This window comes from Antechinus flavipes, chromosome 4 (genome assembly GCF_016432865.1).
Source record: "Antechinus flavipes isolate AdamAnt ecotype Samford, QLD, Australia chromosome 4, AdamAnt_v2, whole genome shotgun sequence".
Lineage (NCBI taxonomy): Eukaryota > Metazoa > Chordata > Mammalia > Dasyuromorphia > Dasyuridae > Antechinus > Antechinus flavipes.
This window is the reverse complement of record NC_067401.1, coordinates 388,099,659-388,243,837: the sequence shown is the minus strand read 5'-3', so window position 1 is coordinate 388,243,837 and position 144,179 is coordinate 388,099,659. Positions and strand designations below refer to the sequence as shown.

The 144,179-nt window shown below is 38.5% G+C and overlaps 1 protein-coding gene across 1 annotated transcript; it reads left to right on the top strand.

Annotated features, from left to right (window-relative positions):
- The first annotated feature begins 56,684 nt into the window (after positions 1–56,684).
- PKP1 (plakophilin 1) lies at positions 56,685–136,216 on the top strand. The gene is made up of 14 exons (XM_051998670.1): positions 56,685–57,146; positions 75,462–75,565; positions 105,665–106,059; positions 108,436–108,580; positions 111,776–111,983; positions 114,059–114,236; positions 118,481–118,595; positions 119,947–120,102; positions 121,188–121,364; positions 124,661–124,814; positions 125,494–125,680; positions 128,584–128,665; positions 130,481–130,587; positions 132,975–136,216. The coding sequence occupies exons 1-13, from the start codon at positions 56,939–56,941 to the stop codon at positions 130,553–130,555; spliced, it is 2,184 nt and encodes a 727-aa protein (XP_051854630.1). The 5' UTR covers positions 56,685–56,938; the 3' UTR covers positions 130,556–130,587; positions 132,975–136,216.
- Positions 136,217–144,179: the final 7,963 nt, after the last annotated feature.

Here is a 144,179-nt window from a genome sequence, read left to right as displayed (position 1 = left end):
TTAAATCTATATGCACCAAATGTTATAGCATCCAAATTTTTCAAGGAAAAGTTAAATGAATTATAGATAGAAATAGTTAGCAAAACTATAATAGTGGGTTGAATTTAAAACTGTCCCTCTTAGAACTAGATAAATCTACCAAAAAATTTAAGCAGTCAAGATGAATAGAATCTTAAATGTTAGATATCATATGTATCTGGAGAGAATTTAATAGGAATGGAAAGGAATATGCCTTTTCCTCAATGGTACATGATACCGTTATAAAAATTGATCATATATAGTGGGGCATGAAAACTTTGTAGTTAAATGCAGAAAAGCAGAAATATTAAATTCATCCTCTTCAGATCATAATGCAATAAAATTATATTTAATAAAGAAGAATGTAAACACAGATTAAAAAGCAGTTAGATTGATAAATGGACAAAAGATAAACAGTTTACAGAAAAAGAAGTCAAAGATACCTACTGTTATGAAAAAAGTAATCAAAATCATTATTGGTTAGAGAAATGAACTCTGAGGTACCAGTTGTGAAGTCTCACATCTATCACAGGTTAATATGACAAAAATGGAAAATAATAAATGTTGGAGGGGAAGTAGGAAAACTGAAATACCAACACACTGTTGGTAGAGTTGTGAACTGATCCAACCATTCTGGGGAACAATTTGAAACTATGCCCCAAAATCTAACTATGCATACCCTTTGATCTTGCAATATCACTATATCCTGATGATATCCCCAAAAAGGGGGAAATGAACTTATTTGTAAAAAAAAACAAACATTTATAGCAGCTCTTCTTGTGGTGGCTAAGACCTGGAAATCAAAGGAATGCCCATCAATTGGGGAATAGCTGAACAAGCTGGGGTATATGATGGCATGAAATATTATTGTGCTATAAGAAATGACAAGCAGGATGAGTTAAGAAAAAAAAAAACTTGGAAAGATTTATATGAACTGATACAGAGTGAAGTGAACAGAACCAGGAGAGGGTTGTCCACAGTAACAGCAATATTATTTGATGAAGAACTATGAATGATTTACCTATTCTCAGTTATATAATAATCTAAGACAATTTCAAAGGACTAATAATGAAGCATACTACTTACCACCAGAGAAAGAACTGATGTTGATTGAATATAGACTGAAGTATGATATTTTTCACTTTAATTTTTCATTTTTTAATTTTATTTAAATCTTCTTGTACAAAATTACAATTATGGAAATGTTTCACATAATTGTACATGTATAACCTAGTGTTTACTTTCTCAGGTGCGGAAAGGGGGAAGGGAGGGAGAGCTAGAATTTGGAACTCAAAACTTTAAATTAAAATGTTAAGAAATTGGAAAAAGAATTAATTAGAGACTACATAACCTAATCTTAAAGAATAGGTGAGTTAAAGAACCAGTCATAGAAATAATAAATAATTTTTATTTAAGAGAATGATAATGAAACAACATATCAAAATCTATGGAAAGCAGCAAAAGTAGTAATCAGGAAAATTTATCTCTAAATGCTTACATCAACAAAATGAGAATGTATATACCCAGTGAATTAGGTATATAATTTAAAAGACTAGCAAATAAAAAATTTAAACCCCCAATTAAACACCAAATTGTAAATCCTAAAAACTAAAGGTGAGATTAATAAAACTTAATGTAAGAAAACCATTAAATAATAAATATAACTAGAAGCTGGTTTTGTGGGGGGAAAACAATAGAATATATTAACCTATTAGTTAACATGATCAAAAAAAGAGAGAAGAAAGCAGAACTGCTAGTATCTAAAATGAAAAAGGGGAATATATTGTTAACAAAAGTAAAATCAAAGCAACTATTAGAAATTATTTTGCCCAGTTATATGCTAATAAATATAATAATTCAAGTGAAATGGAAGAATATTTTTTAAAATATAAACTGCCTAATCCACACCTTTAGCAATGTTGCAGGATACAAAATAAACCCACATAAGTCATCAGCATTCTTATACATCACTAACAAAATCCAATAGCTGGAGATACAAAGAGAAATTCCATTTAAAGTAACTACTGATAGTATAAAACATTTAGGAATCTATCTGCCAAGGGAAAATCAGAAACTATATGAGCAAAACTACAAAACATTCCCACACAAATAAAGTCAGATCTGACCAATTGGAAAAATATTAAATGCTCTTGGATAGGGTGAGAAAATATAATAAAGATGACAATACTACCTAAACTAATCTATTTATTTAGCGCTATACCAATCAGATTCCCAAAAAACTATTTTAATGACCTAGAAAAAATAACAACAAAGTTCATATGGAAAAACAAAAGGTCAAGAATTTAAAGGGAATTAATGAAAAAAAAAAATCAAATGAAGGTGGCCTAGCTGTACCAGATCTAAAGTTATATTATAAAGCAGCGGTTACAAAAGCCATTTGGTATTGGCTAAGAAATAGATCAGTGAAATAGGTTAGATTCAAAGGACAAAACAGTCAATAACTTTAATAATCTAGTGTTTGACAAACCCAAAGACCCCAGCTTTTGGGATAAGAACTGTTTGACAAAAATTGCTGAGGAAATTGGAAATTAGTATGGCAGAAACTAGGCATCGACCCACACTTAACACTGTACACCAAGATAAGGTCACAATGGGTTCATGACCTAGGCATAAAGGATGAGATTATAAATAAATTGGAAGAACATAGGATAGTTTACCTCTCAGACCTGTGGAAGAGGAAGGAATTTATGACTAAAGAAAAAATAGAGATCATCATTGATCACAAAATAGAAAATTTTGATTATATCAAATTGAAAAGTTTTTGTACAAACAAAACTAATGCAGACAAGATTAGAAGGGAAACAATAAACTGGGAAAACATTTTTATAGTCAAAGGTTCTGATAAAGGCCTCATTTCCAAAATATATAGAGAATTGACTCTAATTTATAAGAAATCAAGCCATTCTCCAATTGATAAATGGTCAAAGGATATGAACAGCCAATTCTCAGATGAAGAAATTGAAATTTCTAGCCATATGAAAAGATCCAAGTCATTATTAATCAGAGAAATGCAAATTAAGACAACTCTGAGATACCACTACACACCTGTCAGATTGGCTAGAATGACAGGGAAAGATAATGCGTAATATTGGAGGGGATATAGGAAAATTGGGACACTGATACATTGTTGGTGGAATTGTGAATACATCCAGCCATTCTGGAGAGCAATTTGGAACTATGCTCAAAAAATTATCAAACTGTGCATATCTTTTGATCCAGCAGTGTTACTACCAAGCTTATATCCCAAAGAGATTTTTAAAGAAGGGAAAGGGACCTGTATGTGCAAAAATGTTTGTGGCAGCCCTCTTTTTAGTGGCCAGAAACTGGAAACTGAGTGGATCCCCATCAAAATTGGAGAATGGCTGAATAAATTGTGGTATATGAATATTATGGAATATTATTGTTCTGTAAAAAATGACTAACAGGTGATTTCAGAAAAGCCTGGAGAGACTTACATGAACTGATGCTGAATGAAATGAGCAGAACCAGGAGATCATTATATACTTCAACAACAATACTATATGATGATCAGTTCTGATGAACGTGGCCCTCTTCAACAATGAGAGGAACCAAATCAGTTCCAATAGAAGAGTAATGAACTGAACCAGTCACACCCAGAGAAAAACTTCTGGGAGATGACTATGAACCTCTATATAGAATTTCTAATCCCTCTATTTTAGTCCACTTGCATTTTTGATTTCCTTCACAGGCTAATTGTACACTATTTCAAAGTCCGATTCTTTTTGTACAACAAAATAACTGTTTGGACATGTATACATATGTTGTATTTAACTTATACTTCAACATATGTAACATGTATTGGTCAACCTGCCATCTGGGGGAAGGGGTGGGGGAAAGGAGGGGGAAAGTTGGAACAAAAAGTCTTGCAATTGTCAATGTTGAAAAATTACCCATGCATATATCTTGTAAATAAAAAGCTATATAAAAACAAAAGAAAATGCCATCTGCATCTAGAGAGAGAACTGTAGAGACTGAATGTAAATTAAAAAAACATATATATATATATATACTCTTTATATATAAAATATATATATATTAAATCTTTATATATAAAATCTCTTTATATGAGATTAAACATTTACATTTTATGACCCTAGAGTAGACAGCCCTAAGTTTATATATACTGCCTAGATCAACAGAAGAAATAGAATATCTAAGTAAACCTATTTTAGAAAAAGAAATTGAGCAGGATATAAATGAGCTTCCTTAAAAAAGAATCAGCTCCAGGTTTTACAAATGAATTGTACTGTAATGCTGGAGAAACTGAGGCAAGATAGAGATTAGAGAGTTTTTAATATTTTATTTGAGAGGAAGAGATTGTCTGGGGCAAAAACAGGATCCATGTTGACCCAGCAGACTGAATGGAACTCAGGTCTCAAAGTATTCAGCAATGACTGAAGAATTCCAGGGATTCTTTATAGGGATCCAGTGATCAGGAGAGACAAAGAGGAGGTGAGTAGAGCACTGGTGAACAAACCATAAATTTGGTTCTGACAGGTTGGTGGTGAGGACCATAAATTCTTGATAACTTAGGAGGACCTAGGAGCCAGTATGTCTGAGATAGAAAATCTCTTTATATGAGATTAAACATTTACATTTTATGACCCTAGAGTAGACAGCCCTAAGTTTTATCAGTCCTAATGGTCAGGAAGGGGGGGGATTGCAACCAGGAGGACTGAGGCAGAACAATTCAAAGAAACTGAGGCAGAACAATTAAAGGAAACTGTGGCATAGTAGTACCAAACATTTAGAGAGCAAGTAATTCCAATGTTAAATAAATTATTTGGGATATTAGTCAAAGAAGAGTCCAACCAAACTTCCTTGAAACAAATATGGTGCTGCTATCTAAACAAGGAGGAACAAAAACAGAAAAAGAAAATTATAAACCAATTTCATTAATGAATGTGTGCGTAATTTACTAGCCAGAAGACAACAACATTATATTGCAAAAATGATATACGGTGGCCAAGTGGAATTTATACCAGGAAAGCAGAGATGATTTAATATAAATAAAACTATAAACAGAATTGATTGTATCAGTCTCAAAAGTGACAAAATCCTAAGATTATTTCAATATTTTGTTATTAAATATATCGATATTTTGTAATTAAAAGGGGTTGAATTAGATGGTTTCAAGGTTCATTCTCTATCTTGTCTAGAGTGCTATGAATCCCTGGATTTTGTCTAGACAAATTGTGATCTAAATATGCTCCCCAATCCTGTACTTGTGAGGTTGTTTTCTAAATGCAATTTTAAAACTTTATAATTATGTCCATGGAATTTTAATAACAAAAACATTAACAGTAATAAGCTGGCATCTGTGTAATGCTTTAAGATTTGCAAAGTGCTTCATAAATATTACCTCATTTGATCCTCATCACAATCCTGTGAAGTAGGTGCTATTATTCCCTTAATTGAGCAGATGAAGAAACTGAGGCAGACCTAGGTTAAATGACTTTTTTCAGAATCACAGAACTAGTGTCTGAGGCCATATTTGAACTCATTTCTTCTGACTTCAGGTCTAGAGTTTTATCCACTGTGTCACTTAGCCCCATAGATTTAAAAAATAAACAAAGAAACAAAAAACCCCAAAACTGAGATCCAGATTGAAGAAGTAGTTCTGGTAGTTCTCATGAATTGCATGCTCAGCATGAAACAGAGAGTATGATCACATCTTGGGGTGATCTTCAGTCACATTTAGATGGGATTAGTTTTCAAGAATAAGGAGGTAGTAGTCCCACTGTACTCTGCAGGAAGTAGACCACGTCTTGAGTATTGTGTTCAATTCTTGCTCCTACTATTTAAGAAGGCAATCAATAAGTCAGAGAGCATTCAGAGGGATCTTCCTTTCAATTTGAGCCCCCTAAAAGATGAATGCTCTGCTGTGGGAAGGTAGTGGTTCTCAAGGGTCCTCAAGAATTGCCAGGCAGATGTTGGATGACCATTTGCTAAATATAGTCAATGGAGCTCTCAATTAATAAATGCATATTACATCCCAACTATTTACTCCATATGTATTTAATATTGTAATTTAGCTAGAACAGAGGCAGATTTGGAGGCACTATCTTTTGTCACCATCAAGATCACAGGATGGTAAATATATAGTTAGAAGGGATTGTACAGGCTTTCTAGACCACCTATCCTTCATTTCCCTGAAAGATAAGGAGATCCATTTGAATTCTGTTTTACTGTGACCCAAAAGAGAAGATCAAAATTAGAAAGTATAACTTAGTTGACTTACTATTCCCCATGATTATCACCTCCAGTCCTTTAGTAGGTGCCTACTGTATGTAAGGCACTTTGCTACAGGCTGACTTTGGAAGTGCTAGATTAGGGATGGGCCTCTCATTCAGAATTCTGTAGTGGTGCGGCCTTGTCTTGAGTTTTGGGAGTTTTTAGCCAGTGTGAGATGATGAGCTAAGATTCATAAGATTTCTTACCCAGTCTACATACTAACTGGCTGTATGAACTAGGGTGACTGACTCCACCAATTTGGTCTCATTTCCTCATTTGTTAAAAACATTTCTTTAGATCAACAGTATTAAATTCAAATAGAAATGGGAATCACTAAAACATACATAAGGATTTCAGCAGTTCACATATTAATTTTAAAAATGTGACATTATTTACATTCGTATTTTTATTTATTTTACTCAATATTTCCCAATTACCTTTTTTTAATTCCTTTTTTTGGGGGGGGAGGGGGCGGGGTGCTGAGACAATTGGGATTAAGTGACTTGCCCAGGGTCATACAGCCAGTAAGCTTTAAGTGTCTGAGGTCACATTTGAACTGAGGTCCTCCTGACTTCAAGGCTGGTGCTCTATCTACTGCACCACCTAGATGCCCCCTAATTACAGGATTGCATGTTTGACATTTCTGGAGTAAATGACCCCTAAAGGATCTTTATATTGTGATGGAGGAAAAGGGTATTCAGAGGGAGCCAGGGTCTCTATTCTACCGGAGCTCCCAGTCTGACAGAGTAATGAATGAATCCCGATGGGTGGGGTTAGTCTGAGAAGGCTTCCTGGAGGTGAATGTTCTATTACTTAAGGAAATGGGGGAGAGCAATGGTTTGATGAAGGGAGTGGAGGAAGTTAGGAGGTAATCTCAGCAGGAAAGGCAATCTTTGTGGAGTTTCAGAATTAGGAGCAGGGAAAACAATTATGGGAGATGGTGAGCAGGTTTGACCAGGCAGGACGCAATGTTCTTTGAAGTGAAGTTGGTGGATGGATTTTGCAAAATGATCTGAACAGCTCTTTTCAGGAAGGGGATTGTTTGGAGGGTATAGGAAGGAATAAAATGGATATAAGGAGTCTTCTGAAGGCATCAACACAGGGCAGCCTGATCATTCTACTTCCACCTGCCCAAATAACAAAATGGGCTCTCCCATGACCTATCTCATTACCTTCTTAGAAGAGTTTAGAGGTGGAATTCTGGAGCTGGGTCTGGAGAAAGGAGAGTTTCTCCTATCTCTGCTAAGATAAAGCAGAGCTAACCCTCATTTCTGGTGATAACAGTGGGAGGAGGAGCAGAGACTGGGAATTTCCATAAATAGTCCCTGAACCCAGCCAGACTTAAAGTATTCAGTTTGTGCTGATATAGTCTAAGAATTAGATGAAGTACTGAATTGTTGACATAAAATTTAGAATATTTGCTGAGGTGGAAGGAACTTTAGACATTATTTATTCCAAATCCGTCCTTCACAAGTGAGAAAATTGAGCCCAAGGGAGGGGAGAATGAGTGGCCCAAGATCATATTGAGTATGACCAACAGAATTGGATGGAACTTGCAGAGAGTTTAGATTTAGGTTCAATGTAAAAGAAATTAGAACTATCGTTAAGTGGAATGGGCTGTTTTGGGCCCTGGTGACATCCCTAGTGGTCTCCAAGCAAAAGTTAGATGGCTGCATCAGTATTGTAAAATAAATTCCTCTTCAGGCTGAGTTAAGCTAAATGGCTTCTGTATGGCAGTTTAGAATATGTAATAGGTAGACTACTGGACTTTGAACCAGGAGGATCTGAGTTCAAATCCCTTGAGATATTTTTAAGCTTTTGTAACTCTAGGCTACTAAATTACTTAACCTCTGTCAGTCTCATTCTCCTCATTTCTAAAATGGGAATGATAATAACATCAACTTCTCAAGACTATTGTGAGAATAAAATGAGATATTTGTAGTGAAACAAACCTTGAAGACCTATATAAATGTTATTACTACTATTGCTTCTTTTTCTTCTCTTCTTCCTCTGATATGGTTTGAGGATCAAAATGATATAGTTGATGAGGCACCAGATAATGGTAGGTACCAAAAATTGGGGTTCAGTCATATGAATAATTCACAATAGTCATTATCTTTGGCAAAAGGTAGATTTATTTCGGGGAGTAAGTTACAGACAAAATGAAGGGATACAGACACTGGGAATGGTAAATATGAAATAGAGTTGGGAAAGCATAGAAAGGGGTTTTCCTGAGAGGGACATAGAACCTTGAAAGAATTAGTTAGCTATAAGGAGGAAAAGTGGGATTGGAAAGCAAAGTGGAATTAGAGGAGATACTATGACGCATGGGGTAGGACCGTAAGGAGAAAGACACATGAGGTAGAGTGCTGTGGCAGACTGACCCAAAAGAGGGAAGCAGCCATGGGATGGTCCATAAGTAGATTTTATAGGAAAAATTTAAGCTTAGGGACATAACTGGGATTTCTGACAGGGCATGGCAAGGTGAGACTGTTCGAGATCTCTGCAGAGAATGGGTCTCAGGGGTTTGACATAATTTGAACTTCAGACTGGATGACTTCTCCAGAGGGTAGGACCATGGAGCTAAACTAATTTCTATCAGAGCTTTCTGCCTGCTTGCCCCAGGAATCACTTCCTTTACTAATCATACCTAACACTGAAGACCTCATCACTCCTTCACCTCCTCCTCCTCATTATCTTCTTCCTCCTCTTCTCTTTCCTCCTCCTTTTCCTTCTCCTTTTTCTTCTCTTTCTCTCCAATCAGCTGTTGCTGATTCTACTTCTATTACTACTACCCCAATTCCAACTACTATACTATAATTATTGTTATTACAATTTCTACTAGAACTACAACTACCATTATTACAATTATAATAAACAATGACAACCACAATGATAACAACAAATACTATGACTACTACTACTATTACTACTACACTACTACTACTACTACTACTACTACTACTACTATTACTACTACTACAGATGTGACTTACTCTCTTCCCCCGTCAGGAAGAAACTATTATCAGATAATTCCCAGACTATCTAAGAAGGAACTCTTTAGCAACTCTCATTGTCCATTCCCTAACCTCTGGGTATCTTCATACAACCTTTTGAGATATTAATATTTTCAGGCAAGGTTTAAATCTGGTCTTTCTGGTCTGCATCTTGACTTCTCCTTCTGAGTTTCCACCTTTACTTCTCTGGTCTCTCTGAGAAGCCCCAAGGGTAAATTTCCCATATAAAAGATATGTTTATGATAGAGATCTTGGCTAAGTATTCTTTAGGACTAAGCCCACTATGAGATATTCTCTTTCTCTCCCTCAAGTGCCTTCCTTTGAATGGTGCCATTCTCCTTACTCTAGTTAATTCTGGTCAGTCTAACCTGCTAGACAATGGTTTTCTCCCACCTCATGGAATATTTCCTTTATCCTGGTTAATTATGAGTTTCCCTGGAGAACCATGTCTTTTTCCTTTTCTAACTATATGTTCTCCCAACTCTATTTCAAACTTGCCATTCCTGGTGTCTATTATATCCTTTCATTTTGTCTGTAACCCCTTCCCTTAAATAAATCTATCTTTTGTCAAAGAAAATGGCCATTGTGAATTTATCACGTGTTTATTTCAAACTACTGTCTCAGCCATATTACTACCACTGCCACTACTACTACTATTACTACACTACTACTACTACTATTAGTACTACTACTACTACTATTACTACTACTACTATTAGTACTATTACTATTACAACTACTACTACACTACTACTACTATTACTACTACTGCTGTTGCTGCTACCACCACCACTATCACCACCACCATCCTAAATATTTATCTCTGAGAATCTATAGTGCTTCACTTCTATTTCAAGGTTCTTTTCTTACATCATCTTGGGACCTTTGGTTCATGTCGGAATTGTGAAACTTTGGGGCCTCTTTCTCAATACCCACAGATGTAGGTATCTATTTGGTATCTGAAAACCACATTGCTCCTCTCCTCCTTCCCTCTTCTCCCAATTGCCTGAGTACAATCAGTATAATCAGGCTAATTTTACAGAACAGCAGCAGTTCTAAGGCTAAAGGTTCAGGATGAATCAAAACAAATGAAGTAAGAATGATAGAGTCAAGAAGGGCAAGAAACCAAATCTCCTGCTATCTCGGGGGGCCTAGAAAGACTGAGGATGGCAGATTAAAGGAGCCTTATATATGGCAGGACATCCTTTATGATGGGTTCCCCTTTCCAACTGTGTGAGATTCCCCTGGAACTAAGAGGTTTTGCTCTCCTAGAAGTAGCCACCAGGGGGCAATGCAGGCTTAGTTGTTTGACTGTTAATCCAGCCATTGAGCTGGGGAAGAAATAAAAATAAAGGTTTTGAGATTATTATTGCCCCTATCTCTGTGGCTCTTGGCTTAGCTATGGGGGAATGGGCAACATACCTCTAAAATTCTGAGGCTCAATACTAGCCTTTTCCTTGAGGGATTAGCTAATTAGCTGATTAGCTAAGAAGAGAAGGCAAAAGAGTATTGCCATGCATCAATACCACATAGCTAAGTCCTGGGACCACCCTAGGGAACAGAAATAGGTAAATGAAGGGCTGGTTTGATGAAGTACTCACTATCTCCCCTTTTCTTTTTTTATGTTTATTTGGCAAGTTGTGAAGAACATTGTCTCTAGTTCTTAGTGGAAATGATATCCTTCCCTTATCAGGTTCTTTGCCCTTCCTTGTTGATCTTGGACTTGGTAGGAATCTGGGTTTGGAGACCCCTGGTTATTAGGATTCACACAGTAGGTATCATTTAGGCAGAATTCAGGTTCAAGATCAGTGGGGAAGGTGAGATCAGGTTCTCTGAGATTATGGCCCCCTGGAAGGTATATGTATAAATAAAGAGTGTTGGGAAATTGGACAGTTGAAGATGCTTTGGGAGGAATAGAAGGGGCTGATAAAGGGAGTTCAGGGAGGAAGAGATAGATCGATATTTAGGGAAAACCAGAAAGAATCGAATAAACCTTGAGGCAATTATGTACATCTCTATTACCTAGGACTTGCCTTAAAGGAATACTGGAGCTTGATGTTTTTTCCCTCCTTCCTTTTTTCCTTCCCTCCCTCCTTCCCTCCTTCCTCCCTCCTTCCTTCCTTCCTTCCTTTCTTCCTTCCTTCCTTCCTTCCTTCCTTCCTTCCTTCCTTCCTTCCTTCCTTCCTTCCTTCCTTCCTTCCTTCCTTCCTTCCTTCCTTCCTTCTTTCTTCTTTCCTTCCTTCCTTCCTTTCTTCTTTCTCTTTCTCCCCTTCATTCCTTTCTTCTTTTTCTTTCTAAGATATTAAATTTTTTTCTAATTACCTGTAAAGACAAATTTTGACACTTCTATTAAAATTTTCAGTTCCAAATTTTCTACCTCTTTCCCTCACTTTCTTCCTCCCTGAAACAGCAAGCAATTGATATAGGTCACACGTGTGTAATCACATAAAACACATTTCCATATTGTGGAAAAAAGAAACCCAACAAAAGAAAAAAAATGAAAATAGTATGTTTCAATCTGTAATCAAACTCTATCAGTTCTTTCTCTGGATGTAAATACCATTTTGCTTCATGTCTCCTTTGGAATTGTTTTGGAGCACAGTATTTTGCTGGGAATGGCTGAGTCAGACATAGTTTATCATTGTACAATGTTGCTGTTACTGGGTACAATGTTCTGCTTTTGCTCACTTCACTTTGCATCAGTTTATTTAAATTTTTCCTGTTTTTTTTTTAAACTGCCTGCTTTTCATTTCTTATAGCACAATAGTAATTTCATCACAATCATATACTACAACTTGTTTAGCCATTCCCCAATTGATGGGCATGCCTTTGATTTCCAGTTCTTAGCCATCACAAAAAGGGTTGCTATAAACATCTCTGTACAGGTGGGTCTTGTTCCTTTTTTAAAAAATCTCTGGGGCAGCTAGGTGGTGCAGTAAATAGAGCACCAGACCTGAAATCAAGAGGATCTGAGTTCAAATTTGATCTCAAACTCTTAACACTTCCTACCTGTGTGACCCTAGGCAAATCCCTTGATCTAAATTGCCTCAGGGGAAAAATTCCTTTAGGATACAGGGCTAGTAGAATATTTGCTAGATCAAAGGCTATGCATAATTTGATTACTCTTTGGACATAGTTCCAAAATGGTCTCCAGAATGGTTGGAGCATCTCACAATTCCATCAATAGTGCCTTAGTGTCCCAATTTCCCCACATCCCCTCCAAACTTGTCATTTTCCTTTTCTGTCACCTTAACCAATATGATAAGTGTGAATTGATATCTCAGAGTTGTTCTAGAATCATATGACTATAGATTGTGTGTGTTTTATCTAAAAACTCTCTGTTCATATCATTTGTCTATTTATCAATTGGGGAATGACCTGTATTCTTATAAATTTGACTCAGTTGTCTATATCTTTGAGAAATGAGGCCTTCATCAGAGATATTTGCTGTAATTTTTTTCATCTAGCTTCTTTCCTTCTAATCTTGGTTGCATTCGTTCTGTTTGTATAAAATCTTTTATATTTAATTTAAAATTATTCATTTTACATTTTGTAATGTTCTTTATCTCTTGTTTGGTCACAAATTACACACACACACACACACACACACACACACACACACACATACTATTCATTGATCTCATTGATCATTTGCTTATGGTATCACCTTTAATGTCTAAATCCCATATCTTTCTTGACCTGACTTGTCAGGGAAGGAACAGTATACCTGGAGTTGGGGTTCTCATTTCTGCACTGATCTTTGCCTTATCTCTTTTGTTTTAAATATCTACCACTCCCTCCCTCTGCTTTCAGGGATCTCAATTTAGCTGTCTTCTTCCCTCAAAGGACCAGTAAGCTGTGTCTCTTTCTGCCTTCTGAAAAAGAGGCATCAAATATAGGATATCAGATGGAGCAAATTTATGAGCTCACCTCTCCACAGGATGGCAACCTTGCTCAGGCCCTGGGCTCAGAGCAGCTTGACCTGAAAATTAAAAGCCCCCCTAGAGGGGCAGCTAGGTGGTGCAGAGCACCAGCCCTGAAGTCAGGAGGACTTGAATTCAAGTCTGGCTTCAGATACTTAATGTTTCCTAGCTGTGTGACCCTGGGCAAGTCACTTAACCCCAATTGCCTCAGCAAAAAAGTCCCCTGGCCTGGAAAGGTCAAGAATCTGGACATCAGGGCTTTGAAGAGTTCTGGGCCTAAGGATGTGATGTCAAGGCAGCTAAATCATGATGGGGGGTGAGTGAAGGTGAGAGGGTATCTTTTCAGCCATTTTTTTCAATTCTCAGCTGTGGAGAAAAAAGCCAGGGAAGGGATGGGGAATGAGAAAGAAAAGGACCAATTTATTCCCCCACTTACGCAATAACTCAAGGGTGAGGGACATTGAGGCAAAAACTTCCTCAAAGGCAACTGTGGTATCTGCCTGCCTTTTCCCAGGAGTGGGAAACATAGTCATGAGGCCCTAGTGTCATTGACATCAGAGGCACGTAAAGGAAAGGTTTAGTTTGGCAGTTAGAACCTTTGTCTTCTACCAAGTATTTTCCAGAACCCCCTCCAGTGGTTGTCGGCTGCTTCCCATTGTCAGGTTAGGGAAGGGATGGAAGAGACGGGTGAGGAGGGGGGATTGGGTGGCCCCATCCTGGGACACCGTGTCCTGGGTGAGGCTGGGATGTGAAGTATGAGAAGGGTGGAAACTCAGGAAAGGGTGGGGCCCCTCCTGGGGAAGTGGCAGGTAAGCAGGCCCATGGCAATGGAGGGGGAAAGGAGGAGGTGATATAGCTGGGTTTGCTCCAGTTTCATGTACTCCCTCCCACAATTTTCCTTTCAAGCTTACCTCTTTCTAAGAGGTAAGAAACTTCTTTCTAGGTTATAAAAGAAATGGCTTCCTGGTACTTAGGGACAACCTGCTTGACAGGCAGAGCCTCAGCCTCCATCACTTAGCCCTGGCTTTGACTGAGCCTCAAAAACCCATAATGAGATCTTCCTCTCTCTCCATATCTCCTTTTCCTCTCCTTCCTTTCTCTGCAGTTTTCCCTAGCTGGCTTTCTTGCAGAGGCTGCAGGTTGCTCTTTCTACCAACAAGCTAGGAAGCAAAATAAATACAAACCAGGAGACATCTGAGCAAAATCAAGCTTCTGGCAATTGGCCAGATCCTTTCTATAGGATCCTGATTGTCCCATCCCTTCTATAGGAAGGGCAAGAATCCCAGGACAAAACCCTCTCAGCTTGTACCGAAGGCTTTTGATTATCAGTCTCTCTCTGTCTCTCTGTATCTCTACTTCTCTCTGTCTCGATGTGTCTGTATTTTGATACGTGATGTGAGAAAAGACCAAGACAAGGTATGTGTGACTGCACAAAGACCAGCATGAGGCTGATGGGCCACCTTAGGAATCCCAGAGACTCCGAACCCTGGGGAGGCAGCTCCCAGCTTGTAGCTCTTCCTAGGAATGAGCAGGTAAAAAGGCAGATCCCCTGCTTCTGCTGAGCTCACACTTTTCAAACTTCATCTTGGGTAGTTGCTAACAAGCAGCTTTCAAGGGAGTTGTCTCTACCCGACTAATCCTGGCCCTCCCCAAGTGGCCTTTTAGCCTGGAGGGACTCAGACTACAACAGAAGTCCCTTCTTTTGCACAGCGCTAGACTGGTGCATAGTAGTCACTTAATAAAGGTTTATTGATTAATTGCTTAAGTCTATAGGTAGAACATGGCTCAAAAGTCTGATGTTGGGACTGAGGGCCCAGGAAATGAAGCTATGGGCCTTGCGCTGTCCACAGAATAGATCATCTCAAATCAATCCATCTCTTGGATTGGGTATAGATGCTAACAGTGAAAGTAAAGCTCACCTCCATGGCACAGTGAGAAAAAAAGCAAAGTTAGTTAGAAGGATGACTAAGGCAAGAACCTTATTCTTGGACCTGGGGCATGCTGTATGGGGAAGCCTTTGATCCAGGGCAAGGATATTTAACTTTTAACAAATGGGTAGGCCATGGTTTTTCTCTTATTGTGAACCTTGCCCCTTCCCTACCAGCCCTTACCAAATGTTATTGGGAAGGGACTGGAAAAGGAGAGAGAGGATTCTGGACTTTCTGCCATATACATGCCTACTTTCCAGACTCATCTCAGATAAGCCTTATTTAGGATGGTCCATAAATACAAACAAATATTTATTGAAGAGGCAGCACAGTGAAATACCTAATCTCATCCCCCCTATCCTTGGAGGTCACAAGAGCTGGGTTCAGCTCCTGCATCATTCTAAATTTGATCACTCACAGGCAAGTGTTTTTACCCATCAGCACCCCAGACAATTCTCTGAGCCTGTAAATTGCTGAGAGTAGCTGAATTCCATTGATAGAAGGGGTTTCCACACTGAGAGTTGTCTCTATTATTGGAATCAATAAATAAAAAATAACTGCCTCCATTTTTATTGCTTTTTTAAAAGTTTACAAAGCATTCAGGATGATAGTTCAAGGGCTTAAAGGGACCCCAGGGGCTGTCTGGTCCAACCTCCTTTGAAAGATGAGGAAAAAGAGGCCCAGGATAGTTAAGATGACTTGTCTAAGCTGGTTAGGGTAGCCAGTGTCCAAAGAGGGCCTGGTCCATAGTGGGTTCTTAATAAATATTTACTGAATGATTAACAAGTAGGATTCAGGCCCTCTAGCTCCAGAGTCACTTTCTTCCTAACACGGCTATATGAGCTATATATGCTATTCCTGTCATGTATATATTAGGAAAGAGACACCCGGAAAATAAAGGGACAGGTCCACCCCAAGTCCCAGTATCCTTATAGACACCTTTCAAAGTAGGTAGTACAGGTGTTACCCTTATTTTTCAACTGAGGAAACTGAGGCACAGAGATCCACATCCAAAATGGGTCCTTTCTAGTATATCTGGAAGAAATATCTACTGGTCCCCTCCCCCATCCCCTGGAGGGATTCTCACCCTGGGTGGGGGCTGGGCTGGGAGCCCTGCTCTTCCAAGCCCAAGGAGCCCTGAGGTTGCTCTGGCAGCACCCTCCCAGCCTGCGTCAAGGGGAGCTGTCCGTGCTTGTGCCCAGCTTCCCAAGCGATGAGACACAGCTCCCAGCCTCCCTCCCCAAGCCAGTTGTTGGCTCACGCCCTGTCATCAGGAGCAGTTTCAGCTCTTTTTTGGCGTCTGTTCCAAGAGACCCCAGTTCCAGATGATCCTTTCTCACCCACTCCCATCATCTGAACACAGCCTCCTTTTTAATCAGGCTTAGTACTTAGACATAAGGGGCTCCTTCCTTTTCTAGGAATCTGTCTCCTGGGTCTGAGTAAAGCTTCTGAGATGGGAATAAACCCCTAAAAGAAGGAAAATTATTAGCCAGTAGATTAGAGGGAAGCAAGGTGGTGATGACTGGGAACAGAGATTTTTCTCTGTGTTTTGGCTTCCACCAGGATCTAGGGTCCCATAAATATGGATTAGTTAGTGATTCCTGCGACATTTAGTGCCCCCTTGGTATCTGTTTCAGACTAACAATGATCTGTGTAGAGAAGAGATTTCTTTGGAAACAAGCACATTCTCACCCATGAATACTGGGATGGGCGTGTCCTGGATTAGGTTCCAGGTAGAGAATATGAGTATAGTCACTCCAGTGATTCCCACCACAGACTAGAAACCCACACCCACATTTCTTTCCTGCCCTCCCTTCTCATCATACATTTGTGCATGTGGCTCCTATCACTCCCTTGACCCCAGTTCCTGGCCCTCACTTTTTTTTTTCCTTACTTCTCTCTTCCCTTTCTCTTTGTCTTCTTTGAATCTGCTATCCCTTCTGCATTGGATTCTTCCTTTGCAAGGGGGTAGGGAGAGAGGAATCGATTCCCTCCAGTGACATCAGGAATGGATTTCTTGGACACCTTCCCCTAATTTGGCTATCACTGAGACCAGTGATAGTAGGTTTTGGGAGGAGGGTTTCATTTCAGTTTATCCCTCAAGCCCTGCTTCTCTCTCTCACCCCGAGTAGGGTCACAAAGAATCACCCATTAGCAATCATCCCTAGAAGTAAGCATGGTGGTATGATGGAAGGAATACTGAATTTGGAGTCAAAACCCCTGGGTGTTCAATCTTTGCGCTTTAAGTTTCCTCATCTCTAAAACAGTGATATTCTATTAGCCTTAAAATCTCATAGTTCAGAGGGATGAGAGCTGGACTTGGACTTCTATTGACTTAAGGAGCTCCCAGTAAGGATCTTTCTCTACCAAAGCTTTTTGGCAATTTTTCTCTAACTTGCAGTTTTAGAAAGCTATCTGTACTCCAAGAAGAGTTTAAGTGACTTGTCCAGAGTCACATAGCTGATGTGTGTTAGAGGCACAGATCTTCCTATTTATGAGGCAGGCTCACTCTTTGTCTCTCTGTGTTGTCTGTCTGTCTGTCTGTCTGTCTGTCTGTGTATCTCTGTTTTTGTGTATCTCTGTCTCTGTCTTTGTCTCTTTGTTTCTGTCTCTGTCTCATTCTCTCTGTCTGTCTCTCTATTTCTCTTTGTTTCTCTCTGTGTGTCTCTATCTTTCTCTCTTCCACTTCATTGCAATCTCATGACTAAGAGGTATCATTTAATTTACACTTGTTAGCTCAATAACCCTGTAAGAAATGAAATTCTATAAGCAGCCTAGAAGCTTGGGGGCTTGCCTAATAGGCCACAAAGGGCTGTCTTCCTTTATCCCTTTTACTTTGGGAAATGAAGGCACTATATAGCAATGATTAGGAGACAGACAAAAGCAGCAGAGAAAATTTTTAAAAAGATGATTTTAGGAAGGAAATGAAGGGAAGAAAGAGTGTTCATGGAGGGGGTAGAATTATCCAATCTTAGTAGCTGTCTATTCTGGAAATGGGAACTGTCATGTAGAAGAATTGGAGTTGGCAGGTTTGAGTTTGCCTGCTATTCACACTGTGATCTTGGGCAAGTGCCCTCTACTCTCTGAACTTCAGTTCCTCATATGAGCAGAGTCGAATTATGTGATCTCCTAATATCCCATCCAGATCATACATCTCTGGATTCGGTGAGAGGCGGGGAGATTGGCTTTCAAGCATCTTGATGCGCTTTGATAACCATGAGGTGATTTGATAACAAGGGGGTGAGTTCAGCAACCTTGATGATATAAGCCAACCAGGATGACAGAGAGGACTTTAGCCTGTGCACTTGGGAGAATTCTTATTAGGGAAGGTTGCAACAGAAAGGGTCTGCAATGATGAAACTTGTGTCACCAGGAGTCTCTGCTGCCATGGAGATGTTCTATCAGGATATGAGGTTCTTAGAGGAATGTCAAATCCACGGTTTCAGGATTCCTAAAAGGCTGAGGAAGGAAAATTCTCTCCATGCCAATGACATGATGGAAAGACCACTGCTCGTAGAGTCATATCCTGCTGCAGACACTTACATAGATATGTTCTCCTATACAAATCCCTTAATCTCTCTTGGCTTCAGTTTCCTTATATGTAAAATAGAGATAGTAGCACCTACCTCACAGAAGCAAAAGAGATAATGTACACAAAGTACTTAGCAAATCAAATAGTGCTATATGAATGTTAATTGTGATTATTTTATTAATAGAGATCATTCAGCATAGCAATGTTTTAATTAATAAGCCCTGATCATTTTATCTGCTTAGTAATTTGCAGAAGTTATGAAGACCTCTATGAGGGTCTTTGAAGAAAAGTGCCAATTCAGATTATGGCCAATGCTTTCATTAAATGGTACTTTTAAGGAACATTTGATGAGAAGCCTTTATATTTCAAGGTTTCTCATCAATTCACTGGTGAAAATTACATCCACCCAATACCTTCTCACCCTGTGCAATTCTTTGGGCATTTTTTTTTTATTAAAGCTTTTTATTTTCAAAGCATATGCACAGGTAATTCTTCAACATTAACCCTTATAAAACCTTGTGTTCCAATTATTCCCCTCTTTCCCCACCCACTTCCCTAGATGGCAAGTAGTCCAATATACACTAAACATAGTAGAAATATATGTTAAATCCAATATATGCATACATGTTTATTCAATTATCTTGCTGCACAAGAAAATCAAATCAAACTAGAAAAAAAAAATGAGAAAGAAAATAAAATGTAAGCCAGCATTAACCAAAAGTGAAAATGCTGTGTTGTGAACCACACTTAGTTCCCACAGTCTTCTCTCTGGGTGTAGATGGCTCTCTTCATCCCAGGATCATTGAAACTGTTGGCCATATCTTTTTAAAAATTCACCATCCCTCCTCCAAAGTCATGGAATTACTTGCTTTCCAGACTTCCTCCAGTCTTCTAAAAAGAACGCATTTTTTTATGAATGAATATCAAAGGATTCTATTTACAAGAGGAGTAGAAAGGCGGAGAATGAAGAAAGAGAAGGTGAGGAAGAAAGGATCACAGACAGAAACCTAGAAATGACTTAGACCTTTCAGTACAATCCCTTCATTTTACCGATAAGGAAATTGAGGGAAGAGAGGAGAGTATTAGGTTTCATTATATCCTCAGAACAGGAACTGTAATTTTATAAAACTACATGTGGAAGTTTTTCTTCTCTTCTATCCCAGCTTCTTGGCTCCTCAGGGCAAGGTAAGATTGCACAAGGAGAGAATTTTCCTTCCTCAGCCTTTTAGGAATCCTGAAACAGTGGAGTCATCCACCCTCTAGTCCTATCAGGGAGAGAGCCTGGGAGGCCTTGTTCTTTGACTCAAGACGCTTCCAGGGTGGGGCACAGATGAGGGCAGAGGGATTTCTGGACTGGGGTATAGGATGGTTTGGATAAAGGGTTTCTGTATGCCACAAGAAACTGTTCTTGGGAACATAGTAATGAGAAAAGTCATTGGGATATATGAAAAGCAGAAATAATAGGGAGGGGATGAGTTTATGGACATGGAATAGTCTTTCCCTCTTTATTATGGTTCTGAGATCCCCATCTTCTTCCTGTCTTGGACACTGGTCACATCTCTTCCATTTTATTTGTTGTTTTTTGAGGTAGGAGAAAAGATCACCTATAGTGTGAGTTGAGTGTCTTTGGACTAAGACTATTATAACCAAATATTTGCATCCCCATTTACCAATTTGTTTGAGGCCTTGCTAACAGAGTTTTATTTCTCAGGTTCCTTATAAGATTTTCCTCCATGTTAAGGAGTGAGTGTATAACTTCTAGGGAGAAATGTGACAGAAGAAGAACACTGGAACAGTGCTATGGTCAGAGACCTATGGGTCTAAGACCGTCCCTAAGACTGAGGAAAACCCAATGGGAGTGCTGAGAGAAAGTCTGAGAGAAGAGTGTGGGATATTGGAAGGTCTGCTATGGAGGTACAGAAATATGGACAGAGAAGGGAGACAGGCAATTTTGGGTAAGGAAAGAACTCTCATTTCCTAGCTCCAATGCAAGCTCTCAGGCCTTTCAAGTGTTTTAGGTCCCCAATTTTTCTCATCCCCTCCAATTATAGCATGCTTGGTTTCCACAGTTTGATGGTCAGACCAGATCGATATTTATCATCTCTCCTTGTTCCATTCCCCCATTGATTTCCTTATATCCTAGAATCTTGGGAGTTTCTTTCCAAGTTGAAGCGTCACTCTTACTCTCACCACTATAACTTTATAGCATACAGGGACATTGGGACCAGGAAGCATGGGACTGAGCTCACCACAGAAGTATAGAGAACTTAATCAATTTAAAGAGTCATCTATTTTTAGAGAAAAGGGAGGAGGGTCATAGAAATTATCTATTCTTTTTACAGATGAGGAAACTGAAGTTCAGAGAAGTGATTTGCTCAGGGCTACACAGTTAACTAATAATAGATAGCAGTGTATCTGCTTAGCATTGAATTTGGGTTCACAGAGCTTGAATAATGTCTCTCCATATTACCTATGTGACTTTAAGAAAATCATGTCTGGGACTGAGTTTCCTCATCTATTAAATGGGTAGATTGGACTATATGATCTCTGAGATCCCTTTCATGGATCTAGATTGATGATCCTACATTCTCATATAAATATGGAAGTGATACTAGAATCTAAGTCATCCAAAGCATCATAAAAAAACTCAAAGATGGGGGCAGGCCAGGAATCCAAGAATCTTGACTCCCATTGAGGTGTCAATGATAATGTAGCTGTCATAATGTATGTGTCTGGGGATGGAGGGTAGAGACTCTGAGTCTGTTGGCTTCAGGAGGTCTTTGAGGTCCTCAAAATCAGGTGACTGAGTCAAGGTCATAGAGTGAATTAACAGAAAAGCAGGGCCTGCAACAAAGTTCTTCTGAGACATTGTCCTTCTAATATTTGGAACTAGTGATTTCTCTTTCTAGAACACCATACTACTTTTTCAGGCACTTTCCACTTTCAGCATAGATTTTTGGGCCTTGGCAGGACTGGGCATCTGGCATTGGACATTGGTATTAGGAGGAATATTCTGATTTCCGGGACCAGGAAAAACTCAGATTGTTTTATTACTACTTCCCTATATAATGCAATCCCTATATAATGCAAATAATTAGTGCGACACACACACTTAATGACCTTTGGGTGGCAGATAGAGTAGGCAGAAGCATTTATAATCTTTAAGCAGTTGATCCGAATTGAGGCCCAAGTATCTGTGCCCTCAGGACTGGGAAAAGAAGATGTCACCTTAGAATTTGAATTTAGCAGCAGAAGACCCAAGTTCAAGTATATACCCTGTTACTAATCAATCCTATTCAGGTCCTTGAGCCTCAGTTTTCTCATTTGTGAAAGAAAGGTAAGGTGAGGTGGTGTGGTTGGATAGACTGATCTTAGAGGCAGGTAAGTAATACAGTGGATAGAACACTGGACTTAAAATCAGAAAGATTGGATTTTCAGTCCTTCCTTTGATGCTTACTCACTGTGTAGCCCTGGGCAAGATGTTTAATCTCTACCTGCCTCAGTTTCCTCATCTGTAAAATAGAGATATAATAATAATAATGTTGTGAGAATTAAATGAGAGGATACTTGCAAAACATACCAGACCTGGTATGTAATAGGGGCTATCCAAATATTTATTTCCTTCCCCTTCTCTAAAGTCCCTTTCAGCTCTAAAGTTTACCCATTCTTCTTTCATGACACATAAAGATCTTCAGCATTGCCCAAATTTAGACTCGTAAAAAGCTATTGCCTTTCATTTTTCTGACCCCCTTTCTTTTCTTTCAGGAATTGACAAATTACTCTTATAAGGCTCAAATAATATAAAATTAGGGAAATATTATGGTACAAAGGAAAGAGAGAGCTCTTAAGTCACAGGACCAAGTTCAAATTGCCTTTGACACTTACTACTGTCAGAATCTTGGACAAACCATTTGAAGATTTAGGGTTAAAAGACACTTTAGAGGTCATTAAATTCAACTCCAGCATCTTATGGATGAAGAAAGTGAAGTCCAGAGGTTAAGTGGCCAGTCCAGGGTCATTCAACTAAGAGGTTTCTGAATCAGAGTTTGTACCCAAGTCTTTCTGACTTCAAAACTACTAGAAAAAGAGTTCCACTCTCCAATTCTGGTACTAACCAGGATCTTACCTACTTAGCTTAGAAGACCAGGTTAAATTGGGGTACACAACTCAGGATGGAATAGCCAGAGACTTAACCCCTTGGACCTCAGTCTCCTCATCTTTAAAATGAGAGAGTTGAACTAGATGGCTTCTCAAGACACGTGTATATGAAACACACTATTTCCAATATGTATGTGTATATATACATGTGTATATATGTGCATATATATATACATTTATATGTATGTGTATATATGACAAATAAATATATAGGTAGATGTTTATACATTTTTTTTGGATTTTTGAATCTACTGGCCAGCCATTGCCTAGTTTCACTGACTATCAGTCCACATCTCTCTCTGCCTTAGCTCAGAGAAGATATCCCTTGTTTCCTCCCTAACACTTTGAAATTTTTAATCTACAAACAGACTTTATTCCCTGGATCAGTCTACCCACTTTTTCTTACCTAACTCCCGTCCTTCTTATCCTGATTCAGTTGAAGATTCACCTTCTCATTCACAAAACTCACGTCACCTAATGCCAGAGACAGCTAGATGGCACAATGGCTAGAACACTACCTGGAGTTAGGAAATTCAGAGTTCAAATCTAGACCTGGCCTCTTATTAGCTAAATGACTCTGGATAAATCACTTGATTTTTAGCTTACTTTGAGGAAAGTAGCATTTTTCCTAGATTTGTAAGGATCAAATGAGATACTTATAAAATACTTTGTAAACCTTAAAGAGTTATATAAATGCTAGTTATTATTATCCTACTGCTACTTAGTTGAATCTTGCCCTGCTCCCTGAGACATTAGCATCCATCAGAGTTCCACTAAAAACCATTTGGTACTAGAATAATGTACACAAATAGGCCTTGTGTTTCTTTTTTATTATCTTTGTCAGTATTTGGGCTAAGATCATGCTTATTCAACCTCTTGGATATAGGGCATTGTTCTCATGCTCAGCTGGGTTCCCACAGCTCAAGTCTCCCTAATAAGGAAAGACTTCCTGGAATAATGATAATACTTTATAGTCCTCTAGCAGGTTATAAAGCACTTTCACATGTATTACCTCATTTAATCCTTACAACAAGCCCAAGTAGGCAGGCAGGTATTATTATCCTCATTTTTTTGGATAAGTATCAGAGAAGTTGAGTGATGTTTGCTGTCACACAGTTAGTGAGCTAGGTAGCAGATGGAGATTCCAGCTCAGATCATCAAAACTAAGTCTCATTCTCTTCCCCAAAGTTATACTTAGGAAACCAGGCTTTCATGGTACTATTCATCTATTTCTCTAAACTATTCAGCCCACCCATTCAGGGTGTCACCCTCCTCACCTCCTTCCCATTCTTTTCCAACTCTTCTTTTTGTGTTACCTACTTTCATTAGAATGTAAACTGACAAGAGTGAAGGATTATTCCCCTTTTTTTCCTTCAGGTCCTATGTTCCTGAGAAAGAGACCTGGGATTTCTATTTATTCTTTTTCATATATCTTTCTGAGTTTCAAGTATAGGAGGTAAATAGTTGGAATAGAAGTATAATAAAAAGTGAAGTTATAGTATCAGCTGTTGGAGGGTCTTGACTTCCAGGTTGAGCAATTTGCATTTCATTTGGTAGACAACAGGGAACCAATTGAAGAATTTTGAACAGAGGAAGGATAAGTGATAAAATACCCAAGTGACTTAAAATACCAAGGGAGAAGACTCTGTTAGGAAGAGAAAACTGGAGATAGAATGAAATGAGGTTGGAGGCCGGAGACAAGACAACAAGTATTTATTAAGCTTTACTATGTGCCAAACAATGTGCTCAGTTCTGGAGATAAAGCAAAAGGCAAAAGACAATCTCTGCTCTCAAGAATTTCACAATCTAATGAAAGGGGGAGGATAAAACATGCAAAAAACCTGTGGACTCCCCACATTGATGTGAGAGCTTGAATGAGGGTGGTCAGAACAGCTGTGGAGAGAGGCACAGATCTCAGAGCTATTGCACGGATAAAACTGAAAATCTTTGGTATCTGATCGTTTATTGAGAACAAAGGAAGGGGAGTAGACAAAAATAAATTTGCAGTTTTGAGTTAGAGTGAATGAATAAATGGAAGTGTGTTAACAGAAATAAGAAAGTTAGAAGGGAAAAGAAATAGATTTTGGAGGAAGGATGATAAAATCAATTTCGGGATGCTAAGGAGATTCTCACACTGTCAATTCAATAACCAATTGTAGAGATGATAGAGGAGACAGCTAGTTATTTTTTGTTTGTTTGGTTGTTTTTACCTTTCCTACTCTGTTATCAAAATTTTTCCAACTCCCATTTAAAGTCATACAATCCAGGAATCTTAGAGACAGAAACCCTTCAAGCAAGCCATAGACACGTTGAACTTGAGGTACAGATAGAACATTCAGATAGAGGTATCTAATGATCAGTATTAATCTGGTATTTGAGAGAGGATGAAAGCTAGAGATACAGATTTGGAAGTCATTTGTAAAGGAGAATTGGAATTATGGAAGTAGATGAGGGCCCTCAAGGTGGTGTAGAGAAAGAAGAGATCTAGGGATAGTGCCTTAGGAATGCCTACATTGTAGATATAAGAATAAGAAAAGAAATCAGAAAAAAAGATCATAAAGTAGTAGCTGGATAGGAAAACAAAAAGGGAGTAGTGTCATAAGAACTATGGAAAAAAGAAAGTGGTTACCAGAGTCAAAGAGGATGAGGTATGATAAAAGGCCATGGGCTTGGCAATTAAGAGGTCATTGTTGACCTTGGAGAGAACTGATTCAATAGAATAATGGAGATGGGAGATAGAATCCAAGAAATTAGGAAATGATGATGGCGAGGACTTGAAGGCATTGGGTGTATCCTCCCATTTATATATCCTCCATTTTGGAATAAAAGGCAATAAATAAAATTGTCAATATAAGGAAAAAAGAAGCTTGTAGCTTGAGAAAGGTAAAGAAATAGAATGAGGATTTTCTTTTTTCACTCCCTTCCCTTCCCACTATAAATTGTAGATATATTTATATGAGAATCATATAACAAGCATTTATTAAGTTCCTACCATGTGTCAGGCATTGTGTTAAGTACAAAGGATACAAAGAAAGTTGAAAATATGGTCTCTGATCTCAGTGAGCTCACATTTTTAATAAAAGGAGACCATATGCAAATAACTAATTATATGTTGTATGTTCGTATATACATGTTCATATATCACAAATATCCAATAATTTTGGCCATTATTTCATACTCCTTACTTTGGGAAATAATCAGGGTTACATCATTAGGTGCTTTCCAATTTCAAACATTCTCTGATTCTATGAGTGAGTCTGCCTAGAAGAGATGTCTCCAGCAAAATGTGCCCTTTGACAGCCAGAAACCCAAGATCAGTAACTTTTAATCATGTCCAGGCTACAACTAAATCTTTTTCTATAATTACTTCCTGTCCTACTCCCATCTCTAATCCCAAGGGGAAAAATAATCCAGTACCTGAATTGTTCCCATAAAAGCAGCTGGTCTCTGAGATCGCCATGGAAAATTCCTATAATCTTTTCCCCAGTGTGAGAAACACTTCTCCTACTGTTTTTGCCCTCTAAGCATAACATGAGAAAGCTCTCAGTGTGGCCGGAAAACCCCAGGGCTCTCCAGTCTCATGGAACTAGTCTTTCCCCTAGCCAGAGAAGTGGGATCCAATGGAGCTGGGTTTGGGGAGTGCTCTGACCCTAACTCTACTGCAGCCTCATCACCCTCTTTCCCTTCCTCCCTCCCCATCCTTGCCAAGATGTTCCTGCCTCTTTTAGTTGTAATCTAGCCAGCTCTGATGAGTAATGCTCATCATTCACTGCTGTTGCACTAGTGATGATGGTATAATGAGCACAAACAGCAATTAGGGTATTGTAGTGCTTAGACCATAGCCAGACCTCACTGCCCCGGATTTGGAAGAGAGAGAAAAGCCAGAACCCAACTCGAAAGGTCCCCTTGGATATACCCTGTCTCTCTTGTCACCTGATCACATTATGACACCTAGGTGAAGTGGGAAGGGAGATAAATCTGGCTTCAGATTATTTTGTTTGTTGATGGTTTGGGTTGGAAGGCAGCTCAATCCTTCTACCCTGTGGGGAGCTAAAGTGGCAGCTCTCTCTCAAGTTCTTACAACCCCCAAAACTCAATCCCCAAGGAGAATGAGTACCCCTTTCTTACGCTGGAACATCACTCGTTTTCCAAAGAGAGAGCATGAAATTTTGAGTTCAGCCTCTTAACAATGAGTTCATTTATCTCCCCTTCAGTACAATGGATGTAGCCTAATTGTTAGTATTTGTAGTAAGCCAATATTCACCAACTGCCAGCTGGGCCTCTCTTCTGGAATGGCTTGTAAGCCTCTCAGACTCAACATCTCCAAAATGGGATCTCCTGATTGGTCTCCCTGCTAGGGTCTTTCCTGTTTGAGAAGCTTCTAAAGCTCTATTGCCCATAACATAACTGACCAACACCTCATCTGATCTCGTGGAGCCTTTTGCAATCTGGCTCCAGCTTACTTTTCCAGATTTACTTCACATTATTCTCTCCACATAGTCTACATTCCAGACAAACTGACCCACTTACTGTTTCCCAATCTTGGGATTCCATCTCCTGCCTCCATTCCTTTACAATCACTACCCCCATCACCAAATGTCATTCTAACTTCACCTCTGTTCCTTAGACTCTCTTTCTTCCTTTGAGGCTCAACTCCTGATCTCACTTCATTGTAAGTACTCTTCCTTCCTCAAATTAGCTTATTTATTTTAGTCTAGAAAAGTGGGGCTTTCTTCTTTCTTTCCCAAGTTTCCTTCTTAGCTGGAAAACTTCCACCCTAAGTTTTCAAATCCTTGAATCTCCTGGGTTCTGAACTAAACTAGTATCTTATAGAAAAATATGTGGTCATGATCAAATTTCCCCAAAATAACTTTGTTCTAAGTCTTCCAATATGTTGATCAAAGATTTTTCCACATTAATTCATCCAATAGGTTGATCAAAAGCTTTTCACACTTAGTCTACAGTCTTTGAGACTGTGTTCTTATTTAATTAAGGGGTCAGGGTTTATCATTTTATCAATTACTTTAAGTAGGATGAAGTAAGTGATTGAACTATTTAGTGAGTTCATAATGTCTCATTGACCCTCTTATAATGGGATATCTCTCTCAGGAAAATGTTAACTCCTTGAAGGTTGGAACATTTTTTCAACTTGCATTCATATTTCCATCACTTAGCACTGTATTCCATACATAATGAGCATTTAATAAATGCTTATTGGTTATAATTGACTTTACACTGAATGGCAAAAACTGAGCACCATCTACAGAGAAGAATTCACGGATAGTGGAGGGGGAAAATGATAGCATCTCTGAAAAAAAAGTAGTAGGAGTGAGGGAGGGCACATAATAATAGTTAGCATATACATACATACATACATATACACATATATGTACATATTTATATGTTGCTTTAAGGTTTGCAAAACTCTTTACAAATATCATCTCATTTGATCTTTACCATGCCTTTGGAAGGTAGGTCTATTATTATCCTCATTTTATAGATGAGAAGATTGAGGCAGGATAATAGACTTGTCCAGGGTCATGCAGCTAATAAATTTAACTCAGGTTTTCTTACCTCAGAATTCAGCATTCTATTCACTGAGGACACATGGCCATTCGTAGCACTTGGATACAATGGATTTTTATATTCTGATTGAGGCAACAAGATGTGAAAAGAGCACAGGATTTATAATCTAAGGGCTAAAATCTTGCTTCTTTCACTTAAATTTCCTTTGTAACATTGGATAGTACATGTCACTTTCTCTGAGTGTTAATTTTCTCTTTCATAAGTTGAGGAGGTTGAACTAGATAACCATGAAGATCCCTACCAACTGTAAATTTTACTTATGACTAGACAGCAGTGTTATATCTTGAGTTGACAGGCCCAGGTAGATCCTAGCCTAGTGAGGAAAACTGACACTAGAGGTTATTTTAGATTTCCCTAGCCAGGGGAAGAGAAGGGTCATTGATCTGGTAAGTTAATTGAAAACTTGGTTCTCAGAGAAGCATATCCATACTGTTGTAACTGGAGGACTTGAGAGATCATCTCATGGATTTCAGAATAATTGGTCTTTTCTTGACCAGACTAGACATCTTTCTGCTAGAAAGGGGATTGATTTTTATAGAAGAAGAAACTGAGGGAAAACAGCTTGTCAATAGGACCCAAGATTCCTCACTTCAGATTCAGGGCTCTTTCTACCATACCAGTATGTTTGTTGCCTTTCGCCTCCATTTGGATGCTTCATCTATTATCTGCCCAACTTGGTAGAGACAATCCCATTTTGGATTTCTTTGAAAGATGAAAGATTTCCTGGGAAGGAGAGGGACTAGATCTTGTCTAGAAGGAATTGGGACTCCTTTTGGAATCTAAGGTACTTATCATATGCTAGAGACATAGGGGTTTAGACTTCCCACATGGAATTCTTAGTCCTTGCCTTGATATGAGCTATAATACACTTCTCCGTCCCTTTCAATGCCTCAGTTTACCCACCTATAAAATAGCTAGAGGCCTCCAGAGACTCATAAATACACCCAAGCTTTAGAATGAAAGGCCTCATAGAAAGACAAAGTCCCATTATGTTTGCTTGTTGTTACGTCTAATTGCGGCTACATTTCCTTTGACTGCCTAAAGACATCACATTAAGCGGGTAAGTATGAAAATGATGACCTGCCTACCAAGGGATGGGAGGCTGGGGTGTTATTAGAGGCTGGGCCTCTCTGACTTCCTTACAGGGGCGTAACTTGTGCTATAAATTCCTCCTCCTGGAGAAGTCATACAACCTAGAGCCTGCCTCATTTTCCCAGAGTCAGTTTGGACTTCATTCTTTACTGAGAGGAATAGGTCACAATAGGAAACCCTGGGGCAAGGCAATGGGGATGCTTAGGTTGAGTCCTTTATTGGTAGTTAATGATAACAAAAGGTGAGGGGAGCTTCTAGGGTCTGAATGACCTTTAAGATATCTGGATACTCAGTCCTTTCTGCCAAACTACTTTCTGCTAATAGTCTATATGGGAAAAGAGAGATATCTCATGACCTCTCTGATTCAAAGAGAAGAAGCGGAGATGGGAAAGTGCCATTCATCCCACACTTCCACTAAGTGAGTTTGCAAACAGTTTTTGGAGTTAGAGTTCCTGTCTAGGAATATGGCATTTGTTGACTTCTCATTCTCAAAATGTTCTGGTAACAATTCCTAATTACCTGGGCTGATACAGGGGAGCAAAGGCAAGGGTCAATCCAGGGAATCCCTAAGATCTATCTCAGCTTTCATTCCTATCATAGTAATAATCTTAAAGTCATTTTTGTTTGATGTTGGGGATGCATCAAATGATTTTCAGCCAATGCTGAATTTGGAGCCAGAAGACTTGAGTCTCAATCCTGGCTCTGATATGACTTATTGGTAATCTTGGACAAATGACCCATCTTTTTGGGCTTCAGTTTCTTGGTTTACCTCTGACATCTAACCATCTCTACATTTATGGGTCTCGGATCCTTATTGTGGTTTCTTGATTCCATCTCTGTTTCTTTAGCTTGGGCTAGTTGGGTCTGTTGGCATGAGAGCAGGAAAAACTAAGCAGAAGGGAGAAACTGGTCCAGAATTTCAAATTTTATTAATGACAATGAGAAATGGTGAATCCTGTGTGGACAATGAAGTGTTGACTCTCTGTGATAACCTCTGGTGGTGGAGGATGGAAAGAGGTGAAATATACTAATATCTTCGAATTGAAAGCTCTAGAACAGTAGACTAAAAGTTGAGTCCTTTTGACTTCCCTTTTCTCTTGAATAACCTCAGCCTTGAAAATATAAAAGAAGTCATGTGATTCAATCATTCTTAAGAACCAAAGTGGAGAATGACATCACCCCAAGCCATTGCCTTGGGCAGAGGTGCCTTATTTTCAGACTTAGGAGGAATAGCAGAGACTCTTGTTTGTGACATTCTGAAAACAAAAACAAAAACAAAAACAAAAAAACCAATGACTTTAGACATAGCAATGAATCTCTGGACAATACCAGGCCCTCTCATTGTCATGATCTATTCCCACTCAACGACATCCTTTGTCAAGAAGATTTTCCATGGCCAGGAATAGATTTTTGTTCCACTTTGTTAGAAATGGAGATCATTCTCTCCATTTAATAAAGAACAAAATTTGGAATTAGGCAGGTGAAGACAACCTAGTCATATAGCAGGAGGAGCTGATATGTTTGGACTAGTTTATTTATCTTTAAATATCTAACCCCCATATCTATTTTCTGATCTGTTTTCTGTGCCCTTTATCTGGGCACAGATATCTGGTCTCTGTTGGAAGTAATACCTTGGAACCACTAATCCAGGAGATTTTTCTGGAAGGGAGCCTAAAGATATCCTTTCCAATATCATCATTTTACATATTGGGAAACTGAGGCCCAAAGAAGTTGTGTTACTAGCTATAGGTCATATGGGTAGAACCCAAGCATTTTCCCTCTCAGCTCAATGTTCTTCTTATCACACCATATTCCCTCTTTTATAAAGGTTGTTGTATCATGGATTGAGAGACTATGAATCAACATAGCAACATACACAACTTGAGAGTATCAAGATATTTTGAAAATGGTAAAAAAAGAAATTGGATGAGCCATTTGATGAATCCTTAGGTTGTCACCCCCATATCCTGTCTCCTACCCTGCACACCATCAATTTGATCAAGGATGGAATGTTCAAGACACGTGATATAATGTGGCTGCCATTCAATCCAAAGAGGCAATGAGAGTGGGTATGAGATAGAAGAAGCTAACTACCCTGGCACCAGAATTTTTAAGATAATCCCAGGGGGGCAGAACTTCAACCAATGAGTGAAAATTGCAAAGAGGTAAATTTAGCCATGTTATAATGAAAAAAATTTTCTTAATAATGAATCACCCCAAATTAGAATAGGTTACTTTGCTATATTATTGAAATAGAAAGAGTGTTAGGGAAAAAAGAAAACAAAGGGGGAAAAAAGCAAACAAAAAAAAAAGTGTTCAAATTGGTGTCAGAGGGTCTGGGTTCAAATTCTGATGTGACTTCTAAAACATTGGAAGAAGCATTTGATGACTTTAAATCTCAATTTTTGGGGGGCAGCTAGGTGGTGCAGTGGATAGAGCACCAGCCCTGAAGTCAGGAGGACCCAAGTTCAAATCTGATCTCAGACACTGTCTAGATGTGTGACCCTGGGCAAGTCACTTAACCCCAAAACAAAAAAACAAAAAACCCCAAAAAACTCAATTTTTCTCATCTGGAAGGGAAGTAAGGGTCACAGGATCAAAAATTGAGAGTTGAAGTAAGACAACAAATTTCTATTAGAATGAAACAGCCCCTAAAAGAGACACTGGAAGGCATTTAGTCCAATCTCCTAATTTTATAGGGAAGACAATAAGGTCTTGAGACAGAAATAACTGAGCCAGAAACACAGAGATTATAAGTCTTAGAGCTGGGTTTTGAACCCATGTCCTCTGACACTGTAGCCTGTGCTGCTACTCAGTAGATTAGATGACTACTGAGATTTAGTGCCCTTTATCTCTAAATTATTATCCTTATAAATCCCTCATTGTGGTTCTTCAAGTCAAGATTGGATATAGAGAGGATCCTTGTTCAGATATAAGCCAAATTTAGTAGGTCTTTTGGTTGTGTCCCTGAGATTCTGTGATTATGAGTCTTTCCTATGTCATATTTCCAATAAGTAGAACAGCTTTCCCAAAATCATCTGGGCAAATTTCCAGGGTTTTAATATAAGTAATGTTTACAGACATCCTTCCTGGAGAATACAATCAGGGTAAGTTTTTATGCAAAGCTGATGGGCACATACTTTAGTCCCCTTTAGCTATCTAGAAGTGGAGGGAGAGGAAAATCCAACGCTGGCCTCCATACATCTCACTTTTCTCCAACTCTGAGGGAGTATAGACTCCTCCAGGCAGAGCTTATAGAATTATAAATAGTCAGAGTCAATACTAACTTCATTGATTATGTGATCTAATATTCTCATTTTTCCCTGTTTTTTTTAATTAAAGCTTTTTATTTTCAAAACATATGCATAGATAACTTTAAACATTCACCCTTGCAAACTTTTGTATTCCAAATTTTTTCCTTCTCTTCCCATATTGACCAAGTAATTCACTATATAACATTTTCATTTTACAGAAGAGGAAACTGAGGCTCTGAGACAGGAAGGATCTAGCGTAAAGTCATAAAACTAGTAAATAGCATTTGGGTCTTAAACTGAAGTCTTGGATCCTAGTCCAGAGTCATATCCACTCTAATATTCTGTCTCTGGAGAGAAGAGGTGCCCCTTGTCACTAGAGTTTAAGTAGTTCTTTTCCAGATGGGCTATCTTAGAGAAAGCTAGACTATGGAGGAGAAAGGGTATGAATGAGGATGGCTACTGCATGTAGGCTGTTGGAATGGGAAAGAGGTCAGCTAAAAGCTCCTTCCTTCCACATTCTGACTCTACTAGCTTATTATTGCTATTATTAATAAATAGACCCCCTTAGTTGGGACTTTATGAAGAGGTTGAGCTTGGTGACAGGGAAATGCATGCAGCCTTTGCTACTCAGCAGGTTCTTAGCCCAGCCCTGGGGCCCCAGAACAACTTGGCTAACCATCAATACCAGTCTGTGGCCTGGCCGACAGCCCAGCACCTCAGAACAGAAATCCTGTCAAGGCTGCCAGCTGCCCTGGGCGTGGCTGCCCTGTCTACAGGGTGCGGGTGGGTGAGTCATTAAATAACCATCAAGGCAGCTAAAGCTGGGGAGTAAGGGTGTGTGAGAACTCCAGCGGGCCGTTCAGTATCTGGGCTGCTGTTCTGTGGGTCTACCCCTTTGCATCCCTCCTGAGCTCCATTAACTAATTGGTCCAGCCAATTTTTTTGATAAAAGGTACATCCACCATTCAGACTGAGCCTCTATCAATAAATGTCTTTTGTTGACCCCATCCAATTACCATCCCTCCTCCATAAAAGTCCCATCCTGGGAGCCAGAGAAAAGAGACGCAACCAAGGCCCTAGGGCAGCTGTTAGTTAAATGGAAGAGACAGGACAGACAGATGGTTATACACGAGACACAGACATGGCAAAAATAAATATTGATGAGTACAGTACTAATTGCAGAGGCACAGAGAGTTATAGACATTAATATTAGGGATTGGAAGCGAAGAAGGAATTGTAGGAGTTATTGAATGGGATGAAGAATGCTTCTTTAAATCCAGTCTCAGACACTTAGTAATTGTGTGACTCTACTCAAGCCATTTAACTTCTGTTTCCCTCAGTTTCCTTGTCTGTAAAATGGGGGTATTACTGGGTTGTTGTGAGAGTCAAATGAGATAATAGCTGGAAAACACCTAGTACAGTGCCTGACACATAGTAAGCAGTATGTAAATGTTGGAGATGATGATGATAATGAAGACAATGATGAAGGCTTTGAGAATGGGTGAGGAGGGAAGGGAAGAACGAAAGGAAAATGTTCAAAGCTTTGGAATTGAAAGCTGAACAGGTCTTTGGAGGGAATGGCAGTTGATGTACATTTTTATGTGTCTGAAGTAGAGATTCTGACCTAGGGAGTCATGGAAGGTGGAGATTAGGAAAAGAAAAGAGCATTTGTAGAGGGAATTGAAGCCCATTTTGGGTATGTATGTAATTTGTATTTAGTTCTCCTCCAAAGAGGAGTACACCTCTGGGAAGTCTGGATTGATGGGGAAAATAATTGAAAAGGTGAGAGATGGATTGCACCAATATCAGGAGGATAGAACTGGTATTTTGGCAGAGCAAGCAGGCTAGAAGGGAGCACAGCGGCTCTTCTGCTGACAGCTGCCTGTTAGCACAGGGCAGGATCAGCTGCCTACATTCTTCATCATTTCTCCTCCCCTCCCTAGTAAGACCAGAATCACTAGCTGTCTATGCTCGTGATCCAGGATGAGGGAGAGGCAATTCTGGAACCAGCCAGCCTGCCATTCCCAGTGCTCACCTCTTTGCTTGGTCAGGGGTTCACACAATTGTCCTTGGCATCTTCCACCTTCCCTTGCTTTACCTTTTCACTCTCTCCACACACACCCTTCCAATCAATCACCTGATGTCCTCTGTTCCTCACCTCCCCATCAAATTATGTTCTTCAGTAAAGATCTGCTTTGTCTTGATACACCTTGGTCTACAAAAATATATTTGGTATTAGGATTTGTATTTAGAAGATCTGAGTTTGGATCCCAGTTCTGCCATTGTATGATTTGGGGGTATCTGCTCTCTGGTCTCAGTTTTCTCATTTCTAAAATAACTTCTCAGGTGGTCTCCTTAATTTCCTTGGAATCTTGTTGCTCTCACAGCTCAGTCCCACTCACACTTTCCTCCTAGTCTCTCATCTCTCTCTCCCAGTCAGCAAGGGTAGGATGAATGGTTCTATGTAGACGTGGACAGATCATTGCAGGAAGGAACCCATGAGCTCAGATCTTATAAAACATCTCAAACTGAAGGGATTAAAGAATAATCATACTTGGTATTGTTTTCATGAGCTCATACCCTTTACTTGATAGTGGTTGCAGCCTAATCCAGAAGTCTGTTTGAAGCACCCAGATCCCCAAAGCCCATACATGTCTTGGGTACTCATATCTGAGTTTTGAGATCATAGGATGATCAGGCGTAAAGTTGGGGGGGGGGGCTTACAAGATCATCTAATATAGGGGTTTTTAACCTAGGGTCTGTGAACGTATTTAAAATAATATTTTGATAACTGTTTTTCATAATAATTGGTTTCTTTTCAATATTTTATTTTAAATTTTATTTTCAATATTTAATTTAATTTAGTTTATTTTTAATTGAATCTTTTACTTTCAAAACATATGCAAGGATAATTTTTCACCATTGACCCTTGCAAGACTTTGTGTCCCAATTTCCCCTCTACCTCCTTACCTATATGGCAAGTAATTGGGACACAAAGTCTTGCAAGGGTCAATGGTGAAAAACTCTTCTCAGAATGATGTTTTAAAGGTCTCTAACTCCTAACTCTGGACCTTTCTCTACTGGGCCATAGCAGCCTTCTCAGTCTGCAAACTCATTCTGACTGAAGCTTCTTCAGTCTTGGAACATACTCTACCACTTGGCCTTCTCACAGTGGGAGAACATTCCATCCCTGAATCCCTTTCCCTCCCAGAAGGGAATTATCTATAATTTGGCCTTTTGACTGGATACAATAACTATTGTATAGTCATATGTTGTTATCATATGTTTTATTTTAAAGCCAAATTAACAAGCATTTATTAAGTACAGTTATCCCTTCCACATTGTGACTTTCTTCAGTGTTATTTTGATTATTTGGGTAGACAAAAAATTAATGGGAATTTGGAGGGAGTTTTGCAGGTGACATGTGAAGAGCAGTAAATGACACAGAAAAAGTTTAGAAATGTAGAATACATGTATAATATTGTATAATATTAATAGTAAAGGATAAAAATATATTAATATTATACAATATTATACATGTATTTTTTATCCTTTACTATTATAATAGTTCAGATTTCTTCTTTGATATGGAGAGCCAAAAAATTTTCACATGGATTTTTCAGATTGTGGGAATACTACCCCTAAACCATCTCCCCCAATATAGAAGGAATAACTATATTTACTTTGTATTATCCCCTTTGCTAAGCACTGGGAATATAAATATAAGCAGAAAGACAGTTCCTGCCCTCGAAGAGCTTACATTCTAATGTCGTGAGACAAACAAATAAGGAAGCTGGAGTGGGTTTGGGGTGGTATTGAAAGAAGGAATGATAACTTGTCTGACCTGGACATCATCTTTGAGATAGCTATTCTGGGAGGGAAGGGGACTCAGAATGGAATGTACTTTTAGTGTGAAAAGGCCAAAGGTTACAGTAAATTTCAAGGTTGAAGAGGCTTCAGAGTCAGAATGAGTTTGCAAGGTGAGAAGGCTGTTGTGTCCCAATACAGAAAAGTCCAGAGTCAGAAATTAGGGCATTTAAAAACATTGTTCTAAGAAGAGTTTCAGCAGAGTGTCAAAGATATCCATAGCACAAAAAAATTAAAAATCTCTGATTATTATTCTGTTATTAGTCTGTTTTTCTTAGTCTATTATTCATTTTATCAATGAAGAAAATGAAGGTGAAAGGAATAAAATGACTCCCCCATGATCTCACAGGGACAGAGCTGGCATCTTAAACTAAGACCGAGGACTCCACCTTTTCTCAGTATTCAAGGTTAAGTACTAGGCAGAAGCAGAACAAAGTAAAGCAAGATGTCCAAGTCATCAAAAATTTAGAGGGAACTCCATTTATTCCCACAGCAGGCAGTCACAGATAATTAAACCGATGGCATCAAATGGAAAAAAATGGTCTCCCAGCAGGAGCCTTGAGATTATATTGATTTAGGAAACTCCTGGAGAAGAATCTCCTTTTGCAAATAAACAAGATCAGTCCTGCAAGTGATATCTATTGTTTGGGTTCATGATGGGATTGCCTAGTCACTAAACCAAATATCAGAGGATTAAAATGTGAACCCCCTATGAACTACTGGGCTGGCTCTCTAGGTCTAAATAAATAGTTAGTGACCTGAGAATTCCTTAGGTGTTTGTACAAAAAAACCTGTTATCTATTGGAAATAAGAATAATAGCTAACTTTGATATAGTACTTTAAGGTTAGTGAAGTGCAATATACATAATATCTCATCTTATCTTCATAACAAACCCCAAGAGGTGCAATTATAATAGTAATGGGATGCATAAGACTCCAACAAAGATCAGGTCCTTTGTAGCCAGATGGATCATAGAGAGGAGCATTAACAGGAGAAGGTTTTTGTTGAATTTAAGTGGAATTTACATAGGCCTTTGTTTCCATAAGCCCTTTTTTGAATGAATTTCAAATTTCTTCCATTGACAAAATTATAACTATAGAACACAATACAATAATTATATTGTATATAATACAAAACAATAATATACAATAACAACATATTGTATCCAGTCAAATAGTTATTGTTTCTAGTCAAAAGGCCAAATTATAGATAATTCCCTTCTGGGAGGGAAGGGATTCAGGGATGGAATGTTCTCCCATTGTGAAAAGGCCAAGTGGTAGAGTATGTTCCAAGACTGAAGAAGCTTCAGAGTCGGAATGAGTTTGCAGACTGAGAAGGTTGCTATGGCCCGGTAGAGAAAGGTCCAGAGTTAAGAGTTAGAGAATTTAAAAACATCATTCTGAGAAGAGTTTTAGTAGAGTACCAAAGGTGTCCATAGCACACACACAAAAAATTAAGAATCTCTGATTATTATTCTATTATTAACCTCTTATTCTTAGTCTATTATTCATTTTGCGAATGAAGAAACAAGTGATAAACTGGCATTTGAAATAGTTTCTCCTATAAAAGCATCTACTAGTACCCTACTTCTTCACTAACTCCTTTTTGGGAACTTAGCCTGCCAGTCAATGGAATAATATTATGCTAACTTCTCTAAAAAATTAGCCCATTTACTAATCATCACAATAGCTAGTTCCTTCAGAATTTAGCCTGTCTTATGGCATCTTTCTCCTTGTGGCATCTTCCCTTTTGTTAATTTTAAATCCTGCTAAGGAACTCAGATTTCTTCTTTCCTCTTGTTAATTGCTAAACTCCCTTTTGGAACTTAGCCCACTGCTAATGGGAGGAACCATCATGAAAATAACTAAGTACTTAATAAAATATATACAGAGGAGATGGAAGATAATCTAAGAAGGGAAAGCCCTAGTAACTAGGAATACTGGGAAAGGCTATTATAGAAGATAGTATTTGGGGAAATAAAATCTAGGAAAGGAGCAAGGAGTAAAAACCTGTGGCCCTCAGACACATGCACAAGTTATAGATAATGAGCAAAAGGAACTAGCAGTTTGATCTTTTTTTTTAATTTTAATAGCTTTTTATTTACAAGGTATATATGCATGGGTAATTTTACAGCATTGACAATTGCCAAACCTTTTGTTCCAATTTTTCCCCTCCTTCCCCCACCCCTTTCCCTAGATGGCAGGATGACCAATAATGTTAAATATGTTAAAGTATAAGTGAAATACAAAATAAGTATACATGACCAAACCATTATTTTGCTGTACAAAAAGAATCGGACTCTGAAATGTTGTACAGTTAACCTGTAAAGGAAATTAAAAATGCAGGCAGGCAAAAATATAGGGATTGGGAATTCGATGTAATGGTTCTTAGTCATCTCCCAGAATTCTTTTGCTGGGTGTAGCTGGTTTAGTTCATTACTAGCAATTTGATCTTGATGGAAAGAAGCAACTTTGACATTAAGGATAACATTTGAATAAGTATACCTTATTTTTAAAAAACTGGATAGGTAGAAGGGGAAGGAAAAAGTGATAGGGGCAGAATTGTACTGTGTCTTAATAAGATGTTTCCGATGTGAAGAAATCAAAGACCTAGACTAGAAGTAACATTATAGAGAGTAGTTGTGTGAATATCAGTTGTGTGTTTAGAATCAGAACTAATTTTGTTAATGATGAAAGTCTACTGCATTCTTCCCTCTTACATTTCAATATCCTTGTCCAGCTCTGGCTGCAGTCTTACTGAGTGCCATCTCATATAGAATACTAGATAGGACTTATAAAATTATATTTAGAGTATCAATAGTTAAAATTAATGCTTATAAAAGGTCTTAAAACTACATGATGCTTATTACTCTTTGTCCATTTTTTTTTTCCCCCACAGCTAGCATTACTGTGGAGAGAAGCCCAGGGAAATGAGGCTATGTATATGTGTGTGTATATGTGCATGTATGTAGGTAATATATGGGTGTGTATATATACATATTATATATATTTACATGCATATTGTATATATTTAGATATATATACACATATATATGTATGTATATGTGCATATTTGTTTCATGAATGGACATAGCCAAAGAATTCATCACCAAGTGTTAGTAGTCATAAATTTTTTGTAATTAGCTTTAGAAGTCAAATATTGTATTCGCTGGTAACATACTCAAAGCCTTTTTAGAATGGTCAAAACTACCAAATATTTTTGACACAGTCAAGTCAAGAAACATTTATTAAATATACATTATATACTAGACACTGCTAAACTCTGGATATACAAAAAATGCAGAAAGACTATCTTTTCCCTTAAGAACCTTACTTTCCAAAGAGACAAGACAACATATGTGTGGGGATAGGGAAATATGAGTTAGAATAAGGCAGAGAAAAGTCTGGGAAGGATAAAGATATATTGGATATTTCCTTCAAAATGCAGGTTCTGGAAGAAGCTAGTCAATCAAGCAAAAAAAGCCTAAGGTAAGGGAAAGAGAGTACTCCCAGTATGAGAAAGATAAACTTCTAGGATGAAGCATCCTGATTAAAAAAAAAAAAAAAGGCTGGAGAGTCAAGAGTGGAGACTTCAGAAACCCAGGTTGATCTCTACAACATGATGAGAAATTTGTGACTTAGCTATTCTAATCAAAATAATGATCCAAAACAATTCTGAAAGACTCATGATGAAAAATGGTATCCATATCCAGAGAGATAATAGATGAATTGTGAGTGCAGATTGATGTATGATATTTTTACTTTCATTATTTTTCTTGCTTTCCCCCCCTCACCCAATATAGCTAACATGAAAACCTGGGAGTGAAAAGATTACTAATCTGATTAATGATTTACACTGTATTATGTAGTATGCAATTTGATATCTCTCTATCAAGTATTGAAGTGCTTTTGTTCTTCAAATAATTGACTGAACATGTGTTATAACAGACACTTGAAAGGGAAGAATCATTACTGAAAAGAAATCTTTGATCTCAAGAAAAGAATCTGCCTTTACTCTGTCATCTTGTTTCTGCCGCCAGGGGAGAAACTTTAGAAGAAACATATTACTCTCTCCAACTGATTTCTAAAGTGAGTGAGATAATCTTGGAATCAGGGTTTAGATGTTAATAGAAAGCTTTCTGGGACCTTCATTGAAGTAGAGATTATGAACAGAAAATCTGTGTTCAAAGCACATTCTCTTCCTCTCAAGGTATCTTATATTTATTTATCTGCTTACATGTTGAATCCTCACAGTAGATTGTAAGCTTCTTGAAGACAGGAAATAACTTTAAGTAAATCACTACAAGGACTGGAAGATTTTCCAGGGTCTCAATTTCCTCACCTATAAAATGGAGCATTTGGACCAAATGGTCTTTGATGTCCCTTCCAGCTGATTATTATTTTTTTCATTTTTGTTTTTGCATCTCCATTTATTAACAACAACTTACATATATTAGGTGCTTAATAAAAATTGTTTGTTGAATTGAATAGAAGAGCTACTCATTCTCAGGAGGGGAATATTGTTCAATGATGGCTTTCAATGGCTTAAGTCATTCATATGGGCTATTTCTCTGACTTGAAACACAACTGCTCTCCCATCCAAGAATACTTTCTCTGTAGTCCAAGTCATTATTTGGGCAAAAGTCTGCTAAGGTGTTAATGTGTGGCTATGACCCTGGGTTTGGGAAAACTATTCTAGCAAAGCTTTATCTATGGTTTCAAGGTCGTACTAACAGGCAATTGGCTGTGCCAGAATTAGTCTGTCTATGTATAGACAAGCTCATCATCAGAAGAATGACAACTATGTGATCAGTTTTTGATCTTGACCCATTAAATAGATAAAAATATAAAAGACCATCATGGATGGCCTCTTTCTGCTTCTTCGGCAATAATTGTACAATAATGGAAAAGAGAACAGAGATTTCTAATAATTATACCATTATTTAGCCTATTTACAAACATCAATAGAATTATTGGTATAGGAGAAACAGTGGCTAGAATGCTAGGCTTGGAATCAAGGAGACTTGAGTTCAAATGTGATCTAAAACACTTGCTAGCTATGCAACCTGGGCAAATCACTTAACCCACTTTGCCTTAGTTTCCTTATTTGTAAAGTGAGTTGTAGAAGAAAATGGCAAAACACTCCAGTATCTTTGCTAAGAAAACTGGGATCACAAAGAGTTGGATGTTACTGAATAACAACAACAAATTTCAAATAAGTGATTGACCTCCCCGCTAATTACTAAATAGACACCTACTGACTAAACTGAACCACTTCCATATTGAAATTTTCATTGTAAGTGAAATAAGAAGGCATAAGGAAGTTATGGTTGAATGGAAAGATTGCTCACAGGTTTTTTGTGCAGAAGTGAGTAAAGGAGTTGAAGGATTTAGTTCTATCTATCATGTATCCTACGGCAAAAAGTAACATCATTTCATGGGAGTGCAAGTCATTTCATTTTGCATTGTTCAAGATGAATATAAGCAAATAAACAACCATGAAGATAATGGAAACTTATGTGCCAACAATTTCTGCTACAAACATTGTAGAAATGATATGAGGAACTGACTATATCCTCCTAATTCTTTATTTAAAATCATCTTGGCTTAATTTATTAAATCAGCATTTATTTATTATGCACCAACCATGTGCATTATGCTAGACACTGTGCTAAACACTAGAGATTCAAAGGCAAATGTGAGTAAGTCCCTATCCTCAAAAAGCTTAAATTCTATTAGGGGAAAGAGCATGCACATAAAAAAACAAAAACAAAATATAGACAAAGTAATTTTCAAAGGGAAAGCACTAGCAAGGGAGGTGTAGGGAGTCAGCATAGGCAGTCAGCATAGGCTTCCTGTAGAAAGTGGCACTTGAGCTGAATTTTGAAAAAAAATTAAATATTCAGTGAAGTGGAGGTGAAGAATGAGGGCACTCTGGGTGTGAGGAATCAGACTGTGAAAGAATGTGGGAATAGTACATGAAATTTGAGGTGCAGAGAACAGCAGTTTGACTAGAATGTGGAGTTTGTGAGGAAAGATAATATAACAATAAGTCTGAAAGACAGGCTGGAGCTGGGTAATGTTAAAATACAAATGGAAAGATTTGTATTTTATTCAAGAGCCACGAGGAAGTCACAGGAGCTTTTGGAACAGAGAAATTATCTGGTTAGATTTGTGTTTGGAAATATCACTTTGTCAGCTGCCTGAAGGATGGCTAGGAGTGGGGAGAGCTTTGAAATGGGGAGGCCAATTATGAGTATATTGCAATAGTCCAGGGGGAAAAGTGATATGGACCTGAACTAGGGTGGAAGTTTTATGATTGGAGAGAAGGTAATAGATATTAGTTAAACTGTTAAGGTAGCATTTGGATGTGAGTAGTGAAGGAGTGGTAAGAATGCAGGATGATTCCAAGATTGCAAAACTTAATACCTGGAAGGATGATGTTGCTGCCTTCAACAGAAATTTTAAAAAAGATGAATTTGAGAAGAAATAAAATATGTTCAAGTTTGGACATGATGAATTTGAGATACCTATGAAATGACCAATTAGAGATGTCTGATAATTGATTTAGGACTGAAATGTGAGAGAGAAATTAGGATCAAAATATGATATAGATCAAAGGTTTATAAACTACTCTGAAGTCATAGGCCAGTATATCATTGATGTTTTCTTTCAGGAGAGTCAGAAAGCATTAACTGGTGAATACCAATCATCACCAAAAAAGGAAATTGCAACTTAGGAAACAAGAAATGACAATATGGATGTTTGCTGACAAGAAGTAAGTGAGCTTATAGACAAGCATCATATGTTGACAGGTTTTTAAGATCAGAGTGAAACTAGTATATTTGGATCTTATTATCTCATGACCAATATATCAAGAGAGGAAGAAATGATATTTAAGAAGATGAAGTTACAAAGAGTAGCTGGATCTAAGTACACAGATAGAACATCTATATTGAAAGAGTAAAGGAAAAATATGGAGAGCACAAGTGTTGCATTAGTATATCCTCAAGACATTAAAAAAATAAGAGGAAGGTCTCCAATGATTTAGGTAAATCCTTTATGTAGGATTTACATAAAAACAAAGGCAAATATTAGAGAGGATAAGAAATTGTGGATGGAATTTGACCTGTGCCAGGAGAGGAAATACACATCTGCAAGAGATCACAGATTCATTAAAATCTATTTCTTTGCATGGTCCTAGAAATAAAATAAATATATAGACAAGCTCCAATGGATAGATTGCCAAAACATAGTTCTCAAAAAAATTGCAAACTATTGACAATCATATGAATTTTTTTTCAAAGTACAAATAATAAAGGTAAACTAAAACCACTCCAAGGTTTCACCTTAGGCTTAGCAAAATTTCGAAGATAATTTAAAAAACCCAGAAATAGTCAATGTTGGAATAGTTGCAGAAAAATAGACATACTCCCTTGGTGAAGCAGTAAATTGGTTCAACCATTCTGAAAAGCAATTTGGAATTATATTCAGAAAATGTCTAAAATGTCCATGATCCAGAGATCTCTCTACTTGGCATTTAACTCAAGTAAATCAAAGAAAGAAGGATCCCATAGACACTAAAATATTTATAGAAGTACTTTTTCTTTAATTATTGCCATAGTGATATGGACTGATTCTCTTCCCCTATCTGGAAGAAGAAACCCATCTGGCTATGATCAGATATAACCAATTCCTAGACTATCCTGTTTGCATAAGTGATTGTGAGAATGGAACTCTTTATCAACCTGCATTGTCTATTCTCCAACCTCTTTGATTATTGATTAGCATATCTTTAAACAGATCAGGGACCTGTTGTGCCAGGTGCATTCCATCTGGCTTCTTAATTTCTCCCTCTGAGTTCCTGCCTTTACTTCTCCCATTTCCCTGAGAAATCCCCAAGCCTCTATTTTCCCTATAAAGGAAATGTTCATGATGAAAATCTTTGCTAAGATCTTTCCAGAACTAATCCACTATCTATCTCTCTCCTTTTTCATAGTGCCTTTCCTTTAATAGTGTTTTTCTTCTTATTATAGCCAACTCTGGTTAGTCTGCTAAACTTCTCTATGGATCTACCATCAATGACTTACTCTCACTTCATGGAGCATTTCTTTTCTCCTGGTAAATTGTGAGTTCTCCTGGGGAACATATCTTTTCTTTGCTAACTATGTCCTCTCCCAAGTCTATTTCATGTTTGTCACTCATGATACCTTTTTTTTGCTTCTTATTTTGCCTGTATCCTCTTCTCCTAAATAAACCTACATTTTGTCAAAGAGAATGACCATTGTGAATTTGTCACATGTTTATTTCAAACCGGAAATTGCTACCCTGACCTCATCAATAGTAAATATTTGGAAACAAAGCAGATGTCTATTTTTTAATAAATTGCGGTACATGAATGTAATGGAATCTTACAATTTTATAAGAAATGATGAATATGGAAAATACAGGCAGGCATGAGAAGATTTATATGATCTGATATAAGGTGAAATAAACAGAACCCAGGAAAATAATGCACACAATGACTACAACAATGTAGATAGAAAAACTGTGGGGAAAAATGGAAAGAAATCAAATGCTGAGTAATCATAATAACCAACCTAGTTTTCAGAGAAGCTATTTTAAAATATATATCTCTATATCCATATCTATGATATATAATCTATATATCTATATATACCTGTGTATATCTATATATGTAATTATATATCATAGATATATGTAAATATACATATTTCTTTCCTTTCTTTGCAGAGATGGGAGGCTAGGGGTGCAGAACTCTGCATATAATGACAGATTTACTTGTTTGATATGTTGCTTCTTTTTCTCTGCCTACTTTCTTTTCTCTTTTTTACTTCTTTGTTGTAAGGCATGGCTTTTGGTGTAGGGGAGAGGAAGGGCAAATTGAGAAATCAAGGTGATATAAAAATATGAATAAAACTTTAAAAAAAGATTTCTGTTCAATGGTCACTTCCTTCAGGATTCTTGTGTAGACTATATTTTTTAACTTACTTCTACCCTCCCCCAATAAACTCCAATCATTATATTTACTTTATCATCCTTAGATCCTAAACTGAAAAGTCTGCAGAGATTCTTATCCTAGATCTGTCCATTTAGCACCTGCTTTTTATTTCTTTTTTTACTTTTAACATTTTTTATTAAAACTTTTTATTTTCAAAATACATGTATAGACAATTTTTCAATATTGATCTCTGTAAAACCTTGTGTTCCAAATTTCCTCCCCATTCTCCCTACCATCTCCCCTAGATAGCAAGCAATCCAATATATATTAAACATGTAAAAATATATGTTAAAACCAATATATGGTTACATTTTTATACAATTTTCTTGCTGCACAAGAAAAATCAGATCAAAAAGAAAAAAATGAGAAAGAAAACAAAATGCAAGCAAACCACAACAAAAAAGTGAAAATGCTATGTTATATGATTCATCCTCCCTTCCCATAGTTCTCTCTCTGGTTTTAGATGGCTCTCTTCATCACAAGTTCATTGGAATTGGACCGAATCATCTCATTGTTCAAAAGAGCCACTTTCATCAGAATTGATCATCATATAATGCATGTACAAGGATCCCCTGGCTCAGCTTATTTCACTTAGCATCAGTTCATGTAAATCTCTCCAGGCCTCTCTGAAATCGTCCTGTTGGTTATTTCTCAGAGAACAATAATATTCCATAATATTTATAGACCATAACTTATTCAGCCATTCTCCAACTGATAGGCATCCACTCAGTTTCCAGTTTTTCACTTCTACAAAAAGGGCTGCCACAAACATTCTTGCACATACAGGTCCCTTTCTCTTTTTTTAAGATCTCTGGGATATAAACCCAATAGAAACACTGCTGGATCAAAGGGTAAGCACAGTATGATAGCCCTTTAGGCGTAGTTCCAAATTGCTCTCCAGAATGGTTGGATCCGTTCACAATTCCACCAACAATGCATTGGTGTCCCAGTTATCCCACATCCCCTCCAACATTCGTCATTATCCTTTCCTATTATTTTAGCCAATCTGAGAGGTGTGAAGTGGTACCTCAGAGTTGTCTTAATTTGCATTTCTCTGATCAATAATGATTTAGAGCACCTTTTCATATGACTGGAAATGATTTTAATTTCTTCATCTGAAAATTGTTCATATCCTTTGACCCTTTATCAACTGGAGAATGGCTTGAATTCTTATAAATTTGAGTCAATTCTCTATATATTTTAGAAATAAGGCTTTATCAGAACCTTTGAATGTAGAAATGTTTTCCCAGTTTATTGCTTCCCTTCTAATCTTGTCTGGCATCTGCTTTTTCACAGAAAGATCCCAGTAGACAGTAACTTAGGAGGGAAACAGGAGGGAAGATGGGCAAAGAGGTGGTTAATTGATGTTGAAAGGCCTGAGGCTTATATCTGCTTTGGAATGTGATTCTCTCCCCTCCCTTCCCCCAACCCTTTTCCAAGCCTAACCTCACTCAGCCTTGGGCACTTCTTTTATGACTTATTTTACTCTTCTAGGCTTCCTTGGCTGCTTCCGCTGTGTAGGAGTTAGGATAGGCATAAGGAAGGAATGAACCAGAACAACTGATTGAAGAAATGTTTGCTATCTAGCCCTGTTATCCATCTAAAATCCTCAACCTCGAAGGATTTTGATGAAGCATTCAGTCTGCCTCCAGAGGAAGAACTGATGGAATATAGACTGAAGCATGCAACTTTCCCCCTTTTTTTCCTTTCATTTGAGTTTTTGTACACGAAATTACTAATATGGAAATATTTACCATTCTTGCACATATATAGCCTATATCTGACTGCTTACCACTTCAGGAAAGGGAGAGGGGAATGAGTGACTGAGGTAGGGATAGAATTTGTACTCTAAGATTTAAAAAAAAACAAATATTTAAAAATTATTTTAACATGCAATCGAGAGAAAAAATTAAATATACAATATGCGTATATGTACACATATACACATATATGAAAATGATATGTTCTGTTTCATTCATTGCATTTCTTGTTGTCTTAGTGACTGGCACATAGTAAGAGCTTAATAAATACTTGTTGATTGAAGGATTGATTCCTTCAGAGATGCTATTATTGTCCCAATCAACATAGCTTGAAATAGTGGAGTTAAACTTGTCTCCTTTTTCTTCCTCACATCTCAAATCCAATTCGTGTTTAAATTCTGCCAATTCTACCTCCATAGTAGCATTCACAACTAACTCTTTCTTTCCATCCAACTAGACTACCCCCTTCGCTTCAGTCCTTTCATCTTCTTTTCTTTGCTATTATAAATAATTGTCTTATTGACTTCTCTGCCTTCACTGTCTATTCCTTCTTCAATCTGTCCTTCATACAGGTACAAGGCCATCTTCCTGAGACATTGAATTGACCATGTCATACAGATTTTAAAATCTTCAAAGATTCCTTATTGTCTCTGGAAAAAATACAAATTTCTTGCCTTGCCATTCAAAGCTCTCTAAAAATTATTCTCCCATCTTTATTTTATATTGCTCCCTTTTTTGAATTCTTCATTCTAGCTAAACTGAATAATTAGTTGATATTTCCTGCAAACCTTGATATTCCCTGAACTTACCATTCCATTGTCCTCTGAATATTTACATCAAGTTGTTAATGCAACCTTGCCTCATTATCTTGTCATCTTTATTTCTTCCAGATTTTGCTCATGAAATCATGAGTATGTTAGATATAAAGTTTCAAATCTTGATTCTCCAACTCCCACTATCTTGAACAGATCTTTCAATCCTTTAAGTCTGAAAAAGGAGATAATTGGACTCTAAGATCCCTTACAGGAGATGTCCAAAACTATAGAGATGGCAGATTTAATTTCCCATGTGGGGAAGAGAAATCTAGCCAGTTTAATTGTAACATGGAGTAAATGGAGGCTCATAATGTACAGTATCACAATATGAGAAGGAATGGGTGAGTTGTAGACAATATCACTAAAGGGAATATCTACAATGAAATTACTGATGCATGAATATAACAGGTAGCATGACTGCAAGAGTGCCAGTTGACAGCTTGATGAGAGAAATAATAGCAGAGAAACATACTCCTAAACAACAGTGATATATGTTTATAATGATTAACCTGAGTCATCAAGAAAAGCTTTTAATGCTTAGTAAGTAATGTCTGTGGAATAAAGACAACAAGTTATAATAGAGAAAATGCTGTACTAAGAACAAGGAGACCTAGGTTCTGCCCTTTGCTATCTATGTAACCTTGAGTAGGTCTCCTAAAACTTGATTTCCTCACCTGATAAATGAGGTGAATCTCTAAGGTCCCTTCTAGCTCCAAGGCCTATGATCAATCCCATGAACCTCTATGAGCCTCTATTTTCTCATCTGTAAAAAAGGAATATTAACATTTGTCATACTTTTCAGATATGGTACTTGTAAAGCCAAATGAAATATACTTGTGAAAGTAATTTATTTAAATTCCATTGATTACTATTAAGAAATGTTTTTCAAATTGAATCACTTTGTAAGTTCTAAAGTGCTATACAATTATAAAGCACAATTTTAGCAAAATTACTTAAATTAAAAAAAAAAACTGTTTTGATGCCTTAAGGGACAAGCTAAATCTGTCAAGAAAATTGACTACTCATGCAGAAAAGCTAATTTCTAGAGGATGTAAAATGTAAAAGATGCTAGCTTGTGTCAATCAACTAACCCACAAACATTTACTGAGTGAGTGCCTATTATATGCCAGGTACTGTACCAGATGTAGGGAAAGAAAGACAGAAGCAAAAATCTTTCTCCTCCAAGAACTTACATTCTTTTGGGTGAGATAACATATACACACGTATAAGCATGCAAAAGAAATATATAGCCCTGTAAACTCTGAGGATCCTTATACCATTTTCCACTCATGGATGAATTGGGTTCTCAGAGCTACTTGCTATATTTCCCTCCCAGAATTCTAGAGGTACTCATGAAGTACCTTTTTAGCAGTGATTCTCTAATGCCATTGTTTCAAGCCCCAACCAGTGTGCTTCTGGCTTAAGCTGATCAGACAAGAATCCTTTAGTTAGCTTAACCTTAAGAAACTTTTAGAAAAAGGTTGGTTCCTTCCATTCCCTTCAGCTCATGCAGCAATAACAGTTGCTATATAATACTCTTCTCTTCCTTTTCCCTTGAAGTTTATATCTCCTTCTTAAACATTCATAGTCCAGGAGAAAATGGGATCAAACTCAAATGAGATGGACTTGTCTCTTTTCAACAATGTGGTGATTCAAGTCAATTCCAATAGACTTGGGAAGAGAAAGAACTATGAATATTAAATATGAATATTTTTTCTTTCTTTTTTTGGGGGGCCTGATTTTTCTTGCACAGGATGTCAAATATGGAAATAATGTTTAAAAGAAATGTACATATTTAACCTATATCAGGTTAAATGTTGTCTTGGCGGGATAAGGGAAGGAGAGAGAAAAATATGAAGTACAAAGTCTTACAAAAATGAATGTTGAAAACTATCTTTACATATATTTGGGAAAAGAATATTGAAAATTAAAAAAAAAAGAATTCTACATTTCCAAAAAACAAATAATAGAAAAGGAAAAAGGTATTAATAATATTACTAAAATGTTATCAAAAAAAGAGAGAAAGAAAATGGCCTTATGCTTAGAGAACATACGAAACAAGGGGTAACTAACAGCTCCCAATTGCTTAGAAGCCCTTTTTTTTCTATTTGTGGGGTGTTTGGGACATTACCTTAGGCATACTATAATACTTTGTTTGGTTCCTTAGAAATCCATGAGTCAAGTCTTTCCTTAACTCTTAATGAAGCAGACTTTTCTGCCAACTGGTTCAGGAAAGCCATATTAAGACACTGATAACATGATGGGAAAATCCAATATCCTTTGGACTCTTCAAAGCTGTCAAAATCTTTTTCTGGTAAAAGAAGGATGGGGCAGAGAACTGTCAAGGTTAAGGCCAAGGCCAAGTATCTCTTTCCCTTCAGAACATTCCTTCTCAGGGATGTGCTAGAAAACCACACAGTCCAATTTCTAGAATACAAATATAAAATAGATCATTAATTAATATATCAAATAATGTTAAATATATTATTGTTCTATTAATATATTACTAATTAATATATAATATAAATATATTTCTTTCTATTTACATGTTTTACATTTTCACACAGTATATTATGTGTGTGTATGTGTGTGTATATATATATATATATATATATACACATATAAAACTGATATCATACTACTTACCTTTGCAATGAAGTGTGGGAGGGAGCAGGAAAGAGGGAGAAAATTTAAAATTCAAAATTATGACAAAACTAAATGTCAAAAATAAATTAAGAAAATAATTTAAAAACCATAAAACTTCCCATTCTAATTAATTTGATACATTTTTATGGTATCTAAATGATATAATAAAGTCCTATTAGAACAAACTTCTTCTCTTTTAACTTTATTAAATAGATTTCAAGGATTTTTTTTTAAACTTAGTCTAGGATCTTTTGGTTGATTAACTGAGGTATGTTCTTATTTAGTTAACATATCAGACTAAAATGATAGGGTAGTTTCAAACTGACCCTTACAAATACAAGGTAATCTGGAAGGGGGGGGAACATTAATAATTGGAGTATCAAAACTGCCTCATGTAGGAGTTGGTGTTTGAGTTGAACTTTGAAGGAATTTACTCAACTTAGGATTTTAAAATGCACTAAAACTTTTGAGACATGGTCTACAAACAAAAATATTTATAGAAACTCTTTTCGCGGCAACATAAAATTGGAAACCGAGGTGTCTTCCCATTGGGTAATGACCAAACAAACTATAACATATGGATGTAATGATGTCTTATTGCTTCACAAGAAATTATGGAAAGAACAATTTCAAAGGAAACTGAGAAGACTCATATTAACTGAGGAAGGACAAGTGAGCAGAACCAGAAGAACAGTTTGTAGAATGATAACAGTGTCAGAGAGAAAAAATAACTTTGAAAGCTTTTAGAATTCTTATCAATGCAATGTTAAACCAAGAGTCAGAAAGAAAATAAAGATGGCCTCTTGTCAAAGAAATGACAAACATAAAATGCAGGAAGAGACATATGTTTTCAAACATGACTAACCTGGGAGTTTGAATTGATGGCCTAAATAGCTATACCTTCAGAACTTATTTTTCAGGTTGTTTTTTGAGTAGTAGAAAGGAGAATTAATAAAAATGTATGTTCATTGAAAAAAATAAAAGTAAACTTTAAGAAAAAAAAGAAAAAAATGCAAGGTAAATTTTTTGGGTGGAAGGTTAATATGGTAAGTGCTGGAAGGGATAAGCCAAAAATCAGCCTCAGACATTTATTAATCATGTGACCCTAGGTAAGTCCCTTAACCTCAACTTCATATAAAAAAGAAACAAAAAAGGACATGCTTATCCCATGTCTTTAAAAGATTTAGCAATTATATTTAGTAATCCATGGGTGCCAAAAAATAGAACAAAACAAAACCCAACTACATTAAAAACCTTTTCTTGGAATGCTTTACACTTTTCATAGAAACTAAAATAACCTGTTATACAATTAGTCACAAATATAGTTTTGGGTTTGTTTTTTTGTTTTTTGCCCATATACAAAAAGTATTGTTTAAAACGTGTCTTCTTATGGCAAGTAGGTTCTGCCACTAATGTGTTTGGCTGAGTTCACAAATCTGTTGTAACCTGTTACTTCTCTGTCACTTCTCTGACTTTTCTTTTCTGTTAAACCTTATTTCCTAATAGTAATTAAAGTTTTCTGCCATTGCCAGAACTACTGCACTGGAAACACCATTGCCACCTGAGCTTCATGGTTTGGCAAAATATGTATTCTTACCATAAAGACCACAGCTCCTGATGTCAAACCTTCTTACTTTTGTGGAACCAAATTAGGAAGACTCAGTTCTGTGGTTCCAGAGTCTTTATAGCTTCTGCCACCTACAAAATCACTTGCACTATGAAAATTGCCTCTGTCTCCTCCAATGTTTTAGCTGACATTTCTATGCTAGCCACTGTTCACTATTTCTATAGCCTCTGCTTCCTTCATAGGAATGAGGAGCACCTCCTCCAGAGCTACCATCATTGTCAAATCTTTTGACAAAACCATCATGACCACTGAACTTTGTAGCAAGGTTGTAGTTATTTCTATGGAAGCCACTATTGTGGCTGCCACCAAAGTTCCCAGGACCACTTTGACCTCTTTGACTAGATGAAATGTTAACCATTACCTGCTCAGGAAAGTCTTTATTTCAGTTGTAGCCATTTGCAGTAGAGTGTCTTTGAAAGACATGGTCACTGAAAGTCACAAGCAAAATCTCTCTTTCTTGCCACTGATTTGGTCAGTTGTGATTTCCATCACTTCAATCTTTCCATATTGTTCAAAATCATTTTTCAAATGGCATTCCTCATAATGCTACCCACAAAGATCTTTTCCCAATTAAATGAGCACCTGATCTTTGAGAATTCTTTCTGAAAGTAGTGCTCTTTGTTTGGTTCAACAACTCTGCTATCCACAGTGTGAAGTTTTCTACATGTGTCTAGCAAGAGATAATAGAATCAAAGCCCCCAGAATCCTGATGTTTGGATTCTTCATTTTTATACAATCGATGAGTGTGTCCCATTGTGCAAAATGGTTCCTTAGATTCCATCTATCACTTTTATAAAGCTCAAGATTCCAATGAAGTACTTTCATGGTTATTTGGGTTTCTTGGGGAATTCTGCCTTCATCAAGGTTAGAGTGATGATAGTTGTTCCTTAATGGCTTATGCTGTGTCTTCTTTGAACTTGCAAGCACTAACCATCAACTAGAAGTTGTACTAATTTCTATTATCTCACTATGTCTTCTTTGTGCCCCATTAACAGGGAAATCTCTATGAACATGTAATGGAATCTTAGAAATAGGAAATAATCGCTGATCTACTAATCATCCTTGTCTTGTGTCTTATAGCAGAGCTTCTTAAATCATTTCTACTCGAAACCCCTTTTCACCTGAGAGATTTTTACATAACCCCAGGTATATAAGTATATATAATAAGTATGCCAATCAAACATCTACTGATAACAACTCAAAGTTTTACAACCTTCATATGACCCATCATTTTAAAATTTTGTTTTAGAAAAAAATTTCAGCCCATTCAAGGTGACATCACATGCTATATGTGCTTTGGGCTAAAAGAACTCATTCTCTTCAGGCCTAAAAAAGGTTTTCTGTCCACTCTGCTATTCCTACTACACTTATATTCTTCTCCTACTTACCAATTTCATTCCTGATGTTAAAAAAATGATTTGGTCTTAGAAGGGCCAGATGTGCCCTCCATCATGACATCCCTGCTCTCTGTCCCTCTCTTGCTAACTGGAGGGAGAGTATACAGGGTAAGATAGAATAGACTTAAGCGGCAGCTGGTCTCTTCAAATGCAAATCTGTGGGCCCCACTGAGGGGATGCCATCATAGAAGAGAAAGTGAATGTATACAGTTATTTCTATATATAATATGAATCTTGTTAAATGCTATTTGTCCTGTGGAACAGTCCTAAAAATAAGGTGATTTCAGTACAATGATAATATTAATAACTATTATGCTAGACTTTGGATATAATTCAAACCTGCCTACACCAGATTTTCTTTTAGATGTTCCCCTGCCCATGCAAGCATTTTTCACTCCAACTTCCATGCAATCATGTATATACCATTTCTAATAGTTTATGTTCAAATGTAAAAGCAGATAGTCTTGTGGAATGGATAGTAGCCTGGATTTGGTTTTAGACTAGGTACTAGGTAAGTTTTCTTTTCTCCTGCTTTCTTTCATGTTGACTTTACATATGGCCAGATCCTTTAAAAAAGAATATCTTCAAATAAACTTATCCTCCCTTCAAGCCATCATCTTTTACCTCTTCTTTATCTGGGAACTTCCTGTCTTTCCTTGGTAGAATGTGAGCTCTTCCAGGGCAGGGGTCTATCTTGCTGATATTTATATCTTCAGTTCCCAGAATTCTGCCTGGCACATAATAGACTACAGATGTCTGTTGGTCTAATGACTTTTCTGAGAGCCTCAAGCAACTCTCTAAGACTATAAATAGGTTGCAATCTGCATACCCCATAAAGTATCTCTCATCAGCCTGGAAGCTTCCTTTTACAACTGCAATTCATTGAAAATTAATAAAGAGAGATTCAACCTAGACCTTCTCAGTCCTAACCCAGATGCTTTGTTTTGTGCCTCTCTAATGCACTGATCATGTAAACTAATAATTATCTATCTTTTTGTCTTATCCTTTCATTGAATTGTAAACTCCATAGGTCCAGAATCTTGTTCTCATTAATTCAGTAAACATTTATTAAGACCTCCCCCCACCAAAAAAAAAAAAAAATAAAGCAATTCCTGCCCTCAGAGACCTACATTTTAATTTGAGAGAAAGATAGAAAATTAAATATGGGATGTATGATAAAGAAAATTTTTAAGGGAAGGAAGCAATGGGGTGTGTGATTAATAGGTTTTCTGTAAAAAGTGATTATTGATCAGAGCTTCAAAGTTAGGGATTCCTTGAGGCAGAGTAAAAGGAAACTCATTCTAGGAAGAGGGCTAGTCTGTGCAAAGACAAGAAATGAAGGGCTGCTACATAGTATTTTAACTCTTTTTGTTGTTGTTTCCTTGAATTTTGTTTTCTTTCTCATTTTTCCCTTTTTGATCTGATTTTTCTTGTGCAGGATGATATTTGTGGAAATTATATATATAGAAGAATTGCACATATTTAACATATATTGGGTTACTTGACGTCTAGAGGAGAGCTTGGAGAGAAGAGAGGGAAAAAATTTGGAACACAAGGTTTTGCAAGGGTGAATGTTGAAAATTATCCATGCATATGTTTTGAAAATAAAAAGCTTTAAAAAAACAAAACAAAACAAAATCAAACCAAGAAATGAAATCCTAGGTATGAAGACAAGCAAGAAGGCTGTCAGAAGTAATGCATAATAAATGTGGAAAAACAAGCGAGAGTCAGATTTAAAAAGTCAAGCAGAAGAATTGTATTTATCCTAATTTTGAGTCTCTGTTCCGACTTATCATAGGGTTGGTAAATATTGAATAAATGTTTATTTCCTTGAGTTTAATTACGCCCCTCTCTTTCTTCCTATCAGATGGGCTGATTGATAGCTAGCTCTCAAAGAATAGGGATTGATTCTTCTTCCTTAAATTGAGCGTTCTGAAAGCAGGCGTTTTATAGTCAGTCAACTAGCATTTATTAATTATTTGCTATGGGTCAAAGAGTTGCAATCTGTTTCTAGCTCTACTGTTGAGAATCATTCTCTTTCTCGGGACTCAGCGCAACAAGCCATTTGCCTTGTAAATCTTGCCTTTATCATCACTGAGGAAAGTAACGTGGAACTCTTAGTCTGCACTACACACTACCTAGTACTTTTCCTATCATTCCGCGTAGATGATAACTTTCCTGGAGGGCAGGAATTGTGTCTTTTTCATTTTTCAGTTTCCAGATCTACTAGTGTTTTGTCCAAAGAAGGCACTTAAATGGTGGCTGAATGAATGTGTCCCACAACACACTGGGGTTAGGAGCTCCTCGATCTATTTTTTCCCCCAGGGAATGGACTTTATTTTTTCCATCTGTGATTTCTCAGACCATCTTGGAGAGAGAAGCTGGATTTTGCTCAAAGTGATCACTCAATTTGGGGGGTTGTTGCCTGTAAATCCTTAGAGAGCAAAGCCAGGGGAGAGGAAACCGAAGACTTGCGATTGTCTTAAGCACATATTTAAGTGCATATTTTCCTGGTGAGCCGACGGGGGCATGGCCCCGAGGGCGGTTCCCCTTGATCCCTTTTACCTTTTTGGGTGAACACGCATAGTCCCCTAGTCATTTTCTCCACCTTCTTTGCCTGCGTTAAATTCCCCGCAAGTTGGGAGAAGGAAGAAAGCGTGGAAGAGAAAGAGTTAAAACTAAATCATAAGCAGGACAGCCAGCCCTGCCCCGGGGAGGGTTCCCCAAGCCGGCGCTGCCCTGCAGCACCTGTGCTTAGAGAGCCGAGAGAGAGACTGTGGAGGAGAGTGGGTGGTGCAGGCAGACGGCGGTATATCCAGTCTGACAGAGGGCGGGTCTCCTCAGAGGCAGGCGAGTGAGGAGGCAGCTAGCAGCAGCTGCCCGCAGCAGGTACGTCGTCGGGATCCTCTATGGGCATAGGGAGCCGCTGACAGCGAGACCAAGTACCAGCCACTTCATCTCCAGCCCAGAATCTTCTTGCCGGTCTCTCCCCACACCCAGACCCCGCGCCTTCAGCCACCATGACCCTGAACCACTCTCCGCTCAAGACCGCCCTGGCCTATGAGTGCTTCCAGGACCAGGACAACTCCACGCTGGCTTTGCCGTCGGATCAGAAGATGAAGACCGGCACGTCGGGAAACCAGCGAGTGCAGGAGCAGGTCATGATGACTGTCAAGAGGCAGAAGCCCAAGTCTTCTCAGTCCTCCACCTTGACCCATTCCAATCGAGGTAAGGATCCTGCACCTTTGCCCTGGAGGCTAAAGGTGTACCCTTCCGGCCCCAGCCCGCGAGCTGCAGGTGTACAGCTGGACGGCAGCGGGGCTGCGTCGTAGCGTGGGTGCGCCTGACCACGCTGGGACTCGATGGAGTCCCTCCCCTCGGCTTGGAAAGTGACCGGCTGGGATTCGAAAAGGAGGCATAGACCTGGGGCTTTTGGAGGACAGGGAAAGTGAAGGTCAGGGGCTCCAGTTTTGAGTTGAGGTTTGAACAGGGTAGTCCGGAAGAAGTCGGGCAGGGCTGCACGGAAGCCGGCAGTTATGGCCCGATATCCCTTAGAGACGAGTCTCCTAACAAAGAACAGGACAACCGAGTCATTCGAGTTCGAATCTTGACTCTTAGCCCGGTGAGCTTGTGCTAAATGAGAGTGTTGAACTAAGTGGTCTGAAGGACTAAGCAAAGGTCCTTCTTAGTCCTAAATCCTTTGAATTCCGGAAAATACAGCCGCTGTGTCTGGAGCTCGACTTTGTGTGAAAGTGGAGAAAAGCAGCGTCTCATCCGGGGGCTTTGGTGACTTAGGGAGGTAGCCTTTCCAAATGTTAGTTATTGAGGGGCCCTCTATAATGCAATCCCACGGGAAGTTCTTCCCCATCTCCCGCCCTTAGATTGGAGCACTGAAAGGGAACTTTTTAATTTCGCTTTTTACCGGCTAGCTTCTCCGGTTTGGGGACAAATAGGGAGCCCCCGGTGCACTCTTTTCCTCGACTCCCATTTGTCTTTGAAAAAGGTAAAGAAAAAACAGTTTTATGCAGCTCCTTGACAGCATTTTCCTCACAAATAGCCCTGTAATGTGGATGGTGGAAATATTATTTTCATTTTACAGATGAGAAACTGAGACTAAGGAACTTGTCATCCATCACATTAGGTTTTAAGACAGAGTTCCCCTTGCTGTCTTAACGAGTTCCTCGAGGATTTGGATTTGTCTTAACCGGGAACAGTGTTGTTAGCCATTGGGCTTCCTTAAAGATTGTGAGGTTGGGGTTTAGAAGGTTAGTAATGGTTGTTGAGGTATGTTCGAGGTGAAATGTAATCATAGAAGCACTTCTTTAGTGGGGAGACCAGGAAGGGAAGTTGTGGGCTTTGAATGTGTTTCTTGGAGCCTCTGCTTTCCCGAAGAAGGGAAAGATAGTAAGGGGGATCAAGTCGATGATCTTTCTTCCTCTTACTAGCCCCTCTGCTCCCTTCCTTTTGTTTTTTGGGTTCTCCGGTGACCTTCACTCAGAACTACTATCCAGCCTAGAGTTTAAGCTTTAAAGAAGTTCTACTGAGCAGAGCTTGGGAAGGGCAGGAACTCTGGAAGCCATTGAGACAACTCATTTTCCTAGGCTAGCTAAGGAGCCCTTTATCTAGATGAGGTGTAACCACTATAGTGTCTCCGTGATTAAGGGAGAGGTAAAGGAAGGGACTAGATTGTCAATTTTCAGGAGTTTGACTGGATTTTCTATTGATTTTTGACATTAAATACACAGAAACAGCAATAACATCTTGTATTTAAAATGCAAGTAAATTAATACCAAAAAAAAAAAAAACCCACTAAAATTGTATTATTGAATTTAATTCCAGTGAAGGTTTAATTAGGATGTTTGATAGAACGGTCTAGAAATTCACATCATCAACCAACAATGGAACCCAGGGATCAATATACCATGGGTTAAACTTCTATCCAACCTGTGCTGAAATAAAAGGCAGTCCTTGGTCTAAGAGAGATTATGCTTTCATGCTTCTCAGATTCCTTTAAAGGGGAAGTCCAAGCATTCAGGGTGAGAAGGGAAAAAAAAGAAAAATAGGTTTGGGGGCCTCTATTGCTAGAACTTGCTGGTCTCTGTTCTTTAGGATTTCCCATTCTAGTCTCAAACCTCGCCCTTCAAACCTGAAGCTTGCCCCTAAAATAGTGCTAAACCAGTTGAAAACAGAATGGGACCCTCCTGAGGGTACAGCCTCAATGATTACCTCTTTATAATTCTCCCAGAAACTTCAAAGGCTGGTGTTACCTTTTTAACCTGAAACTGAAACTCTACTCTATAGCATGGAGATTTTGCAACATTCACTTATCTTACTTTTACCTTATTCTCTCCTCAGTTCAGATTTGGATTTTTGTTTGTTTGTTTGTTTGTTTGGTTTGATTTTTTTTTCCCACAGTCTATACAAACTATTCTTATTGGATGTGGTGCTTCTCTTCCCTTTTCCTTTTTTAAAGAGCAGACAAGGCTATATAAACCCCATTCCTGGAAAGTTTTGCTCACTCTGCCAAACCCTTGTGCTTGTAGAGGGCTTTCTTGTAGGGGACTTTCCCCACACTAATTTGGCTTACTCCACTGAGATCTATCCGACCCCAACCCTCCTACCACTCCAAATAAATTTCAATTACAGATGTTGGTTGCCATATGCCTGAAACTACTTGTTGCTCGCTTCTGTGTAGGCTGTATTGCTGGTGCTTATATTTACCTGTTAATGTATATTTTGCCACTTCCATCAGGCTGGAAGATTCCTAAACAGAGAGACTAGGTCTCTTCCTTTCTCTGGTTCTACCAGCTGCCTCACAGGAGGAGGCTCTGGTGAGTTCAATGCATAATGTTTACAGACTACTAGTACTGATTTCCTCTCTTAAAAGTCTGCTTCCCAAGATCTGTGGCTTTCTACTCCTGAGAAAAATTTCCCAAATGAAAGACCAGTTTCCCCAGTGGTATCTGGTTTGGAAAAGGTGGTTGGGTTAATTGGAGCCGGTGTTTCCGGTTTATCTGGCTCCTTTCAACTGATTTTTTGAACTACTCTTGTCAAAATGCAACTCCAAAAGGTCCAACCATCTCATTTTAAAAATTAGGCTGAGACCAGAAAAATTTAATGACTTGCCCAAAATCACACTGGTAGCAAGAACTACTGGTAGTAGTTAGAATTTGAACTCAGGTCTCATGACACCAAGTGAAATGCTTTTCCCATGGAATCAACTCTCTTGGTTCCAAATTCTATTTTTTTTTTTTGACTGAGATAGTTGGGATTAAATGACTTGCCCAGGGTCATGTAGCTAAGAAGTGTTAAATGTCTGAGGTCAGATTTGAGTTCAGATTTGAACTCAGGTCCTCCTGGCTTCAGGGCTGATCCTATATGCTATTCTTTAGAATACTTTGTTCCTCTGGATTTTCCTAGAGCCTTATATCCAATATCTGTCTTTGGAATCATTCTTTTGTTCCTAGAAAGGAAGGGAGGAAGCATGCCTTGGTTCTACTCCCTTGACTCTTCAGAGAGAATAAAAAGGATTCCATTTCTTCTTTAGAGAGACACTAGCCACCTCCAAGAAGTATCTGAGTCATTTGCTTCCAGGAATTAGATGAATCTGGGTAGTATTTGGAGAGAACATAGTTGGTATGCAGAGAATGTATTTCAAGCTTTACTCATTTTACTCATGTCATTAGTCATTAGCTGTTTTATTTTTCCCATTGGATAGGGTGAACTAATTAGTTGATATAATTCTTTTGTAGACCCCAAAACAGCAGGGGTTTTTTTTCCTTTTTGAAAGGCAATAGGGTGGGTCCATCTGCCAGGGAAACTGAGCACTCCCAGGGTGCCAAGCCAGTGAACCTTTCTCCCTGTATACCAGGAAAAAAGGCAAATAGTGAAAGGTCCTGTAAAAATAGTCCATTGGCTGCCTTGATATGCTTTTATCAAAGAGTCCTCTAACTTCTTATTTCCTGATTCTTTAAACTCGATACCAGGGTATCTTTATGTTATTGAAGTTAAATTTGGGAGGCTAGAGAAAGAGCAGGGAAAAGAGGGCTCTGTGAAAGGGTCTCAGCACTGTTTTCTTAGGTACTGGCTAGTGCCAGGCACCTTAATTCTCCCTCCTTCTCTGTTCTTTGGCCCTGACCCTGTTTCACTCTCATTGATGCAGACAAGGGGTTTATGATTCAGGTCTGTTTAGGCTGAGACTGCCTCCCTGGAGGCTTAGAGGACTGAGTCAAACTCACTTCAAAGAACTTGCTTGCTTTTTCCCTCTAGGAGCTCAGGATCCTGAGTGGGGAGTGGCTATAGGGAGCTGATCATTTGGCTGAATGAGCCATAAATGGCAGCTGAAATTATATTAGCCAATAAGAACATTCACTAATGGTCAATGGGGAATGGATTCTGTAGCCAGGAGATCTAGGAGGATCCCCACATTCCTAATCTACATTTCACTTCCTTTCCTTGGCTCTATGTGTATATCTATCTGCCTATCCATCTATAGATTGCTATAGCTATATATCTATGATCTATCTTATGTATCTAAATTTCTCTGTCTGTATGTCTTGCTCATCAGTCTATTTGGACTAGAACTCCTGAGGATGCAATTCTCTACAGTATAGATCAGTAGGGACTCTACATTTATGTATTAGGAAATTTCCCAGTAAGAGGTAAGTGATTTGCTCAGGATCACACACTCAGTGTATGTCAAAAAGTCTTGGACATTGTTTTCTTTGGAAGTTTAATTCAAATACCTTTATATTTCTTTTTATTATACCAATACCATCCACTGCCAATTTTCAGACATAGTAGAATTTGTAAGGTTTTAGAATTTAGAGCTAGAAACCATCTAATTTAACTTTCCTCATTTTTAGATGAGGAAGCAGACCCACAGAGGTTAGGTGATTTGTTCAAAATCCCACAGCTAAAGTTGGGATCCAAGACCTCAAGTCTGGTGCTTTTTATCAGCACCTATAGTCCAACCTAAATCACATTTGCTACAAATGAAGATATTCCACATGGACTGCTAGGAAACTTAATTGAATTAACTTTCATTTTGTATTTCATTATCCTGGCTTTATTAAATGAATTGTTTAAAGTAAGCCCTTTGGGCTGATGGACTGGCCCTTTCTTAGTCCTTCTTTTTTAGAAACACTATTTCTCAAGCAATAAATTGCTTCATTTTATTGACTTGACTCCAGAGTCTGAATCTCCAAACACGTGTCTCAATTTACTTCTCTCTATGGATTAGGGTTGGACTTTCTACTTCTTTGGATGCTTTTTACCTAATCAGCGTGCCTGCTTACAAATACTTGTGTCATGTCTCAGTCCATACTCTCCTGAGTGTAGACTTATCAGCACCTTGGGTATTTTCAAAAGTTGCCTTTTTTTTTTTTTTAAACTCAAATGCAATCCATCTGATAGTAAATTTAAAACCAACCCTTTGCTTCTCTCCTTTGGGGAAGGTATTTTAGAGAGACCATATCTGGGATGAAAAATAGCAAAAGAGACAGTCCTTGGGTCTCTTCTTCTAGAATTTTTATTTTAGTAATGGAATTTGTTTAGAAAGAAACGTCTTAAATTTATGATTTCAGCCAAAATTTTCCCTGACCTGTTACAACACATGCAAAAATGCAGGGCATTCAAGGGTGTTTCACAGTAGATGATTTTTCTGTGTATCCTGCCTCCTGCTAAGTCAGCTTGGCAGTGACTAAAGTACCAGTTTGCCCCACCAATTATGAAAATCAATGGGGCAATTGTTCTGGACTTAAAGTAATTTTATGATGCCATTCTGGGGTAAAGTGTGACTATATAAGCTCCGTAAATTGATAGGAGAAAGTGGAAGACAATTTAAATTAAAAAATGTAGAGTCCTTTATACACTATTCATAAAAATAACTGGCATTCATGGAGTACTCTAATGCTTGCAAAATGCTTTGTAGTCATTATCATATCTGACTCTCACAACTACCTTAAGAAATATGTATTGTAGATATTATTAGCTCCTTTTTACAGACGAAACTAAGGTCAAGAGAAGTTAATCAGCACTTTTTTTTTTTTGACTCAGTGATCCTAGATGAGAGGTGAGTTCTGTCAGACTTCTTAGGCATGGAAAACTGGATGCTGATCCTGTCCCTACAAGACCTCTCCACTGTCCTCAGCCCCTCAGGCCCACAATTGAAGAATGGGTGAACAGGAAAGAGAAACAAGGCAACAGCAGCTATGGAAAGCACAAGTCGTAGCAGAGCTCAATAGAATCACATAACATAAATGAAAGAATGCAGGTTGCAATGGGCCAATTTGTTTCCATCATTCATATATATGCCCCCAAAAAGAGGGAGGGAAAAAAGGAGAGGAAAAACTAAGTGCTCAACTCCTTGATCCCATCTAGAGCTCCCAGAAGCTTACTAAATGGGGGAAACCATTTAAATTGACATTCTCTATACTCCTGGGCTTGAAGGGAATGTGTGAGGTTGTCTGATTCATCACCCTCTAAGTGTCTAAATTATCCCCCAAAGATATCTGCTTGTCCAGTTCCAAAACTCCAGATGGAGAGTTTTTATTTGCCTTTAGAGTTGTATTATTATCACGTTTCTTAAGTTCTTTGTGATATCTGACCTGAATCTTTCTCTCTGCAACACTCATCTTCAGTGCATACTGTTCACATTCCCTCTGAATGACATCATCATTGATATCATCAGGGAAAGGAGCTGACATTTTCAGAGCTGTGAAATTGGTCCTCTGAGTGAGAGAAGTCCTAATATCTTAATATTAGCTCTAGGAATATAAAAATATTTTGATAACTGTATTTCCGCATAATTGACTTCCTTTGTAATCCTGCATTTTATTTTTTTTCACTTAGAAATATCATTATGAGAAATTGTGTAAAGACTTCACCAGATTGCCAAAGGGGTCATAGAACACAAAAGATTAAGAATTCTAGTCTTAGAGGGAACAGACAAATCCTAATTCCATAAAATAGAATTTCAAAGCAAATAGAAGAGCTGAGTTTAGCTAAAGTTTAAAAAAATCTGGACAAGTCAGACCTTCTTAGGAGTTAAGATATACATTTGTGAAATCTTTTTCAAACTTAAGCTGTTTCTTTGAAAAACTACACAGGGATCCTGGACACCAGGCTTTTCTTTGTCAGTTATACATACCTCTGTTCTAAGTTCTTTCAGTATGTACAGTGAAGTCCTGCTGGATCCAGAGAGATCTAACATTTGCCTTTGTAGAATTTCCAGCCTAATAATAGAGATTAAGAAAAAGTTTCTAACAATTAAAATGGTTTAAGAGTCAAATGGAGCAGGTAATACTTGAAGTCAGTAGGTAATCCTCACTTGGGGACTTTGGACAAAGTATGAGTAAATGTTTATTGGGAACATTTGGACAGTTACTTTTTGGGCCAGTTAGTTTTGAGGCTCCTTTCAGCTTTGACCTATTTGGTTCTGTGATTTTGTGATCTTTACCTATAAGGGACTACTAATCTGGGGAATTGAAAGGTTACAAAATTGGCTAGGGTGTTCAATGTAATCCTAAATTAAAACTCAGAGACAAAGCCCAAGGTCACACAGCTAGTTAGTAGCAGAATGAAGAATTTCTTGACTCCAAGGCCAATGTTCTTTTTACTATACCACATTGAAAAACTTTATCTCTGATAATCAATCAATAGCCAATAAGCTTTTTTAAAAAGTGCTTTCTGCATGTCCAGCGTTGTGCTATGTACTGGCAATCTAAAGACAAAAATTAAAGAGTTCCTATCTTTTAAGAACAAATGTTCTATTGAGGGAGACAACATATTACACACACGTGTGTATGCATGTATATGTATAGTGTATAGTGTATGTGTGTATACTTACATATCTATCTCTTTCTATTGAAGAGAAAGACAGAGACAGAAATTCTGTCTTTAGGGAGCTTTCAATCAATAGGAAACAGTAGGTCTCTATCCTCAGGGAACTTCTCCTCAAATAAGAAGCAAGTCTATGCTTGTAACTATATGCTTACATACACAAAAAAATACATACAACACAGCAAGAAATGCATAAACAAATATATGTTGCAGCATCTGGGCCAAGCTCTAGTGTTTACTGGAAGAATGATTATGATTTGAGATGGATAGAGTTTGTATGGATGATTTTCTGAGGAGGTATTTAAAGATGAAAGTGATGAGCTTTTTAGTTGCGAGAAAAAGAACGAATACTTGAGAAATGCTTGAATGCTTGAATGCATGAGAAATGACTTTTTTTAAGATTGGAAAGGATGAGTCATAAGATAATTAATGCACATATGCCCCAGTTTCTCCATCATTCCATAGACAATTACATCTATCTTCATATGAAAAAAAATACTACCATTTTCATGGGCGCTGAGAAAATTCAGCCTATATGCAGAATACAGGATAATCTCCCTTTGTTGAATGTGCCAAGGGGATGTAGTTTATGGGTAACAATGTTTTGTAGTGTGATTATATGATAATCCAACTGGTTTGTGGGTCTCTGAGTCAGTTTCACTATTTGTGTAATTTAAAGTTCTGAAAAATTACTAGATTAAATGAAATTATCTTGAAGAATAAAAATGTCCCTAGGGCTTTATGGAGAAGTTCATAGAAGAGAAGCAGGGTGGAAAATTAAGAAATAGTTGTCATGGGTAGTTTCATAAAGTGGAGATTTTGGGAGGAGCTCTCTACCACCATTCAGAGAGAGAAAAGTCCCAGGGGCAAAGGATATTGTGAAATGTGAGTTCCAGGGCTGAAATGCAGGATGAGGAGGTTCTTGATGGACAAGTCCAGAGAAATGGGTGCACTCTGCACTAGTAGAGAGGTACAGAAGAAAGAAAGAAATAGTTCTTGTTCTTCTAGAACTCTCCACTGAATGAGAGATGTATTATACATAGGCAAAAGATGGAGGTACAAGGCACATGTCTAGTTGTTATTTAGTAATTTTTCAATCATGTCCAATTATCCCTGACCCTTTTTGGGGTTTTCTTGGCAAAGATACTAGAGTGGCTTGCCATTCCCTTCTCCAGCTCATTTTACAGATGAGAAAACTGAAGCAAACATGGTTACGTGACTTGCCCAAGATTACGCAGCTAGTGATTATCTGATGATAGATTAGAATCAGTCTAGTACAAACTAGGAATCTGAGTGCTAGAGAAAGGTGGACTCACACTATGATTTCTAGTGAAATTAATCAGAGGTTGCTTTGTGGAGGAGATAAGTTTTAAAAGAAAAAGGTAGCTGTTTAAGGAATTCACAGAAAAGTAGATTTAGGACTAGAAGAGATTTCAGAATCCAAACTCCCTCATTTTACAAATGAGCAAACTGAGTCCCTGAGAAGTTAAATGACTTGCCCATTGTCAGATCTGAGATTTGAATTTATGTCTTCTGACTCCAACTCTAGTCTTCATTCCACCATATCAATTTCAATTAGATATTATTCTCAGACATGACACCCAAGAACTTAATATTTTTTAATTATTATTTTATTTTATTTTGCTAACTTTGGTTTTAACCAACAGAAACTTCCCAGCCAATATTTAAACAGCTCTCCTTGCCCCTAAGGAAAAGGTTCTTCTCTGAAGACATTGAAGCAAAACAGAATGATTGAAGCCAATAATACATACTCATGCATTTATCTTCTAATCATTTTAAGGGGATATAGCAACTTTTGTTTCAGAAGTAGACTAGATCATTAAAGAGATTTGGTTCTGCATTCAACACCAAGCCCTCCTCCCCCAAGTTATCTTTTGTACTCATAGATGGGACTGATGTTCAAGTCACAACCAATAGTATACTTTCCCTCCTTTTCATCTCCATGAAAGCTGAGATTCTAAGTGAATTATAGTTGTAGTTCACATCCATCATGGCTCTCAACACCTAAAAGCCAATTATGTTAGATTTTACCATTTTATTCCTTTACCTCTGGGGAGGAGAAATGTATTAGTTTCATAGTTCAGTTAGGTTCCCAAGTCTGAAACTCCCCAGGGGGTTAGACTCAAGCTTCCTGGCTTCTCAGTTTCCATGTTGGATTGTCTGGTTATACCACGCTGCCTGCAATTCAGGCTCCAAAATCTCTATGGCTCAAACTCCCAGTCTCATGGGGAATCACTTCCAGCACCTGAAGTTGAGGATAAATGACACAAAAGAAAGAAACACTCCCAACTCCATTTTCTGAGTCAGGGTAAAAGAGAGGGAACAAAGGAAGGTCACTAAGATCACTAGGTCAGCTCATGGCATTCTCACTATGGATGAACTGGGATTTTCATCTTCTGGATGCCACAGATAAGAATGACAGAAAAAACATAACTCATGTGTTAGGTAAGAACTCCATATTAGGCAAACTGGGCTTACTTAAAATAGGCTTCCGAAGAACATCTCCCAAACTGGGTATTCCCACAGAAGCCTGTGTTACATAGTAATAACTGATTTTTCACAATCCCCTGTCTTTATCCCAGGGGAGAGCCCAGAAAAATACCAGCCACAGATGAGAATTCAATACTAATATATTTAGGGATGAAAAGGCTATTGTAAACCCAATGCCATTTTATAAATGAGAACTCTGAAGTTCAGAAGACTTTCTAAGGTCAAACAGTAAACTACTGATCTTCTGACTCAAATGGTAGGGTCTCCAAGGTTTATTTTCCCACTCTATATTACAGGTTACTAGGGCATGAACTAAGTGTGTTCTTAGCTTAGGAGTATAGAAGGTAAGCCTGGGTTTCTTTGATTGTATAGGAGCCTTCTTATAGGCAACACAGAGTAAGATAAATGGAAAACGAGAAGGAATTTCACCTCCTAATTTTCCAGACGAAGAACATGAGAACAGGAGAAATGAACTGAGCTGTTGAAGGTCACACAGCTAGTAAACAGCTGTAAGGGGATTCAAATCCATGTTTCCTGACTCTAAATCCATTGGGTTTTATTTCCCACTCTAATATCATAGCTAGATGTTCTCTGGAAGACTATTTTAGAACAAATAATGTTTCTGGTTTGAAATAAGATTGAGTTCTCCAAATTTTCCCTCTGAATTAGTTGACTTAGAATGTCCAATGACTGATAGAATCAGTTAGAATCCATGTTATTGTTGTTCATTCTTTGTTCTCAAGGCAGTTTAATGACATCACTGACTTGCAAATAAATTGGATATAACTGGGAGAGAGCTGTGAAAAATCATCAGCCTTACTCTCTCCTCTAGTCATTCAAAATCCAGTAGCAAGACTGGTGATGGCCCAGGATACAGTGACTGGCTTTGGCCTTTACAAATTAAGATCTTTTCTATTCAATGCCCATGATCCATTCAATGACTCCATATGAATTAAGGCAACCTTCTAAGATAAACGATATTAAATGAGGAGCACAGTGGTAACCAGGGAGTTGGATAGAGGGGAAAAAATCTAAATGTCTGAAATTAATTTAAAGATGTGATATATTCTCTTGTCAGTATTTGTCATTTTATTAATAAGACTCTGAACATTCCTTAAAAGTCCTCTAATGCATTGTTTCTTTTTAAAAATTATATATTTGTCTTCTGTTTTCTTTACATTTATTTTGTCAATACTGCAGATCACTTACTAAAAATTAATTCATTTATTTCCCAAATAGAGCTCATATTTTACTCATTATTTTATCTGGTTTCTTTTGTTTGTCAAAGTCAACAAAATTCATTCTAGTTCTTACTGCTTTGCTTTAGAGACCTTGAAGGATTATATTAAAATTCAGTTTAATAAAATATGGGCTCATATTTTGCCCATTGTTTTATCTGGTTTCTTTTGTTTATCAAAATCAACAAAATTCATTCTAGTTCCTGCTGCTTTACTTTAGAGATATTGAAGGATTAGATTAGAATGCAGTTTAGTACACCATTATGATCTGCATTTTTGAAATATAATTTTTAATTAACAAGCATTTTTATTTTCTCTGCGTCTCTTTCCCCCTTTCAAGTGAAAAAGAAAACAAGAAAAATAGTCAAGCAAAGTATGTTGCTACGTTCCAAACTATCTGTCTCATTCTGCTTTTTAGTTCCCATTTTAGAAACAAGGGCATTAAGGCAAGGATTCCCCCAAGATCACATAGCTAATAGAGAATTGCACAATAAGCCTGAACCTGGGTCTCCCAAATCTAAGTTTAGTGTTCTTTCTACTACATACAATATCAGCGTGTCTGTGCTCCATCTGGAACTTTCTCATAAGGAAGAAGATGGATAAATAATGTGGCTGAGACTTCTTAAGGACAAGTGTCTGAAAAGGTTTGTTCTGTGCCAAAAAGACCAACTTATTTCTTAGCCAACCGTCTAGTGGTTGATCAGGAAACATCCTAAGGGCCACCCCACATCTGGGAGCCTGCCAGCCAGCAGGCCATGATGCTGCCAAGTGAAAGTAGAGCCAAATGTTGTCAGATTGAAGGGGAAAGTTGGGGGGATAGAGATATAACCAGCAGAGTAGCTCAAAGCTCAGACTCAGGCAGCCTCCTTCCTTCCCCTTCCCTCAGCTGCCAAAGACCTGTCATGGGTTTTTTAAAAAAAGTTCTGAGCTCTTAAATGGGAGGAAGAGATCAGTCTGGATATCCTGCCCAGTGACTTGTCTCTGGGTCCTCATGGAATGACTCAAGCCCAAAACAAAACGAGGTTTCCCCACATAACCTTGCTATACAACCTGCATGCATACAGTAGGTGCATAGTAATTGTTTGTTGAATGACTGATCTGCATCAAGTGTCACTGGTACACCAAGATTACTTCATTTGTATTTAGACCTTGGAAAATTGCATCCAGTCACTTCCTTGATTATCCTAGAGAAGTTGGAGGGTTGTGCGTAAAGAGAAAGGCCAATGGTAGGAGTTCTTCCTGAAAATAGGGACTTAAAACTTAACACTTAGTCAAATCATAAACCCTGATTTAAAGTTAAGAGGGGTCTTAATCTAATCTCCTAATTTTACAGAGAAGGAAACTGAGGCTCAGGAAGATCTTATTTAGGATCACAGTCTATTAAGTGTTAGAAAAAGGGTTTGGGTCCTTATTTTCTGACTTTAGTTCTGGCACATTTTCTATCATGACACACTGGTATGGAGGGTTGCACTGGCTCTGGTGTCACTGTTTGTTAAATGACAATCAGCGTGGTGTAGTGGAAAGGGCACCAAGCTGGGAGCCAGCAGATATGGTTCTTCATCCCTTCTCTGCCACCAGTTAAACTTGTGATCCTGAGCAAATAGCTTTATCTCTTGAAGATTCAATTTCCTCATTTGTAAAATGGGATACTAATATTATCAACCTCACAAGGTAATCTTCAATTCTATTCACCAAATATTTGCCAAATGTCTATTGGGTGCTGGGCACTTGGCTTATCAAGTCAAAAGTAAAGCCCTTATGGAGTTTACATTCTACTTTAGCGGAGCAACATGGATAGAAATAAGCAAGTGCAAAGTATATATGAGCTGTGCTAACAATTGGAGAAATCAGGAAGGCCTTTTGCAGGAGGTGATTTTTGAAAGAAGAGTGGAAGGAAGCTAGAGTTTCCAAAAGGCAAGCATGAGAAGGAGTGACATAATAGTCACGAAATCTGGGGAAAAGATGGAAGCAGGAATAATATCTGTGTTTGTTTTAGCTAACGTCTTGATCCTTCCTCAGTTATTTGTATGTCATGGGAGGGCAGGTATTAAATTGCAGGTGTTAATGGTTGGGAGGGAAGTGGTCCTTTGTGAAGAACTTCTAGGGAAGGAAATGTCAACACCAACCTCTAATGACAGATTCCCTTCCGAGAGGGAAAACTTCAATGGGAAATCATCCCTCCCCACAAGTCTCAGACTGTTGGCTTCTCTTGGTTCGAAGAGAGTACCTGTGGGATGCAGTGGAGATGTATATCTAGTGACACTCAAATTTTTCCATCCAAAGAGTGGCTGGCTGACCCACCCCTGCCCCTTGGCAGAGAACTGACTACACAGTGTATGAGCCAAGCCAAATGCTTAGCCTGCCAAGAGTTGGTGGGTATCATGGAAGCTGCCAGAAGGACAAAGAGGCAGCTGCTAAAAGAAGAAGGCTTGATCAGAATCTAATAGGAGCCACCCCTGGACTTCATTTTCTCTTTTTTTTTTTTTTTCCAGGGGATTTTTTTTCCAATGGGAGACAGGGAAACCTAGGAACCATAGGATTCAAGTCCAACTCTCAATAGTTGGGTAGACCAAGCAAATCTCATGGTGTCCACCAGTTGGGCACACCTCCACAGCAGCAGAGTTTATTAGAGTTAAGGGGTTCACAAGAATGGGAATTTCCAGGGGTTGATGACAAGTTTTGTGAAGCATAGGTAAAAGAAGTCAGAAACATAGGTTCTGAAGCTCTCCATCTTTTTCTTATTCCCTTGCCACCCCAAGTACCACACACTGGCCTAAAGTGGGATCTAGAAGAGACTAAAGACCATCTTATCAACCCCCTTCATTTTGCAGAGGAAGCTGGTGCTCACTTGGGGATGTTACTCACCCAAGGTCATGCGACTAATGAATGTGCCAATAGAAAGAGCAGAGAACTGGAAGGGAAGAGAGCCGGGTGACCTTAGGCAAGTCACTTTTCCAAATAAGAATTTATACAGTGCGGGGCAGCTAGGTGGTTCAGTGGATAGAGCATCAGCCCTGGAGTCAGGAGAACCTGAGTTCAAATGTGATTTCAGACAGTTAACACTTCCTGGCTGTATGACCCTGGACAAGTCACTTAACCCCAATTGCCTCAGCAAAATAATAATAATAATAATAATTTATACAGTGGTAAAATGAGAAGGCTGGGCCAAATAATCTCCAAGTTCCCTTCTAGCTCATTAAGTCTATTAATAAAACAATAACTAACATTTATAGAGTATTTATTATACATATGTGTGTATACATATATGTATACACACATATATATGATCAATACACACACACATATGGCATTATCTAAGAGTTTTACAATGATCTCATTTGATTTTCACAATAACCCTGGGAGCTAAGTACTATTTTACAGATAAGGAAATTAAAGTAAACAGAGGTTAAATGATTACCCTCAGGATACCCTGCTAGGGTCTGAGAACAGATTTGAACTCAGATCTGTCTGGCTCCATGTGCTGCCGTCTATCCACTGCACCACCTGGTTGTCCAGCATGCTTTCTAAATTACATAAGTGGCGCTAGAAACTATCATCCAATGATCAGTCACTGATCATTGATCATTCATTGATCACCTACTGTTCTAGGCACTGTGTTCTAGGTGTAGGGCATACAAAGACAAAGATGTAATCATTCTCCATACACAATAAGTAACCACATTCAGTAACAGGAGCTAATTTATATATCTTTAAATATATGCAACCTAAATACTAGGTAATTTTGGAGTGAGAAGACACAAACTGTTAGGGGATTGGGACAGGTGTCAAGTAAAGGTTCAGGCTTAAACTGAATTTAGAAGACCATTAGAGCTCTTAAAAGGGAGAGAGGTAAGGAGGGCATCCATTCCAAGTATAGGGCGGGGAGGAGAGTGGTCAGCCTGTACAAAAGCATGGAAAGAGGAGCTAGTATATTAATGTTTGAGGAATAGCAAGGTCCAATGGTTGGACCATAGAACGAGAGAAGGTTAAGTCATGAATATGAGGATACTTCCTAATGCCTGTAAAGATGATTGAGCTGAAAACTAACTCTTTCTCTTCTAAGTGATTTAACCATCTCCTTTAAATTGAATAGGTGAGGGGTATGAATTCTTGGCTTGACTTTCCTCTCTTTTTCCAAACTAATACTTTTATTCTTATGTTTGCTTGGACACTGTACTACAAAGACCAAGAAAGAAATAGTGCCTTCAATGGGCTTACATTTAAGAGGGAGAGCTAACATGTACATTTTTTAAAATAGTATTTTATTTTTGCAATAATATAGAAAAATAGTTTTCAACATTCATTTTTGCAAGATTTTGAGTTCTAAATATTTCCCCCTCTCTCTCTTATGTTTCAACTTTCCAAGAAAGCAAGCAAACTGATATAGGTTATATATGTACAATCCTTTTAAACTTATTTTTATATTTGTTCTAACATGTACATTTATAAATATGTGCAAAATAAATCCTAGGCAATTTTGGAATGGTTAGACTCTAATAGTTGAAGGATTAGGAAAAGTCAGGAAGTGTCTGATTCTTGAGCCAGAAGAATGATCTGGGGTCACATGGTTCCTCCAGGCCATCTCTATGAACATCTCTATGAACTTAGATGAGTCATCTAGATTTTGTTATTTCTTTGGAATGTTGAAATTTTTCTGTGTTTAAGACCTTTTTTGGCTCTCCTGAAAGAAGCTACGAGGTTCAGGGATATAGATAAGCTAATTTTGCTAAATGTAAATAGGATCTTCCCTCACGGCTAGATGGGAGAGGGAAGAGTTTCAGATCCCAGAGATTTCTTTACAGAGAAAGGGCACATGCATCTCCTTATAGATCCATGTTGGCTCATTGAGGGTAGGAAGCAATTACTTTTTTGTCATTGTCACCCCAACAGTAGAGCACAATGTCTGACACAGTAGGTAGTTATTTCTCTCCTTAGTACAAATTTCAATTGACAAATCAGATATTCATTGACCATCTACTATGTACTTAAACCTCGTGAGGGATATAAGGAATTATAAGCTATGATCCTGGCCTTCAATGAAGTTACAATTTAATCGAATGAAGGGCCATAAGGGAAGTAATATCATCCAATGGAAGAGTAGTGGATGTGGAAACAAAGAATTTGGTTTCAGATCCTGCCATTGATACTGTCAGTGTGGCTGTGGTCAAATCATTTCACTTCTAGAAAAACGAGAGCTTTGGATTAGGTGCTCTCTATGAGGAAATCTAAGTCTATAAGGTTTATGAATGCCAACTTAACCATACAAAATAGTACATAATATTCACCTACTACAGACAATGTAGAAGAAGAAGAGATGCTTTGGGTAGGAATGGTCCCAGGTAGGGAGGAGATGAGTAAGTTGATGTCAAGTTGGCAGGTTTTAGTTCTGCTTTCTATGATTCAAAGCTGCCCCAGAAATAACCCTAATGAGACTCTAGCCCTTTAAAGAGTCATTCATTTGTAGATCTCCAAGCACCCCGAAAATAATAATTAATCTTCAGTAGAGCTCTTTGAGGTAGACATTGTACTTAATTCACCAGGTAGAGGACCTGAGAGATGAAAGCATCAGGCAGCTCACCCAGTGACTTAAGGGGGAGTGGCTCTGAGATTAGAAACTAGGAGTTCAGCCTTCCAGTCCTTGATTCTAAAGAAACAAAAATGCTTGTGTAGATTTGATATCGGGGAACTTCCTTCAAAGGCAGCAGGACAATTTTATTTTTTATCATCTGTATTACTGCCATTGCTTTATATGATCTCCACTTCTTGGTCTCCAGATTTGGGTTCATTCTCTTTCAGAGCCTATGAGCAATATTTCTGGCCAACAGAAGAACTGAAAAAGATATTATCTATGTCACCAGGAGAGTCAGGAATAACATGGGGAATCAGACTCAGGAGTCCTGGCTCCAACTAATGGCTACTCATTCCAACTCCCCCGCCACACCCTACTTCCAGTATCATCAAGTCAGGTTCTGATTCAAGCAAACTCATGGAATGTCAGAGGAAAGACCTTCGGAGAAACAGCTCAGATATGAAATTCTTGTCTAATAGCACAACAATGGGAGTCCGAATCCTGTGAAATTTTTTTCTTAACCTTGCTGGGATCAGTGGGAGTGTTCACTCAGTTTGTGAGTGAATATTCCATTGTGCTCAGGAAGAATTTAGAAAGGGGGGAAGAGATCCTACTGGCTCCATATGGAAGACTCAGTCTTGCAAAGTGATATCTGTTCCTCAGGCTAGAAGGACTTCCTGGTGTCATACACTCCCTCCAGACTAATTCCTTTATGGGAGATTTTTTTGAGTTTCTATTACTTCTATGGAGCATTGAAACAATCTTTCTGGTCAAAAATTTTCTTTTTCTTGTCTCACTTGCATTTCTCTACTATTATCTGCCATTCTCTATCAGAATTCTCTTTTTTAGTGCCATGTACATAGTGAGTGCTTGGGGAATACTTACTGAAGATGATGCTAGAGGAACAATGGATAGCTCACTGGACTTGGATGAGGGAAAATTTAAGATTAAATGTGGCCCCTCTCTTCCTAGCTATGTGATTCTGCACAATTTACTTAGCTATTGTTTGCCTCAGTTTACTTATTTATAAAAAAAGAGATAAGAATAACATTTAACCTCTCAGGGTTGTCAGGAGGATAAAATGAGAAATTTATAAAACTCTTGGCTTAGTCCTGGCACATAGTAAGGAGTTAATAAATGCTTGTGAAGTCTAAAAAGCAAAAGAATAACGAGCTATTAATTGATAATTTGTTTCTCAACCCCCTCCTTGAGGATGCTAAATATATCACTTCTTCTATTGTTTCTTTAGAGTTTTGTGACATGTAAAGTTAAGATAACTTAGAGAAGATAATCTCTGTGTCCATAAGGAGATAATTGATTTTAGTGGTCTTCAACAACAAATGAGGGAATCGTTCTTCCTAATTTTGTACCTCTGTCTTCCAGGTTCCATGTATGATGGTTTAACTGATAATTACAACTATGGGACCACCAGCCGGAGTTCCTATTACTCCAAATTCCAGGCAGGCAATGGATCTTGGGGATATCCGGTAAGGCGCTCACTTTGCTTTTGAAAAATCTAAAGTTTTCAAAGTGCTCAGCATACATATGTGGAGAGTTGATATTGGACAGAGTTGTGGTTGTCACAATTGTTCAGGTGAGGCTCAATGATCACATCAAGGCTAGTAGTACTCAGATTTTAATATCCATCCACTAGAGATCTGCTAATAATTTCATAACTCTTCTCATTGGGGCCTCCTGTTTCTGTGTTAGTTTGATATGTCTGAGTGTCTTAGATGATGGTTACAAAAAAATCTCCCATTAATCTCTTATCTATATGTCCATTCTCATATCTAGTTTAGTGGAATTTGGAAACTATTTTCTTCTGGTCAATTAATGGAATAATTCTAGATAGAGACATAATCAGAGATCAGTGGTGATTCAGGGGACCTCACAGATATCTAGTACAAAATTTTCATTTTACAGAAAAAGAAAATGAGATATAGAGAGGGGAGTGACAGCCGATAGTCACTCTGGAAAAAACTCTAGAAGAATCAATAATGCAGAAACTCCTGGATCTGATCTTGCTTCAATATTATTCTGCTTTAGTCTCAGCAATTGCATAGGATTTAGAGCAAAAAGGAGCCTTAGAAATTGGATATCATACATCCTTTTTTCTAGATGAGGGAGCTGAGTGACTTAGACTTAGCTCCAGAGAGCTAAAGTGACTTGCTCTAAACCACACTGAAATAAAAAGTAGCTGAGCCATCATTCAAATTTAGGAGGCTCTCTGACCTCAAATCCAGTAGTGTTTTTTTCATTTATCCTGGGGATCTTACCCTGCTCAGAAATGACCCTTTCCAAAGCTCTTAAGTGCTTACGTACTCATAGTTCTAGGGCATGTCAGTCACTCTACTACATTTTGTTCCTGTTGCTCATCCAACAGGATTTGTTTCACCTTTGACTTCTATAGAATTGAAGTCTTGCCCATACGTGATGTTTCTAAGTAAAAATGGAGAGGAGGGGTGTGGTTATATCCAAGTCTGTATGTATTTGATTTGATTCCTTCCTTCCCGAATTCCTGCTGGGGATGATTGCAGAGAATGTCTTATTTTTGGTGAGAGAATGACAGGGGCTGAGGAATGACAATGAAGCATTCTTCATGGCTGAGATCTGGCCCAGGTTGACCCCGACAAGAGTGTCCAATTGTCATTCATCTTCGCTGAGTATAGAATAGGATAGAATGGGTTGATGGTGCACCATGAAGGATAAAAGCTCACATAAAGAAGCACATCTTACTATATAGATTGTTGAGGAATAGGTGACAGAGGGAGGCTGCAAAATTCTCCTTGAGAAGTTTAAAAAAAAGAAATAACTCCATTATGGTGGGCTACTTATAATTCTGGAGGCAAAGAGACAAGCTAAATACATATTTTAATTTGGAAAGGATTCTGTGATTTGAAGCTTGTATTTTTCAGAGTATTTTAAGGATTCAGGATGAAAAAGGAGGAATAACCATTATTGATAAAGGTTTGCTACATAGTAGATCTCTTAGAATCCACTGATCCTAAATATGGGAGTTCTTCCAGGTCTTTCATGCTACCAGGAGTTCCAAGTCTTTCTGGGACCTAGGATTTTCCATTTACCAAACTTTAGTCCAACTGCAGTCCAAACAAGGCTGTACTTAACGAGAGTAGATGTTTAGTGAATTGCAGAGATATTGAGGGTTGTGGCAAAAGCTCTTTAAAATCGGTTTTGATTATCTCTGAGTCGTTTACTCTGATGATTGGTTAGGTTCCAGAACTTATTTTACTCAGAGAGCCTTGTAGTCACAGATTTCTATGGGAACATCCACTGCTAATTCTGCAAATAGACCCCCAGGATTTATCACTTGGAGTAGGCAGGAGATGACTATACTAGGATTTTTGTAGGAAAAAACACTGGAAACACTGTCTTATCTTTTTACCTTATCTTCAAATGTATCCCTGGCCAGTCTTTCCCTCCCTTTGTGACAACCATTCAAAATTTCTACCCCACCCACTGACATCCCAAAGCCCATCCCTTCTTTTTTCCTTCTTAGCTGGCGGGACTTCAGACATTACTCACTCAGGACTGCTGCTGGGGCATGTCCCATTTCTGCTCTGCTAAGGAAAGGCTATGGGAATAAGGAGTAGCTGGGTACATATACAATACTGGTTAGGGGGTGAGGGGAGATGGAGAAGAACTAGAGAAGAGGAAATGGAATAATTGATAGTGGAGACAGACATATAATCGGCAGAGGCTGGGAGAAACAAAACAAAACAAAATCCAGGCTTCGAGAGAAGGTGAACTGGAAAGAGGTAACAGATTTGTGGTGGTGAGCTAATCATGTTCTTGTGGGATTTTCCCATTTGGTTGGGTTACCTGGCAGAGAAGAAGAATTTTCCTTCCAATCTCCCAGTCACTGACTGCAACAAAATGGCGGTGCTGAGCAGAGGAAGGATGTGTGATTAACCTGCTTGTCAGGCAGCCAACGTGAGAAACTTGTTCCTAGCAGTTTCACTATGGCCCATATGGGATAGGATCTTATTCCATGCCTAAGGATACCCAGAGTTCTGAGTAGAGTGGGCTTCATAGACTCATATATATTAGGGTAGTACAAGACAGCAGGAAGATACCTGACCTGAATTTAAGTCTCAATTCCCATGCTTCCTAGCTATGTGACTTAACATTAGTCTGTGAACCTTTTTAAGCCTCAGTTTTCTGATATTAGGTTTTTTGATGTTTTCGATGGATTACTCTAATAATAAAAATTTGCCTTCTTGCTATATTGGCTTCAAGTAGAATCTGCATTCAAAGCTTTTCATTACTCACACCCCAGCCCCACCTTTCCTGTCTTTTTATCCCTTTCGTCCACAACGTACTTTGTAATCCAATAACTTTGGTCTCTTTGCTGTTCTTCAAATATGACACTCATAACCCTATTCTGGGCTTTTTCACAGGCTTATCCCCCGTGCCTGAAATGCTCTCACTCATCTCTCCTTCCTGGTTTCCTTGACTTCCTTCAGGTTTCAGCTAAAATCCACATTAGATTATGAGCTCCTTGAAGTTAGTTAGATTATGAAGCTTTTTTCAGTTTTAGTTTTTTGTAGCACCAGTGATTAGCACGGTGCCTGGCTTATAGTTGGTACTTAATAAATGTATTTTGACTAACTGGCTTATTGATTCAAAAATTATTCACCAGTGCAGTCCTTGCTATGTCCATTGTTTTCCCTTCCTGGGCTTCCAGAGCAAGGCTTAGGATAATGGGAATGAGAATTTAATATATTTGAAATGATTATACGTATATAACATATATCAGATTACTTGCTGTCTTGGGGAAGGGGGAGGACAGGGAAAGAGAGAGCAAACAAAACTTGGAATTCAAAGTCTTGTAAAAATGACTGTTGCAAGCTGTCTTTAGATGTAATTGGAAAAAAAGATGAGAACTTAAGAGGTTGGAATCTTAAATTACTTAAATCACTAGACTTTTCCCAAAGTCAAATACCCTTTTCCCCAGATACATAGTAGTATTAAATCTTCAGAAGAAAGTGGACTAGACACAAATATCAATTCATTTTGTTGTCTACCCAACCACAGAGTTTAGATTTGCTTGCTAAATCAAGAGGCAAATTAGACAGCTATGAATCTTCAGATCTTTGGTGGAGGTTGAGGAAGATGGAGCATTTTCAAGGGACACACAGTCAGACCTGATGGATTTAGGGAGTCAGATCTGCAATGGAGGTATAGGGAATAGGAGGTTGGGACCAGATTGGTGGTTTATTGATATGTGAGGAAATTCCCTCAAACAGTGTAAGTCAGTACTTTCACTACAATTTACAGCATGGGGCTGTTAAATGATTTGCCAAGGGTCACATGGTCAGCATGTCAGACTGGATTTGAATCCAACTCATCTTAGCTTTGAGGTCAGCTCTCTATCTATTATAATATACTGCCTTATACAGTAGATAAGCCATGTCAAAATCTGAAAGTGTTTCATGCTACAGTTGCTGCCATACTGAATCTATAGGTGGTAACTTTGTTTCCTGAGTGCATACAGCAACCTACGGATTAACAGGTGAGAGAATCCAAGAATAGCCAGTGAGAATTCTACCTTTTCTCTGGGTTAATTAAATCATCCAATCCTATAGTTCTTCCATTTTGACCCAGGGCTGGCACATACCTCTCTTCAACTCACTCTTGTCTTCTTTCTCTAACTTGGTAAAAAGTCCACCATGACATTGTTCAGTAGATAGTCTTTCTCTGGGGAAAACTACTATGTTTTTTCCCAGTCCATCTTCCCCTATCTATCTCTATCTGAAAGCTTCTTCTTTTACAGAGGAAAAAGCTGAGGCTGCATGACAGGGCACTCAGGGATGGAAAAACTGAACATAATTGGGAATTTCCCCAATAGTCATAGGGGTCATGGAACCAATGATTACTAGAGCTGGTCACAGCAGTCTACTCCTGGTCCCTCCCCTCTTCCCACCATTTAACATTCAATAACACTGACTATCTACTATATACGGATTCCTGTAATAGATCTATCCAAGGGACATAAAAGAAACAAGGGACATCCATGTTCCCTGCCGTAGACCTTATGGTCTAGTTGGGAGACAGAACACGCAGGTAAGAAAGAAACAGTTTAGAGCTCAATTCAACAATTACATATTGAAGGCTTGCTGTGCAAAGGTTTTTGTGCTAATTTTCCATGGAGAACAAAAGAGATAGTGTCTGCCCTCAAAGGGCTTGTGATCTGGTAAGAAGAAGACCGAGGCAAAAAGGTGTCCAATGCTATCAATAATCTGAAATGAGAAGTTGAGAGAATGATGTACAACAAATTAACATAGCATTGAGTTCATGAACTCCTATATTGATATATGGGATCTAGAGAAATAAAGAGGATAGACCATAGTTTAGAGTCAAAAGGAACTTGTAGGACATCAAATCCAACCCCCTCCTTTTACAGTTGAAGAAATTGAGGTCACAGAAAACTACCCTAGTAAATGTTGAAGGCAGTATTCAAATGCAGATCTTCAAGATGCATTCTTTTCACTATACCATGCTTACTCTGTGATAAGGATAGAGGTGAAGTTAATCAAGTGAGGTGAAAAACCAGGTGTCCTAGTGCCTGAAAATATAGAACTAGTCTCATGTTATTATGGATATAAAAATAATATGGATGTTATTTTTATTACTAAAAATTACTGAAATTTCATTTTAGGAAATTGGAATGCCAAGGAAGAATTAAATGTTTTGGAAGTAGAGTGAATGAACATGGTATGAGTAGATAGGTGATATATTGGATAGAAAGCATGATGTGGAATCAGGAAGAACTGAATTCAAATCCAATCTCAGATACCAGCTGTGTGAACCTGTGGGCAAGTCTTGGGCAAGTCTTGTTTGCCTCAGTTTCCTTATCTATAAAATGAGTTGGACAAGGACATAGTAAACCACTCCAATATCTCTGCTAAGAAAACCCCAGATGAGTCACAAAGAGTCAGATATAACTAAAATAACTGAACAAAAACAAAGACTGGAATGGTCAGCTGAGATTTTTTTTTTAAGAGAGGAATGATCTCATCCCCTCTGCCAGACTACGAATGGTTTTGGTGTAATCTAGCAGGGAGATGGATGAACTGACTAACCAAGCAAGCAGCTACTTGGGCATTCTAAGTCATCCATATGTGTTCTCCTTGGAGTTGCTATGTCGGTGGAGTTTTCAATTACATTAATAGATCATTGAAAAATTAGTAGATTAGAATTAAGCTGGGTTTTAGTGATCTTACAATGTGATTTTAGACAAGGCATTTGAATGATTTGTAGAATCTTTTTCTTTATTCATCTTGAAAATATGGGAAGCAGTGAATTTGATCCCAAAGGAACCTTACAGCTCTAACATTGTGGAACTCTATTTGGTTTAAGAATTGCTTTTAAACATTTCCACAAATGTTTAATGTGTAATGTTGATATCCTGGAGCTGGTCCTGGCGCCAGTCCTGGAGCATCATGGGATTAAGTTGGCCTGGACTGAGGACTCTGCTCCAGTCCCTCAGATCAGATAATAACCTTCCACACTGTCCTCACTACTTTCATCTGAGGATCTCCAGGCACTTGGCAAATAGGAGATAATTAGCTCTTGCAACACCATGGGGAAGTGCCTTAGCTTCATTACCCCTCCCCATTTTACATATAGGGAGACAGAGGCACAGCACAAGGACCTGAGTGATGGGTAGCCTCCATTTAAGCCTTTTTCCTGAAATTTTGAAAGTTCAATACCTCTTCCCTGAATTTGTGCAGCCTCAGAAAACTCAGTACTTTCTTTAAAAGCCCAGGTATGGAGAAGATAGGAGTGGCTACCTCTCTAAAGCAGGAGTTTGGCTTTCGCTGGGAGGAGTGATTGATGTGCTTGCCAAAATGGTGTCCCTGCTGCCAGCCAATGACTCATTCCCCACCCAACCCTTCGAGATAGGAGCTTTCTGTGAGGAACTCTTTAGGGGGAGCCAGGTCCTGAGGCTTTTACCCAACAAGAAAAGGCAAGGAGAAGATTTGTTTAGGATCAGTGAGTGAGGTACAAGAAGGAATGGGGGAAGAATGAATGGTCTGGTAGACCTGACATTCCCTTCCTTTCTGGGGCTGTCTAAACTAGTGGGCCATGTTTTCTCATGTCAAAGGCCCCATTTGCCTACAGGACACTTCTCAGCTTTAAGGCACTGGATAAAAGAATGTGGCAAACCACCATTTTTTTTTTTTTTTTTCATTTCAGAGGGGTGGGGTAAAGGGGGGAAGGATTCTATTTACAACTGCTTTCTACTTTGTCTTCTCAAGGAGAAATTTTGATAGTTTTTCAAGTCGGGGCAAGATTTGAGAAGCTATGTTCCTATGTCATTTTTCCCCCTTCCTTTTTCTTGCAAATCTAATTGAGGCTTCATAGAATTACTTAGCTCTGCAGCCTAACCAATAAGATGAGGAAGGGGGTCCTCAGAGAAATCTCTCAGAAATATATCACTGTACCTTGATCAAGCAATCAGTTGACAGATATTTATTAAGTATCTACTACATGCCAGGATGGCAGCCAAATGGCCCAGTAAATAGAGCGTTGGGCCTGGAATCAGGAAAACCTGAGTTCAAATGCAGACTCAGACACTTACTACCTGTATGATCCTGGGCAAGTCACTTAACCCTGTTTGCTTCAGTTTCCTCAAATATAAAATGAGCTGGAGAAGGAAATGGGAAGCCATTCCAGTATCTTTGCCAAGTAAACCCCAAATGGGATCACAGATTTGGACAGCAACAACTATATGCCAGGGATTGTGGATGCAAAGATAAAGACTGAAACAATTATTGCTTAGAAAAAACTTGCATCTTAGGGTTGCACGGATCATGAAGAGACATTAGAAGAGGAAAGGAAGGGGGACTAAATATTGAACCATTGTGATGGGGGAAACACTGTCCTGGCTCTCAAGAAATTGTTATTTTCAACATCAACAAACATTTATTAAGGACCTGGTAGGTACAGATCACACAGCAAGGCTCAAGTCTTCCTAGGTTAATGAAGTACATGGGACCCGGAGTATCTGAAGTCAGGTGGAGTTAATCAGAGATGACCTCCAAGTGAAGGTGAGTTTGGGGCTAGCTTTGAAAGGAGAGGAGGGAAAAGCCAGGGCTCAGCAAAGGAAAGAGATGTCCTCAAAAGAGGGAATTGTCTATCTGAAATGTCAACAGTAAGAGCTGTCTGGGTGCAACCGTTATTTTGGGAGTGCAGGGTGGGGGATGTCAGAGGTGTCAAGAGTATGTGATATGCTTCCTGAGATGATCTTTCTACACATATGCCTGCATCCACCTATTCCTCTCCATGCCCACTTCCTTTGCCCTAGTAAGGCCCTCATTATCACCTGCCTAGCTTCTTATAATAGCTTCCAAATAGTATTCCTGATTCAACTTTCTCTCCTAAATAGCACATTTTTCAAAGGCTGCCAGATTAAACCTGCAGCTTAAAGCTGCAGAATTGAAGCATTTCTCTCTTGCTTTTTCTTCCACTTACTAGCTGTGTGATCTTGGGTGAATTACTTCAGCTATTTAGCCTCAGTTTCCTCATCTGAAAAATGATTATAACTTGGATTGGGTGATCTCTAAATTCTCTTCCAGCTCTAAAATGATGATTCTGTGACCCTAGTGAGTAAATTCAAGCTGTTTGCCCATCATTCAAGGCTCTGCAGTCTGATAATTATCTTATAATCAAAGCTTTATCTCTTACTGTTTCCTCTTCGGCTTGTTCATGCTCCAGTCTAATCTTTATCCTCTACACATGTTCCACATTTCCTTTCTATCTTTCTTCATATTATTTATTTCCCAAGCCTGGAAATCCCCACCACCCTCACTCCCTCTTATGCAACGTAAAGTCCCACTAAAAATGCCACCTTCTCTGTGAGGAGCATAATTACTTTCTCTGTAAAATGGAGATGCAGAAGTTTCAGAGCTGGAGAAACCCCAGAGGCCCTAGTCTAAGTCCCCTGGCAAAAGGTGAAGACCAGCTAGCGTTTAGTATAATGTGACTAAAATCACAGAAATAATAAGTAACAGAGCCAGGATGTAAAGTCAGATCCACTGACCTCCAATCAATGTGCTAGAAACTCAAGGGACCAGTCATAGGGGACCTCAGACATCATCTAGGGCAAGCACCTCAGTCTATAGATTTAGAAATTGGACCCCAGAAAGAGAAAGTGATTTCTTACAGGGACAGGGGGCCAAAGGAAATAATGAAAACAGGAAAACAGTTTGAAAAAGTAAAAATAACTTTACAATTATATAAAACTATCATCATCATAATATTAATGATAAAAATCATAATAATTAACATTTACATAGTGCTTTTAAGATCTTCAAAGTGCTTTCTCATTTTTATCATCCCTCTTTATTCTCATAATAATCTTGGAAAATAGGTATGGGTATTTTACCCATTGTACAGATGAAAAAACTAAACCTAGAGATTACTAAGAGATGTCTGAGACAATATTTGAACTTGAAATTGATTCCAAGAGCACTATAATCACATCACTGTAAAACTGGGATCTGCCTGAACTCCCATACTGCCTTATTCCTGTCAGTTTGTAATGATCTCATCGTCTTCAAGCTTACATTGTATCAAAAGTGCAGCTGTTTTGTGCATGAAATAGGTATCATAGTTAATGTGTATGCCTAATGTATAATCTTTGGAACATTGATTTAGAGTTAGAAAAGACCCTAGAAGTCACCAAATTCATTTTACAGATGAAGAAACTGAGCTCTAGAGAGGTTGTGATTTGTCTGAGGTTACACAGATAATAAATTGTAAAGAAAGACTTCAGTTCAACTCTAGGCTCAAACACCTACTAGATGGATGACCTTGGGCAAGTAGCTGATCTCTCTGCCTCAGTTTCTTTATCTGGAAAATGGGGTTGATGATAGCATCCAACTTCAAATGTTGTTGTGAGAATCAAATGAGATAGTATTACAAAGTCCTTTGCAAATCTTAAAGCATTATATAAATGCTAGTTCTTTCCCTTTTCCTCCTCTTCCTCCTCCTCCTCCTTTTTCTCCTCCTCCTCCTTCTCTCCCTTCTCCTTTTCCTTGTGTTCCTTCTTCCCTAGAATTTTACCCCCAAATCCTTTGAGTCCAGTTCTAATGCCCTTTTCTACCTTACCCTTCAACATCAAAGAATTGAGTTAAATTTTCAGGACTTCCTAGTTTCTTTCTAAGTTTTCTAGTTAGCTTTCTCCTAAAAGGTATCTAATCGGACTTGGTTCATATATTGAGATGACAAAGAAGAAATTCCCATTCCTCACTTTTCTCAACCAGGCTAATAGTAATTTGACATTTTGTTTTAGTCTTACTTCCTTCATCTACAAATAGCTTTAAGATGAGAAGACTTGAATCTAACTCTGTGTTGTAATAGTTCCTTAAAAATGGCAAAATACCATTTTTTTTTACCCTTTTCATTGTCTCTTTTTGACACTAGCTATGACCCTGGGGAAGTCACTTAATCCTGTCTGCCTCAGTTTCCTCAACTGTAAAATGAGCTAGTGATAGAAATAGCAAATCACTCCAAAATTTGCCAAGAAAATCCCAAATGGGATCACAAAGAGACAGATGTACCTAAAATGACTGAACAGCAACAGCTTTTCTGGAAGGGGTTTTATACTAGTCTATAAAGTCCTTTCCAGCTATGAAACTTATAAATCGCCATTTTACAGATGAGGGAACAGGCCAATTAAGGAACAGCGACTTGTCCAAAGTCAACAAAGAAAATAAATGGCAGGACTATGATTAGATCTCAAGTTTCCTGATATCTAGCCTTGCACCTTTTTTTTGCCCAGTAAATTCCTCTTACTATCTCTTTTTTGCCATCTCCTCAACTTTGTCCCCCCAAAAAACTTTTGTGTAAGACAGCTGAGGAGAAGACAAGTGTTTGGGGCACTCAGTGAGGTATTTGTAGTCTCTAGAAGTGGCAAAGTCAAGGCTATCAGGAAAATGTATCAAGAGTAAAAGAGAAAGAAGGAAAAATGAAGGCGAGAAAAGAGTTGCAGGGGAAGGGAGAGATTCCTTGCTTGGTTTTCCTGTATTTTTTCTGCTAGTTTGCAAGTTTTCTTTTTGTCACTGGGTTTGGTGGAGAGAAAAGTAGTGCCATTTCGTAAGCCTATTGTAGGGTGCTCCCCACCCCTCAGCCAGGGCGGGAACTGGGGCACCTTCCCTGGGGGCCTGGGAGAGGCCTTGCTCTGGCTTGTCTGTACAGTCTCCCTGCCCAGAGTCGGTCAAATTTGAGACAAAGTGATGAGATCAGGTAGAAAGATCATATGTACTAGGAGGCCTGTGTGCTCCCCATCTCCATCCCTTGTACTATTCATGGATACTTAGGAGAGATCAGAAAGAGAGTGGGGCTTCCAGCTCTCCTTCAGAAATACTGTAGATAGCTTGGGATCAAGGAGTCAGAAGATCTTAGAATCTTGAGGTTCAGTCCAAACCTCTCCTTTTACAAATGTAGAAATTAGGACTTGGGAATGTAAAACTATTTGCTTTAAGACACATAGTTAATAGATAGGCAACCCAGAATTCAAACCCAGCCCTGCCAGTTCCAAAGCCAAAGTCAGTTTCTACTTGACATCCCCAGTGAAGGCTATGATATTAGGATATATGAAGAATTGGTTTAGATAGAATGACCTCCCTGAAGGAAGCTGAGAAAATCCCCTGAAACTTTCCTCCTTAACTACAAGTTCAGATTTCCAGCCTTCAAACCCTAGACTGTCAAGTACCTATTTGGTCAGTTTGACTAAATAATTATTTATTGTTGGCTGAATATCATTGTGCTATCCCTTCCCTCCCTCACCCCAGGTTTTGGAGTTAATTCATGTAGATGTTACAGGTAGGATTTCCCAGAATAATCTGACCACAAAACACTTGGGGGCTTGAAATATATTGACAGTAACATATTCCCACTGATCTGAAAGAACAGAGTGCTCTTTAGATAATGCAGGATCAGAGAAATTTTGGAACAAAATGGAAGTGATTAGGTCTGTCATCACATATAGAAAACATTTTGGACAATACAAATTTCATATTTAATATATTAGAGTGGAAAATTATTTGTTAGTTTTTTTTTCAGGGAATCACTACTAACATGACCAAAAACACAGGAAACTTGCCTCCAATGCGTCTTCCCTTCCTTTCTGACCTCAATCTTAAAAAAAATTTCTGCATTCTGAGGGAGTTCTCAGATCCCACCACTCTGCCCACTCTAAATTGAGACCTAGAACTTAGAAACTCTTTCTCTATTAAATAAGCTCCATGGGGACAGGGATCATATCTTTAAAAAAAAAAAAAATTGAATCCCTCCTAGTGCCCAGCACAGTGTTCTGCCTCCAAAGAAGGGATTAATCATTGCTGGTAATTGAATTCCTCCACAGAGAGTTCCGCCAGGGTGTTTTCCTTCTCCACTCACTGCTGGAAAGGCTCGGTGTGGGGTCGATGGGTGTGCGCCCAGTGCAGAGCTCAGCAAGACTTGACTGATGCCAAGTGAGTCATACCTCTCAGCCTCAATTACCATTCTAAGGTGTGACTCCTTAGTTTTTTCTGTCTGGTCTGGTCTGCTCAGATGTGGATGGGTGGGGTAGAGGTGAGGGGTTGGGAAAGACCAGCAGCCAGTCTTAAGGCTTTTCTCTGCCCTTTTCTCTATGGCCTGACCCCATCTAACTCAAGAGCTCCCTGGGTCAGATGAGCTTCTTCAGAGGTCACTGTCTCTTCACAGGTTTGAAGTGAAATCATACCTGATGGTTGAGTTTCACATTATTTTAAAGATCACTATGGAAAGGCATTCTACAGTGCTTCAGTAGTAGCCAGGAAGGAAAGGATCAAGTAATTGTTGGTGATTCCTCCTCTTTCAGCAGAGGCAGCTTAATATGAGAGTGTGGTAAAGTTAAAAAAAAAAAAATTAGCCATGGCTTTGGAACCAGGAGGACTGATTCAAATTTACTTCTCCCAGTTGGTTCTCAGTTTCCTTATCTGTAAAATGAAGGGTCTCTGAGGAGCCTAGCAGCAGTCCTATAATCTTGTAATCATAGTAGTGTCCTTGGAGGCAAGAAAGTCTAAGTTCATACTCTATCTCAAATATCCACTATGTTACCAGGATAAGTCACTTCATTCTCTGAGACTCAGTTTTTTCATTTGTTAAATTGGGATAATAACAGTACTCACCTTTGTTGTAAGCTTCAAATGGGAAAATGTATCTGAAGTACTTTGTAGACTATGGAATGTGAGCTATTATTATATACAATCCCTCAGGGTTTTTTAGGAGCCAGAAGGAAGTTTGGTGTTTTTAGACCCTGACATTTTCACTGTAGAAACATTTAGTTTTGATGCAAGGAAACCAATGGAGAGCCCTCCAGGGCAGCCCAGACCCAAAATGTCTCCTCTATAAAGACAGTTTGAAGATGAATTTATTAAGTGACTGGGAAAGCTTTTAAAGGTCTATACTTACTTGGCCTGCTTCGGGCTAAATACTTATAATACTACTGTATATATGTACATGTGTGTGTATGTGTATGTCCACAGATATGTGTTAGAATGTCAGTGTGTATAGATGTGCTCCATTACATAAGCTATGGAGGACCCGTCCAACAGCTCCTCCCTTCATGTCGAAACATCAGTTGTCTAGTCATCAGGAGCAATTTCTTTCCCCAGGGGTCTCCCCCAGGAGAGCCCTTTGGGCTGAATGAGACTGGATTCCTGTTCTGAATAGTCACTGTACCCCTCAGCTGAGGCCCCGAGGCCCCTCTTCATATGTTGGCAAATGTTCTGAAAGTAGGAAGTTTTCTTAACTGGACTTTCGGAACAAAATAGTTGTCCCAGATGTGGAATTGAGCCAGATAAGGAACATAAATAGTGGAGGAGGGTCAGTAGTCAGCTCTCAGGTTTGTAAAGTACTTTATACACTTTATCTTCTATATTTATCCTATAAGGATAATTTGCCCAGGAACACACAGCTACTAAATATCTAAAGTAAGATTTGAATATTTTCTTCTTGAATATTGGTCCAGTCTATCATATTGCTTCCCAGAACGAAGTAACCTCTGTTGAGGGAAATTGAACTAACTAGAACTCAGTCCTTAGGGAGCAGAATGAACAGATTCCTGGAGAGCTGTATGTATCTTGGAAAAGTCACAAGATTGCTGAATCTCAGAAGTCTGAGATTCCTTCTTTCTCTCCTTTCTCCAAATAGGAGAACTCATAAACAGGATTTGGGAATGGTCTTCAGGAAATGCAATTCTATAGCTTCCTTCAATCAAATATCTTCTCTGACATCACCTGATCCTAGATTTGGGAACTTTTTTTGTCCCAATGAGTCCACGTGTCTCTTTTTTGCCCATCTTATCCTCTTCGTGGTCCTAAGAAATTTAAAAGAAGTTAGGAAGGTGACTTGAGTTAGAGACAAGTATTTGCAAGTAACCAGTGAAAACTATGGTAGTATTAAAAGATGTAGATGAGAATGATTTTGTCTTTTTTTTTTTTTTTTTTTTTGAGGTTTCTAAGAGAGGGAGGGCTGGATTCTGCCTCTTTTTTTTTCACTCAGATCATGAAGTTTACTTGCTTGAAGTGGATTTTTCTTTCCAAAATCAAACAAGAGAACTTGGATGGTCATGCTGTCTGTCCTTAGCCCTTCAGTTTTCTATAGCCCTCAGAATTTTTTTCTAGTGGGTAAAGAGGCTTTCCACTAGTAGAACACTAAGAGCCACACAAACTACATTTCCCAGATTGGGGGTAAGAGATGAAGCGAGGAGATTCTCTTAGGAGAGACAATCTCTGCACTCTGTCATGGTTTGGGACACTGTCTAGAAGAAAGCCTAAAATTTGTTGACAGGGCTAGCCCAATTATTCAAGAATATAATCTTTGAATGATAGTCCTATTGGCCAGACTTGAGTGCAGAATCCCAGAGGACAAAGGGCTGTCATTCCTAAGGTAAAGGTAACATAATTGGAGTCATGATCTTCCAGGTGAAGACAATCATTCTTCACAAGACCCAACAATTGCAAAGAATTTAATTGGTGAGCCTACACTTTGATTTCAATTATTGAGTATTTCAGGCGATTATGACTTTTTTATTCAATTATTTACCTAAACTTTCTAGTGAAAACTGTCCCATTTTCAATCTCCATGTATTTCATGGAAGTAGTTGTGATAAACATTATTAGGCTGTGGCTTCTTTTTGAGAGATTTAAAAAATTTTAAAATTTACTTTTAAAAATTTTTTTATTTAATTTTTTTCTTACTAAAATTTTTTGTCTTAAATTTTTTTAAAAAAGGTTTTTTTTTCCTTTTTTTAAAGGAAACTTGGTTAAAAAATAGTCAATATCAGGGTAAATCTCAACATTTCAAACAATTTCAGATTTATAATTAGAAGGAAACTTAGAAGCCATGGAGTTCTACCTCCTCATTTTAGAGATGAGGAAACTGAGACACAAGGACTTGCAATACAACTAATGATGTCTTAAGTAGGATTTAAACCCAGCTTCTTCTGATTTAAAGCTTAATACCCTATTTATCATACCTTGCTTGAGTTCAGTATTATGACTTGATTTACCCTGTACCACCTCAATGCAGAGTTCTTTCTAAGCAGTCTATAAGCACTTATTAGTATTTTTTAAGGAGAAATGATTGCAGTACTAAGTACTTTGGTGATGCTGGTAGGAGAGGCAAAGGATCTAGAAAATGTTGTCCCAAGATGTACTTGAAGAGAGCAGCTTAGTGTTAAGTAGGAGTGAGACAGCACATACCCCTGTACACATATGCACTCTTGTGCATATATGTAAGTTTCCTTTGAAGTCTGGCTCTTTGCCCATCACCTGTAGACAGACCCAGACCAATAACACACCTCCATTTGGCAGAAACTCTCATGGAAGTCCTATCCTAGCACATTGGTCTTGGAAGCACAGGACTTGAGTTCAAATCCCAACTTTGTTGCTTACTGCCTGTTACTTTAGATGAGGAACTATCTTTCTGGGTCTCAGTTTCCTCAGGGGGTTGGACTAGATGTCCTCTGAGATTCCTTCTATGTCTAGATCTTTGATCCTGTGAGCTCTGATTCTAGGAGGTGGCATTTAGAGTGGGAATCAGGGGTATAATTACCTCCTTGGGGGCTCGTGGAGGAGATGAGCATCTCCCTCTGGAGGCTGACTGCCCCTCAGCTATGGTGTTGCTTCAGCTGTGACTCAGGGCATTAAATTAACCCCAACTCTATCAGGGTGCTGAGTCAGTGACGGATGGCTCCCTTGTGATACTGACTTTCTTTCCTGGAAGCCACTGCCCTTTCTTGGACCCCTCCTTTATACTCTTTCAGCAAGATTTCAGGCATCATTTGTAGAGTTAGCTTGACACATGATACATATGGTAAACCTTAAAACACTATCTATTATTAGTGATTATTATTGATGATTATAATATTATTAATGATAATAATACTCAAACAATGACAATTGGTAAAGGACCTTAAGGTTTGCAATTTTTCATGTATTGATTTTCTTTAATCTTCAAAACCACCCTCTGAGGTAGGTTGCCCAGAAACGATTAGCCCCATTTTACATAAGATGCAGAGAAATTACTTGACTTGCTTATATCACACAAATAATATATGTCAAGGTCAGGATTTAAACTCAGGTCTCTTCTGACCAAACATTCAGAGCTCTTTCTATTATACTGTGGAGCCTTTCCAAGACTCCTCAAATACCCAAGTTTATTTGCATATTATTTTCATAGAAGCTCACATATACATAGCTTTTTATATTTCACAAAGCTCCTTCCTCACAATTGCCCCCAGTATTTGTATTGTAAATATTATCCCCAATTTAAAAAAAAAAAACAATTTCAGAAAGGTTAAGCGATTTATTCCAATTTACTTTCATAGTAAGTAGTTGAGCCAGATAGACTTAATTTTAATCTAATGCCTTGCCCACTATTGTCCTTCCATAGTCTTCTATGTATTTTTAATTAATAACAAAATATATGGGTATTCTTTTACCCCAGTCTTGCTTCTTCCCTTTTGTTTAGCCATTCTCCTTCTAAGTCAATTTGGGCTGAATCAGTACAGGGAAAGAGCTGGCTAGACACTTATCTACTTGGCCCTCCTCCCCCCACCTCCTCCACCTGAGGTCCTGTTAAAGAGGAGTAGGAGGAAATGTTGGGCTTAGGGAGCAATCAGCAAACACTTTATTGAGTATCTACTGTGCGCAGAGCCTTGTAAAGTTATACTCCACCTCGTGCCATTAACTGTACTGAGAAAATGTTAGCCAAATCACTGAAAGAGGTAGTAATCACCTTAGGAGCATTCTTATACTGATAGACATTTGGTGAACAGGTTATGGTAAGATTTCACAACTTTAAAATGAGTTGTTAATAATGTTATTGGGAAACAGATGGTTCTATTAACCTCTTTTTTTTTTTTTTTTTAATCTGAAAACTCTATGAAAGTTTTAGTGGACTTTGGATCAACTAAAGTCACCATTTTTTGGCAGCTTGGTTTGGACAAAAATGACAAAAAACTCGCACTCTACCTTGATGAGACTTCACCAAGAATGATGTATTCAGTTTTTCAATGCCACCTTTTAGAAATAGCATAAATAAGCTAGAGCGTGTCAGAGGACAATCATGATGAAAGACCTTGTAATCATACTGTACAAAGATCAATTGAAATAACTGGGGATGTTAAGCCTAGAGGAGAAACTTTGTCCTAAATGGTATAGAGAATGGAGCATGGGACTTAAAATGTCCCAAGACATTGGGACACCTGAGTTGGGTGACTCTGGCTGTCACTTCATTTCTATATGCTTCAGTTTCCTCATTTGCAAAATGAGAAATTTGCATCTCCCAAGGTTGTTATATGAGGATTAAATGAAAGAAAATGTGTAAAATGTTTTGTAGATCTCCAAGCCACTATATAAATGTCAAGTATGATTGTTGGATTTGGTTTATTTGGTCATAATGGAGAGAATCAGGATTGCCTATCTGGCAGTTGAGACAATAGAGAAGTTAGAATAATCATTTACTTATGTGTTGTTGAATGCAATAAGCCATTGATTAAGGTACTATCTATGTATCAGGTACTGGGTGTACAGAGACAGAAATAAAACAGCCCCTTCCCTGAAGAAGCTTATATTAGAGCATAAACACTTTGAGGGCAGGCAAACTTAGCAGAGTGTTCAGTACACATTAAATGTTTAATAAACACTTACTGATTGATTATACATAGAGATGAGTTGAGCTTAAAAATAAACAAACGTTAGACCAAATAAACTCAAGACAAGGGTTAGATTGGATAATCTCTGAGATTGCTCTTAAATATGATTTTATGAACCTTAGACTGAGAAGCAGTCTTAGAGACCATCCAATCTTAGACAATTAAATCAGCTAGGTGGTGCAGTAGATAGAACATTAGACTTGGAATCAGGAAGACCATGAGTTCAAATGCAGTCTCAGATACTAATTGTGTGGCCCTGGGTAAGTCAGTTATTCCATTTTGCCTCGGTTTCCTCATCTATAATATGAGCTGGGGAAAGAAATGTCAAATCACTCCAGTCTGCTAAAAAAAAAAATAAAGAAAGAAAGAAAGAAAATCCCAACTGATTAGAAATGGCTGAATTGAATAGAACTGAACCTCATATAGTATATATTCCTGCGCTAGAAACCTTGCAGGGAAGGTTTAGGAGGTGGAGTCATCCAAGTGAGGTAGAAAACATGCCTTAATCTTCATGACACGATTAATTATGTCTTTTTTCTTTCATCTGTGGGAAAAAGGAGAGCGATGAGAGAGGCTTTTGAATCGCACACTTAACCTGTGTGGAACAGACAGGATGTGTGTAAGCCTGCATTTTGGAAGACTTATGTTCCTGAAAATGTCCATGTTGAGTGCTTTGCTGGGGTGTGTGACTCTATCAGGAAGAGCAGGGTGTGTCTTGCTGCTAGCCTGTTTGGCAGGCCACACCTTGCTGGCAAAAGCTTATTTTCAAATGGGCTACACACACACACACACACACACACACACACACACACACACACACACACACACAGTCTTTTCACCTGGGTCTGCCACAATAGACATTTGGGCTGCTGGTTAAGTAACTAGAGACCTGGAGTGGATATGGCCAGAAATGTTGGCCATGTTTTATCCAAACCATTCCAATTGGATGGGTCAAAGGAGAGGGGAGTATCTGATTCATTGCAGAGGGGAGGAAAGAATCTGATCTACTTCAAGAGCCAATTGATAATATCCTTATAAACTTGTCAACAGGATTACCCCTATTTCCATCATTGTGAAGTTGGGAGACTCCAAGTCCTGCCTGCAGTCCATACAAAACCTCTGCCCACGGCACACAAATTCTCAAGATGAGTCAACAATATGGAACATCAGCACTGTATTAGGCACTATGAGAGATGTGGGGGAAATGTCTTTGCCCGTGGGGAGTTCAGAATCTAGTTGGGGAAATGAGGTACACCTGCACAAAACAGACAACAATTCAAGGCTTTCTATCACTGAGTGCTCATTTATGAGATATAGATGTCTGAGAAGGCAATGATCATTAGGGTTCTTAGAGTTAGCCGGGAGAAGCTTTCTGGGGGAAAGGATGGACCATGGGATTGAATGAGCAGAGAGGAGTGAGAAGATAGTTAATCCAGATGGATGAACAGTATGAGCAGTGACAGAGTTAGGAATAGGAATGGCTAATGAATGGTGAGGAAAAAGACTGGAAATCCCATTGTGGAAGGGGAATCAGCAAGATTCAGATTCTGTCTCTGGGCTCCCATTCTCAGTTCATTTTCCTTATTAGTAAAAATTGGACCGAAATAATACTATTTTGAGGAGAGTGCTTTATAAAGCAAAATGCAAAATGAGCCATTCTGGTTCATCTTTCCATTCCTAGAAGAAACAAAAGAATGGGAAAAAAAGAAGGGATATTTACAGGAATAGAATGAGATGCCCATGAGGAACTAGGTAAGTAGATAAGTAGAAGGCTAGAATTAAGGGGATAGCTGAGGGAAAACTCTGTGTTAAAGAGTAATCGGAGAGGCACCAGCATCCACAGTGCCAGGCTCCATCCCTCCTTGAAGACTGTCCTGACACTTGTGGGCTGAAGAAACACATGTACATGAGCATAGCACTGAGCTCCCATATGGGTCCTCCAAGCCTTCACCCTCCGGCTAGAACTGTACCTGTCGGAGCGTGCCAGCTTTATTTCCAACAAGCTGGAATTCTCAGGCTGAGCTCCGGAGCCATCCAGCCATGTCACTACAGGTCATCCAGATCCCGGACTTTTCTGGAGGCTGCTGTTTCCCATTAGCATATATGAGAACCAGACGGGTGTGTGTGTTTCGTTGTCCTTTGTATTCAAAAGTGACGCTACAGAGAATGATCGATATCTGTGTGGGAGTGGGACTGGAAAACCGAGGCTCAGCCAACAGGTCTTTCACCTAGATGAATATTGAACATTGGCACAGACTGGCCTTTGATTTGCAGCTTGAGCCGTGTTTGATGAGCCTCCTTCTGTCCAGGACTTGTGGAGATCTTCACTCACTAGAGTCCTATCACTGGATGCCAAAGGCTGTTCAGAGCTCTTTGCTTTCATGGCTGTGCAGAATGATCCACAATGAAAAAGAACAATAGGGGGTGGAGTATTGGACTTCAGACATAAAAAGGCCTCTGTTTAAATCTTGAACCTGATAAGTACTAGCTAAGTGATTTTGGACAAGTCAACATTTTCTTTGAGCCTCCTTTTGTTCTTCAATTAAATGGGAATAACAAAAACAGTAGGATATGCCTCAGAAACAGCATGGTAGAGAGGGTAAAAGTTTATTTGGGTCTGGAGTCCAGAAATCTGTTTTCTGCCTCTGACATATCCTAGTTGTGTGATCTTGGCAAAGCAAAAGACTAAGATTTTTTGGTATCTTCAGAAATTGTGGACTTAAGTTAAAAAGGATTTGCGGCTGGATTCTTTGAGACAATAGTCTCATTCAGCTCTGGGACCAAATATAGATCCATTTGGTCCCAGTAAATTTCTCCATTAAATAAATTATTAAATTGTTCTCCCCCAAAAAAATAAATAAATAAAGGATTTGCATCAATGGAAGGAATTTCTACATCACTAGTTTCCTTTTGTTTTTAGGTCATTCTGTCACATCCAACTCTTCATGACCCCATGAACCATACTGTCCATAGAATTTTATTGGCAAAGATACTGTAGAAGTTTTCCATTTTCTTCTTCAATAAATTAAGGCAAACTTAATTAATTAAGTGACTTGTCCAGGTTCACACAGCTAGTGTTTGAGACTACATTTAAACTCAGATCTCCCCCATTCCAAGGCTGGTATTCTAACCACTGAGAAATCTCACTGTCCTAATAGTTTCTTAGGCTGATAAAAACATGGATCCAGACACATCCCTCTCCACAAAAGAGTAATTTATAAGACAATATTTATAAAATGCAGACCCTAAAACATTGTGTAAATAGCTACTGTTATTTCATTTTTTCCATCTTTATATTTGATAGAACCTAGATGGAAATGGTCCAGGGACAAGTTGATATGCTTTTATTGTTTTTTGTATTTGTTGAACCCGTTGAACATCATTTTGGTAGTGCTACTTCGATTGATGATTTACCTTCTGTCTTTTCTTCACTCCTCTGAACAATCCATCTCATTTCTACTCCTGTGGGGAATCTCCCTGAGAATCTTGATCTTCTTTGTCATTCACTGTAGATTTTCTTGCCTAACGAAATTCTGTGACAATGGGCAGAAGACCTGATTAGGTGAGGGATAGAAGGATCTCAGGGTTTGGGGATCTCATGCAGTTAATAAGGGTTATTGGCAGCACTATCTGAGGAGACAGATGTCAGAACAAACTACCATTTAAAAAACTCCCATAAAGAATGGAATATATGTGCGTGAAGAGAAAGGGAAAGCTGAGCTCAGAAGAATTAAACCCAGGCCATTCAACTGTAAGTTGAAAGCAATTTTCCTTTTCCCATGACTCCCATCTCTGGATGTTTAGCTGGAGTTATTCTGAGGACCATTCCAATCATCATCTTTCAGTCAAACTAGTCAGCCCAGTTCATGGACTGGGGGCTGCACTTGTAAAAGCTGACACTGCTTTGTCTTTCCTACTATATCTGATATACTTGATGTTCTCTTTCAGGGAAGTGGAGATAGTTGGGACTGTTATACATTTACATGCTTGATATGGCCCCCAGCATGACATGACATCACATTTTCCCTGCCAGCCTCACAAAGGAGGGAAGAAGGGAAACAACCATTTATGAAGTGCCTACTATGTGTCAGGTTTTATCAATATTATCTAATTTGATCCTCACAACAACCCTGAGAAATAGGTGCTATTATCATCCTCATTTTACAGCTGAGGAAATTGAGGCAGACGGGACTTGAATGACTTGCTTAGGATTACACAGCTACTTATGTGTCTGAGGTGAGATTTAAATTCAGATCTGATTTCAGGCTTAGTCCTTTCTATGCACCATACCTTCTATCTGCCTCTATCAAAAGATATCATACTATGTCATATCATTACCTATCTCTTAGGATACTGCTGATCTGATCTCAAACTTACAGTCAATAAATATTTATTAAGTACCTACTATGTGTTAATCGCAAGACTAAATTCTAGGAATAAAAATAAGGGGGAAAAACCTAATCTCTGTCGTTAAGGAGCTTGCAAGCTAATACACAGGGAAGCTGGCAAGCCATCTAGAGAGTCCCATTGATTTGAGATTAAGACAGCAAGAGAAGATGCTGTCTTTACTCCTACCTACATGGGCTTTTTCTCCAAATATTGAGCTCTGAGGAAATGGAAATCCTTAGATTTCCAAGACGCCATCGTCATTATAGCCTTCAAGAAGAAAGCTGGGAAAGTTGAATGTGGCAATTATTACAGATTTCAGATGGATTAGATAGTTGTCTGGGGTAGGAAAGGCCTGGTTAGAAACCGCTCAGCCTTGTTGGAACCTAAGATTCATCATGTCTCTGTATGAGCACTGGGCCTGTCTGAACAGATATCCTGGGTCCCTCCACATTTGAATGTTGAGAGATTTGAGGTTAAAGAAAAGGAGAATTTTTCTTTTTAAATTTATGATTTTTAATCCCAATATGTGGCTTGGGTGAGTTAAGCAAAACTGGTGAACTCCTGCTCTCAGGAATGGATGATCAGTTCCCATAAGTCAATATAATTCAATAAATGTGTAAGGTACTATATAATATGCTAGGGAAACAACAACAACAACAAAACCAAAATGGTCCCTACCCTCAAAAAGTTACATTCTACTGGATGATCAGTGTCCATGATGTTCTAAATAGCTCAGCTTACCTTCTTGGGGACTGGTGACATCTTCTGTAATTCACTGGAAATCATGCTGCATTAGGTGGAAATAAAATATCACAGCTGGTTTTCTACCTTTCCATTCCTAATCACCCATGTCCTCTGTCCTACAGGCCACCAGAATAGTGCCCAATCAGCATGTATTTGTTAAGGAGACGATCCCTAATTTCAAGGAGTTTATATTCTACCTGTCCAAATCCCTTGTATGTAATCCACACATGCTGTGACCTAGAAGGATGTTTAGCTATTTCTCTTACCATTCAGAAGAGCATAATTGTAATGAAAGGTTTGTTCAGAGATAATGAGCACATGGAGTTCTCAGTAAGTTGTCAGAGATGATACTCCCCAGGTGCCATTGACTGAAAACAATGGGATTCCCTGTTGCAGGTCTATTAAAGACTTTTAACATGCAGTTCGGGAGCTGTTGGCTTTCCTTCCAGCCACCTGCTCCCAGGAAAGGAATGGAGAAGGTTGGGTGTGACTGCTGGCTGGTATGACTCTCACAGACCTGGAGGAGGAGGAGGATTAATTGCATATTTTTTTTTAACATTTGCAGAGGAGTTACTTAGAGTCCTAGAATGCTAGTCCAACAGTCTCATTTTATAAATGAGGGAACTGAAGCCGAGCAGTGAATTGATCTACAAAGAGTTACAGTTAGCGGTAGAGCTTGGACTAGAAGCTACAGTTTCTGTTTGCTATTACCCTGGGTTCTTTCCAGATTAGATTACACTTCTACTCACTGTTCAAAATTCAGGAAATTCAGAAGCTTTATCTTTACTTCTCTGGCCGTTGTTTCTCCTCCTTTATTATCTCCAGTGACATGATGGTGACAGGTTGGGGAAGAAGAAAACTGGGGATTGCTTGAATATATTCAACCTGGGCACCAGCCCTGTGTCTGAGAGATTTAGAGCTGGAAAGGACATTGGCCATCCACTAGTGAAACCATCTCATTTTCCAGATAAGGAAACTGAGGGCTAGGAAAGTTAAGTGTTTGCCTAAGTTAAGACAGGTAATACATCTCAGAGGAAGGATTTGAATGCAGATCCTTTGATTCTAGAGTGACCATGCATTGTATTATGAGAGAGAGAGAGAGAGAGAGAGAGAGAGAGAGAGAGAGAGAGAGAGAGAGAGAGAAAGGAGAAAGAGAGAGAGAGAGAGAGAGAGAGAGAGAGAGAGAGAGAGAGAGAGAGAGAGAGAGAGAGAGAAAGAGAAAGGGAGGAGGGAAGGGGGGGGAAGAAAAGACCATACATAAATCTCAAGGTTAACAGTTTGTGGCTTCTGAATTTTGGACTCAGTATCTGGTTTTGGAATCCATCCTCCAGTCCTCCAGGCTGCTGATATCTGTGAGTTGAAGCCACAGCTTTGGTCTTCTGTTTCTCTAAGCAGATAGTCTGAGATAAGACTCTCCCACAGGAGATCAAAGGAGAAGAGAATGAATGAGGGAGCCACAGATGACTTGGTCTGGAAGGGGGAATTACCTGGTGATTGCCTAACTCCAGCACATATGCTGGATGGAAGGGCGAGTTTTGGGCTGCTGGACTTGGCCCCAGCTCATCTTCAGAAAGGTGAATCTTAAGTCACCACCTGCGTGGAGAAGTTTTCTCAGGCAGGATGTTGATCCTTCAGTCTGAGAGCAAGTCAGAGCAGATCTGATCTAGAGAAGTCTTAAAAGCTCATGGGAAAAAAAGTGGTGGACAGTTCCGTTCCCAAAGCCTCCAGCTTTGTAGGGCTCCTCCTTGTGGAACTTGGCTCCTAGGTGTTAAAATGGAATATGTTCTGTGTCTCATTGTCCTTTGTTCTCTGAGATAAGTGGATTATTTCTCATAGCAAGCTTCCCACAACTGTCATCTGTGTCATTAAGAGTAAGGAATGCTTGAATTGCCTCATTCACACCCTCTACAAGCCCACCTCATTGCAACCAGGATGCCCAAACAAGGAAAGGCTATGGTTGCTTTTGTCAGTGAGTGTCCTTCACAGTGGGTAATCCAATGACTAAACTGTAGATTATCTATTTTCCTCTGTCTTGCATTTTTTCATGCCCTTTAAATAAAGGCATGTCATTTAAATAGGAAGGAGTAGAATATCAGAGCCATAACCACACTATGCTACTCCCATTCTTTTTTTTTTTTTAATTCATTTTCAGGGGTATGAGAGGCTCTTCCTCTTTCAGAAGGAAGACCTATTTCACTATTACCTCTTTTTCTCAACTTTTCACCCTAACTTTCTTAGTAGAATCATTATAAATCTTACCAAGTCTCTGAAAATAAGCTCCTTTGTTCCTTCCAGATGCCAGAGCTGGGGTGGGTTATAGTGATGGGAATAACATTAATTCAATGGGTCTGATTTCTAGGGGCTTCATCAAGGGAAGGAGGCTTGAGAGAATTATTCTCTGACAAATTTTTGTTAGACTTTGGGAATTCAGTAGGATCCACTGAAATTATTTTGGATGGGTTGATTCTGCCATGATGAACCAAATGTAGGCTCATTTTTGTTCAAATCAATCCATCAACAAACACTAATTAAGTTCCATAATAGATGTTAGGGCACACTTACAAGGACAAATAGTCTCTGTCCTCATAAAGCTAATATTTACTAAGGAATGCAACATGTAAATAGAAAAATCAAGGTAATATAATTCTAAGGGAGAGAAAGAGCTGATGACTAGCAGGATCAGGAAAGATTTCCCACCAAAGTGACATCTGAGCTAACCTTGAAGGATGCTGAGTGATTGGGTGTGTGAGTGTATTTCAGGAAGGGGAGGCAGCAAAGACAGAGATGGCAGATGGGACCCTTGGCTTGAAGAATAGAAGTAGATCAGTTTGATCAGAACACAGAGTATAGGAAGGAAGGAAAATATGAAATAGATCTAGAAAGATGGCCTGGTACCAGACCATCTTTTTTTAAAAATATATTTTGTTTTAAATATTAGAATCAATAGGGAGCCATTGAAAATTTTTGAGCACAGGTCAAACCTATAAAAATGATTCTATAAGCCCTACTTTGGGAGATGAGAGGATACTGGAATCAGGTAGTGATTAAGAGATACTTCAATTTTTTATTGGCCAGAGAAGATCTTGAAGACACAAACTGAGCAGGGCAGGTGCATAAATGAAGAAGAGAGGAGTTATTGGGGAGATAGGATCAATTAATCTTGGCAGCTAAATGGGTGTAGGGGTAATGGTGGCAGTGCTTTATTGAGTACTGGTTTTTTGCTTCATTGAGAAATTCTTGACCTCAGAACCCACCTTCCAGATTGCTTATTCCATTTCGTTTATCCTAACACATCCATAAATTTGAGATTCCATGCACTAGCTTTCATCTTTGTCTCTATTCTCATTTTGAAATCAATCAAGACACATTTATTAAATGCCTACTGTATACAAGGCATTCTGCTAGGCTCTAGGAATACACAAAAGGCAAGGAGCTTACATTTTAATGTCTCAGAAGGAAAAGAATTCGGTAGAGAGAATTGAGAACCTTCTCTCTCTAAATGGGAACCCATAGAAGAATAAATCCTGGATTGACCAATCAGGAATTAAGTCTTTGGGTTTAGGAAAGAGAAGAGAGGATGAAGGAAAGAGCACAACCAAATGGCATTTATGTACAGTACTCCATTAATTAATATTAATGACTATGTTTTGACTCGGCTTGACCAGAATTCAGTCCAGATTGTCTTAGTCTGTCTATTAAGGTCAAGATGGAAGGATGCTAATGTAATCTGGGATTTCATCACAATGAAGAAGGAACCTTGAGCATGTCCATTGTCTAGCCATGTAACAGAGGACAATTAATATTGGTGGAACTGAACAATGAGCTGAGGCCAGTACTGGGGATCAGAATCCATTGTGTAAGAGGACATCCTTCCCTTCAAGAACTTTACCTCTCCCCACCAAAGAAACACTGAAGAACAACTTTTGATAAGAGGAACAGGGAAAAAGTTTTAAATGTTTATTTTTAAATATTCAAAACATGCAGCAACTAAGTAGTCCAATGAGTAAAGGACTGTTGCTAGAGTCAGGAGGACCTGAGTTCAAGTCCAGCTTCAAACTCTTATTAGCTGTGTGATCCTGGGCAAATCACTATTTCTCCCCACAATGATCTACTGGAAGCCTAAATGCCTGGTCTTCTCTGGGGCAGTTTGGTCATAGTAGTACTGAGGTTTTTATTTTCCTTATAGAAGAGCTAAAGTAAGGAGAATACAGGTCCTTAGGGACCCTCATCAAGAAGACTGGGAGGGCTGTGACTAGTTCCTCTCTGTTCCTGGACCTTGGTTACTGGTTCCTCCTAAATCCTGGGGGATATCATTTTCCATTGGTATCTGTCTCCCTCAATGAATGTAAAAATCCCTCTGCTTCCTATTTCATAGGATTGTTATGGGGAAAGCTGTGTAAACCCCGTGGTAAACTTTATAAAGTATAATATCAGTGAGCTTTCTCCAGAGGCTCTACAAGCAGCCTCAGTGTAATTCTAGTAGTGGGCAGGACAATAGGCATGTGAACTCATCAGTGTTGCTAGTGGCCTAAAAGGATAAAAATAATTTGCCAAAAAATGTTTAATTTGCTCCCAGCTTACATGATATAGGTAATGTTAGAAGATTAATGAAAAAAAAAGAACATTAATGTCATCCCTCCTATTTTTATCTTTCAACTCTTACCACATAGAAACCAATACTGAACGCTAACCTCATTTATGAATAAGGGTCGTTCGACTGGGGTTTACCATGTAACTCATTTTATTTCCATAAGATTTCAACATCCACTAGGGATAGGAATCACAGACCAAACTTGTGATTTATTTTGTAGAGGCAAGACCAATTTAGTAGAAGGAACTTCTGGTGAGGAAACTTCGTTTCACAAGGCATGCCAGAACTCTCTCTGTAATCCATAACATTAAAGAGTTATCCCAACCAGGTGTTAAACATACAACCAGTGGACTATTTGTGGCCCATAGCACCTCCAATTATGGCCTGAATCAGATTGAAATGTCATCTCTTGCTAATTTCATGGTTGATGTATTAATTCAAATAGAAAAATAGGTAGATGATGGATAGATAGATAGATAGATGGATAGATAGATGGATAGATGGATGGGGAGAGAGATAGATAATGCTATTTGAGCATAACTTCACTGAGAGTTCAAGGGAATGGTTTAGCATCATTCAGTATGCAAAACTCCTTTCTTCCTGGCTTCAAGGACAAATAGCTCCCTCCATTATACCACAATGTCCTTCCAGATCTCTGGATTTTTGAAAGGTTCCCATTTCATGAAGGTTGGAGCGCAGAAATACTCACTTATGGCAGCATCTATTATGATGCTGCTTTAAAATTTTTATGAGACAATATTAAATTTGGGTAATTGTGGATAACAGCTTTGTCAGTGATAATCCTTTGGGTCTTACAAATTTCTTTGCTAAATTCTCAAGAATATTTTGAGATCTCTATTTATAGTAGGATTAGTTTATAGTGGGTGGTGAGCTATCAATGTATAATTTTAGCCACCATTGTTATGAATTGCTAAGGTTGTTGTTATAGTTGCTATTGGTATAATATACCATTACTACAAGGTAGAAACCCTGTGTTTATGACACTGGAGCACAAATTCTATCAGGTCTTACCCAAAAGAGAAGAGAAAGGTTTTTATTCTGGACCTGGCAATGATCAGCCTAGCAAAGCTCCGAAAGACCCAGCAGTAGAAAGTTGGTCATGAAAAAATAGATATTTGGCGGGGAGAGAGGTGGAAGAATTGGGGGTGGGGAGTATCACAACTCATGAAGGCCATGCCCTAAGACATTGAGAATTTTCCATTAATATCAATAGAAAGAAGATCCATATTAACAGGAAATACTCATATTAATGATGAGGTACCTATACTGATGAGGAAGTATTCACACTTTTCCTTGAGGTATTGACGTATTATCATTATTATGGGTGAGATCCCTAGGTTTAGGATGGGGTTAAATTTTAGCTATAGACTGGAAAATCCCTTCTGATGTCTTATCTTGGAATCAGAGATATTCTTTTAAGTTATTGGGTGATCAGTGGCACCAAATGCTCTTATCCCTATCTATCTAATCTCTACAATCTAATCTCTACAATCAGAAAGCAAGGTAAATGCCTCTTCGACAACAGGAAGTTGGGTAGATCTCTTTTTGGCCCAGAAAAAGGACCAATCCTTTCTTTTCCCCTAGCTATTTGCTATAGGAAAGTCACTTTCCCTGTGTCTTCCCTCAGAAATGGGGATATCAATAATTTGTACTATTTACCTCATAGTTGGTAAGACAATCAAATGAGAAGTAAAACACTTTGCTAACTTTTAAACTCTATAGCATTATCACCTATGATAACCTTAATTGTCAGTTCTAATGATGGGGATGCAGATAAATAGATAATCCTCAAATCTTTTTTATTCTTCCTTGTCATATATCATAGAATCAATTTGTAACAATTTTATTTTCCTAATTCTATTTGACATAAAGGATGGCATAAAGTAAGCTTCCATTCCTAAAGCCAGGAATAATAGGAGATCCAGGTTTGATTCTGGACAAATCCCAGATTACTTCCCCAGGCTCTAGATACCTTACTGGTCAATAACATGATATGATATTATAAATGAATGATAATATTGAATTACAGGTTTGCTACAGTAAAAGGGCTTTGTAAACCCTAAAGTGTTCCCAAAATAGAAACAGATTATTCTAAGGAGAGGTGGTCTAAATACTTGGCAGATATTAAGGGAAGATATATTGGGATTAGCCATAAGAATTCTAAGATGTGGAAGTCCCTTAGAGATCATCTAGCTCTCTTTTTTGATATGTAAAGATACTGAGGTCCAAGGGGGCTAAATGGTACAAGAAAGAGGCACTGGATTTTAAATTGAAGATTCTGGGTTCATCCTGGTTTTGCCATTAATTAGATTTGTGACTCTGGCTTCAGTTTCCTCATCTGTGAAATGCAATGACCTCTCAAATTTCTTCCAGCTCTCAATCCATGTTCCTACATGACTCATTTCTTTGTCCCAGTGACCTATTCTTATTATCCTAGCCCTTAATACAGTGCCTGGCACAGAGTCAGTTCTTAATAAATGTTTATTGACTGATAGACTCATTCTGGTAAATAATCAATCAGATCATGGGGTATCTGATGAAGAGCTAGTTATACTTTATAATTTCATTCTGGGTGTTTTTGGGCAATGGAAATTGAACCTTATGGTTTTTCTCTCTTTCCCTGATCAGATCTACAATGGGACCCTTAAGAGAGACACAGATAATAGACGTTTCAGCTCCTACAGCCAGATGGAGAACTGGAACCGTCAGTACAACCGAGGCACCTGCAACACCATTGGTCCTGGCAGTGACATATGCTTCCTGCAGAACATCAAGGCCAGTCGGAGTGAGCCAGACCTGTACTGTGACCCCCGGGGTACTCTGCGCAAGGGCTACACAGGCAACAAGAGCCACAAGACCACCCAGAATCGCTACAGCTTTTACAGTACCTGCAGTGGGCAGAAGCCTGTCAAGAAGTGCCCAGTGCGCCCTCCTTCCTGTACATCCAAACAAGATCCTGTCTACATTCCACCTATCTCCTGCAACAAGGACCTCTCCTTTGGACACTCAAGGGCTAGTTCCAAGTAAGTGCTAATGAGTTAGACTCAGGTGTCCTGAGCTTTTCAATATGCAACATTTTATACTGGGCATGATAGGGATGGTTAAAGGAACAGAACACATCCTGTTCTTGGAAGCTCCCAGACTGATAGAGGGATATAGTTCTTGTCCTTAGGAAACTTTTAGTCTGATGGGGCAGATATCGGCCTTCAGAAAGGTCCCAGTCTCTTGGAGGTACATATTCCAAGCACCTTATGAATTCTTAATTTGATGTGAACAACATAGTCTCAGATCTTAGGAACTCTCAGTCTGAAAATCTGAATGAAGGGGAAAGAGAGACAAATAGACAAACAGAGACAGAAAGACAGAGACAGAGTCAGAAACACAGAGAGACAGGGATGGAGGGAGAGAGGCAGGGAGGGATGGATGGAGGAAAAAAGGGAGGGAGAGAGGGGGAAGAAAGGAAAAAGAGAGGGAGAGGGGCAGAGAGAGAGGAAAAGGGAGGGAGGGAGGGATACAGAGAAATAAAGAGATGCACACAGAGAGAAGAAGACCGTGACAGACAGACAGATAGGCAGACACAGATAGACACACAAAGAGAGAGACACACAGAGAGACACACACAAAGAGACAGAGTCAGAAACAGAGAGAGAGAGGAAGGGGGGGGAGGGAGAGAGAAAGAGAGGGAGAGAGAGGGAGAGAGGGAAATAGAGAGAAAGGGAAACAAAGAGACAGACAGATAGATAGACAGCGAGACACAGAGAGACTCACAGAGAGGGAGACAGAGAGAGACAGAGAGTCAGGAACAGAGAGCGAGAGCGAACACATTCACCCAGGACTCAGACATAGGATATGGGCATAGAAAAAAAAAAACAGGATCCAACAAGTGAAAAGTAAAACTGTCAATTGCTATTAATTAGAAAGTTGCTGATGACTGATAGAGTTCCCTGGGTTTTTAATGTTTTGCTGTGGTGGATAGAGAGAATGCTTAGATGAATGAGATCGCAGATCCACTCAAGTTTTGAAGAGAATATGTTTTTGTGGAGACTGTTGCGCAAAATGATTCATATTAAAGGAATGTGTTTCCTAGGGTTCCACACAAATGGATGAAGACACTACAAAAGGCAGAGAGGCAGGGAAATGTTCACAAGTCCTGAGGAGGCAGAGAGTGATGCAGAAACTGGAACCAGACAGAATTTTTCTAGAATGACCCATGAGTGGAGAAATGCACCTCTCTGGCCCTGAGATAGGATCTCTCTGAACTCTTTTTGAATAGGAATTGTTTCATTCATAGTATATGTATCCCCAGTGCCTAGCACAAGGTTTGGGGCTTAATAAATACTTGCTGATTATCTTTTTATTTGGTCCAGATTCCTCTAAGCTCAACTACTGTTCTCACAATCAGAATATCAACATCCAAAAAGTCAATCACTCAACCAGCAAATATTTACTATGTATGTACTTACTAGTTCCAATGATAATAATATCTAGCATTTAGATAGATATGCTAATTGGATACTGAACAAGCATTTATATAGCTCTTTAAAATATAGGAATAGAATTCACTGAGGGGAGGGGAGAATACATAGGCAGTATTTGAGAAACATGAGGACTACAGTTTACCTGGTAGGAGGGTTAGTGTAGTGGAATAGTTGGACAAGGAGAGAGAGCTACATCAGAGTCAGATTGTGGAGGGCTGTGAGCGTGGAAAGCAATGAAGCTTCATGAAGTCATGCTCATCTTCGTGTCTTCAGCCAAACACAAGGTCTTGAATGTAGAAGGTGCTTAATAAATGTTTATTAAATTAAATCTAGCTTGTGCATATGGAGAACAAAGCCAAGACCTGAGTCTCATTATAATCATTATCTTAAACACTCTAAATTAACGTCATCTTTTCCTAGAAGAGGGTGGATCAGCCATGTCTTCTTGGGTGGGGACATTCCAGTCAATGGGTGCATTCCCATCAAAGACAGATTCATATTAGAGGAACTGTTTCCACAAGGGAGGGACACCTATATGGTGGAGTAAATGAAAGACAGGGCCTGGGATCAGGAAGACTCATCTTTTTAAGTGCAAATCTAGCCTTAGACACTTAGAAGCTGTGTGATCCTGGGGACAAGTCATTTAACCCTCAGTTGCCTTATCTAAAAAATAAGCTGGAAAAGGAAATGGCAAACCATTCCAGTGTCTGCCGAGAGAACCCCAAATGAATTCACGAAAATCAGACATGACCGACCAATAAAGGGTGTGTAAATGCTGGCTCAACAGCTCAGGCTGCTTCCATCTTGACTCTCCGTGGTACTGACGGGATTCTGGAAGCTATGTCAGGACCTGGAACACATGGGGCAGGATGTCCTGTGCCAGGCCAGCATAACCCATGTCCTACTCCTTCTCTTGCTCAGGATCTGCAGTGAAGACATAGAGTGCAGTGGCTTGACTATTCCCAAGGCTGTGCAGTTCCTGAGCTCTCAGGATGAGAAATATCAGGCTATTGGGGCCTATTACATCCAGCATACCTGCTTCCAGGATGAATCTGCCAAGCAACAGGTAACCAACTGCATATTTACTCCTTGAATCTGCAAGAGCAAGACCTAGATGCGGGCCAGGTTCTATGTTTAAGATTGAGTGGAGATTTTCTTTCTGCTGGTTCTTTCTCATCCTGCCCAGCCCCCTGGAGAAGGCTGGAGTACTTGCTGTGACCCATCAATAGGTCTAGGCTGCATGATCATCAACATTTAAACTTCTCCTTTTGTCATGCCTTTTTTTCTGCCTTCTTCCCCCCCATCTCTATCGCTCACCAATTCCCTATAATTCCAAATATTCTTACTTCACTTTCCTGCTTTTGTTTTCCTGGTTGTCCCTAATAACCCCAATCAAATGAGATACCATATATAAAGCTTTTGTAAACCTTCAAACACTATATAAATGATAGTTATTATTATTACCTATTATTATAATTTAATACTATGAAACTTAGAGACATCTAGTGATAGGAAGTATGGTATGCAGGATATGGAGCCTTTAAAGATTGGGGTTCAAACCTCAACTCTGCTGTTTACTAATTGTGTTTTTTAGGCAAGCCTTTAACTTGTTTCCAGGATTTATTTTTTTATAGGAGAATGAGGGAGTTAGATGAGATGATCTTTTTTGTCCTTTTGAGACCAGATGTTTTGTAAATTCCATTAGTGATTAATCCAAGGTGACACACATAGGTAGTGACAGAACTGTCCACTGCACACTCCATTCAGCACTCTTCCCACTTCATCATGGTGTTTCAGTCAAGTGCATAGTAACTCAGGTGGTTCCTATTACATTAAAAGCAATTCTTGTTGATTCAGAAATCAGGAGAATTCTCTTCCAAGAAATCTGCATTCCTATATTTGATTGTCTTTGAAGAAGGAGGGTGGGGCTTTTAAGATCTGTGCGTGGTGCTGACTGTTTATCTAAAGTGGGAAGGAAGCCCTAGAAGCCTCAATACTTTTCTCTACCTGACTTTAACCCTTTGTTCAGATCCTCTGAAATTAATAGATACTTGCTTGAAATTAATACAATTGGGATTGATGGTGAATCTAGAACTGTAAAGATCCAAAGATGCCATCAAATCTAGCTCCCTTATTTTTATGGATGGGGAACTGAGGCACAGAACCATTAAATGACTTACCTAAATATATATTGATAGTCAGAGGTGGTATTTGACCTATGTTGTCTGATCTCAGAAATACTTTTTTTTCCCCCAAGTGTACTTCATTGCTTCTTTTGGACTGATTTTCATTTGAAATCATCTTAAATTTTTTTTTTTTTTACTAACTAGACATATGTGTGTGTATGTGTGTGTATATATATATAGCATATTATATATTCATACATGTCTTATATGTGTATGTTTTATTGATTCATTTTGAACATTCATTACTGCCATCCCTTCCCTTCCATATTCTATTCTTCCTTAAAATGAGGGCAACTGTAAAATAAGACCAGCTGAAACCATATCTTATAATTCCTAAGCTCCCCAAATTTCCCACACCTCGATGAAGAGGAAGGAAATATTTAATTGTTTAACATGAACAATTAGTCTTATTTCTAAATTGATCCTACTTAGACAGCTGAAGAATCATGCTTACTTTGCATTAGGAATCATGCGATCAAAGGCTATAGAATTTAAAACTTAAAGGGACTTTAAATGTTGGTCATCCAGTCCAATTTATACACATATATACCCACACAATTTACAGATGAGAACATTAGGCCCAGAGAGGTAAATCCTGTCCAAGATCACACAGGTGGGTGGCAAAATACAAAGGTAGAATTTGAACCCATTCTATATTCTTTCTACTTATTATAATTCTAGAGTTTGTTTTAAAATGACAAATATATCTTTAAAAATTGTATTCTTTTACTTTGATGATTTGGTGTCTTTTATATCAGAAACCTGGGCATATTTAGAGATCTGTTTCATTTGGAAATTGATCTGAGATAATACAAATATCACTAGTTCTCTTTGTTGCATATTTATACTTTCTTGGACCAATTTAGGTAATAAAATAAATCCCTCTAAACAATCTGATAAAATAAAGGGTGTTTCATTTCTGATTTTCATTTACTTCAAAATGAAAGCTGGAAATTGTGTTTCCCACATTTGGGTAAACTTAGACATGAGCTATGCTGAAGTTATAATGAAAGCTTTTCTTTGAGTAATTCCATCTCTCCACCTGGAAAGAAATTGACCCTTTTGGGGACAGTCCCATAGAATTGGACCAAAGTCACAGAAATCCATAGTCTTAGAGGTCCAAGAATTTTTTATATTTTTTAAAATGTCTTTTATTTATTTTTCTGTCCACACACTTTTTTCTATAATAGAATATTAATTTCTTGGGGCCAGAGAGGTACTGTTTCATATTTATTCTTATATCTCCAACATTTAACACAGTGCCTGGTATTGTGCTTGTTAAATGAATGAAAGAGATTCTAGGACCTTTCCAATTTAGATGGTTTTGTTGGTGTCCACAGCTAAAACAAAAATTCTTACTATTGTAGGAAAGTTAGATATAGATCTAAATTGTGCTCTAGTAAGCAGTGTAGATGCAGTCATGGAAGAGGTCTTTTGGTACTGGCTATGATTCTAGGACATCTCTTAGGCAAGTTTATACTTCCTCTTGACCCTATGCTCCTCCCCTCCACCCCATTCCATGACCTTTCTCATCTCTATACTCTGGACTATACAAGCCACCTAAAAAAAGCAGGGTAGATGCCATTTCTCCTGGTAGTAATGAGAAGCAAGAGCTCCTCACTTCTGACCTTGGGATCATTGAATTAGGATGGTCCTAGGGAGATCTTGTCAGGGACATGCATGGTTAGCTTTGAGAATTATGTATATAATTAGCTTAAAGAATTTAGTACCAAGTAGATACTCTAGTCTGAAAAAAAAAATCTGCTTTGAATCTTGTCTACTAGATGAGGTAAAAGGTATGAAAGGTGAGAGAAATCTTGGGAGAGGAAGGGGAGAGCTGGGTGTGGTAGCCTTGATCTAAAACACCAAGAAGGAAACATTGCGTGGTTCACAAGGGAATTCATAGGTTCAGTTCCCCAGTACCTTAGTTTCCCCAACTGTAAAAAGGACAGGATGTTCTAATAGTATTTATGTAGTCTGGTTCGGCACTCTATCTACCTAACTCCCTAGGGTGTTAACTCTACCCTTGAGATGAATCTGTGACTCTCTGTATTGGTGGTTTCCTGCTACTCTAGGTGTACCAGTTGGGAGGAATTTGCAAACTGGTATCTCTTCTCCGGAGCCCCAATCAAAATGTCCAGCAAGCTGCAGCTGGAGCCCTCCGCAACCTGGTCTTCAGAAGCTCCACTAACAAGCTTGAGACCAGGAGACAGAATGGGATCCCGGAGGCAGTGAACCTCCTGAGGAGGACTGGGAGCACTGAGATACAGAAGCAGCTCACTGGTAAGTTCTTTTCCTTTCCCCAACCTTTATCTCTCTTCCTCCTCCCTCCCTCCAAGGCAGAAAGCTAAGAGAATAGAAATGCAGGGACTGTAAACTTCTTGGGCAACCAGGGGTTAGTTTGTAGGGTCACGCAAACTAGTTTCGATGGAGTCCACAGTTTCTGTATCTTGGGGGACCTTGTGTCATTAGTTTGGCTACTGTGACACAGCAAGAGAACAAAGTAATGTATTTGGGGGCTCAGAAATATGAGAATCATAGAATTTCAGAGCTAAAGGGATCTTATAAATCATTCAGTGCAATGTTCTCAGAGAAAGCATCTGAAACCAAGAAAGGACAACTAATTTACAAAGTTGCCCAGGAAATGGCTGCTATTTCTTTTCTTCTACACATGATCCAAGCCTGAGAATCAAATATGACAAAGATATCAGAAACTTGTAGGTATTTCGGAAGGAGGGGAAATAGATTTACTGGGTGCCATATTTGACAGTCATCTTAGCAAAGTGGACTTCCCTTTTATAGAGGTGGTATAAACATTTAGGAATTATTCTTTGAATTCCCTCAAAAGTAGAGAGGAGCTTACTGTTGAGCATGACAAAGAGGAATGGACGTCTTCCATCAACAAATGGTGTTCAAAAGGCTTTAATATGGCGAAGAACATCCATTTCGGGAAAGGCATGCTTGATGGTGAAGGACCTCAAAACTATGTAGTGTAAAGATGTGTTGAAGGCACTGAGGATGCTTTAAAAAAAAAAAAAGACTTAAGGGAGACATGAATTAAGAGATTGTAATGTGGAAAAGAGATTAGTGTTGACCCAAGAGTCAAACTGAGGAGCAATGAATAGAAATTTAAAAAAAAAATTAGTGTCAATATGAGCTTTACTTGTGTTTGGATTAGTGGTTGATGGACTACACTCAATTTAGATCCTAAGGAAAAGTTTGATTTGTGTCTCCAAGGTGTAAGGCTGTAGATAGGATTATAGAAGCCGGAGGCTTTTTTAGGTTTATGAAAGCCACCTAAGCAAAAGATTGGACAGGGTTAGTAGGCAGATGGTGAAAAAGTATGTTTGATGGGAGAAATTCAATTCAATAATTATTAGTAGAATCCTGTTACATTCACAGAATTTGTGGAAGCCATTAGTCTTGGTTTCTTCATTTGTAAAATTAGGATAATAATATTTACTTTATTGGGGAGGCAGGTAAAAATTGACCTCTCAGGCTTGCTGTAAGAATAGCACTTTTCAAACATTAAAAGTGTAAACAAACAATAAGAGCCATTATTATGTTATTAATCATTTTATTTTATTTCTCTATTAATATTGCTTAATGACAACAGTAGTAAAAGAAGTGTCTTTGCCTCTGAGGCACTTAGAATCCACCTGGGCACCAGCCTTAATTAAAAAACAATATTATATTGGATATAATAAAGTGCCAAAATCTGTGGACAAAATAATCACTTAATCTATTTTTTGAGCTCCTACTATGTGTTTAGACTTATATTTATATTAAAGCTTTCAGAGTGCTTCCCTCATACCAATTCTGAAAGGAAATTTTAATGGCCATTTTACAGATGAGGAAAAGGAAGTTCTGAGAGGTTGTGTCTCAGTCAAGGTCACATAGCTAATACAGGGCTGAATTTGAACTCAGGCTTCCTGACTCAAATCCCCAAACTTTATCCACTGTGCAACACTGCTTCCTATGCTGTTCAAGATAAGCAAGCCTAAAACAAAGCAGCATCCTCCAAGAAATTGTAGTTTACTTAAGAAGGGAAGCTATACACCCAAGGACCAATGAGATAATAAGTTCCTTGGCAAGAGAGCTACTCATTTGGTTGGGAATTGCTGAGAGTTAATGTGTTTAGATGAGAACTTTGCTTATAGTTAAAATGATCTGAAAGTTAAATGGAGATACTTTGTGAAGTAGTGAGCTCCTCATCACTGCAAGTATCAAAGGTTAGATGACTACTTTTCAGGAATTTATAGAGAGTGTATTATAGAACAGGCAGGAAGACGAATTGCTGAACTTCTTGAAGCTTGGCAGCAAGGGGCTATGGCTAAAAGGAGACCCTTTTTCTTTAGGGCTGCTCTGGAACCTGTCTTCTACTGATGAGCTGAAGCAAGAACTCATTAATGAAGCCCTCCCTGTTCTGACCGATCGGGTTATAATCCCCTTCTCTGGATGGTGTGATGGCAATAGCAACATGTCCAGAGAAACAGTGGACCCAGAAGTTTTCTTCAATGCCACCGGCTGTTTGAGGTGAATTGTTTCTTCCCGTCTACCTGTACTTGGCACAAAATAGAACAACTCATCTTTGACTCCTCAGTTGATGGGGTCCTTCTAGTCCCATATCTTTCTGGTTCAGAGAAATCTTTATAAGTTTATTTTTATTGATACCATCTATTTTTACGTCATCTAAATATAACCAAATTTAAGAAAAAAAGAAAAGCAATTAAAAAACCAACCTACATATAATATTTGTCTGGGAATATATAGAATACACACATCTGCAGAGGAGGGACGGGCTGCAATGTCTCATCTCTTCTTTGGGATCATCTTTGATCACTACAAGTAACCTGTAAGATGCTACAGGTAGTGGCTGATTTCATTTCCTTCCATTTATAATGTTGTAATCATTATGTATATAATCCTCCATGAATATGAATATATATTCATATATATTCATACATACACACACAAAGAGAGAGAGAGTTTGTATGTGTCTATGTATATTCTGATAATTTCCCTCAGCTTCAATTCATGGAATCTTCTGACACTCTTTTTTTATACCAAATTCTTTATTCTCATTCTAACATGTATAACATGTTAATTTATATTAGTTTCTTACATGTATTACATATTCATTTATATTCATTGTTTCTTACATGTATTGTATATTAATTTATTTTTATTATTTCCTACACATATTGCATATTCATTTATTTTCATCATTTTGTACATTTATTATGTGTTCATCACATTCTACATTCATCCTTTCTTGCATGCTCATTTATACTGGTTTCTTACTTATGTAGCATGTCCATTTAAATTAATTAATTCTTGCATCTTCACCTATATTCATCATTTAGTATCCATATTGCATGTGCAGCATGTATATGCACATGTATATTTCCACGCACAACAGCCAATACTTTGTCAGGAACCAAATGCATATATCTTTATTAATTTAACTAATTTAATTTTTGTTTTTCTTTTGTTTTTCCTCCTTTATTCACCCAAATTCTCTCCTTGTGCTGTTTGAAGAGAATCTTCCCCACACAAAGACTTCTGCTAATGAGTCACGTTCAGCCTTAGGCCACTGTGTCATATAGATTGGCACTAAGACTTCATCTATGCCCAAAGTGTTCCAAGTTCCGAAACAAGGTGTGGCTATGGTAGAACGCAGTTTCAGCAAGAGCTGTTGGGTACTGGAATCTGGGCGTGATCATTATGTAACAGCAAATCCTGTGCCACTTAATGGTATTCAGAAAAGGCAGGACCCCCTTTAACACATACTTTGCTTCAATGATTTAAATCTTTTCCGCTAGAAAAAAAGAAAAAAGATTATTATTAAAGAAAAAAAAGAGTTATGGTTACACTTTATTTTTTCCATAGTTGCTCTGCAGAAGTCTGTTATTCCACAGAATCTTCTCTCTAAAATAAATGAAAGTGTAACTGTTTTGCAAAATTAACCAATGCCGAGACTTCACTAAACACTGTATGCAACATTCTGCACCCATAGTAGCTCTCCTCTCTATTGAAAGGAGGGACATGTATCTCATCATGCATTTCATAAGCATTCTGATGCCTTTTAGAGATTTTTGAAAATATTATATTCATTATGTATATCGATCCATTGATTTCACTGCTTTCATTCAGTATCAATTTGTACAAGTCTTTCCATATCATTCTGAATTCTTCATATTCATTACTTCTTATGACACAATAAGATTCCTTCACATGCATATACTACATTTTTTCACCCATTTTCCATTCCACAGACACCCACGCTACTTCCAGTATGTTATTTGGTTTTGCTATTACAAAAACTACTGCTATGAATATTTTTATCTATTCAGGGCTTTTCTGCTTTTTTATCTCTCCCTCTATATTTGCTAAATAATAAGGATCAATGAAGTCAAAGGAAATGAATACTTTTAGTTGCTGTTTGTTCAGGGATTTCAGTCATATGTGATTCTTTGTGACTTCACTCGGGGTTTTCTTGGCAAAGATACTGAAGTGGTTTGCCATTTATTTCTCCACCTCATTTTGCAGATGAGGAAACTGAGGTAAATGGTGTCGAGTGACTTGCCCAGCATCACACAGCTAATAAGTGTGTAAGACTGGACTTGAACTTAGGTCTTCTGCCTCCAGGTCCAGCACTATACACTGAGCCACCTGGTTCTACTAGCATCACACAATTGTAACTAATTTCCACTGAGAGAACTTGCAGGTTTCTTGGGAAGTCCAGAGAGTTTCTTGGGATGCGATTCTTTGTCTCAACTTGTTGCTGCTTCTTATAATCTTTCCAATAGACCACCTGCCCCATAGCCTGCTGAGGCACAGTGAGGTTTGGAGATGAAAAAGCCATGTAATTAAGGCTTTTATGGAGCTGCTGGAGGGGGAGAAGAGCAGCTCCACCCACCTTAGGCAGATGGGCCCAGATTGCTTGGGAACCTGCCTGATACGGCAGCTGGGAAAACATATTTGCCAGCTTGATTGGGTGGGGAGATGGATCAGGTCCCTGGCCAACAGCCACTTCATCTGTGTCCTTCTGCACCAGAGGGATGTACCCCCAACAGGAGAAACATTGAGAGGCAAGGGATTTCTAGGCCTCTATGAAAGGAGTACCTACTTGGGGGGCAAATGTATTGCCAGGGATTTGTGTGGAGTACCAACCATAGTGGTGGTAAGGTTGTAAAATGATGGGCATGAAGAGTGAGTGGGCAGAAAGTGGGTCAGAGCAGATGGCATCGAAACAGAGTTCAAATGGGGCCACATCTCAGCCTCTTTCAGGATAGGATGGCATTTAGCCATCTTGTTTGTTCTTTTCTTTCTTTTTCTTTACCCTTTTTTTCTTCTCCTTCTATCTTTCCCTATTCTCTTTCCTCCAGTTCACTCCTTCCCCTCATTCTTCATCCTGCTTTCATTCTCTTATTCCCTTCTGTTTATTCCCTCTCCATTGGTCTTCACTGACTTCCTACCTACTCACTCTCTCCCATTTTCCATTCACACAATCACTACCCTAAGTTCTCCCTGGACTATGGTAACGATCCCCCAATTGGTGACCTTGTTTCCAGTCCTCCCTTCTCCAATTAACTGCCAAACTAATATTCCTAAAGCAGGTCTGACCATGACAGTCTCCTGCTCAACAAACATTTAGGACTTTGTAGTTACATTTGTGTGTACCTGTTATTGTTTTCTCAAGAGAATCTAAGCTCTGTGAGGGCAGGGACTTTTGGTGTCTTTATATTCCAAGCACCTGGAACACAATAGACTTAATAATTGCTTTTTAAATGAATAAATCAAAGAATTAATCAATAACTCTCTACTGCCTTTAGGATAAATAAATACAAACTCCTCTGTTACGTTTTTAAAACTTTTAACAGCCTGGTTCCAGTTGCTTTCCTGCTCTGTTTCACATTTCTCCACTCTGTGCTCCAGCCATGCGGGCTATTTTCTATTCCTTGTACACAGGGACATGCTAGAAATGTTTAACAATTAATTCTCCAAAAACAAAAGTTTATATAACAACTTTTAAGTTTAATCTACATTATTAACATTTTATCCATCACTTTCTTAAGTCTTAAGTTTAATCTGCATTATTAAAATTTTATCCATCACTTTCTTAAGTCATTTGTAACATTTGCTACTTCCAAAACATAAATGCTTATGTTGAAAATTTCATAATTGGCTCTTGAAAGCTGGCACAAAGGGGCAGCTAAGTGGCACAGTGGGTAGAACACCAGCCCTGAAGTCAGGAGGACCTGAGTTCAAATCTGCTCTCAGACCCTTACCACTTCCTAGCTGTGTGACCTTGGACAAGTCACTTAACCCCAGTTGCTTCAGGGGGAAAAAAGAAAAGAAAATTGGCACAAGCCAGTTCTAGCACATCTCTGCCTATACATAACGTTCCATCTCCTGAATCTAAGATTAAAACATAAAGCTGTCCCTGCCTGGTTTTCTCCTTGTTTCTTTATTTCTTGAAATTCTTGCTCTTTTCAAGGCTTAGCTAAGGTATCCTTTTCTATGGGGCCTTTCCTAATTCCTGCAGTTGTGGGGATTTCTCAATTAAAATCAATTCTTCTTTATTTTGAATGTATTGTAGATATACTTGACAATGTGTACATTGTATTCCCTCCATAGAGTGTAAGTACTTTACATATAGTTGGAACTTAATATTACTTGTAAATATATTTCTGAATGAATTCTTTCTTTTCTCGATCTTGGTCTGCATTCTCTCCCCTTTTATTCCTCTCCTTAATGCTCCTCTTTTCTTTCAGGAACCTGAGCTCAGCTGATGCTGGACGCCAGACTATGCGTAACTACCCAGGGCTGATTGATTCTCTTATATCCTATGTCCAAAACTGTGTGGCAGCCAGTCGCTGTGATGACAAGGTAAGAGTTCCTTTAGACTCTAGTCTTTAACCCCTCTCCTTCCCAGAGATTGTCCTTTTCCTTCTCCACAAACGTAGCCTCAGAATCAAGCCAGAGAATCCAAGAATGGGAGAGTCAGTTCTGTTGCCTCTATTTGAGTGGTTCCCATCTCTAAATCCAACTCAACCATAAAGCTTGTTCGGGACCTTTTAGGAATGTGAATTAGGCTAATAAAGAAACTTCGATAAGACTGTGTGGTTTTGAAGACTAGTAAAGAGTGATGGCCCAGAGAGTGTGTAAACTTGTAGAAAGTGATGGCCAAGTCTGGGCCAATGGATTCTGTTGGTTTTTTCCATCTCAATGGCATTTTGGCATACAGAAATAAAACCTAGAGGAGTTTGCCTTTGGGAGTCACTTAGACGATATGAGAAATATTGTACGCTGGTAAGGTGAAGAACTGAACTTTGGGGATTTCTGAATAGCAGTGACTACACAGAGAGGGAGTTCTGCCATCAAAGTAGGCTGTCAAAGTAGACAATGAAGACTCAGCTTTAGAAGAAAGACATTCTTGTAGTTATTTACAACCACCTCTCAATTTTCCACATTGTTTCTCTTCTTTGAGACATATTCCCTTAAAATATAAAATCCCAAGCTCAGCAGTATAGCCCAGTTCTAACATTAGCCTGGACCAGGCACGATTTAGGTAAATTTCCTGCTATTATCCCTCCACTTTCCCCCGCCCTTCAATCAACTAAATATAATTGGCTATGGAAAGAACATTGGGTTCTTGAGGACATAGTTTCAAATTCTACCTTTGATACCTATTTTCTTTGTGGTTTTAAGCAAGTGAAAGCCTCTTTGGGCCTCAGTTTCCTTATCTGCAAAATAAGAGGATTGGATTAAGTGACCTCCATGATCCCTTACAACTCTAAAGTTATAAACCTGTGCTATCATAAGCATATAATTTGCAATTTTTCAACCATGTGACAAAGAACAAATTTCTCACTTTCCTGAATTTTGGTTTCCTTATCTATAGATGGAGAAAATAGTGTTCACATGTGCTATTTTGCCTCTCAAGGTTTTTGAGCAGGTATTGTGAAAACTATAAAGTATTACACAAATGTAAGCTGTTATGCATTCCAAAACCAGAAGAGCTGGCCTTTGGTTTTTTGGAGCTTGAAGATTATTAGTATCACCCAGAGCTGGTGCAGGGATAGAGAATGGTTGTGATAGCCACCAACACTGCCTGGGGCACCTTTTCTTTTATTCTGATCCTCTCCTGAGCTGGATGATCAGTCTTTTGGGGTGGAAGCATGAGGTCTGCCCAGGCTGGGCAGGGAAATCAGGCTTCTGTGTTCTTGTTTACTTTCAGTCTGTGGAGAACTGCATGTGTATCCTGCATAATCTGTCTTACCGTCTGGATGCTGAGGTGCCTACCCGTTATAGCCAGCTGGAATATAACGCCCGCAATACCTTTACTGACAAGTCCTCTACTGGCTGTTTCAGCAACAGGAATGAAAAGATGATGGTAAGGAACTTCTCCACCTGCCCCTGGCAGCCCAGAAGAGCCAGGTGGAATAAACCCTCAGGGATGTACTCAGATAATAGGAAAAATGTGAGACACACTGTCATGGAGCTGAAATGGCACTCAGTGATAATATAAAATAATATAATACAGTGATAATATAAAATAATATAATACAGTGAATAAACCCTCAGGGATGTACTCAGATAATAGGAAAAGGGTGAGACACACTGTCATGGAGCTGAAATGGCACTCAGTGATAATATAAAATAATATAATACAGTGAATACTTTGGGATTGTTACTTCACTACCCTACTACTGATTCCCAGTTTTCCCCTTAATCATCATTTTTTTTTTTTGGGTATCATGAACCATCTGACGAAACCTACAGAACCTTTCTCAGAGTCTTTTTAATACATAAAATAAAATACATAGTATTATATAGAAAACTTGTGAGGATCAAGTATGGCAATCACCTATTTATGTCTCTGGACCCTAAGCCAGCTCATATGTCCTGCCACTTAAGGTAGACTTGAGTTTAATATGACCTACTTGGGAAGTAGAATAATCCTCAGAAGTAAGGGCCAGTGAGCAGCCTGTGCCTTCATTCATTGGATTGAAGACTTGTGCTAAATGTGACAAATTATGCTTTTCAAAACACATTAATTGATCTCAGTGCCTGTTATCAGAGTATACATGAATGCTTAATTTTATGAGGGTTTGAAAGAATCCATTCCTCCCTAAAGTTGTCAGGATCATTGAGTCAAATTCTACCTTTTTTCAAGTTGGATTTGCTCCACTTGAACAGAATTTGAAAAATCCTAGGGACATATCAGAGTCCCCCAAACTTTGAAGAGGTAGCCCAATGGGACTATTTCTGTCTGCAAGGTCATCTCTCTCTCTCTCTCTCTCTCTCTCTCTCTCTCTCTCTCTCTCTCTCTCTCTCTCTCTCTCTCTCTCTCTCTCTCCTCTACCATGGTAACCTATTATAGGGGGCAGGGATAAGGGATATATTCAGATACTTGGAAAAATCCAGCTCAAGTCTCCTTAGTTGAGTCTTCCTAATGATCTGCCATTTGTCTTTTAGAATAACAACTATGACCTACCTTTGCCTGAGGAGGAAACCAAACCAAAGGGAAGTAACTGGCTCTATCACTCTGATGCCATTCGTACTTACCTGAACCTCATGGGCAAGAGCAAGAAAGATGCCACCCTGGAAGCTTGTGCTGGTGCCCTGCAGAACCTCACTGCTAGCAAAGGACTGGTGAGAATACCTATTTCCAACTTCCCTGTCTCTACCACCATCTCCTCTATTCATCTCTTTCTCTGTTTCTTTTCCCCTCTCTCTCCCCTTTTCTCCTTTCCCCCTTTCTTTCTGTTTCTTTTTCTCTCTCCCTCTCCTTCTACCTTCCCCCTCTATCTTTCTCTGCCTCTGTCTCTCTTATTCTATTTCTTGCTTCTTTCTCCCTCTCCTTTTTCTCCCCGTCTCCCTCTCCTCCTTGCCCCCTCTCTCTGTGTCTGTTTCTTTGTTTCTGTCTGTGTGTGTTTCTCTTTCCACTACCTCCCTCTGCTCTTTTTTTTTTCTGTCTCCTATTACTCTATCAGTTTCCTCTCATTCTTCTTTATCTCAGCTCTTTTTCTCTTCTCTGTCTCTGTCTTTATCCCTTCCCCTTCTCTATCATCTGCTTTCTTTCCCCCTTCTCTCTTCCAACTCTTGTTGTCCTCTTCTTTCTCCCTCATCCATTCCCTTCTAAAATATAAAACTTTCTGTTTCCTTAGGTTAGTGTATATACTAATGAGATTGAGTTAGGAGGCAATTTTGTTATTCAAGGGGACCCAAATCAAAGCAGTTTCCCTACTGGAAGATTAAAGTTCCCTTTCTAAGACTTGAGTATATTTGATTTTATGAAAGTTTGAAAGAATCCATTCTTCCCTACTATATTTTACCTGCTGCCCACCCATTTACCAGTAGTGTTATAGTATCAAGAATTGCTTTGGTAATTCTACAGGGATAAACATTCTGTGTTCTGAAAATGTGTTCAATATGGCTTAAACTGCTTCATCTCAATAAGTACTCACCTGAGTATTTGCTATGCTTAATCTCCTTTTAGATGTTTTGATATGACAATAATCTTTTATTCTGGGACATATGTTCATTTATTTCAAAATTATTTCTTCTCCAAATTATAATGATCAACATTGTATCTCTGGTAAAAATCTAAACTGATTATAACAAATAATTTTTCAGATATATTGCTTTAATCTTGTTGCTAGGATGTTGTTCCAAATATTGGATTACTGATGTTCTCTAGTTCTCTTTCCTTACCTTTTCCTTCCCTGATTTGTGTATTAGGACTATGTTGTTCTCTTAAAAGAAGTTTAAGTTTAAGTTTATGTTCTTTCTAATTTTTTGAAGAATAATTTGTATAGTTTAGGCATTAATTATTCCTTAAAAATTTGTTAGATTTCTCTTGGAATCGTTTCTTGGACTTCTATATAATATCTCATTTAGGTTTCACAGAAAACCTGGGAGATGAGACATTTGAGTTTTACATATAAGGATTCTGAGACAGAGAGAGAATGGAAAATGTCCTAAGGAGGAGAATCAGGTAGGAAGAGCTTCAAGTTTATGCTACAAGAGGAATGGTCATCAATAGTGCAGACATTTAGCCTAGAGAAGAGAAGATATAGATGGGGGGTAAGGATGTTTTTGAATATTTGAATGGCTGTTATATGAAGGAGAGATTAGAGTTGATCTACTTAGCCTTAGGAGGAAGAAGTGGGGAACACAGGTGGAAATTATCCAGATACATTTTTAGACTTGATGTTAGAAAAAACTTCCTAATAATTATAGTTATACAAAAGTAGAATATTCATTCTTGGAGGTCTTGGAGGTAGACCACCCTCTCTAGCGGTCTTTGAACAATAGGCTGAAACTTTAGACAAAAGTTGGAAGACTACTCCTCTGATATATTGTAAATAGAATTCTTGTTCTGATATGGTTTGATAAAATTTCCAGGATCCCTTCCTACCCTGAGGGTTTTTAGTTCTGGGCAAGTTCTTATGCAAGGTCCCACAATTCTTCAGTGGCAGAGATGGGACTAGAACCTGGGTCTCTTGATAATCAGACTAGTATTCTTTCCCATTAAATAAAATGTGTAGGACTTGCAGGTGGATCTTACTGTGATTTGAAACCATGTGGATTCAGGATGTCTGTGTGATTATAGCTCCTTTGTGGTTGGTCCAACACATGAGGACAGATGGATTTTAATCAGTCAATCAATCAATCATTAGGCATCTGCTATGTACAAGGCATTGTGCTAAGTGCTAGGGCTATAATCCCTGCCCTTAAGAAGTTTTCAATCTAATGGATTTGACCTGGAATGCCTTATTATGGTATGGAGATGATAACTAGGTTCTTTTTTTTAAATAGTATTTTATTTTTTTAAATGCATGTAGATAGTTTTCAGCATTCACTTTTGTAAGATTTTTTTCCCTTCCTCACTTACCTTTCCCCTCTCCAAGGTAGCAAGCAATCTGATATAGGTTAGATATGTGCAATTCTTTTAAACATTTATCATGGTGTACAAGAAAAATCAAATCAAAAGGAAAAAAACACAAGAAAAAAACAAGCAAGCAAACAAACAAAACAAAAGGTGGAAATACTATGTTTCAATCCACATTCAGTCTCCACAGTTCACTCTCTGGATGCAGATGACATTTCCATCCCACATCTGTTGGAATTGCCTTGAATCACCACATTGTTAAAAAGAGTCAAGACCACCACAGTTTGGACTTAGGTTCTTAAAAGCTATGCCATTAAAGCAAAAGATCAAGCTGGAAAAGTTGTGAATTTGAGTCTAGTGATAGATGATGTGTCTGTTGTTGGAGAACCAAGCTAGCTAAAGTCAAAGAATCCAAAAAGTTGACCACCAGGTGCTGAAAGCTTTCAGTCATAGGAAATCATAAAGATAATTTGAGATACTGAGGGATTTTGATCTCTTTGTGGTTGGACAATGAGATGATTCAAACCAATTCCAGCTGTTCAGTAAAGAAGAAAATCAGCTACATCCAGAGAGAGAACTATGGGAAATGAGTATGGACCACAAAATAGCTTTTCCATTCTTTCTGTTATTATTTGTTTGTATTTTTGTTTTCCTTCTCAGGTTTTTTTTTTCTTTCTTTCTAGATCCGATTTTTCTTGTGCAGCAAGATAACTGTATAAATATGTATACATATATTGGATTTAACATATACTTTAACATATTTAACATGTATTGGACTACCTGCCATCTAGGGAAGGGGGTGAGGGGAAGGGGAAAAGTTGGAACAGAAGGTTTGCAAGGGTCAATGTTGAAAAATTACCCATGCATATGTTTTGTAAATAAAAAGCTATAATAATAAAATTTAAAAATATATTTGTGGTTGGAGAAAATACCCACTCTCATGAAGTCATGATTCCATAAAGTAATTTAGTACTTGGTAACACAGATAATTAAGAGCAGTGCTTTCTTTCCTGTAATCTACTAGACCAGTGATTGGTTTACATTTCTTTCCTAGATGTCCAGTGGCATGAGCCAGTTGATTGGGCTGAAGGAAAAAGGGTTGCCTCAAATTGCCCGCCTTCTTCAATCAGGCAACTCCGATGTGGTCAGGTCTGGAGCCTCCCTACTGAGTAACATGTCTCGTCATCCTGTGCTGCACAGAGCAATGGGTAAGAAGTGCTCACTATGTATTTCCCTCCTAAATAATCCCCCTAATCTCTTTTAGCATAGGATTCTCCCCAAATTCTGCTAATAAGTAAAGATATCCAGGGACAGGAATCTCAGGAATCTACATTGGCTTTGGCAAATGTTTGGGGATAGAAATTCATGTTAGTAATCATTTATTAAATACTGTCTATGTGTATCGATTGTGAAATGAAATGATAAAAGAAATGAGACTAAGGGAAAAGTCCTCAGAATGTGGTGATGAGGAAAAAATTGGCCAGAACAGTGAGTCCAAGCTGGGAAGTTAGTATAGAAGAGCTGAGGATTCTGGCTGGAGTGGAACAGGGCTTTAATGATAGATATAGGGTTTGATGGACTCCAATGGAGTCCAGTGGGAGTTAGAAGGAATCTCAAAGGCTTTCTAGTGAAATCTTCTCATCCTATAAATGAGAATACTAAGCTCATACAGGTTGAATAACTTACCCAAAGTCACACAAGTTCTAAATGGCACAGCTGGATTCAAATACAGATCTTTCAGCACCAACTTAACATCTTCCACTGGAAGCTCCATGCTTCCTGATAGCAAATGATGGAAAACCACAATGTTAAAGTTAAAGACCTCATCGTACCGCTAACTGATTTTCTGGTATCCTGAATCTGTCCTCACACCTCTTTCTCTTACAGGGAACCAAATATTCCCAGAAATGACTCGTCTCCTCTCTAGCCAGACGGGCAACACCAGCAACTCAGGGGACATCATGTCATCTGCTTGCTACACCATGAGGAATCTGATGACCTCCTTGCCCCAGATGGCAAAGCAGCACTTCACCAGCAGCATGCTGAATAATGTGGTCAACATGTGCCGGAGTGGGTAAGAAGGGAATGGGCAGAAAGAGGGGTGAGTCGGTCCAAGGAGTGGGGAGCAGAGCACCCTACATGTGAGATCTCATGCCTTTCACCAAAGGAGAGTAGATAGACTTACCAACCAGGATAGGAGAGAAGACACTGGGGTTCCACTCCTCTCTCTCCATGGGATCTTACCACCAAAGAGGAATAAATTTGGGTCAGGTTTCATAAAGCGATTCAAGAATGAGCATAGACTAGAAGAAGACAGCTCTATGGTAGAGTGGCTAGAGAACTGGGCCTGGAAGAACTGAGTTGAAATCTGACCTCAGACACTGGGCAAGTCTGACTCAGGATGCTTATCTGCAAAATGAGGATAACAGCAGCATCTCTCTCCCAGGGTGGTTGTGAGGATCAAATAAAATAGTATTTGTAAAGCATTTTGCAAACCTTGGCATTCTATATAAATGTTAGCTAGTTTTAGAAAACATTTTTCATAAGGAGGTTGGGATGGGAAAAAGTAAAGACAGCTCTTTCTTTTCATGGATAAAAGATAGCCCGTGTTTGGTTGTTCTGCTTCTATATTCTAGAGGCCGCCCCTACAGGAGTGGCAGACACATAGAACTAAAGCCCAAATCAAAGTTCAAAAAAGTGAAGTCAGCAAGCTCCTACTATGTGTCAGGTGCTGTGCTAAGCATTGGGGATATAAAGAAAAGTAAGATGCTCCCTGCCCTTAAGAAGCTTGCAGGCTAATAGGGGAAAACAATACAACAAACAAATAACTGTAGAAACAAATAAAGGTAATCCCAGAGGGAAGACATGGGGCTCTCCCAGGATCCTGCTAATAATCATGGATAGCCATCAGTTCCCAGGGGCCCAAACCTCAGGAGTCTTTAATGACTTAGGCAGATGTATAAGGATAGAAATGTATTTCAGCATTTATACAGTGCTGACTATGTGGCAGGCACTGTGCTAAGTGTTTTTGCAAATATTCTCTCATTCTATCACTAGAATAAAACAGGATGGGGAAGGGCCTCTTGCAGAAGGAAGAATTTGAATTGTGACCTCAGAGAAGCCAGAAGGGAGAGATTAGGAGGAGAACATCTCAGGCATGAGAGGTAGCTGTGAAAATGCCCAGGATAAGGGAATAACACTTTTTGTTTGAGGAACAGCCAACAGGCTACTGTCACTGGATCTCAGCATACTCAGAGGGAAGTAAAGGGCAAGATTGGAAAGGTAGAAAGGAGCCAGGTTGTGAAGGACCTTGAAAACCAAGCAGAGGATTCTAAATTTGATCCTGGAAGTCATAGAGTTTGTGGAGGAGAGGAGCGACTATGTGTGAATTTTGCTTTAGGAGGATGGCTTTGGTGGCTGGAGTGGGGAGAGACTCGAGACAGGGAGACCCACCAGAAAACAACAGCAGGAGCTCAGGAGTGAGGTGATCAGGGGCTCCACTCGGGGGCATCTGTGTCTGAGATAGGATGGGGACATATATGACATGTTGTGGAGATATATTGGTATCAGACTAGACATGTAGTGTGCATGAGAGAGAGAGAGAGACAGAGACAGAGAGAAAGAAAGAGAGATAAATAGACAGAGACAGGTGGAGATGGAGAAAGAGAGAAATATACAGAGATAGGAACACATACAGAGAAAAACAAAGACAGAAAGAAGGCAAAGAGAGAGACAAAGAGACACACAGAGAGAAACAGAGAGAGAAGTCTAGAATGACAACTCGGTTGTCAATCTGAATGACTAAGAGGAGGATTTTGTTCACTATAATAACAGGGAAGTTAGAAAGGAGGGAGAATGTAGAGTGGAATGGAAGATAATGAGTTTAGTTTGGATATATTGAGCTAAGATATCAATGGGGCACGCAGGTCAGGATGTCCAGTAGGCCATTGAAGGTCAGCAGAGAAGTTAGGACTGATAGGATAGAAACAAAAATCATCCATGTCGAAGAGATTATTGAATTTATGAGATCACCAAGAAAATTAGTATAGAGGAGAAAAAAAAAAACAAAAGAAGAGGGATAAGAACAGACCCTTGAGAGAGATTCCCACAGTTATTTGGAATGTCTTAGATAAAGATCCAGCAAAAGAGACTGGGAAGGATTGATCATACAAGTAGGATAAAAACCAGGAAGAAAAAATTCCATGAAAATCATGGATTATCTCCTAAGGGCTAGATCTAGTTTGGAGTTTGGGTACTTCAGAGAGATGTAAGAACATCAACCACTGTAAGAGCAGTTGGTAAGAAACTCCCCCAATGATACCTGACATTTACGCAACACTATAAGGTTTGCAAAGCCTTTATATACATTTTTATCTGATCCTCCAGCAGCCCAGGAAGTAGAAACTAAAGACATTATATTATATGACTATTGTACAGATCAGAACTTTGAGGCTCAGGGCAGTTAAATGCTTTGCCTATGGACACAGTCAATAAGTCTTAACGTGTTATACAACCTGGGTCTCTCCTGATGTTAATTCCAGGGCATTTTTTTTTTTTTTTTTTACTATAACCCACTGCCTCACTCAGAGAAAAAGAGTGGGGGAAATGTTTGGTTCTTTGGGGCTCTCAAGCTTAGGAAATGGAAAGGGGCCTGCTGAGGTAACATGGAACACTAATGTCAGGAGTGAGGAAGATGCTTCCACCAGCTGAGGGTGGATGTGTATGGGAGCCAAAGGACTGGATTAAATTTACTGACTCTCATTAGAGAAGCAGATAATATCCTGGTGACTCTTGTTGCTAAGGCTTATTCTTATTGTAGACCTAAGAAACTCACCAGGTTTCTCAAACCCAGGAGCTTGGCTATTTATGTGTATTGGGACTATTTTAGGAAAAGGAAGGGAGGAAGGATGAATGCTGCATCCCATGACTCAATGCTTATCGCCTCATGATTTACCTTTTTTTCCCTTTGCCCAATAGTTCACCAAAAGCTGCAGAAGCTGCCCGACTCCTTCTCTCTGACATGTGGTCAAACAAGGAGCTCCAGGGTGTCCTCAGACAGGTAAGGGCAAGGTCATTAGTCCCCTCTGTGCTAATCACCTTACATGGAATACCCCACTATTGGCTATAGCCATAGCCTGTCAAGATCTCAGCAAGCTATTTAACAAAGTCTCTACTTTGGTGAAAAAGATGGAGGATAGACAAATTAAAGTTATATACAAACTTATTCATGATGCCCTGGGTAGTCAAAATGAGGATTAATGAATCCATGGATGAATAGGGCTTAAGCTATATACTGCATAGATCTGTCCTTGAGACTTTAAGTTCATGTGGAGCCAACAGCTCCAATAAAGACAACTGTCATTGGATAGATAGTTGTTATGGTAGATGAAATAATTCAGAAGAGTTACAATAGGCTAAAATTATGGGAAGAAAGTAACCAAAATAAATGCAAAGTAATAAGTACTTGGGATCAAGAAATCATCTGCATATTTCCAATCTTGTCTTTCCCTCTTTCTCCCAGACTGCTTTGGTATATAGTCCCTCCCACAAGGACCATCATGAATCTATCTCTGAAAGGCAGGAATAGGCTAAGTGTTTTCAGAAAATATCCCAGCAAATTTACTGAAGAAAGAAAAAGTGCAATACATTAAAAAATGAAATTGGATTTTTTAAAAGTACAATTGTATTGATTTTTTATGCAGTTACTTCCCTTACATTATGTGGATAATTGAAAGTGAATATTATATATGATGCATGCTAGATCAGAGGCAACTGAAAGCATGAAAGGAAAATAATACAAGTGAAATTTATAAAATTTGCAAGACACTTTACCTTTATTTTCTCAATCACTCCTTGTTACATTTCCCTGTAATACACACACACACACACACACACACACACACACACACTATTATTCGCATTATATAGAAGAGGAAATTGAGATTCAGAGAGGTTAAAAGTGACTTGAAAGGCAATGTTGTAAAATGGAAAGAGCACTAGATTCAGGGTCTGTATTCCAGTCCTGCCTCTGTTGCTTATTATATGTGACCTGAACAAATCACTTAGCCCAATCTGGGCTTCCGTAGGGGATCTGGATGAAATGCTTTCTAAGGTCCCTCTCAGCCTTAAATCTATTTTCCATGATATCCTACCCCATAAGTGTCAGAAGTAGTATTGGAATACAGTTTCTGACTCCAAGTTTCTCAAAGAGAGCCCAAATTCGGGAGAAACATGAGTTTGCCTCTGCCTCTGAATCGCTGTCTGATGCTTTGGAGACTTAGAGCACACAGGCTGTTTACTTTTATTGTAAAAGTTTACATAATTATTTGCTAGCCTAAGGCCCTAGGCTTGTCTTGGTGCTATGTTTTAGTATGCACATGTGAATGCAAACCTATCTGTGGAAATAAAACATATCTTCATTTACATATATGTATAAAAGTACATTTATGTATGTGTGTCATCCCTGGTACATATATGCATGCAAAAACCCTGATTAATGCTCTCTATCTCTCTTTCCCTCTCTTCTTCTTTTCCTCCTCCTCTTCCTCCCCCCTTCTTTCCTCCTCCTTCTCTTCCTCCTCCTCCTTTTCCTCTTCCTTCTTCTTTTTCTCCTTCTCTCCTCCTCCTCCTCTTTTCCTCCTTCTTCTTCCCCCTTCCTCTCCTTTTCTGTATATATATGTATACACAATTCCTCTCTGTGTGTATATATAGTATACATATATATAATATTATCCATCTACATATACATATATATACTGAGACTGGGCTCCCTGAGGAAAGTGAGAACTCTAGCTTATTATGCTAGCAGAAAGTCGCTGATCGTCCACTCTTTGTTTCATCATGTTTTACATTATTGATGTTTCTCTCCTTGCAGCAAGGGTTCGATAGGAACATGCTGGGATCCTTAACTGGGACCAATGTCCTAAGAAACTTTAGCTCCCGGTTCTAAGGAAAGGACATCATCATATGTTCAACTTGCAGGTGAGAATTCTCTGATATTAGGGTAAGAGAGCCCTTCCCCCAGATTATTATAGATAAGGACACTGCAATGTTAAAAGGAGGCTATAGCCACGTCAAGGTCCCACAATTTCCCCTTTGACTGTCATATAGCACAGCACTGAGCTCTAGGAGAACCTAGTTGCATCATCCAGTGGGACATTGAACTGTCTGTCTTCAGATTAAAGAATAAGACGAGACAGTCATTCCTGACATTGCCAACTTATTCTCTTATCCATAATTATCCACTTTCTGGTATATGGCATGTCTTTAATGTCACCGAGATTGTGGGATTATTGGAGCAGATTTCTTTAGGGTCCAGAGTATATGCTGGGAAACTCAGATCAGGCTCAAATTAACTGGGCTAGAAAATAATCTGACCAGATGTGGGGCTTCAAGGATATCTTGCCCTGAGATGGCCTGACAGTCAATCCATAGGTTGAATTGAGCACTGTGTGGAGATTAGGAGCTTGTGAATAGAAAGTGGAGAAAGGAATAAAGACACAAGAAATAAAATCCAGCCTACATTTTAAAAACTGTAGGAAGGCATATAAAACATATAGGGGAAAATGCATAATAACAATTAGAAAATGAGACTTTACTCGGTAAAGGGCATTAAGTATTTGGAATAAGAGCTGGAGGCTGAGAATATTCAGCTGTCATATATAGAGCCAAGGAGCCCACAACAAGTTGGAGCTGATCAGGGAAGGCTGTCCAGATGAGGTGACTATCAAGCTGAGACTGGAAGATGGGGAAGGATGTGAACTGTCACACAGAGGCGGGGGTGTATTCAAGCACTACTTGTGTCCAAATTGATCTTGCTCTGGATTCAGTAAGATTTCAGATACTCCTTGCTCTTAGTTTAGTTTCATCACAGAAGTGGAAGAGAAGGATTGAGAATACAATTAAGTTCAGATCAACATGTTTGAGTGTTCACAACACGCCCAGAATTGTCCTTTAAAATAGAGAAGATACCAAGGAGATATGAGACACATGCCCTCTCCTCAAGGAGCTTACTTGCTCTCTTGCTGGAGAGGCAAAGAAACACACATGGGACAGTGAAAGACTCTGTGTGTGTGTGTGTGTGTGTGTGTGTGTGTGTGTGTGTGTGTGTGTATAGACAGAAAAAGAGACAGACAGACAGACAGAAAAGGGAGGATGGGGAAGGAAGGAAAGACAGAGAAAGAGAAAAGGAGACAGAGACAGAGAGAGACAGAGAGGGAGTAAAAAAGGAAGAAAGAGGAGAGAGAGAGAAAGAGAGGGAGAAGGGAGAGGAGGGAGAGAAATAGTGTGTGTGTGTGTGTGTGTGTGTGTATGTGTGTGTGTGTGTGTATGTGTGTATGTAGACAGAAAAGGAGACAAACAGACAGAAAAGGGAGGATGGGGAAGGAAGGAAAGACAGAGAAAGAGAAAAGGAGACAGACAGACAGAGAGAGACAGAGAGGGAGTAAAAAAGGAAGGAAGGGGAGAGAGAGGAAAAGATAGGGAGAAGGGAGAGAAGGAGGGAGAGGAATAGTGTGTGTGTGTGTGTGTGTGTGTGTGTGTGTGTGTGTGTAGATAGAAAAAGAGACAGACAGAGAGAAAAGGGAGGATGGAGAAGGAAGGAAAGACAGAGAAAGAGAAAAGGAGACAGAGACAGAGAGAGACCAAGACAGAGACAGAGAGTGAGTAAAAAAGGAAGGAAGGGGGGAGAGAGAAAAAGAGAGGGAGAAGGGAGAGGAGGGAGAGAAATAGTGTGTGTGTGTGTGTGTGTGTGTGTGTGTGTGTGCCAATAAGTCAAAAAAGCATTTAAGTGTCTACTATGTGCCAGGCATAGTGAGGACAGGAGGAAAGTCAAAAAACAGTTTGCTCTTAAGAGTTCACAATTTAATGAGGAGGCAACAATATACTATCATGAAAAACAGGTATATAGAGGATAAATTGGAGGTAATCACAGAGGAAAAGCATTAGTATTAATGGGATCAGGAAAAATTTCCTGTAGATGATAAAACTTTAATTAGATCTTGAAGAAGCCAGGAGGCAGAGATGAGTGGGAAGAGAGTTCCAGGCAGGTTGGGAGTTCCTCCAGATTGGGAGACAGCTGGTGAAAATGACTGGAGTTGGCAAGTATAATATTTTGTATAAAGAATGGAAAACGTTACTGGATCATAGGGTATGTGGGGAATGGCAAAGTATTAGACGAGAACAACCATGTGTGTGCATGATCAAGTGAACATGTATGTTAAAATAAAAAAAAATTAAGGAATCCAAAGTATGGTACTATTAGGATCTGCTATGGTGATCAGGAAGGAAAAAAGATCAGGTTTGGAGGGGAGGAGGAGGGAATTCTAACTTTATAAAAGCTTATTTGTGGACTTTTCTTTATCTTCCAGAAATGCAGTGACCCAACCAAGAAGACTATAAGTCTTGCCGGATGGGTTGGTCTGTCCACCCTTTGCAGTATTTGGAAAAGTTAAAACTCTGAGAACAAAATCTGAAAACCGTGGACAATGGAGATATTTTTAAACAACTTTTTTTTTCCCAGCTTGGGGTTATAGTCAAGGGATTTGGGGGGTGGGATGGGGTAGAAGTGGGAGGGAGCTTTCCTGAGTTAAAGGGACTTTTATCTGATGTCAATAATTCCTTCTCAAAAAGATGGTATATATATAAATATAAATATATATGTAATGTATGATTGTATGTGTGTGTGCATGCATGTTTATGTATATGTATGTATGTGTGCCTGAAAGTGTGAGCAGAAAGAGAAGATAGGTACCCATTTTTTACAACTGTGTGTAAAAGATGGTGAAAAAGATACTTCTCTGTCTCACTTACAGACAGATATGAAATATTATACTTTTGTGTTAGCTTCTAAAATGCATTAATATTGGGCAGAAAATTGGTACCACTTTCCCTGCCTCCATCATAATCAGCTCTACTGGCCTCTAAAGTGAGTCATGGAGGAGGAGGCCCAGATCAGAGCTCCATGTCTGGCCAGACAGTCCATCACTTGACTTGGTCCCAGTTGACTAAGGGAAGCCGCTCAACTCACCGCCTTGAGAGGATGCATTGAATGGAAGGAGTTTGACTTCAGCCTTTATCATGGAAAGACCAGACAATGAACTATTTCCTGAAATTATCTGTAACTGACACCTCCATGCCTTCTGTATTATTCTGTTTTATTCTTTTCTGTTTTACAAGGGCCAGGTTTCTGCAGGCTGCGGGACTCTCAACAAGCATTGGGGAAATTGTTTTGGTTCATGTTGTCTGATATCAGCGCAGGGGGTAATGGGAGCTGAAGAGATAGCTATCACCAGCATCATATGGGTAGGGCTGGGGCTAGGTTGAGTGTCGTACAGAGAGCAAGGCCAGTGGATATGGTCTCTGCCTTTGGGAAGTTTTCAATCTATGTGTTGCAAGATGTAGATGGGGAAAATACTGCTCAAAAGTCACACAAGATGCTAATCAGGTGACAGCGGTTTCAGCCTGGATTTGAGGGTCTTGTTGGTTCTATTCTTTCCAAATAGAATGGGTGGGAAAAGGTGGGGGTGGCTCTTAATGGAAGCTGCAGTCATCCAGACAAGCCGTGGGAATGTTTGGGATGATGGTTTCAAATGAATGAACTCACTCCTAGTTTCAGGGACCCCTGAGATGGGATTCCAAAAGAAGAAAAGGATCTTGGTCACATTAGGAGAAGGGAACAACACAACCAGGGCAACAAGAATCACAGCCCCATTCGGAGGTCATTTCATTGACTCCCTTTCTTCCAAGTAGCAATGAGCTTTCATACAGACTGGCATCTCAGTCTGAAAGCCGGCTCACCCTCTTCACCTGCCAAGGATGGATAGCTGTCTCTATTACCTTTTCCAAACACTTTCTCTGTGTCCCGTCCAAAAGTGGAAAAGGACTGCCTTGGCAAGTAGTGACTTCTTCATCACTGGGGTCTTCAAGCAGAAGCTTCCCATTTCAAAAGGACAGGGGAGAACTCAAACTCTGAAATCCATTCCATATTCTATATTTCTCTGTCATAACTGTAGACTACTTTAAAGGCAGGGTAGTATATAGTAAGAAGAGCATTGGATTTAGTCAGGAGCTAAGCTGAAATCCTAGCTTTTCACTCACTATACCTATGACCTTGGTCAAATTATCTCACTTATCTAGGTCTTAGTTTCCTCATCTGTAAAATGAAAGGGTTGATTTTAGATGACCTCTCATATCTCTTTCATCTCCAAATCTATGATCTTATAATCCACATTTAGTTGAATGGTTATGACTCATTCTGTCATATGATGTGGTGGAAAAGGGAGGCTCATCCATTACTCTCAAAGAATCAAGTGGAATTTCAGCAGCTCCCTTTAGCCTTTAGTCTATTTTGAACACTTCCATCCTGACCCCTTACTTCCAATTCCTGGTGGTGTCTTGAAAATCTGGTACTACTGAACTGGATTTAACATAGATTTCAAGATGCACTCAAGACCAAATGGAACAGTGCTGGACAGTGGTAGGAAGATCTAGAGGAAACAAAGATATTGTTCCTGCCCTCAGGGAGCTCCCACTCTGATGGGATAAAATATACATACACACATATACACACATACATACCCTAAAAACATAGACACAAATATTTAGAAATATAGGAACAATTTTAAATAAATCTAAGTCAGACATATCCATCCCCTGGCTGTATTCTTGGAGTTCCCCCTTTCTCATCACTGTCCTGAAAAAGATAGTTACCACAAAGAGCCTTTTAGCTTTTCCTGAACAAAGGAAACAGTCTGGTTGTCCTGTTTAATAGGGCCTGGTGTAATACAGAAACAAGACAGCTTTTATTGTGGTACATTGTTTACAATGGACAATGGGTCAAGGTCAAAATGGTTTTCCTGAGTTATTTGTCCTCTAGGGAGCTGGAGGTAGCAGAAAAAGTGCCAACTAGAGAAGGTCTGTCTGTGTGATGGCTGCTACTTTGGTTGAGGACATACGTGGGGAAGGGTTCATAGTAGACTTGTCACTTTCCTTCCATGGAATTGACTTTCCTCTTCTTTAAAATGGAATGCAATAGGGAAGCAAATGGCAGGAATGGCCCAGTTCTAAATTATATGAGTCCAGAAATTCCCCAAAATTACTTTCTGAGAAGGAAGGTACGTAGCCCTTCCATTCTGGATCTTTATTTGGTATTTTGCAGCAAAATTATTATCTTCGATCGAGACCTTGGCTTACCTTTCCTTCCCCAAATCTACCTTCTGCCTGACTTTCATCCTGACAGCCCTTGGAAATTTAAATTGTAGCCTGCTTGGAAGGACTGATTCCAAGCGTGGGGAAGCAGAGAGATTGTATACACTTCCATTTTCCCCTTAAAGACTTGATAGGCCAGCAACATACTTCTTAGTTTTGTTGTGTGTTGTGAGATGAAGAAGGGACATAGGTGACCTGAGGTGTCTCTATATATATGGAAAATTTGAGGCAACTTTTGTTCTCCTGCTCCTGAACACAGCTGACTGTGGCAGTATCCCGTTCCCAAACTAAACCATGTGAATTTCTTGCGTGAGGATCTTGTGGTTTCCCTGTATGGCGCTCTGTGTATTTGCTTTTTTAAAAAAAAATTAGGAAATCAATAAACTGCTGGAGTTTCTTTGAACTTTTTTTTGGAGAAGTGGATTATTTGAAGGGCAATGAATTTGTGTGACTTCAACAAAGGAATTATGGTATCATTCTTCTCAAGGTTACCTCTTTCCAGCCTCTACTAGGTAGGTAGGCAGGCACTGGTAGATAGGGCAAATCCTGCCCAAAGGAAGGAAAGGCTTTAAATTTGGGTGGGAGGTGGAATATCAGCAAATAGGTACTGGAAACAAAATTCATCCTCAGAATTTTACCATTGTTGATCCTGCAGCCAATCTGGTATTGGAAATATCTTGAAGTATATAAATGCTTGAAAAAATCCATGAAATCTGCAATAGCTTTACCCATTCTAATTCTATAGAATCTATTTTAGATTTATGGGACTATTTCCAAGAGTTGTAGAGGCGATTAGACTTTCCAGTCCATTCCCTTGGGTCCCTTTTCTCTTGCTCTTCAACTTACCTAAGAAAACATAAATTTGCAGAAAATACTAAATCTTAGCTCCCTGTTCTAAAACAGAGATTCCCATGAGAATTCCAAGGCAGATGGAAAGGAATGGCAGAGTGGAGGGTGGAGGAGAATACTAGGCAATATGACTTTCTCAGGGCCACACAAGTAGCAAGTGTCAAATGACTGAAATCAGATTTTAATTCAGGTTCTCCTGATTCCAGGACCAGTACTCTAACCATTATGCCATCTAGCTACCCAAGGAATGGCAGAATTTAATATACATGTTTGATCCCCCTGACCAATTTATTTTGTGAATTTAACCAACAGTTCTTGAAGGAAGGCACTGGTGGATACAAAAAAAATGCATAAATTATCTTTGACCTCAGGAAGCTTTCAGTCTAGTTGAGACAAGGCACACAGACTGCGTTTGCTAAGTGATGAATACTGTGAAGTCAAGCACACATATCTTCAGGGAAGCCATATTAGCTTAACATAGGAATATGGCTACTTTTGGTCAATTGTATGGCAGAAAACTTTTAACTGATGGGAACTCAGGTTTCTTTATGGCAGAGTGTGGGAAGGGTTTTTATTATAGCTTTTTATTTACAAGATATATGCATGGGTAATTTTTCAGCATTGACAATTGCAAAATCTTTTGTTCCAACTTTTCCTCTCCTCCCCCCCACCCCCTCCGCTAGATGGCAGGTAGACCAATACATGTTAAATGTGTTGAAGTTTAAATTATATACAATATATGTATACATGTCCATACAATTATTTTGCTGTACAAAAAGAGTTGGACTTTGAAATAGTGTACAATTAGCCTGTGAAGGAAATCAAAAATGCAGACAGACAAAAATAGAGGGATTGGGAATTCTATGTAATGGTTCACATCTCCCAGAGTTCTTTCACTGGGTGTAGTTAGTTCAGTTCATTGCTGCTCTATTGGAACTGATTTGGTTCTCTCATTGCTGAGGATGGCCAGGTCCATCAGAATTGGTCATCATATAGTATTGTTGTTGAAGTATATAATGATCTCCTGGTCCTGCTCATTTCACTCAGCATCAGTTCATGTAAGTCTCTCCAGATTCTGGAATCATCCTGCTGATCATTTCTTACCGAACAATAATATTCCATAACATTCATATACCACAATTTATTCAGCCATTCTCCAACTGATGGGCATCCACTCAAGTTTCCAGTTTCTGGCCACTACAAAGAAGGCTGCCACAAACATTCTTGCACATACAGGCCCTTTCCTTTCTTTAAAATCTCTTTGGGATAAAAGTCCAGTAGTAATACTGCTGGAACAAAGAGTATGAACAGTTTGATAACTTTTTGAGCATAGTTACAAATCGCTCTCTAGAATGGCTGGATGTATTCACAATTTGTGGGAAGAGTTTGAACACCATTGGTACACTTCATGGATCCAAGAGGGGAGAAAGGGAAAATGTTGGACTTTCTAAATGATAATGAAGGAAAGAGTGAGGTTTGAGGGAGTCACATCCTGGAAATAAAACCCTCCACAGGGATAAGAAGCCTCTCCAGCTCCAGAACCCTAAACCAGTCTTTGATTCCTTCCTCTCCCTTGATTTCCCACTTCACTCAGTCATCAAACTCTGATTACAATTCCTTCCCATTAAGGAACACAAAGAGACATCATTGAGGAGTAGAAAAAGCAGGGTCTAGGTTCTACCCAGTCTGTCTACCTAGCTGGTAGATCTGGGAAAATTTCTGTAACCATTCTAAACTTGGTTTCCTCATTTATACAATGATTGGTGGACTGGGTTTGAAGAATTCTAAGATTCCAAAGTCAGTCTCTAAGCATTTAAGTGTATATACTTAAGACTTATATGCTAAGTCCTAGAAGTCCAAAGAAAGGCAAAAGTCAGTCCTTGCTCTCAGAGAGCTCACATTTAAGAGAAAATAGCATATTAAAAGGAAACAAAAAAAGAATGTGAAGAAGAACAATACCCAGTGGGGGAAGGATACACAGTAAAGAAATGACTGCCTTCTACATCCTCCTTAAATTGAGGAGTGAAGAGCTCTTCACTGTCCATCATCCACCATCTCCATTATACAGTCTGTACATAGTTTGTTGAATGCATGAATAAAAAGATCCGTTCCTTTCCATTCCCAATCACATTAGACTAACTCCTAATTATTCCTCAAAGTAACTGTTTAAATGGCTGCCTAATTGTACTCTGTCTCTGGACTCCTCTGTTTCATATTGGGTTTTTTTTTTTTATATTGTTATCATTAATTTCAAAAGCATAGCTCTGATCATACTATTTCTTGGATCAAACCTTTTAACAGTTCTCCACTGCCTAGAGAACTGAGCTTTAACTAGGGTGGGCCTACTAGGACTATTTCTTGGAGACTGGGGGTGGGGTGGGGTGGGGGGAGAAGCACAGTATAGGATGCTTCCTGCCAGAGATCTCCTTTCTACATTTTAAAATGACTGTGTTCCTGATGATTTGTAATCTTCTGTGAACATAATTCAGCACTACTTCATCCCTCATTTGGGTCCATATTCAGGATACCTACCTATAGTATGTAACTCCCACCCCCAAAACCTAAGGCTCTATCTCCAAAGATCTGGATGAAGAATTTCTAATTAGTCAGTAAATAAACATTTATCTGTAATTTTTAAAACTTTAATATAATTAATGATTAATTTATTAGTCAGGCACCATGTTGGGGTTACAAAGAAAGGCAAAGGACAATTACTGTTTTCACAAGGGACACAATGTAAGGGAGAGATTATTTATACACAATTATGCACAAACAAGATACATACAGGACAAATTGGAAATTATCTCAGAGAGAAGCCATTACAATCACAGAGGAATCAGGAAAGGTATTTTTAATCGATGATGAGATTTTAGAACTTGAAGGAAGTCCAGGAAATGAAGATGAAGGGGGAGAGAGAGAGAGAGAGACAGAGAGAGAGAGAGAGAGAGAGAGAGAGAGAGAGAGAGAGAGAGAGAGAGAGAGAGAGAGAGAGAGAGAGAGAGAGGATTTCAGGCATGGGGGACAAACAGTGAAAATACCTAAGATAAGATTGTGGTTTTTTTTTTTTTCTTTTCAAATAGCAACAGGGAGACTTAAATTTAGTTTAAATTTAGCTTTGAAGGACCCTCCATAATCTGGGGCCTATATTTCCAGTGAAGCAAAAAGGGTAGCTACTACAAGGGACCTCAGAAGCCATCTAGTCCAATCACCTCATTTTATAAAATTTTATTTTGTCAGAGATCACTTTAATCATGGGTCAATCAATTGAATGAAATTCCCTGTAATGGCCAGAGAAGTAGTAAGTAACAGGATGTGTAGAGAAAGGAACAGGGAGTGAGATTATAGGTAGAACATGAGAATCAGAACTGGAATTGAACCTGGAAGTTTCAGTTTAAGATTTAGGTTTAAGATTAGGAGAATAAGAAAATAAGTATTTATAAAGCATCCATTATGTGCCAGACACTACACTAAGCATTTTACAAATATTGTCATTTACTTCTTACAAAAATCCTGTGAAGTAAGTATTATTATTAAACTCATTTTACAATTGAGAAAATTGTGGCAGAAAGAAGTTAACTAATATGAATAGGATCACACAGCTAATAAGTGCTTGAGGCTGAATTTGAAGGTCTTTCTGATCCCAAGTACAGCACTCTATCTACTACATCATTTCTGTAAGACAGTTATAAAATAAATTAATCTGACAGGATAAAAAATTAGAGGTAGAAAGCCATGTAGTCCAAGACTCTTATATTATAGATGTGATAGTCAAAAAACCCAAATTCAAACTTTGATGAGACTAACAGGAGCATAGTATCTAGAAAGAGAGAGAGAGATGTCTTGTTGTCCTTCTGCCTGGTAGCCCACAAATGGGACATTTTGTTCAATTCTGGAAAAACAGTTATGAGCTGGAATAAAAAATCCAAGGAACAAATAACAGGTTGGGGAGGGAACTGAAGACCCTAGTGCTGTTGAGAAATGAATCAAAAGAATTGACAGTGCAGAGTGGTGGTTTCAAGCTTTAGTAGAAACATGTTCCTGTCTGATCTGTATTAGCTTGGAAAACTACAAATTAATATTATCTATGTTGGGGGAGGGGAAGGGCAGATACTTGGAGGGTCCAAATTTTGAGGGATCTCAGAGTTCCATTTTATATTACAAATTGCAATGTTAATCAGGACAATGAAAAGCAAAACAACATTGTAGATAGTTCTTTATATGTATTAATTAGCAAAAATAGTTTTAAAAATAAAAAATCAATATTGATGAGATTGTGAAGAAATATGACAGTATGATACTTGATAGTTTGTGAATCTATGTAAACTTTTTGGAAGGTTTAGCCAAAACAAAAACAACTGGGTAGCTGAACATTTGTTTTTATTGATCGTTATATTTTTAAAAAAGAAATTTCATATCTAGTTGATAAATTCTAGACTAGAGAACTTGACTTAGAGTATTGGAAAAATTCTACAAAACAACTTAAAGGATGTTTGGTGAATGTTTAGAAAATGAAGCAGTGATCCCAATAAAACCAGCATGTCTTCATCAACATCAATAATGGGTCTTGCCAATCCTACCTTATTTCATTTTTTTCTGATAGGATTACCCGACTAATAGATGAGAGTAGTGATGCTATGATCAGGAATATGAAGTGACAATCAAAAATGCTAGTTAAATTAGAGTCCAGAATGATAGTCTCAATGTACTCTTCCTTGGTCAAATCACACCCATAGTATTTTATTCAGTTCAGTTTTGATAAAAAAAAGTTTTGATATCCAGACAAGAGTGACCAGAGTGGTAAAGATGCTGGAAATCAGGCTGTATAAAAACATTGGCTGTAAACACTAAAGAGAAAATTTAAGGGATAGAAAGAATTAATTTAAAAATTCAGAATTAAGAAGAATTAATAGCTCCGTTGAAATACCAAAAGAGTTTTCCTACAGAAGATGAATCAGAAGGATTCTGGGAAGGTGGTCGAGTAGGTTGGTAAAGTTCAAGCTCTCCTGATTTCTCCTGCAAAGAAAATAAATTTGCATCTTAAAGCGAATGTAGACTGATGAAAAATCAAGAAGATGGGGAATAACTGAAGTGTTCCTGATACAAACAGAAGGATCTGAAGAAAGACCCTGGACTGGAGATTAACCTTTCTCAAGTGCAGACACCTCTGGGTTAGCTCTGCAGAAACATCAAGTGGGAACCCCTTGGCTAGCTAGATGTGGCTGGAGCCTCTGCAAGAACCACAGATATTTTCACCTCCCAGACTGTTTGCCCAATGAGGGTTTGACATTTTAGTAAAAAAAAAAAAAAAAAAAAAAGCTTCTACACCAAAGAATACAGTGAAATGATTCCCTGCTCAGAGAGAATGTATTGAAGATCTCAAAAAAAGAATTTAAAAATTAAATGAGAAACATCGGGGAAAAACTAAAATAAATAAATAAAAACCATCCAAGAAAAACAAAAAGCTTATAAAAAATTAATCAATTAGAAAAGGAGGTACAGAGAATCAAAGATGAAAATAATTCTTTGAAAATTAGAATTGGGCAAGGGGATACCAGTAAAGCTATAGAGACCAAGAAATAATAAAACTGACTATAAAGAATGGAAAAATAGAACAAAATGTAAAATATAAGAAAAATGACAGATCTGAATAGATCAAGAAAAGAAAATATAAGAATAATGAGACTACCAGAAAGTTGTAACCAAAAAGAGATCTTGAAACAATAATGCAGGAAATAATCCAGGAAAATTGTCCTGGAGTGATAGAACATGAGGAGAAAGTAGAAATAGAAAAAATCCACTGATCACTACCTCAAAGAGCTCCTTTGTGGAAAATACATGGGGATATTATTGCCAAATTTTGAAACCTTCAGATCAAAAAGAAAATCTTGCAAGGAACAAGAAAAAAGCAATTCAAATACACTGCAGCTACAATTCGAATTGTGTAAGACTTATCAATAGCAGAATTACAGGTCCTGGAATCATATCTACAGACAATCAAAAGAACTAAGTCTGCAGCCAAAAATATAATATCTAACAAAATTATTTATAATTTTGAGTGAGGAAAAAATGGACCTTCAATGGACTTGGAAATTTTTAGGATTTTCTATCAATCAAACTTGAACTTAACAGAAAAATTTAACATTTAAGAGCCAATATGAAAACTCAATTTTAAGGAACTTAACATGAACAAACTTTTTTTTTTTAACATGGAAAATGTATACTATATGTTTAAGATTCACAGCAACAATAGGGAGCTCAAAAGAAAGATTGGCAGAGTTAAGGAAAAAACAGTAGTTATGTTATACAAATGAGGTGCAGAAAAAAAATAGATCCAAAGGCATTTAGAGGGAGGAGAAGAGCTTGTAGTTCTGAAAACCTACTCACATAAAGAATGGGTTGAATAGGCAACACCACATTTATACCAAGAAGGGTATAACATCCTGCAAAATCTATAAAGCAATAAGTGGAGAAGCAAAGGGGAAGCAAAGGATAAGGGAATAAGACAAGGGAGGGATCCTTGGTTGGGGGGGAGGTTAAGTAATTATAAGTCAAGTTATGGAGCAGAATTTAATTAAAGGGTCAACAAGGATAGGAAAGACATGTTTGTATGTGGAGTGTGTGTGTGAGAGAGTATATGAATGTATATATCTATATCTACCTATGAATACATAAATACATCTTCTCTTAACTGTAGTTTGCTTGGGAGTGGGAGATAAAAAGGGGAGGAAGAATGAAATAAATAAGATGTGCAGTAGAGAACAAAAGAACAATTTTACAAGGAAGTAAAGAAAAAGTGAACATTCATGAATATAATTTCTTCTACTTTCTTGATTACTTTCTTGATCTGGTAGTTTGTTGTTATATATTTTGAATCCTCCCTGATGTTCTGCTGGGTACATGACAATGTTCTCTTTTGTTTTGTTTCATTTTGCTTTGTATGACTTTTCTGTTTTTCTTTATTTTTTACTGTTTTTTCAAATAAAATAAATTTTTATAAAAAGAAGATTAATCAGACTAGTGTTCCTTGGATACAGAGAGAACAAAGAAAGTGAAAGGAGACAGGCTTTGGTTTGATATAAAGACAAACTACTTAAGAATTAGAGCTCTACAGTAGTCAAAGAAGTTGCCTCATGAGTCACTAGATTTTCAAACAAAAGCTAGAAAGTCACTTGTTAGGCTTGCTATTTGTATATAGGAGAAGGGAAACATTCTTATTCTGGTCTTGGGTGGATTTTGTTGACTCTTTCCAATACTGAAGTTCTGGGATGCAAATAATAATATATTATGGGAGAGGGACTACATTGTTCGCAGCTTTTCACCCTTCTCAAAATTACCTTCAAAGTAGGTTTATCTATAAATTACACTGTGTGTCTTTTCCTTCTCCATATTATTTTCAAATAAAATATGGTTAAAATTCAATTAAGCAATCATTTTTAAAATATCTACTATGTGGTAGCATAGTGGATAGAGCGCTGGACCAGGACCCAGGAAGATTCATTTTCCTGAGTTCAAATCTG

Bases quoted from the DNA above. Each gene is read 5' to 3' on its own strand.
- PKP1 (XM_051998670.1), top strand. From the start codon at position 56,939: ATGACCCTGAACCACTCTCCGCTCAAGACCGCCCTGGCCTATGAGTGC. The intron at 106,060-108,435 runs GTAAGTGCTAAT...TCTCTTGCTCAG, and splicing joins CACTCAAGGGCTAGTTCCAA to GATCTGCAGTGAAGACATAG. The intron at 114,237-118,480 runs GTGAATTGTTTC...CTTTTCTTTCAG, and splicing joins AATGCCACCGGCTGTTTGAG to GAACCTGAGCTCAGCTGATG.